This window comes from Lytechinus variegatus, chromosome 5, assembly GCF_018143015.1.
Source record: "Lytechinus variegatus isolate NC3 chromosome 5, Lvar_3.0, whole genome shotgun sequence".
In the NCBI taxonomy this organism is placed as follows: domain Eukaryota; kingdom Metazoa; phylum Echinodermata; class Echinoidea; order Temnopleuroida; family Toxopneustidae; genus Lytechinus; species Lytechinus variegatus.
In genome coordinates, this window is record NC_054744.1 from 9,441,981 (window position 1) to 9,546,558 (window position 104,578).

General features: G+C 36.7%; 2 protein-coding genes across 5 annotated transcripts in view; one reads left to right on the forward strand and one right to left on the reverse strand.

Moving 5' to 3' along the window:
* The first annotated feature begins 310 nt into the window (after positions 1-310).
* On the forward strand, positions 311-65,520 carry LOC121415222 (tyrosine-protein phosphatase non-receptor type 9-like). Of its 3 annotated transcripts, XM_041608393.1 has the most exons (9): positions 311-477; positions 16,676-16,765; positions 21,284-21,408; positions 32,430-32,646; positions 49,572-50,365; positions 61,028-61,188; positions 61,903-62,132; positions 62,612-62,819; positions 63,547-65,520. In XM_041608393.1, exons 1-9 carry the CDS (start codon positions 424-426, stop codon positions 63,777-63,779), a joined length of 2,112 nt encoding a protein of 703 aa, XP_041464327.1. In that variant the 5' UTR covers positions 311-423; the 3' UTR covers positions 63,780-65,520. The 3 variants fall into 3 exon arrangements, with proteins under 3 accessions (XP_041464327.1, XP_041464328.1, XP_041464329.1); XM_041608394.1 differs by lacking the exon at positions 16,676-16,765; XM_041608395.1 differs by lacking the exons at positions 311-477; positions 16,676-16,765; positions 21,284-21,408; positions 32,430-32,646 and adding an exon at positions 46,753-47,285.
* A 10,892-nt stretch (positions 65,521-76,412) lies between these two features.
* The window catches only part of LOC121415224 (non-lysosomal glucosylceramidase-like), a 35,165-nt gene continuing 6,999 nt past the window's right edge, over positions 76,413-104,578 (reverse strand). The window contains exons 1-18 of one of the 2 annotated variants that reach the window (XM_041608398.1): positions 103,824-104,142; positions 101,445-102,033; positions 100,424-100,512; positions 99,876-99,991; positions 95,077-95,304; positions 93,395-93,510; positions 88,996-89,107; positions 88,170-88,272; positions 87,415-87,562; positions 86,684-86,809; positions 85,364-85,533; positions 84,670-84,774; positions 83,224-83,331; positions 82,349-82,500; positions 81,421-81,527; positions 80,273-80,415; positions 79,263-79,570; positions 76,413-77,586 (exon numbers count right to left, since the gene is read on the reverse strand). In XM_041608398.1, the coding sequence (XP_041464332.1) occupies positions 77,389-77,586; positions 79,263-79,570; positions 80,273-80,415; positions 81,421-81,527; positions 82,349-82,500; positions 83,224-83,331; positions 84,670-84,774; positions 85,364-85,533; positions 86,684-86,809; positions 87,415-87,562; positions 88,170-88,272; positions 88,996-89,107; positions 93,395-93,510; positions 95,077-95,304; positions 99,876-99,991; positions 100,424-100,512; positions 101,445-101,803 (2,688 nt within the window). In that variant the 5' untranslated portion in view covers positions 101,804-102,033; positions 103,824-104,142 and the 3' untranslated portion in view covers positions 76,413-77,388. Of the gene's footprint in view, positions 77,587-79,262; positions 79,571-80,272; positions 80,416-81,420; positions 81,528-82,348; positions 82,501-83,223; positions 83,332-84,669; positions 84,775-85,363; positions 85,534-86,683; positions 86,810-87,414; positions 87,563-88,169; positions 88,273-88,995; positions 89,108-93,394; positions 93,511-95,076; positions 95,305-99,875; positions 99,992-100,423; positions 100,513-101,444; positions 102,034-103,823; positions 104,143-104,578 lie in introns of those variants that run through there. The other variant, XM_041608397.1, reaches the window with a different exon arrangement.

Genomic DNA, 104,578 nt, shown 5'->3' on the forward strand with positions numbered 1-104,578 from the left:
CCGCCTTAGCAACACTCTTGTTTTTTTTCATAAAAGGTGTACAATACAGAGAATAGCGTAGCTAGCTGCCTGTAAGGCCCTGTATGTCATGAAATACAATTGAATAATAATTAAATTGAAATGATTGAACTGATTAAAATGAAATAATTAAATTCTAATTGTTTGATGATTTATGATGACTGAAAATATATTTCTTTTCATAGAAGTGTGTCTCTAATGATATATTGAATTTTGCCATGAAACTAATTCCAATTTTCCGAGTAAATGATATTTCATAGAGTAATGGAAGTTTCTGCTAAATGATTACAATCCTTTCTTATTTTTTGTTTCTAGGTTACTCGACAATTCCTGGAACACTTAAACAGAGTGAGAGCACAATACAACGTACCACCGGTGTCGTGGAGCACAGCTGTTCGCTTCCTTATGGCAAGGAAATTTGATGTGAAAAGGGCTCTCGAACTGTTCAGAAATCATGGGGTAAGATTGATTGATTTAATTTAAATGTTTTTTTTTTCAAATTTAATCCATGCTATTCAAATAAAGGTTTTGATAAAAAGAATAGTTTTTCAAATCCTTATTTGTGAATGATGTCAGAAGAATATATTCTCTTACCACAGTTAAGATTTTTTACACCTTATTGTAGACCGCAAAAACGGCAGTGTTGATTTAATGCCAGCCCGGTATCTTTATCTGGAACTTACCAGAGAAGTGTTGAAACAACACCAGTTTAGAATCAAACCGATATTGTTTTAACACTGATTGGTGTTGCTTTCATGCCTATTAGGTGTTATCCTAACGCCAAACTGGTTTTGTTTCAAACCTCTGGTGTGTCAAAATAGATAGCAGGCTGGTCTTAAATTAACACTGGTGATTTTGCAGTGTTGTGAATGCTGTCCTCGAGAGTTCATTTTTATTTAATATCTTAACACTTTTAAGACAGACACATTCATAGTATATACATGTAACGGTTGAATTTATCTTTATTTGCCATAAAAAAATATGAAGTTATTTACAACACATCAAAAACAGGTTTGATAAAGATGGCAAATTCACGTCAATGATATAATAATTATACCAAAACCTATTGGAAAAGTTGACAGCAAAATTTGGGGGAATCAACAAAACTAACACTTTAATATGTTAACATTATTATATCATTGTGAAACAATATGAATTGATCATGAATTGCACATTTGCCTATTTGGTACATGTATGGTAGAATTGTATCTCTGCCAAGTACACAGACCAGCAAATGCTAGACACCTTTCTCACTAAGTACCTAAAACAAGTTTAGTAGAAACTAGTGTAACACGAAGTGAGGACACAACAGTTCTTCGGGAAGCGACCTTCGCACATTTTGAACGTGATACTCCATACGACAGGTGTAGAATGCCTACGCTGCGGTTTCGAATTTTGTGCGAAACGTGTCATCCAACTGAGAGTGTTTCCATGGCAACAAGATCACTTTACTTGAAGTGATTTTGAAAATAGCTTTCGTGTGATCAATTGGGAACGCGAGCAAAGCGATCTTCAAAACTGAATTCCTGAATCGGTTTCCAGTAAACTAGTTTTAGAAAGCGTAATGAGAATGGCCTCCTATATGCTTTTCACACTGCACTTTTTTCCTTCACCCCGGGAAATTGGTGGGGCTATGGGGGGGGGTCTTAGCCCCACCAATTTCCCGGGGTGAAGGAAAAAAAGTGGGGGGTCTTAGTCCCACCAATTTCCCAGGGTTAAGCTTAGGCCACTTCTTTTTCACACTACGTTTTAGCAAAGTGGGCTAGCACGGTAAATAGTACGGTACTATCTGGCCCTGCAAAAAAGCAGGGTTAGCAGAGATGCCAACCCTCCCGATTTCACCGGGAGGCTCCCGAAAATTCATCCCAACTCCCGCCCTTACGATTACCATCCTTATCCTCCCGAAATTAAGATTTTTTTTTTTGCATTGATCAAATTGGATTGGAAGTACATGTATCGTCTGCTAACTTAAGCATGTATTAACTCCATTACGTTCGCTGCTACTAAATTCTGTGTGAAAGGTAGACAAATAAGGAGCAGCGAAAAGCTGGTGCATGTGATATGCCCAACAGGAATCCACTGTGCACCAGGCCGGTAGGCCCGGCTAGCTTTGCGAGGCGTGTGCGCTCGCGGCCGCTGGATTTGTCGTGTCATGCGGTGGAATATCGGTGTGTGATTTCGGCGTATTGATGGGTTGATATTGACACGAAATGGTGGAAAATCAACAAAAGAAGACCAAGAAATGGTCTCAGAAGTATAAAACTGAATACAGTCTCCAGTACCTGTGTGTTCGGAAGTCGGAAAGAGGAATTTACCATGCATTTTGCGCAATTTGCAGCGTGGACATTTCAGTTGAGCAGGGAGGTCGTGATGATAATTTGGAAGCACTTTAACGTTAGGGAGCAAACGGCATCTAGGCCTACGGACATTGCAAAGACAAGATCTTCGAGCTCCACTAGTACCCTGTTGTCTTTATTTCACCAAGCAAGGGACCAGCGCTGAGCTTTTCTTTACTGGATTTATAGTGGAACATAACCTGCCTATAGCCGATAGTGATAATTCTTCCTTATTAATTATTATTGTTGAACAGGTACTTCTTTTGACTTTTGTCCCCTCATTTTTTTTACATGTAAAAATGCATATTTGATATTTTTTATGTTAAAAAAGTGGGAACAATGTTTATTTCAAAACATGTGAAATGCTCCAAAATAAGGGTCAGATTGCACCAAAGAGCATGTAGAAACCCAGAGCTGGACCCCGGCCGCAAGGGTCGAGCGCTACGCGCTCGAGATGTGCGCTATGCGCACATAATTTGGTGGCGGTTGCAAATCCTCCCTAATTCTGATTTCCAAAAGTTGGCATCTCTGGGTTAGCCGGCTTATTGTGGTGCTAGCACCACAATTGCGGTGCTACGAGATGCAGTGTGAAAACGAAACAGGGCGAAGGAAAGTGGGGCTAAGCATTAGCCAATCACAGAAGTCAAATTGCACAATGCTAAAATCATCACTATTCATAAGCTGAGGGATAGTCCGGGGTTAAGGCATTAACCCCGGCTTAGCAGATAGTATGGGGTTAAGTAAGACAGTGTGAATCAAAAAAAGATAGTATGGGGTTAAGGATAGTTTGGGGTTAAAGGAAACCAAAAACCCAAGAAGAGAAGTAATCGTATTGGAAAAAGTAAAATGAGAGGAACAATTTTTAAAAATGTTCATCAAAATCGGTTAAGAAATAAGCAAGTTATGGGAATTTGAAAACTCTTGTTGTACTTTCTATGGGCATCCTCAAATTGGCAAACGTGCTTCAAAATGGCTGATTTTGTGGACAACTCTCCATTTGTTTTGTACACAAATTTTCAGATTTTCCTCATCTTTCAAATTGCATCTTGCCTCCTTCTGAGCGCAACATTTGTCATGGGAAAATATAATCCACACCATATATATCAAGGTGAGGAGGAGATAATGTGAAATAAAAATAAAGGGGAAAATCTGAAAATATGTGTACAAAACAATTGGAGAGTTGTCCACAAAATGAGCCATTTTGCCAATTTGAGGATCCACATAGTAAGTACAACAAGACTTTTTAATCGTCCATAACTTATTTCATAACCGATTTTGATGAAACTTTTTTTAAATTGTTCCTCTCATTTAACTCTTTCCAATAAGATTGCTTCTCTTCATGGGTTTTGGTTTCCTCTAAGGAAATGCAGTGTAAAAAGCATACTAGTGACAGGGATGAGTTGGCCCGAGATTGGCAGGCATTGTGTGATAGGCTGCGATGCTCAGTTTAATCATGAAAAATAATGTTCTGGGGGAAGAGAATCAAAGAGAGCAATTCCGAGTCTCACAATGCACATGTACATTGCCCGTATGTTTTTGTTATATGATTGATTATTAATTCAGTGTTTAAGGATGTTAATCAAGATTAATTAAGCAAAAAAAAAGAGAGGATACTAATGAAAAAAAAAAGAGGTACAATCCATCTCCGTGAGAGTCGTTAATTATCTGTTAAGAATTATAAAAAAAAAGCTTGTCAAGGTTAATTGTAATTGTACATTTTAGTGGTTATTTCATCAAAATTTTTAATTGTCATCTTCTACTAAAAACATGTGCAGCGCATTCGATTTATATGGAATGTTTATGAAATTTCAGTCTTTTTCAGTATGTTTTACCCATTCCACTCCTATTTTACACCAATACATATAAAGCTAATAATGGAATTCGCTACTTCTCCTTTAAACACTAAATCGTTTTTCCTTGATTATTTCAATATTTATCCAATGACATGCATGATGGTGTGTAATGAATTAGCCCCATTTTTCAGTACTGGTGGTTTGTGTGGGTGACATCATGTACATATACATGTAGGTGTTTTCCATTTGTTCCATTTCTGCCACAGTAATTGATTTCAGACGTTTGTCAGAAAATCATGCCTTCTGCTTTTTTAATTTTTGTGAAAGACAGTGCATCAACACATGGTAATACTAAATATGCAGAAAGAAAATTGCCCTTTGAAAAAAAAAAAATGGCAAGGCCTATTGTGTAACCAGGAAGCAGTTTGTCATATATGCTGTGTAATGGTTTAAAGTTCTATGAATTTCTATTTTCTCAGAATTTTGAAAATAATTGTACATGCAGTGGCAGCAATCAGTAATGTTATGAGAAAAAATAGTCACCATCACCATGTTAGGATGGATCAATATCTTGGTCATTTACATAGATGTAGGCCTAAACCTTCAATTTTGTGAAATCCTATACTTATAGCAAGGCACCACACTGAATATTTCACCAATTTCATATTTTCGGTGGCCTGCAAAGCAAATTTAGTAGCCCAAACACGAGTCTAACACAATAGAAAACATTAAAATTTATCAAAACTATGGTTGCCCAACAGGGCCACCAATTATTGGCATTTAGAGAAGTTTGGTGGCCCAACTCTCATTTTTGGTTGCCTCGGGCCACTGCTAATGTCAAGCACTGCGTATAGCTGAAAAATGAGCACACTGAAGATCGCTATTTGTATAGCGCATATATCCACCTTGTTAGGTGCTCAAGTCGCTCCTTTATTATCCCAGCAAAGCTAGTCTTAAAGGTCAAGTCCACCTCAGAAAAATGTTGATTTGAATCAATAGAGAAAAATCAGACAAGCACAATGCTGAAAATTTCATCAAAATCGGATGTAAAAAAAGAAAGTTATGACATTTCAAAGTTTCGCTTATTTTCAACAAAATAGTTATATGAACGAGCCAGTTACATTCAAATGAGAGAGTCGATGATGTCACTCACTCACTATTTCTTTTGTTTTTTATTGTTTGAATTATACAATATTTCAATTTTTACGAATTTGACGATTAGGACCTCCTTGCCTGAAGCACAAAATGTTAACGTAATGGAATTCCACGTGTTCAGGGAGGAATGAAACTTTATTTCACATGACAATGACGAGAAAATCAAAATATTTCATATTTCATATAATAAAATACAAAAGAAATAGTGAGTGAGTGATGTCATCAACTCTCTCATTTGGATGAATCTGGCTTGTTCATATAATTATTTTGTTGAAAATAAGCGAAACTTTAAAATTGCATAACTTTCTTATTTTACATCCGATTTTAATGAAATTTTCAGTGTTATGCTTGTTGAATTCTTCTTTTTTTATTCAAATCAAATTTTTGTTGGGGTGGACTTGTCCTTTAATGATCCCATTGCTCACAGCTTTTTTAGGAATTACTTCCTGCCAGTACCTATAGTAATACCTCATCTGGATTGGGTACAGTACTTTTTGAATCACTGGAGTAAATTATGCCATGGCTGGGATTTGAGCCCATCATCACCCTCTGTGACAAATTTCAGAGACTACTCCACTGGGCTATAATGCTCTATGAGATACTATTCTCTCATCCTATGATTATACCATGGCTGGGATTGGAACCCACAACCCTCTGTGACAAAGTTTGGAGACTAATCCTCTGGGCCATAACGCTCAATCAGACAATATTCTCTCATCCTGCGATGCATTTTGCCATACCTTCACAAGGTTGCCAACCGTTCAGTTTTTATAAATGGAATGGTCCAGTTTTTAAAGTCTTTATTTCCCTAAAAGATGGAACTTTCCGATTTGGGGATTTTGGGAAATTTGGCTTTTCATACTCGCATGGGTCCGTATACATTATTTTGCGCAAGATGCGTGCAACTCGCGCTGAGTCGTAACTATTGAGCGCCGCTCTGGGATATGTTTGCAGCGTATGATAATGACCGCGCATGTAGCATTGCACAACATGTATGTATATCCTGCCATACGCTATAAAAGTCAGCTTCATGGACAGCGCCATTTTGGCAGTAGGGGACTGCTGCTGTGCGAACCAGCTTTCGTTTGTGTGTCTTTTATCCGGCATTATGCATAGTCCTATACTATTAAGCATTGGTATAAAGATAACCAAATCTTTGCAAAAGTTTTGATGAGATAGCGGTGGATGTTTTTTTCGTTGGTGTTATTCAACTATCGATATTCATTTTCATAGTCTTGGAATTCCAGTGCTATTATAATTTTGATCACAATTTCAGTCCAAACTCAGGTCACTTTTTTTGTTTACCCTTGTTGTTTGTGGAGTCCCATGTATAGCGATACGCGTAGTGAATGGAATGTTGTGTTCCCCGTTAATGCCGCATGTGTGTGTAGCATAGCTACATAGCGAATGCATCGAGTTGCATATCGGTCACTGCAGGCCTGGGTCACTGGATATTTCATGGAGTTGGTTCGGGAAGTCTGAATTTTTTGCCCGAAGAATTCTGTGAAAAAAAATGAACCATGAACTTGTGGAAAAACTGTTCAATGAGCACAGACGTTCAGTCTTCAGATAGAATTATGAGGAACTATTTCCCTGTTGAATAAATTTCTGTGTTTGTGTATGACCGAGTATAAGATCTAGATCTATGTGGATTTAGGTGCATTTGTCTATTATTGTAAACATACCCAGGTACAGTAATTCTTTAGGCTAAATTTTCTCTCAAGGTGTACACCAGATTGCTTTGCTCCCCGCAATAATCTGTTCAGTTTTCGGCGCAATAATCTGTTCACTTTTCTGCATTTCAACTGTTGGCAACTCTGCCTTCAGTGTGGATTTTCCCTTTTAAATATTCCATCTGTGGCAGGTGGAATAGGTGTGAGAAACGACTCTCTTTCTGGTCAAGTTTGTGCTATTCAATAGCTATTGGGCTCAGTCAAGGCATCAACGTCCCTTCTGAAATTCCCAGAAATGCAGGATATTCAATCAACTATATGTACATGTACATACATCAAATGTTTATGAGTCTGTGGATATATCTCCTTTGCATGGAGATAAAACATGTTCCTGAGGGGAATTATAATCATGGACCATTAGTAAATTGATTCTAATTTTGGACACACTGTATTAAAGGAGAATGAAACCATTAAAACAAGATAGCTTGTGTGAAAACAGAAAAATCAAAGAAACAAATCAACAAAAGTTTGAGAAAAATCAGACAAATAATGAGAAAGTTATGAGCATTTGAATATTGCGATCGCTAATGCTATGGAGATAGCAAATTGGCAATGCGACAAATATGTGTGATGTCACTTGTGAACAACTCTCCCCATTACTTTAATATATATTTCACTTGAATTGCCTCTTTTATCACATCTATCCATAAATAAATCATGTTTTTTTTACATGAGGGCATGTAATACATATTTTTAAGAATACATTATGGATACATATTTTGTATCATAAGAAAAAGCAAAAAGAGACATTTTGAGGGTATTCTGTAGTCCACCAAAGGGAAAGTTGTTCATCAGTGACATCACACATCCTTGTCGCATTGCCAATTGTGAGGATCTCCATAGTATTAGTGATTGCAATATTCAAATGCTCATAACTTTCTCAACATTTGTCCGATTTTTCTCAAACTTTCTTTATTGTTATTCTTTGATTTTTCTGTTTCTACACAAGCCTATTTGTTCCAAAGGTTTCATTCCCCTTTAATGACCAATCAGTATTTTAGTGAATGTGTTTATAGGCCTACATGTAACACAGTTGCATAGTGCATACTACATGTAACAGTAATTACAAAAGTCATCTGTCTGTGTTGTCATACACAAATGATGTACACCCCTCAAGTAATATATAGAAAGAATGGAAACCTTGTTTATATTTCTTCATCCGCTCTTTTTCTTGTGTCATTATAAAATTATAATATGTAGTATTAACAGATGAGAAATACCCTTGACACACCTCTTTGACTGCAGTTCATCTTGATTAAAATAAAATCTATTTACATTTTACATCATAAGCTGTCAAACATGTACATGTATGGTAGGCTTTATTATGTCATTTCCTTTGAAGGTTCATCCATCAATTATCATTTTGTTTCCTTTTTTTCCTCCCTGCGTCACTCTTCTGTCTTGCATTGCCAATTTGCCTGACTACATGTACGTTGGCCCCGTCCAGAAGGTTTATGCTAAGGATTTCTCGGAATGCCCGTGTTTAACCAGGACAAGCAGGCATGTTTCACCTTGCTCGGGTTAAATTAGGGTTGAACTTGAATTGGATATTACTGCGAAGGCAAAGCAGTAGTCTAGAGTTTTCATTCTGAATCGCTGGCTAGCGATCACAAATTAAAGAGATGAAATGTGATTAGAAAGAGAAGAATGTGATTAGAAAGAAAGATATTTTATTAGATTTAGAGAAAAAAATGTACTGATAACAGATATTTTCAGTAAAGTTTATTGTGTGCTTTCTGTGTATAATCTAAATATGCTTTTTGCATGTACAGTGTAATTTGGCAACCAGACAACATGTAGAATAAGAAGGCCTTCTATGTAGTTTCAATAAAAAAAATCAATATTGAAAAGAAAATATCAGTTTGATCTTGTTTACTCTCATAAACTGCTAATGGACTACTCAGAGATTCAGGTGGTTTATTTCCGATTCGTCTATTGCAAATTGAGTTGCCAACTCGTCTGCTATCATTTGGTCTACCATCAGTTGGTCCACTCACCACATGGTCTACTTTCGTTTCGTCTAATAACCAGTTGGTCCAATAGCCATTCAGTCCATATACCATTTCGTCTAATTAGACTAAGTGTTGGATTGTGCAAAATGAATGAAAATGAAATGGATATTAGACCAACTGGTTATTAGACGAAATAGTCAGGCGAAATGGTGATTAGACAAAGTGATGTTTGGACCAAATGGTTAATGGACCAAGTGGTCATTAGACGAAATGTTGATGGACGGTATGGCATTAGACTAAATGAAATTAGACCATGTGGTGAGCGGATGAGTTGGCAGTAGACGAATTGGCAATTAACCATTCATGTCACATGGTGTTACTTACATGTACCATTAATGTGCATTTCTAGAGTGTGGTGATACATAATCATTCCCAGATGAAAAAGCACCGAGGAAGGGATGAATGATCATAAATTCAAAATCCTTTCCTGTTTACTGTGAAGATGGTCTGTGAAATAACTATCGAGCCATAACTCCGGGAGAGCTCAAATTTTGCTGGAATGCTCATTAAATGGCTCAGTTTTTATTCTTCCTAGTACATCTTCTTGGTAGTGATTAAACAGGAATTTCAAATTTTGTGTATTCCTAGAGGAGAGAGAATTCTTATGTGTGTACAGTACTGTACGTCTGTCAAGGGGATGTCACAACTGAACGTTTTAGCCAGGGTAGAGGAAAGACCCTGTTCTCATTACACTTTCTAAAACTAGTTTACTGGCAACCAGTTCAGGAAACTTGTTCGGAAGATTGCTCTGCTAGCGTTCCCATTTGATCACCCAAAAGCGGTTTTCAAGATCACTTCACATGAAGCAATCTTGTTGCTATGAGAATGCTCTCAGTGGGGGTGACGCGTTTTGCGTGAAATTCGAAACCGCAGTGTAGACATTCTACACACAGTGTGTGGAGTAGCGTGCTCAAAATGCGTGAAGATCGCTTCCCTAAGAACGGTTGTGTCCTCACGTTAAAACCAGTTTAACAAAGGAAAGTGATCTTGAAAACTACATCACGACATGGTTTTCCAAACTGTCTCAGAATACTAATTTACAGGAAGCGATCTTCCAAACCAGATCATAAAACCACCTTGCGATCTACATACATGTAGTAGTGCTACCCAACTGAGAGCGTCCCCATAGCAACAAGATCGCTTTATGTCTGAAAACCACTTTCGGGTGATCAAGTTGGAATGCTAGCAAAGCGATTTTCCAAAGTGGTTCCCTGAACCAATTTCCAGTTAACTAGTTTTAGAAAGTAAAATGAGAACGGTGTCTCAGTCCCCGTTCTCATTACCGCCCTAATACAAATGTAGTTTAATGGAAATGAGAACTGTCAGAGCAGTCTTTGAAGCGATTTTTTAAACTGGTTCAGAAAACCACCTCGCGATGTAGTTTTCAAGATCGCTTAGCCTCATTAGCGCAAGTGAGGAAGCGATCTCCGTACATTTTGTGCATAGAATGCCTACGCTGTGGTTTCAAATTTTGCACGAAGCTGATAGCGTACCCATAGCAACAAGATTGCTTTCCGTGTAGCGGCTGTGAAGTGGTTTTGAAAATCACTTTTTTTTTGGGGGGGGGGGTGATCAAATGGGAGTGCTAGCAAAGCGATCTTCCAAACTGGTTGCCTGAACCGGTTTCCACTAGTTTTGAGAATTGTGATGAGAAGAGTGTCTTTCTGAATATCCCATGATGGCAGAGAGCTGCTTGGGGGGGGGCTATGAGCTTCATGTTATTGTTAAAGTTAAAACATCAAATTGATAATTCAGTTTAGAACTATCGTGCGAGCCAGCTAACTTTAATGGAACACCTAGCGATATCAAATCAGTTCAACTGGAATATCTCTCTTGGAATTTCCTGTTATGATTTCTTCCTACATTGTAATTTGGGTCAATGTAATCTGTATAGAAATACAAAGTGGTAGAAAATCACATGATGAATTTTGGTAGGTGTACTTCATTTCGGTGAAAAACCGTGGGTGATTTTTAGGTAGAAGGAAATGGATTAGGTATTTACTGTAAACAAAAAAAGGTGTCAATATCGATGTACTGTGTGGCAAGCCATGCTCTCCTTGAATTTCAGAATGTTAGACAGTTCTACATACCTTTACATTTGTAATGTGCGCAGTATACATTCACATGTATGTACAAATTCAAATTCAAATTCAAAATTTATTGATTATATTTATAATCACAAACAAGTTGGATTGTTGGATTGTACATGTAATTTCCATAAATGTCTCAAAAGACAGGTCAGGCCTCCACACACCTGGGGGGCGTTTCATCAACATTTTCGTCCGACAAGTTGTCAGATCTGACATCTTTCCTTGATTCTGATTGGCTGAGAAGCACTGTTACTATGGTAACTGTCGGATAAAACAGGACTTGTTGGATAAAACGTCCGACAAGTCCTTTCATGAAATGCTCTCCAGAAGACTGGTCCACGATCCGATTTTGGAACAAGTAGCTATTTGCTTACATCCTGAAAATGTGATTGAAAAGTAATGTTCAAGTTAACTGTAAGAATACTAATATAACAATTTTGGATGATTACAAGCATTCATTTTGGAGTATTAAAAGGCCAAATTAGTTTCAAACTTGAGCAAATCGTACGATTGCTATGACATCATTCCGACTAAATATTCATTTTGCTTTTGTTCTAATATGGATGGTAGCATAATCACAAATTTGAACAAAAGTATTTTAAAGATGATTTAGAACTTTAAACAGGAAGATGTTCAATGTCTGAAATCAATTTTTTTTGCTGCGTTATATTAAAGAATCTGGTCGCAGACCAATCGTTAGGTGTGCGGAGGCCTTTATGAATTATGCATTAAAATAAAATTTCCAGGGACTTCTTATCACAACTTACCATTGGAGTAAATGGGGATTCTCCAGGGCTCTTTTGACCATTTTGGGGGCGAAATCCCCCTAAGCCCCTGTTTGATTTTTCACCGATATGAATATAGATCTAGATGTATACATTGTAGTTTTTTATTTTGGTCTGCTTCCCAGAAAGATATTTCAGGTAAAATTTCAAAGTACATTTTCTAAAATATTCTCATTTCCACACCATAACATTATTACATGTAGGTCAAAGACAATTCATAAATTGAGGAAATTTGATTCAACTTTGGCATTTTGTTCTTCCCCCTGTCACCTCTCTCAATTAAATCAAGATCAAATAAAAACAAGGTTAAACTTCAAACTGACTTTTTTTATTTGTTATGAAAATAAAATATGAAAATTGAATACTAGATCTATTTAAATCTACCATTGCATACTTCGACTTGTACTGAAATCAATCACATCATGTGCCTCTTTTAATTTTGCAGGTAGTCCTTTAATACAACATAATAGAAAATACATAATATAATTCAAGATGGTAGTTTGACATTGTACAGATAGACCTGTATTGTAGTGGAAAGAGAATTAATATGATGGATTGATTCTTACAGAATATTTTTCATCAGCATCTGGAAGACGGCTCTTAATGACTTAATGGTCACAATACAATGAATTCTTGGTATTCTGTAACGAACTGAGATCTGATATTTTCTAACCTCTTTCCAGGCCTCAATCAATTACCAGTCCTCTGTCTCCTGTGGTCTTACTTAAAAGCTCCCTTCACACTTTAAATAATTTCAATCTTTATGTTGGTGGTTTTATTTGAATTTTTTTCAATGAAACATTGAAAATGATCCCTAAAATTGAAGGATAAGTTCGGAAGTACAAGCTTGCAAATCCCATTTTGCATATGACATTGTGACACTAGCTTGTGTATTGAAATGCACAATTTTTAAAAATTGCTTGTTTTGGTCTACACAATATTTAGCAGTCTGAAAGGTGCTTTTCGTAGAAGCATATCGGCCAAATTGATTTTTCCATTATGCACGTGATGTACATGCAAAAAAAATCATTTTGTTTATTTTATTTCGGTAGGATGCAATGCATTTGTATTTGGAAAGAACTAGTAACCAGTACTTGTGTCTGTACATATGAAGACTTACATTTCATTTTGTCTTTTCATTGTGTGTAAAATTTCTGTCAAAGTTTTTACTAACTAGTGCAAAAATGTATTGAAGAAGTTAGGAGTTTCAGTGTACAAAAAGTGAAAATATTGTCATCATTATCAAGATAATTGTCCCTATCATCACCACCACCACCACCATCATCTTCTGCGATACCATAATCATCAGAATCCTTCTCCTCTTTATATTCTCGTCCTATAACAACTACCACCATTACCATCATACTCCTCCTCCTCATCGTTACTATGCATCTTCCTCCTTTCACCAGTACCACCTTCTCCACCACACTGCCTTTCATCATCATTGTTATCATCATTGTCATGATCATTATCATCATCATCATCATCATCATCATTCTCATCATCATCATCATCATTTTTATCATCATTATCATCATCATCATCATCATCATCTTCATCCTCATTCATCATTATTATCATACTCATCATCATCATTTTTATCATCTTTATCATCATCATCTTTATCATCATCATCATCCTCACCATCATCATTATTGCCATCATCATCCTCACCATCATCATCATCGTCATCTTCATCATCATCACCATCTTCATCCTCATTCACCATCATTATCATACTCATATCATCATCATTTTTATCATCATTGTCATCATCATCATCGCCATCGTCACCATTATTACTGTTGCCGTCATCTTAATTTTGGCATTTGAAAAATATTATAAATTCATGAAATACTACTATCCATCTTATGACTCACAGCATGCAAACACAAATCCCTCTTGAGAGCTGTCACTCTCCTTTAACCCCCCCCCCCCTTCCTTTTATCGGACAGACTCACTATAGACTGTTGGGACCACTTCTTCATTATGTCACGTTGAATTAGCACTGGAATGAGACACAGTCTGTATGGGCGGTGCACTGCCATTTGATACTACGATCGAAGCTGTAATTTCCCCCATTCACATGCAGAGCTAGCGAGGTGCATTCAGTATGCCTGAGTTTATCATGGACCCGCTACAGTATGAAGTGGTACATGTAGACCCATGTTATGCTTTTACGTACTCGTATGTGCTTTATAATGCTTCAAACTTGCTCAAAATACCATTTTTCCAAGATGTCAGTCAATAGTTTTTACATTTTGATGTCATTCATAGGTTTGTGTTTTCGCAGTACCAAGCGATTATTTCATGACAAATTCTTATAAATAAAGGTTTAATGGTCACAATTTTGTCATTGATCTACATACATCTACATTTGGTACATTAATGTAAACTTACATGTATCTTTGTAAAATCATGAAATCTTTTCTAAAAACCAAGAATTCTGATGATCACTTACACAAAAATGCATAGTGTATAATATATTCCTTGGAAAAATATCTGACATTTGATGGTATTCTGTTCTTGTTTTGCTTATTTCTTTTTAGCAAGTACACACTTTCTTTCAGAGCCATTTGGCACATATTTTTTATTCGTGCAACACTTGGGTGGTAATTTTATTGGATTCTGTTTTTGAGATCGTTATAACATGACTGGCATTTATCTTTCAAAAATCATAAGCTTGTAATATGACTCATACATGTATGAAGCTAGAATATTTAGAAGCAAGGATCCATGGATAATCTGATACTTTAATTTGCAAAAAGGATTATTTCTTCATTGGATGCATCATTCTATTTCTTTATCAGAGAGAACATCCAACTGTCCCTTTTTGCAGTATTTTTTTTACTGGTACTGTTTAATAAGGTTTCGTGAAAAATACCTGTTTCCAAAGATCACATCGTCAGTTGAGAGCCAGAAGGGTGTTATTAGAGCTGAAAGATGTTCTATTGAGAACCAGGAGGGGGCTAAGCCTATTTGCTGTACCAAATCAGTGGTAATAGCGCCAACAGAACATCTTAATTTGCAATAGCACCCTTCTGGTTCTCAGCTGACGATAATGTAGGTCTTTTCGCACGAGAATCTTGAATCATCATTGTAATGACGATTGCAATTCGTCTGTAGAATCATCGTACCATTCACATGTTCACTAAAAAACTGTGATTTGAATTTGAATTCCTGAGCGAAGGCGGTATTGTGTCCTTGGTGACTTGTCAATCAGAGCACTGCATCGCAGATGCGAATTACAGTGAGTGCATGACAATTGTATTATCAGCGGAAGTGCTTGAAAGGTCACGTAAGCTCCGCCCCCCCCAAAAAAGATGTTTTGGAGGTCAAGCCTTTCAGATGTAAAATTTGTACCGTAATTTGAGTGAAACTTAACTGGAATTCACCTTCGGAGTAGAACTGAATTCGTGATTGTGATACGCGTTCGATAAGCGTTCGTGATTCTAGTTTGGTTTTCTCACGTGCCAAAAATTTGTCATCATTCAAATTAAGATTTTGATACAGAGTGAAAGGGCGGGTGTGTGCTCATGTTTTTTTTATCTCAGAAAGGTGTTGGAATACAGCATTTCTCGTCCACCATATGCCTTTTAGAAATCATCCTTCAGAGTAAACTGCAATTCATATTATATAAGATTGAAACATATTCCTGATTGGACGATGTATCTCTTGTTTTGCTTATTCCTTTCTTTTGTTCCACTTCCAGGATCTGTTTTTCATCGTAATATTAATGGTTGAATTTGAGATTGATAGTTGCTTTCTAGCTGCTTTTCATTATTTTACTTCAAAAATCAGATTATTCGAACAACACTTCCAAAAATGAAATACATCATTATTTTTTTTAATCTGTTTTTTTTAAAGAGGACTTATTATTATTTTTTACTCTATTAGGTAGAATTCTTCTTCCTCAAAGTACTCTAAATGAATTAAAAAATTATAAGAGATTGGGTTGTTTATAAATCAAAAGACAGATATTTACCTATTTTGGTTCCAAGAGATTGATACACAAATTAAAGTCTACTCCCTCAAAGTTGAATAATAGCCTAAAGAAAAAAGGTCTTTATATCAGACTGTGTATATTAAACAAAAAGACACATTTTTGCCCAAGTTGAATAGATTTTTTTTTTAGTTCCAAGAGAGCATTGCATGTAAAGACAGACCCTAATAAGCCTAGGATCACCTGTACTTCTGTTGCAATATAAATATATTTAATTTTTGGAGAAGTATGGGTGTGCTGTAATTTAAAACTAGAAGAGCAATTTATAAAGTATGTGTATTTCAATATACCAGAGTATTCCTTAAAACTTTGATAATGATTTTGGTGATTTTCTTCCCTATTTTTCCAAGCATGCATGTACAATAATCTACAATACAATGCAGCAACCAGCTGTTTCTCATTTATATGTGAATTTAAAAAAAAATATATATATATACAATCTTCAAATGTAAATAATATTCTATGTAAACTTTGCACAATTAGTCTTCGGACTACATGTACAGCATTGTATTCTGTTTTATATCTAATAAACCGAATTAAATTGAATTAAATTGAATTGAATTGAATAGATCTCCGGGATCAGTGGAGGAGGAAAAAGAAGATTGAACTTTATGTACTTTGAATTTTTAGATTGATACTTGAAAATTTATGATTCTCTATATTACAACCAGATATAGCTCTGATTTAATTGATATAACAATTATACGCAGTAATTCAATTTTTTTTTAATATTTCCTGATTTGACTCTAGGAATTGAGAGTTCGGGAAGGATTGTTAAACTTTAACCCCACCGAGGAACCAGTTAGCAGAGAGTTATTATCAGAAAAATTCACAGTCCTGGTAAGTTTTGTTTGATTAATAATGAAGCCATCAATGTTTGATTGGTGATCAGAAAAGAAATGACTTACGAAATAGGAAAGTGATGCTCTCAGAATGAACATCAGAGTCAGATCAGTTAATACATGTAGGTGGAGATAAAAAGGGATAAATATAGTGTTGGATCATGACAGTCATTTTTGCATTTTTAGCGAAGCAATTCCACTGGAACTTGATGCACCTATAAAAAAATGAATAAGAATATAATCTGGTTTAGATCTCAAAAATATCATTATTCGTATTTAAAATTTCTAATGATGTTGTTTTGTACATGTATTACATTGTTGTATTGAACGAAAAGCAATTAAGGAACAAGTGTAAAAAAAACAAGACATAGATTGTATACACTTTTGAAAGTAAATATATGTAAAGAAAGAAAGCCCGTTGGAATGGCCATCTTGCTGACTCAGGTAGGGCAGTTGAACAATATCAATATCAGTTTAACAATAACAATGTCAGTATACACTCTATGTAAAAGTGAAATATATTCATATTTTCCAACTTTAAATGATTTTTTTTATTATGGAGTGCAAGATTTCTAGACTTTCTTGCTAAAATGAATCTTCCGCTAAAGTTATTAAGACGATATCATCCCATTCGATGTAGATTACCATATTACAACTTAGCACCGCATGCCGAAATAGTACTAAGTTATACATAGTGCCATCTTGGTCCAAGTGGTTGACAATGTTGTTAAGTTTGAGGCTATAGAAAATGAATTGAAATTGAATTTTTAAAATCCTGCACTTAAAGGGATGGTCCAGGCTGAAAGTATTTATGGCTAAATAAATAGAGAAGAATTCACTGAGCAAAATTTCATCAAAATCGGATAACAAATAACAAAGTTATTGAATTCTAAAGTTTAGCAATATTTTGTGAAAACAGTTGTCATGAATATTCATTAGGTGGGCTGATGATGTCACATCTCCACCTGTTCTTTTGTATTTTATTAAATGAAATTAGGTTTATTCAATTTTTATCCTCCAAGAACTAGAAAAATTGGATTGACGACTGATTTAGTGCATTAGACATTTATTGCTGCAACTTATTTCATTATAAGGGAGACATGTTATTCACACAAGTATGAAACAATGAAAAAATTATGATTTTTATGTAATAACATAAGAAAACGGAAGGTGGGGATGTGACATCATCAGCCCACCTAATGAATATTCATGATGACTGTTTTCACAAAATATTGCTAAACTTATTTAAAAACTTCAATAACTTTATTATTTGTTATTATTATTTTGATGAAATTTTCGGCATTTTGCTCAGTGAATTCTTCTCTATGTATTAAGATGTAAGTATTTCATAGTTTGATATCATCCATCCATCAAAGGTTAGACATTGTAAAAAATTAAAATTTTGCGAGTTGTGAGCATGTGCCATGTTATATTGATTTTGTATTTTATTTTCCTAGAAATCATCAGTTTTTTTAGGAAGTTTGTTCTGCTTCTTAAATGCAGATCTTTATTCCCCCTCAATTTTATCCCATTAAAGGGGAAGTTAACCCTGAAAAAAGTTTGTTGTAAAAATAGCAGACAAAATAATTTAAAAATCTTGCAGAATGTTTGAGAAAAATCCATCAAAGAATTAAAAAGTTGTTAGAATTTTATGTATTTGATTTGTGATGTCATATGCAAGCATCATTCCTAATTTAAAATAGCGATTGGTAAGAAATTAATTGTCATTTTCTCAGAAAATTGAAAATGGTGTTTACTCTACCTTTTGTATATCAATTGACTAATCATTTCACACACAATCATGAAAAGAAAAAAAAAGTTATCAAGAACCATTAAATAAATGAAATTCATGCATTTTATATTACATAACATATGGGGCAGCTGCTTGTTTATGACCTCACAATCCAAAACTTGAAATTCTGATAACTTTCTCAATCTTTGACAGATTTTCCTCAAACTTTCACCAATATTTTTTTGTATTTTTGTTGTTGCTATTTTTACAACAAACTTTTCTTCAGAGTGAACTTCCCCTTTAAAGGCCCAGACTGGAACTAAAAGCAAAATGGAGCTATATTTATAATGCATAATGCAGAATACTCACCAGAAAAGCATTGACAATGCATGACCTTGTGTGAAATAGTGAATACAGAGCTTTCAATACATCTGATTTGTCAATTTTATTTTTTGTCCCATCTGGATCTCTACGATTACTGTATTAGGGTTATATTGTTCATTGATTGCGCATTATGATCTTTTCAGACATTTTAAAGTTTAATTTTGATTATAAGATGAAAATTAACTCTCAATTTTGCAATTATATATTGTATGAATATAAAATACATGTAACTGTAGTTTAAAGTGTTAGAAACTTTGCAAGCATTTTAAAAAGAATATATCATTTACTACTGAAGTAATTTTATATTGAGGCCTATCAAAAGTAAAGTTGGTTTTAAAAGTGAGCACATTTTTTTTTCTGTTGTAGTTAGGTACTACTTTAAAAATGTGGAAAACCCGATTGTAAGTACGTTGTAAAAACTTTCAAACACTCATGTCATGCTAGTTCAAACCTCTAAGCAGCACTTTTGAAAACATGATTAGAGTGATGTGATATTCATGTACATGTGCATGTGAGTCATTTACAATGTAGTATGTGTATGTACGGAGAGCAGCATGCAGTTGTTATGACAAAATTGGAGGCAACTCTCATATACTTCCTTGACGGCAGGAAAGCATTTATTGTAAAGACTGATGAGTCCCATTAATGAATATTACAACAGGGACTACTGTACACATTGAATGTAGGAGAACTTCAATAATAGATCATTATCAAAGTTCATACTCTTTTATTTTTTATTTTTGAAATCCGTGGAAAAAAAATCAACATAAAATGACATGCAGGGCCGTATTGTCATTAGCCTTCTGTTAGAATGTGTACCGGTAATTGATTATTCTTAGAATCCCTTTCTTTATTTCCAAGATGAGTTGGATCGTGCACAGAGAGCTGACGGAGCAGGGGAACGAATACATGGGGCTCAGGGCGCGATTTAGCCCCTGTAATGCTCTAAAGAGCCCTGGATATTCATAAAAGAGCCTCAGCAAATCCTCATTCATTGAATTTTTCAAGCTTATACAACGTGAGAGATTTATGAAAAGTATCTCCCCCTCCAAAAAAAAAAATGCCTGGGACTGAGACCTCCTGATGATGCAAGAAGGTGGATATCATGAACAACATCAAGAACTAAAATCAGGAAAAAATACCCAATCCTATCAAAATGGCTTCATGATTCATGAAAAAACAATATTCAAATTCAAATTTATTTCCACAATTAAAAATATACATATATACAAATCATTGACATTAAGAAATATATTACACATGGAGGGGTCAAAGAAAGCACAACTGCTTGTATAAATTGGCCCCAAAGTAAGAATAAATCATAACATAATGAAAAATAAGTCTAAGAGAAAGGAGGGGGGGTGTGAAAACAAATTACAATAAATGGAAAGCCGTGTTTAGAAGTGTTTTGTTTTGAAGACATGCACGTTTAAATTGATTTGAAGATTTTGATAATTTAACAAAATTAGGTAATGAGTTCCAAAAGAGTGGTCCAAAATAAAAAAAAACAGATCATCTAGTTAAAGCTATTATTATTATATTCAAATTCATATTCAAATTCATGCATGTACACATAGGCTTGTATTTTCGAGAGAGGTTGTACCATGGTACAAAACCTTGGTTTGTGCAGATTTCTTGTATTGTGGCGCCTCTCTTTTAGCTCACTGTGCCAAAAGCACATTTTAGATTTTTCATAGCGTATGTGACATAGCGTACAGTGTAATCCTGGACAAAAGCCTGTATAATCCATGTTTTTGTACCATGCTTGGCACAATTGAAACGTCTTTCAATAATAATAATAGACAGTTCTTGTATAGCGCATAAATAACACATTATAAATAACGTCTCTATGCGCTTCCAAAGGACTTGGATATTATTACCCTGGCTTTAGCCCCGCAGCCTTTTACAGCGCTGGGGCATTTCAAGGAATAAATTTCTGCCAGGTACCCATTCACCTCACCTGGGTTGAGTGCAGCACAATGTGGATGAATTTCTTGCTGAAGGAAACTACGCCATGGCTGGGATTTGAACCCACGACCCTCTGTTTCAAAGTCCGGAGACTAATCCACTGGGCCACAATGCTCCACATCAAATGTGGATATGGAATATAAAAGGATAAGACTTAACCAAAGATATTGAAATCATAGTTAAATTTTCTTATGAAAAAAATGTAAGAGGGTAACAAATAGTGATACTTTTGATGATTTCTTTAAAATTATTTCTGTGGTGATATTTACAAAGCTTTGATCTTATATCACCTTTCCCCAAAACATTGCTGTTATATCAACATCTTTAAGATTATGATTGTTTTCCGTACAACTCCTCCACATACATGTACATGTTCATATGTAGGACTATTTTCTTGACCTTTAAAGATGCCAATTGTTTGTTTTGTTACAGCCATTACGAGATGGTGCTGGCGCTGCCATTGCACTCTTTTCAGCTCGCTACCACACTCCCAACTCCACACCCACGCAGGCAGTACTTCAAGCTGCTGTTTTTCAACTTGACCAAGCCCTTAGCAGGTAAGGAACAACCTTAGGGCAATTAATGTGATAATAACATCCCAAATTTATCCATGGTGGAGGCCCCGTCTTACAAAGAGCTCTGATCGATCTGATCAACCACAACTGTGGAAAGCCAGGAACGTCATCTTCTTTAAAGGAAACCAAAATGCAAGGGGAGAATTATATCATCTGAAACAATGAAATGAGAGGAGCAATCTAAAACTTGCTCCATCAAAATCGGTTGCTTTGATATTTCATAATAGATTTTGATGAACTTGTTTTAAATTGTCAGCCAGGATTCAAACCGGGGACCTTCCCATTCATGACACAGGCGCTGTACCACTAAGCCACCATGCTGAGATAAACCTGGTGGGAGGGATTCTTTGTCATTAGGATATAGAGAATGAATGTGTACTCTGCTAGGTTTTTCTTTCGAATTACAGTAGATTGGTCCTTCATCAGGGTTGCAAGATGGTGCATGTAGAATCCATGTCATTTGTTGCCTTAGTGGTATGTCGCCCTCTTTTGTTCAGAGGGAGTAAATGTTAACATGGTTTCTTGACTGACATGTCTCTTAATGATAGTTTAAAGGGGAATCTTACCAAAATAAAAGTTGTTTTATAGGGGGGGGGGAACCCAGACAAGTAGAAAGGTGACAGTTTGTACAATATTGGGGAAAAATCAGAAAATTGGGAATGTCTAAAAAGTTGTAGAAATTGATAATCATACTTCAAATTGGCCACATTGGTATAGACTCGTGTATTAAAGTGGCACTTTAAAAAAAATCATAAAAAATAAGGAGGGGATTTGAGAGTTGAATGTTTACTACCAGTGGAGGGGATATATGTGTGACATTCCATTTCTGACCAGAAAAGGGTACCTTGACTGGCTCATTTAAAAAATAAATCGGCATTTATGAAGACTACATGTACACCTGACAGGATCAAATTCGTCACTTGAGAGAGTAAAATGGCCCTAATTCTTTCACCAGTAAAAAATAGTTCCATAGTAGTGATATATTTTTCCTATGTGGAAAAAGGAAGTTCAGCAGGTACCCTTCCTAGAATCAGTGTTAGATTGTCAGTCATATTCATACATTTTTTTCAATCAGCAATATCAAATAAAAAATTTGAGAATGGGCTGACTTGAATAAATATATTTTTTCTTGCCAGTTGTGAATAGGCCCTGTAACCTTGTGATGTAGAAAATGCACAGAATTTTTTTAATTCCATGGGTGAGGACTACTCTTCCATGTACCCCAATACTTAAAATGGAGATAATGCTCTTTCTTTTCAAAAGTTTTGCTTGAATACATTAGGATTTAAAAGTAAACAATAAGCTACCTTGATATTGATTACTGTGGAGAAAATCACAAATCCCTGATTTTTAAGGTGCTGGGGCTATGGGAAAGTTATCCTCATTATTTGTCATTATTTATTTACCCAGTTGCCAATTTGATATTTTGATAGTCTTATAGATCTCAATTTCAAAACAGCCATATTTCTTATTGCTTGTCCGATTTCTTTCAAACCTTTACCATTTTGTTTAAATTTTTTCTCTCACACATTTTATGACCAAGGTTGGGCTCTCCTTTAAACAAACAATAGAATCTGAAAATTTTGAGATTTTTTTTCAGTATAAGGGTTCAAGAAATTGCAGGACATGATCACATCCAAGGAAAAGAGAGCTATAAATAAGTAATAATGTTCCTCTAAAATTCTATTTAGGAATTAAATCTCATTTTCTTCCACTTCAATTAAACTTTATATTTTTTCATGAAATTTCTTACAATGAATAGTAGATTTTACTTTATGTACGTCAAATTCATGAAAGAATTCAACCACATGTTCTTTGTTGCACACTCTCTTCGATTGCTGATAAACTTTTAGAAATTACAACTCCATACATACCACTTAGCCCCAAATTTGTCAAATCATGATGTATAACGCATATCATATTGCAGGAAATAGTGCAGAATTCCAGGAAAACTGAGAGCCCTTATCAGGAGGAAAAAAACTTTAGTTGTGAATACACTGGTATAATAATTTTACTCGTAGTTCACCATTACAACGAATCATGTACTAAATTATTTTAGGTTGAATGTGTTTGTATTGTTAATACTGATTGAAGGCCTTAGATAAAGAGAATATCCAAAAGCCTGTAAATTATATTTATTCAGGCTCCAAGCCTTGACTTAATTGTTCGAAGAAAAAAAATGTTATACAATCTGTTCAGGAAATCAAACACTTTGATCATATGACTATGCCTATAAATGATAATTGAAATGGTTTATTCAGAAAACTTCATCGCAGCCGAAGGCTGAATTGCGAAATTCTGTACAAGGTAAAATACAAAATATATACAATAACAATTGCTATAACAAAATGACATGTAAAAGTAATAAAATAAATGTTACATGTCGAAAATTAAGAAAGGAGAAGAGAACAATAATTTTACACATGGGATAACAGTAATCTTGGATAGTTGTAACCACAGTATGATTCTGTGGGGATAATAATGATGATGATAATACATGTAAATAATTTATGGCAAAATTGCAAATTGCCTCTAAAGTGGTAGGGAGAAAACACATAGGAGACTGGAAAGAAAGAAAATATATTGAATAATGAATATAACACATTAAACAAGTATTCCACGGTTATGGACTTATCATACATGTTGCCTCGTGGAATGCTCTGCTGGTCCAACCCTGCTGTATTTGTAAGTAACAGTCCCTCACTTATGGATCGTTATAGGTCACACATTCATGATAGGTGGTTTTAAACCGCCTCGATCACAAGAATCCCCGTTAAATTATAGGAACTTTTTTAGGCTAAAAAATACCTGTTAATTATTCCTGCATTCACACCGCCCCGAAACACATCCTTCGGGATAAGTTCCCGAAATTACGAGCATGCGCAGCGTGGTCTGATGTGCAGGCAAGGCGCAAGATTCAAAATCACTAGCCCAGCAGCCACCCATGCCGCCTCGCCCAACGACACGCTGGGCTAAAAGTTCCCGTAATTTGCTTTCACATTGCCAAAATACCTGCGACCTTGGAAAAATCCCCACGAAAGTTCTCGTAATTTCGCCAAGTACCTACTATTTACGCGTAGTTTGCTTTCACATTACCAAAATACCTGGTATTTTCTGATCGGGGTAAATTTCCCGATCAGAGAATACCTGGAACTGGCGAACTTCGAGGCGGCCTGAAACCACCTACTGTTACCGAGACATATTTAGGGGCGTGGATTGTGGAATTGAAATTCAGAAAAGCCAACTTTTTGAAATGATTATTACAGAATGCCCATAAAAAGAAAATGTGATTTTTATTTTGGTGCTTCTGTGTGATTATCACTCCTTGTCACAAAAAAATGAACACTTATTTTTCTAGTTTAGTACAGTAACTCTTTGTAAAGGCTTTAAAAGGACAAGTCCATTTCAACAAAAAGTTGATTTGAATAAAAAGAGAATAATCCTACAAGCATCGTTCACTATGAAAGAAAGTCATGATATTTTGAATTTTCACTTTAATTTCACAAAACAGTAATTTTTCGAATCCTGGTCTGTACATGCAAATGATAGGACTGATGACTTCATCCACATACTATTTCATATTTGATATTTTATTATATGGAATATAAAGCGTTCTGATTTTCTCCTCTTTGGCCTGTGAATCACGTGTTATTCCATCCTCAACATGTGGAATTACCATTTAGTATTTTATTGTTCAGTCAAGTTGGTCCTTGTCAAATCTGTAAAAAATTGAACACAGGTATTACATGTATGTAATTCAAACATTAAAATAAGCGAAAATTTATAATGTCATAACTTTCCTATTTCATCCTATTCTGAAGAAATTTCATGCTTGTTAGATTTCTCTCTATTGATTAAAATCAACATTTTACTGGGTTAGACTTAAGAATGTTCCCATGATCAGCATTTGACCCTACCCTAGATTTGGGGTAATCTTGGTTGCAGTTCTACCCCCTCCCTACCAAGGTAAGTCACTAGATCACCCCCTACATCTCCTCTGGTTTTGGAGGGTACTTCACTTGTACTTCCAAATGAGAGGATTGGTTTAAAAGTGATAGAGGTTAAAATGGCAGTAAATATAACCTCTGCCATTTTTACTTCAGCAATTTTTACCTAGCCCCAACCTTGCCATTTTTTAGTAGTAGTAGTAGTATTTATTTTCCGTATAAAAATATTTACAATAAGCCATTTTTACCTCCGCCATTTTCACCTCTGCCATTATTACCTCTGCCATTTTTATATCTGCAATTATAACCTCTGCCATTTTTACCTGACACCAAATAGAAAGCTTTGAATGGCTTAAAATTTACACAGTTTCTTAGTCACATCTGCCTCATAAATTCTTGTCGTGCTAACCAGTCAGAGTCAAAGAAGACATTGAATTAGTTTGTATACTGCCCTCTTGTGATGTTTATTATATAGTATTTTGCTTCAGAGGTTTCTCATTACATGTCCATGCTCACAACTACATTGTGCCAGGGTTTCAGCACCTGTTGGTTTTCATGATATTTCGAGGTTTTCAAGAATTATTCTAGAAATTGAATATTTTTACAGATTTTTCAAGGATATTTAAGAATATTGATGGTAATGGAGTCCAAACTTGCCAAAATATTAAAATTCACATGATTCATACTAAATCAAATGTAGATCTAGGTACTGCGTATGCATTTTTTCTAACTTGCAAAATTACTATAGAAAGGCATAGTTTAAATTGTGTAGCGGCACTTAAAGGATTTAAAAGAGAAGTCCTTCCCTCTGAGAATAATTTCAGGAGAAATGATTAACTCCAAAAAAGTTTTAGTGTTCATTCCAGGATAATTCATTTTGAAAAAAAGAAGCTCTGCCATGTGCACACACTGAAAATATAAATCGAGGAATAGTGTTGCATAAGGTTGACTCACTGCCACGATCATATAGCATTGTTCAATACAGGAGATGTACATAACAAATTAACATAAAGATAATCTAATCCTGCATTGGCTTATTTATGACAGGTGTACAGACAATAGTCAACTTACCTTAAATTGGTATGTAATTTGCAGTTTCTCATGGTTTCAGAAGTGTTTTTTTAATGCTATATGGAGGAAAAAATCAAGAAAAAAGGCATAGCTTTGGTTGCTTCATATACATGTACATGTAGTTCCAAACTACTAGTATCAAAACTAGTAGTATAGACAAATACACCACATTATTTATTATTATTATGATATTCTATAGAGATCACTTTAATGGGATACATAAAATCTATTCAGATAGATGCACCCATTCTGTATGTGTGTTTGGAATATGATTATTCATGATCATGTTTACAGTTCTTTGCACTTTAGTTCAAATTCAGAAGAACAACCTTAAAGGCTTGGTCCCACTGCATTTACGGATGCAGCTCTAGAGGATGTAAAATGGAGAAGAATCTTGCTATCCATTGAAAAAACGTTATGTATCCGTTGTGTAATATATGTATCTGCATCCATGTTTCATACGCTCTATATCCATGAGCATCCGTCCACTATGATTACATTGTTCACCCATTTTGTGCATTCTCTGGAGTTGATGAAAATGGATAGTGCCACCTCGAGATTTTGCTTGTAAGCTGTATCCGTTACGAATACGTTTTGTGTCCATCGACCAGTGAGATCAGGCCTTCAGCATTTGAATAATAGATGTAGAAATCCCTGAGATGTATCACACTTTTTTTCTATTTATGCACATACATGTACATGTACATGAAGGTCCATGAAAGAAGCATTTTAAAAAAAGTGAAGGAATATAAAATGATATAGGAAATTATGTTGATGGTGGTGTTGGTGCTGCTTCTGCTGCTGCTAATGATGATGGAAATGATGATGATGATGATAGTGATGATGATGATGATGATGATGGTAATGATGATGATGATGGTGGTGGTGGTGGTGATGATGATGATGATGGTAGTGATGATGATGGTAATGATGATGATGGTAATGATGATGATGAAGATGGTGATGAAGTTGGTGATGATGATGGTGAAGGTGATGATGATGATGGTGATGCTGCTGATGATGGTGGTGGTGGTGATGAGGATGATGGTGGTGGTGGTGATGATGATGATGATGATGGTGGTGATGATGTTGATGATAATGGTGATGATGATGATGATTATGATGATGTGATGATGGCGAAGATGATTTTGATGGAGGTGATACTTTTTTTCTTGAAATTACCCCAAAAGTTAAAGCTTTAGTTATAATGACATAGTAATGAAATTTTATTCTAATTTGTTTGTGTGGATTTTTTTTTTTGGGGGGGGGGTTAAGAATTAGGTGTGAGAATACAGTCTGCAATCTGCAACAAACAGGAAAGTTTTTTTTTTGGAATGACATTCATGGCTCTATTTGTAAATAGTATGACTTAAGAGTTATGATTAAACCCCAACACGCACATGTTATTATATATAACGTGTATAATGGATATGTGTTCTGTGTGCATGATCTGATCAATTGCAGCGATGCACTACATACTGAAATTTAAGTGCAACTCTTAAGTCACACCTAAATTTTTGTGAAACACTCCCCCACCTGTCCATTTTTTTTGGGGGGGGGTCTTTGTCATTACCAGGTGCTTTTTTCCACGTAAGCACATCTGAAAAAGGGACAACTCTTTTGCCCAAACTTTTCAATAATTCAAAATTTTAATATGGGCCAGGTTCAGAATACGTGAAGCAATATAGAGGCTTTGATTTTAGTATGGGCCAGGTTCAGAATACATGTAGCAATATATAGGTTTTGATTCATTGTGGGAGCTATGATTTTGATTGGATATTGCTGCACATGCCCTAGCATGTGATTCAAAATACAGGGTGTAGGAAAATGTGATGATATCATTGGATTATGATTCCTTTCTCAGAAATGCTTTTAAGTGTTTATGAAATGAAATAGATGCTTGAACATTAACGATGTTTTACCACTTCAAGGAATGGGTGAAAATGGATTAGCCTGCCTCAATAAAATAAGCTGCAATCTTGTATGGTATGTCATGGAATCATTAAGAATGCATAGTTTATTTTCTACATCAAGAAAAAAAAAACATTTTAGAAATTTGGAATGATTTTGCAGTTTGATAATAGAACTTTGTTGGAATATGAACATGATATTATATCTGATCCTTGGGCATTTTTGAACTCTACATTAATAATGATAATAGGCATTTATATAGCGCCATCTATCTTGAAATATTCTATTCCGAGGCGCATAAGAAAAGAAAGAAAGTTTTGATGAGTGTCAAGTGCCAACAACTAATACTGTTAGGAAAGATAAGACCTCAGTTTGGATTTGAAGGTCTCTTGTGATGGTATAATTCTTAAATTTAATGGCAATTTTTTTTAAGAGAGAGGGTGCTGAGGCAGAGAAAGCTTGTGCACCATATGCTATACATGTCTTGGGAGTCTTAAAGGGGTGGTCCAGGCTGAAAGTATTTTTAGCTTAAATGAATAGAGTAGAATTCACTGAGCAAAATGCCGAAAATTTCGTCAAAATCGGACAACAAATAGCAAAGATATTGAATTCTAAAGTTTAGTAATATTTTGTAAAAAAAAGTCGTCATGAATATTCATTTGGTGGGCTGATGATGTCACGTCTCCACTTGTTCTTTTGTATTTTATTATATGAAATTAGGTTTATTCAATTTTTTTTCCTCCAGGAACTAGAAAAATTGGATTGACAACTGATTTAGTGCATTAGATATTTATTGCTGCAACTTATTTCATTATAAGGGAGACATTTTATTCACACAAGTATGAAATAATGAAAACAATATGATTTTATGTAATAACATAAGAAAACGGAAAGTGGAGATGTGACATCATCAGCTCGCCTAATGAATATTCATGATGACTGTTTTCACAAAATATTGCTAAACTTTAAACTTCAATAACTTTATTATTTGTTATCCGATTTTGATGAAATTTTCAGCGTTTTACTCATTGAGTTCTACTCTGTGTATTAAGCTATAAATATTTTTAGCCTGCACCACCCCTTTAAGAAGTTTCTAGTGTAATGATCTCAGGCTACGAGCTGGTGTACAAGGCATGACAAGGTCTTGTAGATATTTTGGTGCCAAACCATTTAACCCTTTCCAATTGAGAAGTATTTTAAATTCTATACACTTCCGGATTGGTAACCAATGTAACCAACAATGTAACTCTACATTACATGTAGTTCTTCTTTAAAGGGGAATCCAGCCTTGGCCATAAAATGTTGTGTGGGGAAGGAGAAAAATAAATGAAACAGAATGGTGAAAATTTGAAAGAAATCGGACAAGCAATAAGAAAGTTATAGCTGCTTAAAAATTGAGATCACTAATAGTATGTAGATTCCAAATTGGCAACTGGGTAAGTAAATTATGACAAGGGGCAAGGACAACTTTCCCATAGGCCATGTACTTTATTATCAGGGATTTGTGGTTTTCTCCTAAGTACCCACTCCCCTGGGGCAGTAATCTAAATATAACCCAGGTAGTATATTGTTTAATGTCCTCATGAAAGAAAAATATTATTTGAAATAAAACTTTTGGGAAAAATGACATTTTAGCCATAATATGTAGTGGAGTACATGAAAGAGTAGTCCTTGCCTTACATCACAATTACATCCCATATGCGGCCAATTTGAAGTCTCCATGAATATAGTGATTACCAATATTTACAACTTTTAAAAATTCATAACTTTCTTGTTGTTTGTCCAATATTGTTCAAACTTTCACCTATCAACTTGTCTGATTTTTCTTTTTCTTATAAAAACAAGTTTTTATTTGGGTTGGATTCCCCTTTAATGCAGTATGGGGCAAGCACAGTGGTTGAATGCTTGACCTCAAAACTTGGAAGGAAAATAACATTTCTCATTTATACATGCAAAATGGATTGAAAAATTTAGCTAATTCTTTTCGTTCTATAGATCTTTAACATTTCCCCATAATTTCCTATATATTGCAGAAGATTTTTGGACAAGCTACATAAGGTACCAAATCTTGAAATCCTTGACTTGAAGAACTTCAAGTTATGTTTTCTTCAGTTCAAGTCTTCCACTGGCCATTACCTGTCCCCTTGCCACCCACCCCTTCCCCAAGCAGTCTGGTCGTCCCTTCGATGATGGAACTGTCATAAACAAGTGCTATGAATCAGACTCGCAATTTTGTGGTCAGGAAATCAAGAAAAGCAAATATTGAATTTGATGGGTGATTCATTTGTTTTTCATGCTTCAAAATTATGGATCATCGTAGAGTTGATTTTGACATTTAAGTGCAGCTGCCCATCTCTGCCCTGGTGATCAATTCAGCCCCCCCCCCCGAGAGAGTTGATTTTGACATTTAAGTGCAGCTGCCCATCTCTGCCCTGGTGATCAATTCAGCCCCCCCCCTCCCTCCTGTCCTCGTTTCAGTTGTCGCAGATTGTGGAAGAGCTGCGGTGAAGTGGTTCTGATCATCTGATGCTCGCCTACTAAACAGAGGGTCATGTGTTTCAATCTCACCACGTTCTAGCGTCCTTTGGCAAGGCGTTCAACCACACTTTGCCACTCTCCACCCAGGTACTAAATGGGTGCTCAGTAGGATGTGAAAGTCATTGAAAATTGCCAAAGATTATGTGCACCTTATTGGTGACTGGCTGGAATACTCCTCAGGGAGTGGAGATGTGCATACTTTATGTCGGGAATGACTGTTTGAATCTGATGATCTGCTTAATAAATCTGTTACAGCACATTAAAGGGGAAGTTCACCCGGACAAAAAGTTCTAATAACTTTCTTATTTTCTTATTTTTTCTCTTATTTTACAACATTTTCAAGTTTTGATGATGATGATGGTGATGATGATTATTATGATGACGATGATGATGGTGATGATGATGCTATTGGTGATGCTGCTGATGATGAAGAAGATGATAATTAGCTGATTTTCTTTTTTTTTTAATTAATAATGTAATAGTAACAATAATCTTTTCACCCTTGGTGATGGATATACATGTACATGTACCTGTATACTGGATAAGCACCTATGTATATGGTATCCTATAAAGTGTAGATGAAGTCTTGTGATACATTGTGTATAGGATAGTATTTACAAAGAAAACAAGTATTATGTTGAAGAAACTGATAAAATTCGTAAAATCTGAACTAAAATAGAAAAAAACAAGCATCCTCAGATATTATCTGTCAGAGCTTTTTTTTGGTTGAGAAGATGTTTTCAAACAAAATGAAACTTTTGAGGATGGGAAATCCGAAGAGTGTTAGATTTGTGAAGCTATTGTGTAGGAGATTGATTACCACAATCAGCAATCACAGGAAACACAGACTTCAGAGTCTCACCTCATAAAGAGACAAAGACTTACAAATGCATGATATGTATACCCAATTTAGTACTATTAACCAATCAGATTGAAGGGATTTCTGTAGCTTTTAACTTCTTGAAATTTGTTGTTTGATAAGTTGTATTAAATGGGACCCAGATCAAGTGATAAAGCTGGTTGACAGGTAGCACTATCATTAGAATTATGTGCATGATTGTGATATTTTTAGCTCTGGTATAGCAACAATTGATCTGTAACACAAGGGTTTATAGCGATTAATCGCTAAATGAGCTGGCCTATTGTCGCATGAGCATTTTGGTCAGTAGACTGACTAGAAACAAATCAGAATATTTCTTTCAAATTAGAAATTAATTGCTAATCATTGTGTTATGGGGCCCAGATGGAGTTACCCAGGGATATGTCAATGTCACTTTATTATTCAGTTAAGACCGTCATAGGGCTCATCTGCTTTGTGTCAATTACAGGCCTAATTAGGGCATTGCCACTTTCCTTAGTACCTTGAAAGCACAAATGTGAAAAAAATTTAAAGGGCACACCAAAACCACAAGGTTAATGCAAGGTCAAATGTCAACAAGGCATCCAAAAAAGAAACCTTGGCCTTAGATTAGTTTGAACCCTGTAATTACAATTTTCATATTTCTTTTTTTTTTCATTCCATTTTTGCCTGCTCAGTTACGAGACACAGAGAAACGGATTAACATGGATCTACAACATGACTGGATCTTCTTTCACAAACTTTGATTTGAATATGAGCAAGAAGCTACTGGGCATGCTCAGAGATGGGTATCCGGCAAGATTAAAGCGTATCTACGTCGTCACGCCCCCTCTATGGTTCAAAGCCATGTACAAGATCCTCACGCCACTTTTGAAGGAGAAAATCAAGGAGAGGGTAAGTCTTATTTTTCTTTTTTTTTTGCTCAAGGAGCATCTACTGGAAATTATAAAAAATAGTCTTATGGGTTTGCTTTGTCAATACTCTATAAAACATACCTGAAACATCCCCTTTGGGATAGGTTCCCGAAGTTACAAGTATGCGCAGTATAGTCTAATAAGCAGGCAAGGTGCGAGATTCAAATCGCTAGCTTAATAGCAGCCATCTATGGTCGGTGCCCAACTACACGCTAGGTTTTAAGAAAGTTCCCGTAATTTGCTATCACACTGCAAAAATACCTGCAACTTTGGAAAAAGTACCTACTAGTTATCGGGTATTTTCTTTCGGTGATATAACGTAGAATGTGCTTTCACATTGCCAAAATTACCTGGTGGGTGTTTCACAAAGCTGTTCGTAAGTTAAGAGCAACTTAAAGAACGACTGGTGAACCTTTCTTACACGTATAACCATCACCAATGAATATACCATTTACCACAATAAAGGATCACCAGTCGTTCTTGAAGTCGCTCTTAAATTACGAAAAGCTTTATGAAACGGCCCCCAGGGCAAATTTCCCAGTCAGAGAATACCTGGGGCTAACCAAATTCAAGGCAGTCTGAATCGACCTATACTGGCTACACCTAGTCTGCAAACACAGACTCATTTCTGACACTTTATAAAAAAAACACAATTCCATGTCTAGAGGTATCACAGGCCTAAAACATTTCCCATAGAATCGTGTGTTAAAGTGGCACTTCAAACAAATTCATAAAAATTAAGGAGGAAATTCGAGGGTTGAATGTTAACTACCAGTGGATAGGATATATGTCTGACATTCCATATCTGACCAGAAAAGGGTACCTCGACCGGCTCATTGAAATAAATCGGCATTTATGAAGACTACATCTGACAGGATCGAATACATCACTTGAGAGAGTAAAATGGCCCTAATTCTTCCACCAGTAAAAAAATAGTTCCAAAGTGGTCATATATCTTTCCAATTTGGAAAAAGGAAGTTCAGTAGGTCCCCTCCCTAAAATCAATGTTGAATTGTCAATCATATCCATTCATTTTTGTCAACCAGCAATATCAAATTAAAAAACTGAGAATGGGTTGGCTCGAATGAATATCTTGCCTGCCAGTTGTAATTAGGTCTATTTAACCTAGAGTCTGGGGGGGGGTGATATCTTCAGATAATGATAGAGTAATAAAATTCACCTGTTTCCTCAGATATCCTCTATCTGTGCTTTTTTTTTACTTGGTGGAAGCTTATTTTTTAAGAGCATTTTGTTTAGTGCTCTTTGAAATTACATTTTTTCTTTCCCCCAGTCAATGTTTTATCGACACCACCCATTCATATCAATACCATTTTGAAATTGTTGCTTCAAAGATGAATGTAATTTCCAGTTAGTCATGGGGTTGAATTGGGTTGGAAATTGAGTATAATTCACTTAGTATTTGCTGGAATCATCAAAACATTCAGAAAGTAATTTTATTTTGTTGGGAGGCACTTGCAAACTACACATGTACATGCATGTATGGGACTAGACACAGAATTTCAGATCAAGTATGTGTTTTTTTTCTCAATTTGAACATTAGGGCAATCGATGGTAATCGTTGCAGTGTACATTCGATATTATTCATGAATGACTTGAGATATTTTTACACAGTTTCACTGAAGTTTTCCTTTATCACAATATGTTTTCTGGTTAGTCACTGCCTCACTTACATGTACTTCTCATCCTGCATTTTCGAGATTCTTTGGATGATTATGAAACAACGCTCCTGTTCTCATTTGGATTTTCTTGGATACAGCCCTCTTCCTGTTTTCCCACACATGTTTGAAATAGGAGCTTAAAATCTTTAATGAATCCACACATTACCCACCCCCTTTTTCTTGTTGATATTGCATGTATTTTCTGGAACTGCTGAAACCTTACAAAATATGATCTGTGTTTAAAAATATCAACTTTTTAAATGCTCCAAAAACATAATTGGTATGTAAAAGCATGGACCTGCATGAAGTAGGTCCATGTTAATAGTCTCTTCTGTCTAGTTGCTTTCTCTTGTATGTCTTCTTTCTCTCCTTATCTCCTCTCTTTCTTGAAAAGTTGCCGTCATTTCTCAAACATCTCATCCACCAATAAGACACGTTTTAGTAAAAGTGTCATTGTCTGGCCATGGAACCTCCATGGTCTGGCTCCCATTCCTCAATCCGTGAGCGAAGATCTATTTGTGGGACTGAAGTGATAATGGCTCGTGGGGATGCGTCAAGCGTGTGGGAATGCATCTGCGTGAGTCCGACCACAGACTACGTCCGTGGCAGGGCTAGAGGATTAGACTAGCGGAATGCATCGCCTTGCTTACGCACATTGTAACTGACCCACTAGGAATCCACCACGTTAAAGGTGTGATTTCTTCTAGGAAATAGCTCCACAACCAGCATGCTTTTGATTGCTGTGATGCATCTTTGCTTTCCTCTTGTGTTCAATTTGCGCAATGCCGCAAAAAAGTTAAGCCATTACGTCAACATGAAATACCACAGGGATTCCGACTTGTTTCGATAGTTAGTTTCCCTGCTTCACATAAATGACATACCTGGTGATTGATATCTGTTTTACATGAATAGAAAAAATAGTTATTCTATCTGCTTTATCTTTCACAGAATATTTTGGTTATTTGGAGTTGTGTCCCATGCAGAAGTAAGTTGTGTTTTGTTATCAATGTGGAACAACATGCAAAAATGTTACTTTATAGAAAAAAAATGAATTTCTTCAGCAATTTGAATGATCAGTTTCAATTTTCATCTTGGACATCATGACAGAAGCAAGACAATAGCTGTAAGCTTTTTCCAATCAAACTCTGAATCTGAAGGTATAAAGTCTTATAGAGGAGAAATCAATTATCAATGATCATTTTGCTTGAATCTCAGATCACAGAATCAAGGCCAAATTTAATTTTAGGTCAACAAACATAAAGTTTTGTTGTGTTATCAACCTATAAAAAGAAAGACTAAACCAAAGAATATCGAAGTCACAATCTCATATGCCTAAAAAGTGTCACGTAATATATTGGCGTGATAATGGTTGTCCCCATGTCTTGTACCACCGATATATGAAATGAATAGAGTTACCTCAAATTAAGAATCATTTATTCTATACTCGTGTCCTCAGTAATGATGGATATGAAATTGTGACGAACCAACCAATTAACAGGGCTCCTCCCCCCCCCCCCCCGAAATTAACAATTTTGAATTTTGTTTGAGGGTTTCTAATATGCGTTATTGTTATTGATTCCCAATTTATTCAATATAATTTCCATATACATGTACTTTCAATTGAAATTGACATGATTTTCACCGATTGGTTAAAGATGTAGTTTGCCTTTACTAAAAATGAATCAAGCTAGACTTTGCAGTGGTCATATGCTTATTGTGCAACATGTCTGGTTGCACTATGAGACGAGACTATCTCTTTAAAAGAATGCAAGGTGAAGCAGTCTAACAGATGATCTTCTTCCCTCTCACTAGGGGTGTGTTCAGGCTTCCCATTATCAGGGGAAAATCATGCGTTTGTGACACATTTGTTCAAAATGTGGAACTTGCGTCTTCTCTCATTTTCATATAAAAGCCAAGCTTAAAATCAACACAAAAAGGTGCCTTTACAATCTGCGACTCTTGTGGGAATCATAAACACAACATCAATTCTAAATATACTTTTGAAATATACTGACACAATATTTTCTTTTAAAAAATCACACAAAAAAGCTCAACTAGATTGCTGGGGTAGATGTAAAATCCTTAGTGTTTTATGAGAGAAAATTTTATGGGAAGGGATTTTTATTTGAACGTTTAAAAACGCTTTGTTGTCAAAGAAAGTGTAAACACACTCACAGGCCAGAAGGAGAATGTTGGGATGCCCGGCATCAGCTCTGCATCAGCTGTGCCCAGAGATCCAACACTTCATCTTCTGCAGTGCCTCAAAGCTTTGGTGCGCTAACTAACCCAGGCAGCCGTTAATTGAATTAAAACACTGCTGTAATTTGCTTCTGAGAATCCCGCTCATTACATGCATTCATTAAAGGAAGCAACAAGGCTTTTACTCTGGAGAGTGGTATGTATTCGTGCTGTGACAACTTGACATCATATTTGGTGTTTCGTGCATGGCCTGTATGGACCTGCATCAAGGCTTTGTTTCATGAACCTCTAATAATCAAGCTGCTGTTATAAGCTACTGAAATAGTATAGCGCCTCCAGTCTCAATCGGATCACTGTTAATTGCTAATGAACAAGTTCTATGAGACGGCTAGGCCTATGTGAGTTTATACCATGGTCTTATTTGCTCTACGGCGGCCATACGGCGAGTCGAAAACAGCCATTTTATTAATTTCTACTAAAACCACCTATAATGTAGCTGGTACAAATAAATGTTAAAACGGCTGTTTTCGACTCGCCGTACGGCCGTCGTAGAACAAATGTGACCAAGGTATTATGGAAGAGTTCAGTTGAAAGCAACATGGTGTGTAGATGGACAGTTCTGTTGAAGAATGCTGTGGGTAATTCATAAATTTGATGAAAAATCATGGTGATAATGCTAAAAATAAATGATAGTAATAGTAATAGTAATAATGTTGATGATTATGATGATGATGATGGTTATGATGATGATGATGATAATGATTATACGAATAATAATAGACAATGATAATTTTTTTATTTGTTTCCAGCAATCATGATTATAAATTTCTGCACCATCCACTCACCACATAAAGCAGACTTTTCTTTCTCATTCTCTAAAAATGATACCTTACCATTCTTGCAACAGACTTTTACAAAAACAAATCAAGAAAGCTTTTAATAGTGACAACTTGTATATGATAATGATGATAATGATGATGATAATGATATTTGTTTCAAAATTTAGTTATCTCTCTTTTTTTTTAAGAAGCAAGAAAAATTAAAACAATTTACCCCAATTTGGTATCGACACCTGTTCCAGGAAGCTTCTGTGCGGTATCACCTGACTTTAAAACCCTTTTTCCCAAATCGGGAGTCTTTATCCTCACGATATGTGCTTTGTATTCTCAACTTTCTATTACTCGGGATAAGGCGCTTTCTAAATCCATCATCATTTCATTATTTAGTCATGTCTTTATTCTGAGGACTGTATGACAGAATTACGTGTGAAGCTGCCGAATAACAATGAGATAGATGAAATGAAAGGATATAAATATAGCAGCTGCCAATTGATTCATGCACAAGGTGCGGATCTATGGCTAAATATAGTGAGGAGATGTAACTATTTTGAGGAAAGGATTTAACTGCACGTTAAGTTTTTCTGCTTTGCTGATGAGTACATTGACACGATTATTTCATCAATTGTTTAGTTTACGGGTGACAAGATATGAGGCTTTTCAAGTAAAGAATCGGCAGTTCTTGTGCAAAAACGAATAAGTTACCATGGTAACAGATAGCTAACTTTTGGGCTCCGTAACACAAAGGTTTGTGATGGATTGCAAATATGAAAGAACCGCTATGATTGGTCCCTGGTCAGTATTTCTAACCAAACATTGATCGTGATTGGTCAGTTCATTTAGCGATTGATCGCTAATCTTTGTGTTACGGAGCCCTGGTTGGTGTTTCATAAAGCTGGTCATAAGTTATGAGCAACTTCACAAATGCTTGGTGATCCTTTTTTGTCAGTTTTTTTTTACCAAATTTTCATGAATGTTATTTGAAAAGTCACTTGTAACTTACTAACAGCTTTATGAGGCGTCCACCTGGGGTCGTCTCATAAAGCTGATCGTTACTAAAGAGTGACTTTAAGGACTGGTGATCCTTTCTTGTGGTAAATGATATTCACCATTGAATGTTTATTGTTGATTATTTAGGGTGGAAGGAAGGTTCACCAGTCATTTGTAATGTCGCTGTAACTTACGAATAGCAATATGAAACACCCACCTGGTATTAAAGGTAAATGCCAGTTGTGGTAACGATATCAAAATGAGTTTGTACAGAATCCTATGAAATGACCACCAAAGTGTCTGTTTGTATTTGATAAAAAAGTTTGCGTCCAAGGATGCTGGAAGAAATTGTGTTATTGCTGAGAAATTAGCAAATAAGCATGGGATTCGGGTCAAGCGTCGGGCTGACATTCAAAGCATTAATAATACACTGTCCCACGTGCGCTTATCCGTGTTGGTTATCTTCAGTGTGAACATTTTTCAGCGTAGATTTCAAGATTTCACAAAGATCAGTTTATGTACATGTAACTGTACCAAATCTAGATCAACGATGATATAGTGACAATTAAGCCTTGTTTTACAGACTTTCTCGTGAAATCAGTGTTTACTGCAACTACTTTCATTTATCTTTAAAATCTGTGATAGGCCTGAATTGATCATGACAACCATCCAAATTTTGCCAGGGGGTCTCTCAATTCACTCCTTACTTTATTTATAATCCTGAAACTACGCTTTATTTGCATTAATCAGTATTCAGTGCATTATACAGGAATCAAATGAGAATCAGGGTATTGAGGAAAATGAGTGGGATATCCCTATTTATTGTAACGTCCAGTTTGCAGTTACTTTGGCCACCATAACCTCGTTGGTCTTCCACAGATTTCAGATATGCTCAAAAAGGAAAAATATTGTCTCTTTCGGTTCTATTTGTCGAGTTTTTTATGTGCCTTTTGGTGAATGCTTTTGATACCAAAGAATTTTACACTAAAGGCAAAATCATTAAAAGTTTTGTCAAATGATGTTTGCATTTTTTCAGAGAAAATTATTAAAAGATCTCTACTGTATCCAATTATTTACATCCTTTCATTAGCTTTTAAAACCTTTATTTATGTTTCATTCATGAGTAAGTGATAAGTGAGTATCCAGAGAGATTCTGAGTTATCTGACCAATTTCCTTTTGAAATGACGAGAAAATACTACAGGTCTTTATCTATATTTACTTTGATGACTCAATGTTTGATGTCTAATTGCTCCGCCAATTAAATGCTTCCAGAAAACCATTCCATTCTTAGGATGGTCTTTTCTTCTAGTTTTCCAGGGGAAATACAGGGTGTATGTTTTCAAACACGAATCTTGCTTGAACATTTTCATTTTCTAGGCCTTTATGTAGATGAAAGTTTCTATGGAATTGTATAGCAAGCACGGCTAGATTTGTTGAACCCAAAAGCGCACCTGAACAGTTTTGGGATTAAATGATCGCTGTGAAGGTTTATGAAGAGCAAATCTACCCACAATAAGGTGATGTACATTCATAGGCGCAATATCATGCCTCCAACAGAAGACCAAAATATCCATCAAGAATCACCATAAAATATCTTCATGAAATATCTTCATATTACTATTCTTTCTGGGCACATAATTTACATTAATGCATTCTTAAATATTGTACAAGAATATTTAAGTGAGATGAATGGAGCTACAGTATCGCCTCTGTGACAGCGACACAGGCATATGGTAAGCCCTATTAACATTTATTCCCATTGTTTTAATTAAATGATTTTCTATAGTGAAAATATGATAAAAAATTGAATTGTTGGCATAAAAAATAAATTCTTGGTATCAAGAATTAGGAAAAATGTTACAAGGCTTGCCTTATGTCTGCAATGCTGTACATTACTTAATGAAAAGTCACTATCAATAATTAGCACAAGGTCCTATCATGGCAAATAAGTTCCTCTGTAAAGGTGTCAAAGGACTTCCTGGATAGACGTCAAGTCAGCCAGGGATATGTCCATTCACCAAGATTGACATGTAAGCTTGGATTCAATTCTTTCTTTTTTAAATATATAACTTACCGATAGCCTAGAGCTAACCTTGGATTATTTTTTCTCAAAATTTTTCTTTGTTTATTATAAAATGAAGGTGTGACTATTGTGAATAATTAAACAAAAAATGTCGTGCTCCATGTAATTATTTGACAGGAGAAATGAAAACTTACTCTCAAATTTATATGAATTGCAGGTACATTTCTGTTGAAAGAAAAAAATCATCAACATAAAGAAATGTCCTTGAGACTGCACTGCATGCATTATTAGCTGGACTATGAATTTGTTATTTGGGCCAAATCAAGTCCAGGATTTATTTTGATGTATTTGCTTTGATCAGTTTCCTCATGGTATTTATTTGACAGGTAGTTCAATAGACGTACTAAGAAAAAAAACAAATCCACTATTGTCTTGAAGATTCCCTCATATTTTGTCAAAGCTATAAGTAAAATGCAGAATTCTGTCACATATCAATCAATTGTTCTTTGTATAGAGACCTTGTAATTAACTATTTTTACCCTAAGGACATGAGATGGGATTAATTTCAGTCATTTTTTTTCGATCTGTATCAGATCATTAAGTTTATTTCTAGAAGTGGATTTTTACCCCCGCTCCCACTTCTGAAGATTTGGATGGAAATTAGATGTATAAGTTTTTTTATATTGATAATTTTAATATTATTCATCAGGAGCTTTGTTGTATGAACTATGTTATATCTTGTTCATTTCCTCGTTATATTGTATTAATTTATACGCTCATCCTATGGGACATATTATGGTATAACGCCCGGTGTCCATCCGTCTGTCTGTCAGTCCATTAACTTTTCCTTGTTAACGCGATAACTTAAGTTTAATTTAACGTAAGCTCATATTTGGTGTGTGTAATACTAGCATGGATCCCAGGAAGCCTATTGATTTTGAGGTCAGAAGGTCAAAGGAGAAGTCGCCACCTTCCACTTTTCTTGCTTGACCAAGAACTATTTTCTGTGTTACAGGCAGGCGTATTATGTGCTTACCTTAGCGACACCTTTGTTTTATATTGTTTATAGTCATTGGTAGTAATTTAGCCCTATTGAATCTCTTTAAATTTAACTAACATGAAAATCAAACAAAATCGTTCTCTTTAAACAAAAACTAGCAAAGTATTTCGAAATTTCATCATCATTGTCATCATCGTTGTCATCATCGTCATCATCATTGTCATCGTCGTCATTATAATTATATTCAAGTGTTGATTTTTACCCTAGCTGTTAATAAGTTGCAATTGATTTGAATTTTGTCAAGTCCATGTATGTTGAGAATATGGACTGTCAAATAAGATTGATATCCCAGTATTTGGAATTATTCCATCACATTATTAAGCCATGATTCCATCGATTGTAAATAAAGTCCAATAACATCTGACGAAACAGTGCAATTCTTTTTTTTTCCAGTAATGGCATGATTTTTCCATCGGTCTCTGAGTCACTCACTGCAGATTCCTATGGGTGGTATAGCGGAAGAGCTTGATTAAATTGAGTGAATCGTTACGAAGCAATGGGATCCCAATATGTTTTTGATAAACATGGAGATATCACTCATGAGAGATCGTCAGAGCACGGTCGATCAGCGCCGGGGATTTGGGGGTCGGCTGAAGCAAATACAAAAGAAATTCGGACCAAAATACCACCTTGTACCAATCCCGGGGATGTGGAGATATCTGCTGACAGACAGACCTGACTCAAATGAGTCAACAAAATTTGTGCGTTTACATGTACATCTCCATTAAAAAAAACTAGTCAAAATGATTTTTTTACGACTTGATCTGATGGTATTGAGTATTCATAGTGGAGCTCTGCGCCTACACATACTAGAAAAGTTCACTTTTAGGTGTTTTGCGGTCTACGAGCCAGTTAAAAACTTGCAGTTGAATCTGATTTTCACGAAGTATTTATACACCCCAGTAATATCTGGGGCCCGTTTCATAAAGAGTTACAACTGTTGTAACTTTGCCATTATGGCAACTACCATGGCAAAAGGGCTCAGCAGCCAATCAAAATCAAGGTATAATGTCTTATCTGAATGCTTCCTCAAAATATAATTTTCTGACACCTTATGTCTACTCATTCATGTTCTATTTTAAGAGATGGCGGGCTTGTACTTGGCATTGGTGTTTGTCTGAAATCAATTTATTAGATATTTAAGAAGGGAGGAAAAGGAAAATAAAAATGGCACAAAAAGTGACATTGGTCTCTGTATTGTGTCACAACAATCACTCTTATTCCCACACCCACGTGAAGAGAACGGTGAGAAATAAAAAAAAATACAATGATAGTTGAAGGTTTTCACTCCTTTTATTGTCCAAGTTTCTTTTAATACACATAGATATTTGGCAGCAATGGGGGGATTTTATTTTACAAATCTTTACTGATACTGGACATGTTGGCCATATTCTGAAGTCTAGTTTGATATAGACCACGGTCTAACTCTGGCTATAGTTATGGGAAGCCAAAAACAAAAAATTCTTATGATATTGTATGTTTACTATTTCATTTCCCCTTTTCATGATGAAGAAAAGAAATTCAGTTGTCTTTCCCAAACAGCTATGAATTATTTCAGAAATTTATGCCACTATTGGTTTTCCATAGTTAAACCACAAATAAACCAAAAAATAATTTAAACCCCAGTTTTGAAACTACTGCCAATAATCCTCAAGGCGCAAGTTTATTGGAATATTTAAGAAAATGCGTGGAATTAATTTTGGTTAAACCATCAGAAGATTTTATAAGGAGCACCAGAAGATATGAGATTCTCTTTGTTCTTTAAATTTTTTTTGTAGCCCATAAATGAAGTTCTTCATTGATCTGCCTCAAATAGGCAACAAAGGCAATGAATAATGCAAGGTGGGCTTGCATGTAAATGTATACTTCCTCACTGCACGCCCAGAGCAATGGGATCTCCAACTGAAGCTGTAATTTCAGCACTAATTATATCCAAACAAGGGAAAAGTAGAGGGTAGCCCCCGATTGGGAGTAGGAAGCTAGCGGGAGGAAGAAGCGTAAATGGAAGAAAGTGTCTTGGACATCGGGGTAATTTCATTCCCGACAGGATATTACGCATCACAGAGTGGAACCGAGGGAGCGCTCGCAAATGAGGAAAGGCGATGTGGGTATCCAGGGGCCCGTCTTACAAAGAGTTGCGATTGATCTGATCTATCGCAACTATGGAAAGCCAGCAACGTCAACATCTAAAATACATGTTTGTTCAAAATAATTACTAGAAATCATGTATATTCATACATTATCTGTTTTCTCAACAATTCAGTATGTTTCTTTTTGTTATCATAGGACATCAAACAAATCTCCGAAAGAAAAAAGAATGACATGGTTGGATTTCCATAGAGTTACGATTGATTGGATCAATCGTAACTCTTTGTACGACGGGGTTCCTGATTTTTTTTTTTTTATTAATCTGTTGCTCAGTTGCCTCGGGTGTATACTCTTAATTTCTGTAACTGAATATGTTAATGGGAGTGAGTCACTCAATTCCAGAAACCTTCTTTTCAGGCAATCTTTATGATTGTATTTATGAATCTTCCTCTTCTTTTTGTATTGAATATTTAAACCTATCTGATTGAAGACCAGGCTGGATTCGGTTATGAATTGATTTGAGATTTAAGCAGCTACCCATGTAGACCTGTATGATTGGAGTGAAAAGTTTATGTACAAAAGGCAATTCCAGTCAAAGTATTCACTCATCAAAATGAGTATTATTCTGAAATATTAGAGCTATTACAATGACTTTAGTATCAAAAGAATCATTATCCTACTTCATCTGACACATATGTCACTATAAAGGTAATTAATGAGTTTATCATCATAACATTTTAATGTTAAGCAGGGCTTGCTGGGAGAACAGTTTTTAAGGTAAAATATGACATTATTGTTATTATTATCCAGGATTCTTTGAAACAATGTCACCTCTCCTACTGTTTGTTGTAATAATGAATGTGAAGAAGGGATCCGTGAGGAAGACGGAAAAGAGAATTGATGCACCATCAGCGAGCAATTTCAAATCAAACCTCAAATCATCAATTTAATTCATAACATGTACATCATTGGTCTTTATAAAAGCACAGGATCCTTTCTGTGCTCTTTCCTGTCTCAACTTACTTACTTTCTTCTCTTTGTGATCATGTGTCTACTCCCAGCCTCATTATCACAATCACAAGAATAGAAAACTTGCGGCGAGCCGATTTCGCGGAAGGAAGACCTTGCACATCCCGAGTTGCTCTTGAGCTCATCCCACACCGCTGTCGGGTGACGGAAGGCACTTCTAAATATGCAAATTGCCTGCGTCATTACCACTTGGAGTGACTTGATTAGGGTGTGGAGTGTGTTTGAAGGCTCTTATCCTTATTTAAAGAAAAGGAATATAGAAAGTGACTTCATGCATAATGAGAGGATGTAATGTAGCGAGCTCGTCATACAACAAAGAACATAGAGAGAGTTAAGAATCATCATCTGTCATATGTTCTGTATTATCTGTTCTGCTGGCCTTGCCACTGTCCCTAAGTTTTTGCTTTCAGTTGTTACCCCCAGCTGGTCATTATGATTTAACCAAAACATTAACATTGAAAACAAAGACAAAAGAATGCTCAGCCAAAAAATATGAGAAGCAGAATCCTAATTCAAGGCCTCTTGTAATTCAAAATGTAGCATAAGAAATGAAATTAGAAAAAAAAATATAATGCCATGTACATTGTTGAAAGCATGCAGCATATTGCTGTCTTTATTTTTTTTATTCCTATATTCAACCCAACAAAAGAAAGCATTGGATTTTCCATGGCGTTATTTTGCCTTGGACCCCATGGTCCGTGGTTTAACACCCTTTTTGGTTTTATGTAACGTATGAAAAGCAGTTTTCAAAGACTTTTAGTTTAACCATGTTAGCATTTTTCTGAGGGTTGTAAAAAGAAACCATTTGAACAACGGAACTTAATGCAAAAAAAAAATTAAAAACTATGTTCGTAATGAGATTTTTCTTTTTTGTGAAGAAGCACTTCCTGGAAGCCATAAAAGATATAAAGCCCAGGAAAAGATGGGGGAAGATTGGTGTAGGCAATGTCGATTGTTTTTATCGGTCAAGAAAAGATGTGGTTTCAGAGTGAAGTGTCCCTCATGGCTGAATATCAGAGATCTTGTGTCTTGTTAACCATCACTTTATGATGTTGAGGAGGAGGAGGAGGAAGAAGATGATGGTGATGATGGTGATGATGATGATGATGGTGTGATGGTGATGGAGATGATGATGATGAGGGTGATGATGATGATGGTGGAGATTGTGATAATGATGATGATAGTAATGATGATGATTGTGGTGGTGGTAGTGATGGTGATGATGGTGATAATGATGGTGATTGTGGTGTTGATTGTGATGATTTTGGTGATGATGATGATGATGGTGGTGGTGGTGGTGGTGGAGATTGTGATGATGATGGATGGTGGTGGTGGAGATTGTGATGATGATGATAGCGATGATGACGATGATGATGGTGATGGTGATGATTACAAAATACGAGAAAATGAACTACATATTGCCATTGTGATTTCACAATTTATTTTCCATGAGTATTTGTGGTTGGATCGATGGACTTAAGTTCATCAGGGAATAAGAGTGGCCCATGTCAGCATAAAAAAGATAGGAAAGATCAGATTTTCTCCAAGATTTTAACTTACCCCAAGTGCAAAAGGAGTTTGATCTTTCTCCCGGTTTAATACTCTTTCATATTTGACTAAAATAAAATTCCTTTTCATATACTTTGGTTATATAATGTACATGTATTGAAGCTATTAAACCAAGAATCCATGAAACGAACATACTTATCTTTTCATTCAGCGGGTGAACAAGCATAAGGGAAACAAGAAAAGACTCCTAGCTGCATGTGCAGAAAATCTATGGCATAATGGAGCATGAATTTATTTCGCTCTCGGTATATGAGGGGATCGACCAAAAATAACACAGCATAACAAATTATTGGAACAAGGAAAAGAAAATAGAAGACATGTTCATTCAGAAGGGATGGGAGGGGGTGGGGGGCACAAGGTACTTGGGGTTATTCAGGAGGATGAGAGATAGATAGATGCCTCGCTGTGCATAATCGAGCCGAGATTTATCTTGCTGTGCTCTAAGAAATTGCCATAGGATATGGTACTAACACAATGGAAAGAACGTGTGTGTATGGCGTGTGTGTCTTTTTTTTTTAGCACTGCTGAGTAGCAGTGCTGTGAGAGCAGTAGGATGCATAGCTCATTTTACTGTCTGACCTATGAAGCGACAAGACCTCTGTGTTGGATTGCAGTTGGGAAGATCCGTTGTTGGAATCGGATTCATTCACATCATCTTCATTCTAATTACCAGACTGTAGCGTTGGACATTGAAAGCTTTGATGCCCCGTGTCTCAGCTTGTTGCTATTCTGCTTCATCCGTCTTGCGTATTTCACATTTCAACATTGTGTTGTCTCTTATGCCCATATCAACTGACTCCTGTACCTTACGGGTTGGGAGCTGATCGGAATATCATTATCATATGATTGCTGAGTGTTCCGTTGGCTGCTTGTTGCCATCTGTGGACGGCTTTTATCTGGATCTTACATCGGCATTCATGAAAGCATTGACATTCTCCTGCATTGATCACTGATACTAAGTCGATGATCATGGTTAATTTAAGGCAATAGATTTGAAAACATTTCTCTTTGGCATATGATTACATTAGAGACGTTTACCCGTAATGCCATCGAAAGCAAGAAGTGGGCGCATCATGAATGCTCTTTTGAAAAAGCTGTCCTTTGGGACTCGCGTTAGCACTTCATTGGTGAGTGATGTCTCTGAGGTAAGGAGGTTACAACATGGATTTGTATGATATGAAGGCTTCATGTTACATTTAATATGTCTGCTGTATAGATTCGAGTGAAGGATTGAGTCGGCCTGTATTTTTACACTCAATCGAGCTACACGAAGACAGTCTGAGGCGTTTCATAGAGCTATTCTTAAGCTGCTATTGATTTTTTTATGAATTAAAAGGCAGAATGTGTTAATTTTAGTCATGATTATTGTTAAGGTTGAAATATAGGCCTACAGTTGCTTCATATTTCTTACTGCAAGAAATTATACATTTTTGTGCGAAGTATGTTATTTGCCAGTTTATGAAACGATTTTAACCTGTTAGTTTGATCATTTATTTTCCATAATCATATAAAAACAGTTCATTACAATGCAAATCAAATACATGCAATAATATACATTCATAAAACTGAAATACATCTGAAGTGTTTACAGTTCAATGCCTTTCAATGAAAACAAGAAAAGGTGATACATGCTAAATTATTTGAAAATGAAAAAAAGGAAACTAAAATAAGGCCATGTGGCCCTTTAAAATAAGTTCCCTTATATGAATATCTAATACAATGAAATAATGTGTTACTGAGAAGAAAGGTTACAAAAACGAAACAAAAATGAAATGTGTTAGAGGAACATCGACAAAAAAATATGGCAATACATGCAACCTGTTGACTACTTAAGGTTTTGAATTCCCATAGAATTGCTACAGGACCACCTTGTACCTACATTCAACAGGTAAATTTTGAAATAGAAAAAATACCTGGGGGCACAGGGCAAATTCACCCCAGAAATGCCCCCCCCCAATTCAGCCCTGGAAAACTAATAAAGACCCCCTGAAATTCACATATGGTCTAATATAAACTGTAATACATTTTAGCAAATTTGGGCTGATGAGCTCAAAAGTACCAGTAGCCCCCCAAAAAGAATTCTCAATATTTTCCCTTTTGTGAAAATTTGTTTGAATATACAAGGAAATACAAATTGACCCATACGATGACACTTTATCTTTCTTAAAAGTCCTGTACATTTTGATAGAAATTGTCTCTTCATTCTGTAATTGATACACATGATACCTCATGCACATTTTGTTGGAAGGTCTGTGATTTGAGCCATTTGATAACAATTCAATCATGAAAATATATACCATTGATTCCGTTATTTTTATAATCATGTCATATTTCTTTAGGTTGAATATTATCCCATTAAAGTCAAAGCAATTTTTGAATACTGGATTATGCAAATTATGTGTTAAAAACATGCCTCTTTTATCTTTTTTTTTTAACCTGGGCAAAGTTATTGGTAGTTCCAAACTTTGAATAACCATGATCAATGAAATGAAAATAAAAATCCATATTTCATTTTTCGAAATAGAAATTTGAAATAGATATACTAAAAAAAGTCATTTTGCCCAATTTTTTGTTGGCCTAGCAGCCACTGTGCATCTCGAGATCGATGTTACTCTATCCCTTAAAACACCAAACAGGGTAGCAACAACTCTCATTAAAGGGGAAGTTCACCCTGAAGAAAACTTTGTTGCAAAAATAGCAGAAAAAATAGTAAACAATACTGGTGAAGGTTTGAGGAAAATCCGTTAAAGAGTAAGAGAGTTATTAGAGTTCAAAGTTTTGGATTTGTGACGTCATAAACGAGAGCTGCCCCATGTGTTATGTAATATAAATGCATTAATTTCAAATTTTGCATGGTTCCTGATGACTTAATTTTGTTTTCTATTCATGATCGGGTGTGAAATGATTTGTCTATTGATATACAAAAGGTACAGTGAAATCCATTTTCAATTTTCTGAGAAAACGACATTTCATTGATTTTTCTATGTAGGAGTGCTGCTCGCATATGACGTCACAAATCAAATAATTGAAATTCTAATAACTTTTTAATTATTTGATGAATTTTTCTCAAACCTTCAGCAATATTTTTTTTAGTTTTTCTGCTATTTTTACAATAAAGTTTTTGTCAGGGTGAACTTCCCCTTTAACATCGTTTGGCTCTGATGCAGCGGGGGCTTGAACTCCTAAGCTCCCAGTTGTGAGACGGATGATTTGTCAACTGAGCCAACGAACTGGTATAATACAATTTTGAAGATTGATTTTAAAGAGCAATAGTGCTCGTTGAATCAAGTAACTTCTTGGAAGTACATAAAGTCGTTGAAAAAAGTACAGTGTACCCTTATAAGAACTACAGATTCTGAAATATTTTATACTTACATTAATTTTTTTTGTATTCTCTTCCCATTTCTTTTCTTTTTTACGTATTATTCAAGGTAACCCTGGTAAGTGCTGAAAGACTATGTCGATACCTCCCTGCCACCTCGCTACCCAAAGACCTCGGTGGAACGGCAGATGTCAAACACCTAGACTGGCTCAACTCGTGTCTGGACCAAAACAGCGATAAGAACCGCAACTCACGGGACCTCAGTGACTCCCTAGTGGATACTCCAGAGGCCTTGGAGGCCAACCAGAAAGCAGTAGAACTGTACGCCCCAGAGAGGATCGATAGGATTTCAGATATAGACTCCCCTTCGGCTGGATTCTTAGTGGACATTAGCCATAGAGGTAGTACGGACAGTCTGCAGTCGAGCCACAGTGGCACGCTGTCGGACCCCATACGTGGCAGCATTGAGGACATGAAAACAAATTGTAGTAGTAGTGACAGCGCCAACGGTACAGGTAACGGTCAACTCATCACGGACTCCAGGGGCAATGGCTCCTTAAAAGACCACATGTTTTGCGAAATGGATGAGGAGAAGATCCAAAAGGACGCTAAGGAAAAACACGAAATGGAAATTGTCGAGAAGGACGGAGACAGCGACGGGATCCCGGAGGGTCCGCCGCCCAAACCACCCCGTCCCCGACCCAACGATTCACCACCCCCGGTTCCAGATCGAAAGGATCTACCTGTTTTCTCTGCCACGGAATCGGTGCATCAGCCAACGGATAGCGGCATGGACATAGAGGCCTTGGTATCCTATATCCTCAATATGAGGCAAAGTGGTATTTATAAGGAGTATGCAGCTATCCGAGCCGAACCACCAGCAGGAACATTCTATGCATCAAAGTAAGTACTTGCTCTATCATCTTCTCATGCCATTTATCATGAAGTATCATTTAACATCAAACTTTCATTTAAAAAAAAAATCTGATGATATATGATAAGAACCAAATTTGTTATGCACACATATCCACTTCCAAGGAATTCTCAAGGTGCCTGATGATTCAACACAAGAAATCATACATAAATGGAAAATATGAAGTCATCCTTGAAACAAGATAACACTGTAATTCCTAGAAAGAGGGAGTTTACCAGCGTTTTAAACAGAAATTATTAAACATTAAGATAAATTTTCAAGTTTCTTTGGAATGACAAAAGATTTGAAAACTCTGGATAATTCAGATGGCATTTATGTATTAAACAAGGTTACTTCTAAATCAGAATTTGTCATTGTTTGCATCATCAATCAGGATGAATATATTGTAAACCTTATTTTTTCAAAATTGTAGTTTTTGTTCCAATGTTCATAGATGGTGACCCACTCACATGATAAACTTCAAGAGCAGTTGCTCTGTTCTCAGTAAAGAGGAAAGGGAGAAAAGGGAAAGGAGATAAAGGAAAGGAGGGAAGAAGAAAGAGGAAAGGGGAGGGGGGAAATGTCAGGAGGAGAGGGAGCTAATGGGATAGAGAGAAGAACAGGAAAGGAAGAGAAGTGAAGGGAGAGAAGGGGATAATGTAGGAATGGAGGGAGACAAGCAGAGAGAGAGGCATAAATTGGGTGGGAAAGTATTTCGTAAGTAAATTGATACAAGTAAAGATTATCAAGAAAGGAAATTACATATGCATTGCCGATGTAGTTGTGACTGGAGAAAGGAAAGAAGAACAACCCAAGGTATGGAAGAAAACCTACAGTTTGATAATTTATGTACACATGTATTATACAAGCATATAACAAATATCATATTGGATATAAACGGAGTGAAGTGACACATTAAGAGTCATGGGCGAGGTGGATTTACTAAAAAACTCCAGCGATTGAAGATATTTCAGGCATCCCGTGGGATCATCTTTTTCTGCTGTAAGGGAAAAAAAAAATTGAGGGGGAGAAATAGGAACTGTTGAATTAAACTAACTGGAAATATCAAGGAGTAGTACGTTAGGGCAATGCATATCTTGGTGGATATTTGAAGGCTGGTATTGATTTGTCTGTTGCGAGTTCAGAAAGTTTTATTGGCCCCCATCTGGAAATAGTATAACTGTAGTCAATATAATCTACACGCACTATATTATTCATCTTGTGATTGAAACCAGTTAAACCTAGTCATCATCATCATGTTGCACTATAAAAAGGTACAATTTAGAGGTTTCTGCAGTATCTCGTGAAATTATGGATTATCATTATTGGGATTCTTCTATTAAAGGATGTGCATGTATATCATGTGATAGGTGGCTGGTGGATGATGAAGCAAATCTTTACATGGCATTCTCTCCTCTGTGTTCGTTGTAGATTTCATAATATTTGGAGTTGCCACTTTCAATAAAAAAAAAAAAATGCTGCACATTATTTAGTAAGCCCCAAATAAGGATGTGAAACATGACCAGTGAAAATATCCCTGTCCACATAATTACTGATAAATGATTTCCTCCTAACTATAGATCATAATTCAAATTGAAAAAAAAAGTACAGCGTGTCCCCCCAAAATGATGGTCATCTGTCTTTCTGTTCTCCGAGTGACTTTTGAAGATAGATTGTTAGTCTTTGAGGTCGGTGAAAGAACCAATGCAGTCATCACTGTCTTTTGTGCCAGCATGCTCTGCAGAACAGCAGGACATACTGCTCAACTATTCGGTTTTGATTTTATTATTTCTATCTGTCATATTGTTTTATTCATGCAGAGATCATGATTTTTTAAATCAGCTGTCTCGTTCCCAATGGTGGGAATTTGGAGGATGCTCTCAAGGTGTGTTTATACAGTAAGATTTGTATCTACACACTTCGGTAAAAATGAGCACTGTGGCTTGCAAATAGTGATTGTTTATAATGATAATAAACAGTTCTTGTACAGCACATATTACATTATGATTATGAAATCTCTATGCGCTTCCAAAGGACTTGGTTATTGTTACTGCGGCTTTAGCTTTGCGGGGGGTAATTACTTGATAGCGCACACGCATTTCAAGGAATTAATTCCTGCACCAGGTACCCGTTTACCTCACCTGGGTTGAGTGCAGCGCAATGTGGATAAATTCCTTGCTGAGTTTATGAGAGTTGTGATCAACATTGATAAGCTTGCTGGAGTGTTCATTCTACTACTAGGGTTGCAGTTGAGAGAAGTTTGGTTAGTGTAATTCTTATCAATAACACACTTGAAGGCAAATCGTTTACATGCCACATCAGGGGGCGTAACACAAAGCTTAGCATTCATCGTAGAACTTCTTTTTACGTTTGATTGCATTGACAAAAATGTACAATCAGTCTTGAAAATCAAGCATACGATTAATCGCTAAGCTTTGTGTTATGAGACCCAGGGGCATGTTGGACAAAAATTTTTGTTTGATTACAACTAACAAAATCAAGCCCAAGTCCCCAATAAATCCTAATGTGAAGCATTTTAATACTGGCATTATTTCATTTTGTGGGTAATTATTGCATCTATGCTTCCTCGGAAACTGTGTTATCAGATATACATCTATATCACATTTTTATAGGCATTGAACGGAAATTGTAATTAAAAAATGAAAGAAAATTTAACCGTTTTATCAAAAAATATATATATATTTTTAAATCAGAAAGGATACGCCCATGTATTATGATTAAGTGTTTCAACATGAATGTTCTGGCTTCTGAAATTTATTATAATAACATGCTTTTCACACTGCACATATTTTCCGTAACCCTGGGAAATGGGGGGGTTAAGGGGGGGGGGCTTACCAATTTCCCGGGGTTAAGCTCAGCCCACTTTGTTTTCACACTATGTTTTAGCAAAGTAGGCTAGTACGGTACTATCTGGCCCTGCACAAAAGGAAAAGTGGGGCTAAGCATTAGGCAATCACAGAAATTGAAATTTCACATTAATCACGCTCTGTGTAGCAAAATCATCAATATTCATAAGCGGTGCGATAATCCACAGTCAAGGCGTTAAACCCTAAGCAAATACTACAGGGTTAAGAAAGTCAGTGTGAAACCCCCCAAAAGATATTATGGGGTTAAGGATAGTGTGGGGTTAAGGATAGTATGGGGTTAAGGAAATGCAGTGTGAAAAGCATATAGCAAACTTGTCTCCACCAGGTAGTCAGTAAAGCGTCTCTCATACCTTGGTCACATTTGCTCTACGGCGGCCGTACGGCGAGTAAAAAAACAGCCATTTTATTAATTCTAAATCAAACCACCTTTATGTAGTTGGTACAAATAATGTTAAAACGGCTGTTTTCGACTCGCCGTACGGCCGCCGTAGAGCAAATGTGACCAAGGTATAAAGGATTCATTAGTGGATGAGGTCTGTAAAAATAGTAAATATTTTTCAGAAGACTTTGTCTGCATTCTCTTCAGTTGCGTACAAAAAAAATGAAAAGAAAAGAAAGATAGACATTTCTACCAACTCTCACTGCTTCCTGATTATGGTAACCATGGTTGAATGGAAGTAGAAAAGAGTTTATAAGTGGTTGTTATTAGATGTTTGGGGTATATTTAGTCGGCAGAGAGTTGATTAAAGTTGATAGAGGCATGCCTCATTTGAAATAAGACAGTACCTCCCTAATAAATCAGTTTTCCCATTAGAATTTGATTGAAAAGAATTATTTAGAATCCTATGCACTTCTTAGTATGCCCACTTGAATTATACAATTTGGAATAATTCTAAATAAATAAGACCGCCCCCGCAATGAGTTCTGTGTGTCTTTGCGGTATGTAGCCGGTTCACTACTCTTTGAGTGGGTTCAGAAAGATTACCGAGAAAGAGCTTGCAACAAGTTCTTGATGACAGGTCGTAGCAGGGGAAGGTTCCGGCAAACTTTTGAACTTGTTGAGTGGGCTGAACTCAGTATGAATCATGCGTTCACACCAATGGCTGGTGTCCCAGACCCTGCGCAGACCTGCCCGTACGGAGGAGAGTTTGTTGTTTTGTTTCCTGAGCTTGAGGCTTGTTGTCGAGCTCAAGGTCCCCTCGTCTTCCTGCCCGGGGTGTCTTTAAAGCCTACGTACTCCGGTTTGGTCCTGATAAAGAGATCATGTAAAGTTCGCCAAAGTGATGTTGTAACCAACTCGATGGATTAGGGAAGTGGACTGATGGTTACGATGGAATCTGCCTTTGTTGACGGTGACATTTCCTCTTTCCTCACATCTTTTTTCCAAGTAATAAAAGTATCTGTCGGAGGTTGTTTATTTTAAAACCTTTTTGGGGGTTAGAGGAAAAGATGTCTATTATACATAATAATAATGATTACAATATACATGTGTGTACTGGATATTTATATATACTTTATCAGAAGTTTCTATGCACCGTATAGTAATGCAGCATAATTACCCTGACTTCAGCAGAGCAGCTGTTATGTGCTCTGTGTTTAAAGTAAAGTCCTACCAGGTACCGTTCACCTTACGTGGGTTGAGCGTGCACAGCACAATGTATGTAAATATCTTGCTGAAGGAAAATGCGCCATCACTTGGAATTGAACCCACGTCCATCAGATTGAAAGACGAGGGTCATGACCACTATACCACGAGGCCTCCACATAGGAATGATCCAATAATGTTAATTGAGGGCACTGTGGAGAATTACATGCACAAGGTACCTTTGAAACAGTTCTTAACACGTAAACCACAATTAAAGTGAAAATTACCATAGTAACAGACAAAACTTTCAACTGTTTCAGTGTATGACAAAAATATAACTGGGAATCTATACTGAATTATGAATGAAGAGGTCATTTTAAATAGATTTATTTTGTGTTTTTGTAAATCTTTTCAAATAGCCTGTAAGATGGGATTCCAGTCCCAGATACGTGGCATTAACTTGTCGGAAGGCATCTATTGCAGTGGTGGTTTGTGTGACTCAATGTTGACACGTGCGTAAGCTGAGCATACAGATGGAATAATCAAATTGCAGAGAACTAGATCAGTGTAATGCCAAACCAGTTCAGCTGGTCCATCTGTCGTTGTGGCTCTCTCCAGAGTGAGCGTCTCCAGGCTGTCAAGGGTGTCCCTGTGTCCTCTGGCTGTAGGATTCCTGAGAGGTTTGGTTGATTGCAAATGGGGGGGGGGGTGGATGACTCGCCCCCTCCCTACGTTTCAGTTTCAGAGAAATTGTCCTGATGTACTTGTATCCATGACATGGACAGGTGACCTGGCGCACTGCCGCCTATCATGTCAGGTTCACATTGCTGTCTGCCATTGCTGGGTTCACACTGCCGCCTACCATTTTGGGTTCACACTGCCGCCTACCATGTTGGGTTCACACTGCTGCCTACCACGTTGGGTTCACACTGCTGCCTACCACGTTGGGTTCACACCGCCTACCATGTTGGGTTCACACTGCTGCTTGCCATGTTGGTGTCACACTGTCTCCCTCTAGATATCTTCTGTTTGTTTTTTTTAACATGCAGAGATCAGTAAGAAAAACACACACATTGGAAAGAAAATAAAATAATAGTTGATAATTGTTATTCAGGAAGTTTTCGGCAACAGGCTTTCACAGGTTTTTTTATTTCTTTATCTGGAATTGCCAGTACCAGCTGCTTAGAAATGTTGTTAGCGCTAAACGATGCAATGACAGAGGCTCCGGTTACAAACTGGTAATACCGCAGCAATGTCTGAACAACACTTTGAATCAACGTTTGACATCACAATCTGAAAGATAAGATTGGGGCCTACTGTTTATGCTAACAACGTTTCTGTGCGGCTGGTACAGGTTGTTGTGTGGTTGATGAAATGTGTTCACATTCTCAATGATAATAAACCAAAGGCTCTCAAGAGCTGGGTGATGCGTTCAGTAGATCTTTGGAATTCTATTCCTGCAGTCAACATGAACAAGGTACCTCCTCTTGGTGTAATGTTTGCTTTTTAAAACAGTGTTTGGACAGTGTGAACATTCTTCCTGCAATGTCTTTGTATTCCATTGAGGTATGAATCAGAAAGAATCCCTTGATGATCATGCCCGTAAACAAAGGATTAATCATTATTCCTCTCTTTTGGAGCCAGAATATGGACTTCTGTCATAAAACCCACATGGGGTGTGTGTGATTTCTGTATGCTAATATGACGAGGTGACTTGAGCGATCAATTCTGCATCTGCAGCAGGGGCTTCTTTTGGGTACTATTTGTGTCATTGTCATTTTGTCAGTTGAATGAGTGAATGTGTCCATCCCCAAGGGCCATCATTCAAACACCAATGTAATCTGTAATTCAAATGTCCAGGGAGAGCGCTAGGCTTTCCATCATTGACTGAGTGAGTGACATATGATAATTCAGTCAGCTTGGTGAGTCATTCCTTCATGTAGCTCGAAGCTCGACTGCTTTCAAGAACCTTTACTTACCCTAATTTTGTTTTCTTTTTTTAACATTTAGTTTAACTAGTTTGCAACCCCTTAAGTTGAGAGAAGTGGTATCATAATGCCCTATACATGGAAGGCTACAATGCAAGTCAGTAAACTCATATAAGATTGAGTAGACCATACAAAGGTGGGTGCGTTGTGGTCTAGTGGTTCTGATTCTCGTCTTTCAAACAGAGGGTCATAGGTTCGAATCCTAGCCATAGCATGTTTTCCTTCAGCAAGAAATTTATCCACACTGCTGCACTCGACCCAGGTGAGGTGAATGGGTACCCGGCAGGATTAATTCCTTGAATGCACCAAGCGACTTTAGCAGCTGGAGCTACAGCCGGGGTAATATATAGTGCGCCATTGAGTAGGCAACTAGATAATTCGGCCCCTCATAAATAATATTATTATTATAAAAATCCAGTCTGACTTTACATGACGGGGATTTGTGCACAGAAGGTTGCAATATGCATTTTGTATTTGTGCTAGTCTTGTGACAAGACCTACTTGTTGATCAAAGTTTCAATCAGGGTCTGTGCCTGCAGACTAGATTCAAAGTCAAAGTTTTGTTCAAGCAAATTTGCATCCTATACGAAAAGAAACCTCCTTCAAAGTAAAAATATTAAAATTGAAATCCTGTGCATTGAAAGGCAATTTTTTTTATCGAACTTCACATGTTAAAATTTTTTTGTATGGTCTACTCAATCTTATATTGAGTTTACTGACTTGCATTGTAGCCTTTCATGTATAGGGCATTATGGCCCACTCTCCAGTTCGACCCATTATGTGTCTGCAGTACCTGGGTAGTACGATGGGCTATGGCCAGCCAGGCTTGAAATAAGGGAGAATCATTGTTGATGAAAGATGACTTGAATGCTATACTGCAACCATGCCTTGTATCTTTTTGATTTAGGTACTGTACATGTAGGCTTCACATTTGTGATTCTTGTTAGTAGAGCATACATTAGCTTGGATGCACCCGGTACCCTAAGATGCTACGTGCGAGTGTGTTTGTGTGTGCGAGAAAGGAGAGATATATAATGTAAAGGTATTAACATGTGGGTGTATGTGAGAGAGAGAGAGAAAGACAGAGTGAAAGAAAGAGGTATTGGGAGAGAAAGAGGCAGACAGAGAGTGAAATAAGAGAGAAAGAGAATCTGCACACTTCAAACCTTGTGAATATTTGATTGCAAGAAATCCATTATGAATGCATACTGGTTTATATTCGCGACTGAAGACATGGCTACATGTGCTAGCCTCCCGGGCCTTCCTGGATGCATGTCAAGTGAAACAAGATACCAACATGTTATTGAGGGCAACTATCCTCAATGATAGTGAAAAAGTGGAGTACATGTGGACCCTGTTTCACGAGGAGTTGCAATCGATCCAATCATTAGCTGTTATGGTAAACTACCTTTAATAGCGACTCCATCATCTAGACTGCTTGTTCAAAGTGTTCTCTGAAAGGCTATGTATACCCAGGTCTATGTCCACACAGGTTATTCTCTTTGTCCGGACAAAACAACAATTTCAGGAACTTTCTGATCTATGTTTTACCATTATTTCTTCTCATGTATTTGATGCATATATTTTGAGAAAATGCAGATTAAATAAATTATGATTTTATCTATTGAAGTGTCCGGAAATCTTCTAACCCCCTCCCCTCCTTTTTATAGTCGCACATGCATGACTGCCTGGACGTTGTTCTTCTCTAAATTTCCAAAGAAATTACGTGAATTTCCTATGAGAATTATGTCATTGATGAATTTCCAAAGTTGTGATTGATTGGGTCGATCACAACTCTTTGATTACTGGGTTCGGCTTATTAGCATGCATAGCTTTGTGGAAGAGGGGATGAAGGAGATGAAACATATTAAAAAGTGGATGTGTGGGAGAATTGACCAGTAAGCATGCAGAATACAGCTATTGTGGTATTTGAGGTGCATGATGGGAAATGTGCAATTGGAGCTGGATGTCACTGACCGACAAATTGAGCAAATTTTCTCATTACGCATGGCCCCAATCATTACACGTCTGTGCGATCGCATTAAGAGGTTTCTCATTGATCACAGTAGATTTACACATGATAGGCAAGTGCTAGTCAGTCCTTTGCCGGATCATTGATGGCTTTCTCATTCAATACTTGTCTTATCTGGGGAGCCCTCTCCTCGATTTTCTTTATCTCCTAAAGAAACTCATTCAAAGTGTATGCTGTGTCTGTCTAGCCGATGAAATCTCTACGACTTGAAACCTTTGATCACCTCTTGCCATCATCAAAAGGTCAATTCCAAAAGCAGTTCTGACCAATGTATAACTATAAGTAGTATCCAGGCACCTGTAGTCTGTTGCTACAGACCAGTTTATAACGAGGTATAGTTTGATTCATTTGTAATACATCTAGGTGCCTATAATCTGGATTCATTTTGTGTGTCAATTGGTCCAGTACATGTTCTCATGTACGTCCTTGAACTAGTGTAGTGGAAGCCAGTGTTAAGTGGTAACTACTTGTAATGGGAATGCTCGAAGTGGTCTTGGAAGCATTCATAAGTTGTCTTCCAAGCCAGTTTGGAAAACCAAGGATCTCAGCGAATGTCTGTTCAGACGGCTCACAGAGGCTGCTCCCCCCCCCCCTGGTTTTATTGCCTTATTGAGGAATAGCACCCGTATTCTGATGGGGATTTAAAAAGCAATAGTGTCTGCTGGTGTCGGGGATGGGGATCACAAATGACCAAGAAGACAATTCACAGCTCCCAGGTATGACCAATAATAGGTCATTATAAGGGCAGTGATGTCATGCAGGTCTTATGACATGGCATCCTTGGAATCATTATTTGGAGGCATCAGCAGGTGTAGTCAGACCGCCTCAATCACCAGAGTACCCTTTAAACTGCGAAAACCTTTTCAGGCTCGAAAGTACCCAATAATTTTTTTCTGCATTCATTATGACCCGAAGAAGACCCTTTCAGGCGATGTTCTCAAAGTCACGAGCATGCACAGTATGGCATGGTGAGGAATTCAAAATCGCTAGCTCAGCAGCAACCTAAGGTGCCCTCACCCAATTACATGCTAGGCATAACAATATCCTGTAATTTGCATTCACACTGCCAAAATACCTGCTACCTTGGGCAAACCCACACGTAAGTTCTCATCATTTTGACAAGTACTAATTAGAGGGTATTTTCTTTCAGGGATATTACACGGTGTTTGTTTTCACACTGCCAAAATTACCTGGTATTTTCCGATCAGGGCAGATTTCCTGATCAGAAAGTACCTAGAACTGACAAACTTCGGGGCGGTCTGAAAACACCTGACAAGGCTCTTTCATTCCCTGGTTTGCACTTCAAACAAGTGTCTCGGCAATCCGGACAGGTGACTCTCTGAGGTGTCTCATCAACGATGACAGACAGACCCTTGTTGTTTAACCACAGGTGCTAACTCAACTGTTTTCCAGACTAATGCCCTTTGTTACTTGATTAACCTTTTGGGGATTTCCCCCCCTGTATGTATGATCCATGATTTATTTCCCCCCAAGGTCATTGATCTACTTTGGGTTATTTTACACCCCTCCTTTATAATCTTGTGTTGTCTATTCCATGTATCATGGGACATAGAAATGTGTATCATGGATGTATATTCTCTTCAGGATTATTCTTTGAATTTGGTCTTTCATATTGTTTATTTCCACTAATTTAGCAAACCTTAGATGGTGTTTGACAAAGTTCTTTCTAAAGTTACACACAACTTCACAAATCCCTTGATTATATTCTTAGATGCTAAGTCAGCTATTTACTTGATTTAGCAGAAGAAAGGATTACCAGGGTCCAGTAACACAAAGGTTAGCGATTGATCGTGCGCTGGAAATTTACGTTTGATTGTACATTGTAGTCAATGCAATCAGTCATTGAAAAATGTTCTACGATCATTGTTAAGCTTTGTGTTACGGGCCCCAGTTGTTCATAAAGTCATGTGCGATCTGAACAGCTTCATGAAAATGCCTGTTGTATTGACAAGTGTCTGCTTGAATAGCTGCACACAAAGGCGAATATAAAATCCAAACATTACATATTCATCAATATGCTTATTAAGTAAAATTTTACTTCTTATTACCACACTTCCACCCTTATGGACCTACGGTACATATTATTCCAGTGTCTGAATTCGAAGTATGATTGCATCGTTTTTCTCTCTCCATTGCAGACATCGATTGAATGTGCACAAGAACCGGTATGCCGATGTCCTCTGCTACGACCATTCCAGAGTTTTCCTACCTTTACTCAATGGCGATCCTTACTCAGATTACCTCAATGCTAACTACATGGACGGATACAAGCAGAAAAATGCCTTCATTGCTACACAGGGTACGTAGTCCCACTCCTTTCAATAGATGTAGGGTTTTTCAGCTTCTTCGTTCTGGTTTCTCAAATTTTCCCTCAAATCCCTTTCATGAATTCACCCTCAAATAATCCAGATTTTTTAATGCAGATTAGAATGATGCAGCTTGGAAATTTACATTCATGAATTCAGAAATAATCTGCTACATTTTTTTTATTAGTGCAGCAAGGACATATTGTGGCTTATCAACATGGTAACTCAGTGAATTACACGAAGATGGGGAGCAAGATCTTTAACTGCAGACAAACTTTGATGAAAATTTATTGGTTTTAAAAGGGATATTAAAGGAACTGTAAGTCTGTATCTGTTTGAGGACTTTAAAACTTACCACCATCAAAGACTTGAGTGATTTCTAGTTCAATCGTTGAGCTTGATAAAGATATTTGAGAAGTTGATATCTCTTTAGGAAGCGCGATAATTCAGTCGGTAGAGCTGGGTTTCGGATTCCAGTGACCCTGGTTCCACTCCCACTTGGTGCGCAAGTGCCCTTTGGTAAGGCATTTAATTCCTCATTACCATGTCCCTCGGAGAGGACCTTATATCATCAGTCTTCTGGTTGCTTGCTTATAAGCAGTCATACTTTCTTAGCAATCAGGTAAAATATCACCACTTTGCTACTACTTCTACTATACTTACACTTGAAATTCATGCGCAACTTTGATACCGCTTGATCTTGACAGGCCCCTTACCAAAGACTTTCAGTGACTTCTGGCTGATGATTTGGGAAAACCAGGTGAGAACGATCGTCATGACGACCAGGACGGTGGAAAGAGGGAGGTTGAAGTGCGGTCAGTACTGGCCCCTGGAGGAAGGAACGTCGGGAGACTACGGCAAGATATCTGTTGCCAATTTGGAGGTGGAGACGAGGAGGGATTACACCATCACTTTGCTGACAGTTCACAATAGCTCAGTAAGTCTGCAAAAGCTTCACAAGTAGCATTTCCTGTTCGCCTTCACAAAGTGTCCGAAAGGAATCTACATCAATGAAAATTTTAATAAAAAAAAAAAACTGGTATACTGAACTAGACAGTAAAATATCTGTAATAAAAACACATAAATTTTGGGGGGTTTTAACGGTCTCACTCAATTTCTTAGGTTTATATATTTTTTAAATTATTTCCAAGAAATTATGTTGCAATAGACCAGTTCAGTATTAACCTTTGAAACAAAAGACCTTTGATATCCACAGATGTTTAAATTGGGGTGGTAAGACGACAAGAACACATGTGTCGAAACGTTGAGCTTGGGGGATCCTCATTGACAACCAGCATATGACCATGAAAGAATGCACAGTATACCTTGAATCCACTACACTGGACTTAGCATATACATGTAAGAAAAGAATCTTAACCTGTTTCTTACGTGTGACTTCACCTATTTCGCCTACAGACTGGGGAAAGCAGGAGAATAACCCACTTTCAGTTTACGAGCTGGCCCGACTTTGGGACGCCCCGATCTGCCCTAGCCATGCTGGAGTTCCGGGAGGAAGTTCGGCAGTACCAGTCGACATCTGTCAAGGAAATGGGAGAGGACTGGACTGAACACCCAGGAGGTCCACCCATAGTGGTCCATTGCAGTGCTGGTATCGGCAGAACAGGTGAGTGAGCACCAGAAGAAAAAAAATTACATTAGGGCTCAGGATTATTTCGCTAGAAAAGTGAAAAAAGAGCCTTTCATATTCCTATAGGTCCCAATGTAAACTGAAATAAAATGTAGCAAATTTGGCAGGTGTGCCTAAAAATTAGTCCAGGAATATAAATTTTTGTTTTAATTCCTTGGATGAGAGAAAAGAAAGATTTGTTGAAACTTTGACTTTGTTTGTTGATACTTAGGACAAATATCATAGAAAATAGTTTCCTGCAAAAGGATTGATCTTTTTCACTGTAATATTCTTAGTTTTGTTTACCATTAGATCAGGCATATTTATGCACGTAACTCTCAGTACAGTGGCATCTGATCTTGTAGAATGATCTTTTAAAAGTTACATCAAGCACCAGCTTAGTTTCTTTGTACATTGTGTATTAAAACAAAGATTACTCAAAGTGTGAGGGCTTGCGTTCAGATCTGATGTTATGGAAAGATGCAACTTGAACTAACCATGATATAAAAGTAACTCCTCATCTTTTTATTAATACCACTGGCATCATGCATGATTGAACAAACAGATGAAATTTTTCCAAGTTTCGGTTAAAATGGATGAAGTGTACAGAAACTGATAAGTAAAGCAAAACTTTTTGTAGTTACGATCAAAGTTGTGATTGATTTGCTATGCATGCTGCACTGTCAAAGTGATCATCGATACTTTTCTCTGTTTTGCTCCTCAGGAACCTTCTGTACGTTGGACATCAGTTTAGCTCGCCTGGAGGATGTTGGCACCATCGATGTCTGCAACACGGTGCGTCTGATGAGAGCCCAGCGTGCCTACAGCATCCAGACCCCAGACCAGTACGAGTTCTGTTACTTTGCTCTGGTGGAGTATGCACAGCGCGGCGACAAGCTCCCGTCATCCATAGACTTCCGTGGGTACGAGGACAGTGAAAGTGACAGTGACGACTAGAACTCTACTTCAAAGCTTACTGCAGTGACCCTTTGTTGGTCACAAAGACTTATAAAGGTGGAAACAGATTAAGAGTGGAAAGAGTCTTAGATATCTCTGGATAAAGCAAGATCAGGTGGTCCGTAGAATCACTGCAAAGGATGGAGAGATTCCATAAAGTTGAAATTTTCCCATGAATGGAGTTTCTTAGAGAGAGTGGCAGCTGCATTTATACCTCGTCGTCACTAACTCCTGATGATGGTATTTGAATAAGGTGGAATGACACAAGTCAGTTTGGCGTAATGCGTCGTACAGGTAGTTGTGCCTTGTTGTCCCAAAGTTCTGTTGAGATGTTTCCAATGGTAGAGGCCCTCTCGGAATCCTTGAGGCTTGGACCTGAATATGACCTTCTTCTGGAACTGAGGCAGAAGCAGAGATGGGGTACTCAACGGAACTGTCCGATGGACAGGGATGTCTACACAAGACTAGATCTCAGCGAAGGGATCTTCAAAGGAATGGACAACACTGGTCCAGCTCTACATGTTGAGGATTGTAAGCCTGTTGATGACTGAATTCTGTATTCCCTTAGACTTGGTACAGGGATTACCCGGTGCCCTTAGACAACGGCCTAGTACAAAGGTCCTGGTCTGGTAAGGAGTACCACCTGAATGACTCCTGTCTCATACAACCCAAGGAAACTCTTTTCTATTAGAGGATTGGCCAGCGTAGACTTGAAACACAGCTGTTAACATTATCGTCCTTTGGAACAGAGTAATGACTTATGTTAAAAAACGTGTCATTAACGTTTGACATTCAGAAAGTTAAGATTTCCGAGTGATATACTTGCATCCGCTACGTGTTGACAGTCAAGAAGCAGGAATCCCCCCAGAGACTACGTTGGAGACTTCTACCAAAATATAGAGGCTTGTCCCGGCACAAAGTGAATAAACGTGGGAATGTACAGCGATGCCTGTTCCAAGAATTTCAAAGCATATTAAGCTTTGACAGACTTTCTGGCCCTCAATGAAAGACATGTTTGATTCCCAGGAGGGAAGCACGTAGTGACCTCAATGTAGTATCCAGTATTTTAGTAAATTCAGTATAAAAATTATGTCAAATGATTATTTTTTTTCGGGTATGTGCGAAAGGGTTGAAAAGATGATATTCTGTCATAAATAAAAAAGAGAAAATACTATATATTTTATAATTTCTGCCTATTTATATTAACCATAAGAGGTGGTGTGGTGGTGTACGAGACTTTACGGTAAAATAATAGTTCAGGGGGGTGTTTCACAAAGAGCAAGTATGACCAAATGTCATCTCATTGATTAGTATGTGAAACCGTTCCATGAGCTTGTATTGACTGGCCAATGCAGTGGTGCGTAATGTTTCACATGCAAAATGATTTTTAATCAGACTCGAGTCTTTATGAAACACCCCCCCAAATTGATTATGTCTGTTGCATATGATCGTGTATATATTTATATATTTAAGTATACTATTTAGTTTCAAAGATGTAAATGATACTGTTGACCATGTACATGCTTGTGTTATTGTCATCTGTGTTTGGTATGCCACATGAGGTTGTTTCTTGATGATTGTTGTTGAAGCACAGATTTGCTCCTATCATGAATAATAGTGTTGATTTTGCAGTCATTTTGTGGCCAATTTGCGTTCTAAGGATCATCTGCTTTTTTTCATCAAGAAGAAAGATGAATCAAGAGATTTTTAGTTCCCCAATAAAGTTATTAATTCTACGGAGTATATGATTATTTTGTTTGTCTGATTCTTGGTATTGTAGACTTTATAAACACAAAGTCTGTCTTGTTAATGATCATTACTTAACGTCAAGTCCACCCCAGAAAGATGTTGATTTGAATAAATAAAGAAAAGGCAAACTAACTAGCATAACGCTGAAAATTTCATCAAAAATGGATGTAATTCAAGAAAGTTATGACATTCTAAAGTTTCGCTTATTTTTTTATTTAACAGTGATCTGCTCAACTCAGTGGCATGCAAATAAGACAGTCGATGATGTACATCACTCACAATTTCTTTTGTTCTTCATTGTTTGAATTATACAATATTTATTTTTTTTTTACAGATTTGACAAACTTGACTGAACCATATAGTATCAACCAATGCTAATTCAACATGCTCAACATGACAATGAGGAGAAAATAAGATTATTTCATGTACTAAAATACGAAAGAAATAGTGAGTGGATGACGTCATCAGTCTCCTCATTTGCATACTGACCAGGATGTGCATAAAACTGTTTTGTGAAATTAAGCAAAACTTTAGAATGTCATCACTTTCTTATTTTACATCCGATTTTGATGAGATTTTCAGTGTTATGCCTGTTGGATTTTTTCTCTTTTTATTCAAATCAAAATTTTGTTGGGGTGGACTTGTCCTCTGACAATATTTATGTGTAATTGTACCAACCTGAGGTCCGGTGTCTCAATGCTGAAGTGACAGACCCAGCTGGGTTGAATGTAGTACCACACCGGGGCCGCATTGTCTGTGTACAGTAGTCAGCCCTTCTATTGTGTCTGACCTGTCTAGATCGAGGTATGTTTTCAGTAGTGCACAAGTCAAGGGGGTAAAATGCTAATTTGTCTAATGGCAACTCGTCCACTCACCACATGGCCTGTCTTCATTTAGTCCAATGCCATTTCGTCTAACAACCATTTGGTCCAATAATCACTTGGTCCAATCATCACTTTGTCTAATCACCATTTCGTCTCATAACCACTTGGTCTACTGTAATATCCATTTCGTTTTCATTCATTTTGCACAATTAACACTTAGTCCGATTAGACCAAATGGTAAATGGACTAAATGGCTATTGGACCAACTGGTTATGAGACGATATGGCGAGTGGACGAATCGGCAGTTAGACCATGTGGATAGTGGACGAGCCAATGGTAGACCAACTGATGGAAGACGAGTTGGCAATTGGACGAATTGGCATTAGACGAATTTGAAATAAATCGTCAAAGAGATATGTTTAATTCAATTTCAAATAGCAATTAAGTAACATTGAATATCTTTTATTACAACATACCTACATTGTGATCAGTTTAAAGTATGGTACCACAATGATTAATGATAAGAATACTTGGTTCTTTCATAGCGCATCATGCATAGCGGATTGCATGTCTCTATGCGCTAAAGAGTGTAAAGTGCATAACATGGACATCTCAATTAGATAGAATTTGATTTCAATTCATTTTTTTATGGGATAGGGTCGGGTAGGGGGTCTTTCTAAATGCTGAAATATGTGATGATATACCTTAACAATTCATATTGAGTTGTAGAATGAAGTTGTCATTCTGTATTGAATTTTGCGCATTCATTTTGTTGTGTATATTTTGTTGCACTATGCAAATTGTTTGTAATATAGAGGAGAAAGAGGAAAACAACTAGACTCCTTTTCTACCTGTATACGTCCACTGTGGTTCACCTGAAATCTTTCATGGACTAGAAGAGCATGGTCGATTATAAGGGAAATTAAGTAAAAATGCAGAAATGGTAGTCTGAAAGTTGCCATCTGTGTGATGCGTATTTGGGGTTGGATTTTTTTTGGTTGGGGGGGAGCGCTGTGATATAAGTTTAGGTGAACTTGAAATATTGATAAATATGTACAAGGATTTTGATTTGCTCGAAATAACATTGGATGAAATTCTGTATTGATATCATGTTTCCTGTTTGTTTGATTGATAGAAGAACCAATCATGGAAAGACGTCTTTTTTGTGAAGTTGGGTTGAAATGAAGAGTGAATTCTATCAAATAAAAAAGCGATTCTCAGGGTCTGCTACTGATGTCTCTCTTTAAGTGCCATATCAATTTGATTAAAAACGATTACCAGTTGGGGATTCTATTATTTATTTTAGTGGGGTCTAGTAGTGGTTAGAGCATTGGACAAACGATCACGAGGTTGTGATTTTGAATCCCGCTCAGCTGTTATCTCCACTTTAACCAAAAAGGCCCGAGTAATTTCTCGTCTATAACGTCAGCCACTATAACTGATAAACTCAGACTTGAAATGTTTTACTATGTAATTGGTTATCCCAGCTTGGCTTGAATGCGATAGAAAGCTGCAGTGATGAGTTCCTTCGCGAGTTCTTTCAATAGAAACATAAATCGCAATCGCAACGGGGACTGATTCTACTACTTAGAGGATCTATTGTCAAAAGACCTTCCTGACAATGCAGATTGTCGAAAATGGGTGAATCATAACAGCTGTGTGGTCATGATGAAAAAAAAAATCCATAACTTATTGTTCGAAATAGACATGAAATGATATACTCCGAAAAATTTGGTTTGCCCAATTGATCGTGGGCCCGGCAGCCGCTGTGCAGCGCCAGATCGACGATGCTCTATCCCTTTAATCGTTGAACGCCAAACAGGGTAGCAGCGACTCCCATCTTTTAACGTCTTTTGGTCCGACGCGGCCGGGGTTTGAACCCCGACCTCCCGGTTGTGAGACGGACGCTCTACCAACATATTTGCATTTTTTTTTGGTCAGATTTGAATCTTGGGACTATCTGCTGGTTCCCAGTTTACCAATTTTCGACAAAGACCTCTCAGCTGTTCATTGTGATTGGACAGGCATTTTCAGTAGATTTACTATGTTGTGGAATCCGTCCCTGTTGCAGTTGCGACAACTTGCTAATAATCAGCCCACGTCCCCCTTGAAATGCAATAAGTATTAAAAATAGCATGATATAAAGGCTGCTGTAAGTATGGCATGCTCAAAAGTATTTCATTTTATTTCCATTATTTAAATCTTTTCTTCAAAAACGGGGAATCCACGCATGGCTTAACATTAACACAGGGGAGTCGAATATGAAGTATCTAACTTGCCATTATTAACAGATTCATGCAACACTGGATTCATATATTGTACGTGTTTTGCATACTTGTGTAATTTGTTTCTGCATATTTATGTACGTTGCCATGGGTACGGCAAGTGACGTATACCCATCACGCTGGAAGGGGTTTAATTTTTCTTTTTTTTTCAAAATTTATTTGTGCGATGGTTATGTCTGTGTAGCGTATTTGGACATTAATGTTGAATTTCGTCACATATCTAAGTGTTCAAAAATCTGAACAAACCCGATATGAATATTAAAAAACAAAATTCACTGTCATTGTAATATCGTGCATTAATTTTTTTACTTTTGAAACTAGTCAAGGGTCGCAAGGCTTTTCAGTATAGAGTGAAGATTGAAAGTGGAAAAAAAGGAATGTGATAGAAGGACTTTTGAATATAAGAGAGTATGTGGGGAATGGAGAAAGTGAATGTGTGTACTGATACCTATGGAGTGCAGACCTGGGGCCCGTTGCAGAAAGAGTTGCGTTTAAACGCAAGTCAAAAATGCGCGCTGTTGATTGGTTGAAAATCAAGTTGCGCGTGATTTTTAGAGTTGCGTTTGATTGCAACTCTTTCTGCAACGGGCCCCTGGGCCCCCGTCTTACAAAGAGTTACGATTGATTCGATCAATCATAACTTTATGGAAATTCATCAGTGTCATAATTTTTTCTACGAAAAACTTGCACAATGTCCTCTGTATGTAAAGAGAAGCGCAGTGAATTTTTAAGAAAACAATGAATGCATGAATATACATCATAGCTAGAAAATATTTTGAACAAACATGCTTAATAGATGTTGACATTGCTGGCCGCCCATAGTTGCGATTGATGGGATTGATTGTAGCTTTGTAAGATGGGGCACAGGGGCCCTTCTTACAAAGAGTTGTGATTTATCCGATCAATCGCAACTATGGAAAGCCAGCAACATCAACATCTAAAATGCATATTCAAAATATTTTATAGATGTGTTGTATATTCATAAATTCATTGTTTTCTTGAAAATTCACTGTGTTACTCTTTGTTTACAAAGGACATTTTGCACATTTCCTGTAGAAAAAATTATGACACTGATGGATTTCCATAGAGTTACGATTGATCAGATCAATCATAACTCTTTGTAAGGCGGGGCCCGTAACATAAAAGCTTTAATAGCAATCAACATCAAACATTTTTCTACAACTGAGTGCATTGACTACAATGTGCAATTAATCTTGAAAATCAAGCCCATGATTAATTGCTAAAAACCTTTGGCCCGTATTCTGAAGTAGGGTTTAACTAGGCTACATGTAGTCTAACTCTGCTAAAATTATGGGGAGCCAAAAATTTTGTTTATATTACATTTGTCTTATGTTTACTATTTTGTTTCCTTTCATAAGGAAGAAAAATACTTCAGTTATTATTCCCAGAAAATTATGAACAGTTAGGGTGCCACATGAGTCAATAAATTGTATGCGTACTGTTAAAAATTTGTGATCCAACTGGCTCTCCATAGTTAAACCAGAACTTTAAACCAGGGTTTAATTTAAACCTGAGTTCAGATTATGAGCCATTGTGTAACAGTACCCAGGTGCAGATACAAGGAGGGGGCTGAAGGGGCATTAACCCCCCCAAAAAAATAAAAAGGGGGTGGAAAGAAAAGATATCACGGAGCAAAGAGGAAATAAAAAAGGGGGAAAGTCTGTAAGGGGAAAAGAGGCAATAAAAAGGAAAAGTCTGTAAGGGGGAAAGAGGAAATAAAGGGGGAAAAGTCTGTAAGGGGGAAAGAGCAAATTAAAAAAAGGAAAAGTCTGTTTCACCCCCCCCCCCCCTGATGTTGGCTCACCAGCTGCCACCCCCTTGATCCTAGCAAAAAAAAAATCAGCAAGCAGAGAGAAAGACCGTAAAAAAAAAGAAGACTTCAACTTATTACAACAACAACAAAAAACGAAAAAATGAACCAATAGTGAGAACAATTACAGAAGAAATATAACGTATGAATATGGGATCCTAAATGCCTTATTGTGCCACCTCTACCTTCTATACTGTACGTACATGTCATAAAGAGAGAGGGGGAATGGAAACACGGCAAAAGTAGCTCACTTATTCCATCCTTAGATCTCTGCTTAACTTACTTTCAAAACAGATTTACATTGCCATCTGGTTAAAATTTGAGGAAAGGAGAGTCATCACTCTAACAACCCTTATAAAAAATTAAAGACTACGAGGATCAACATACAAATATATATAAACAAGTGGAATGCCTCTGGCCGTCTCACCTGCATCACGCGTTTCAATATAGCAGCAGTGCTGACTTTGAATACTACTCTAACTCGCACAAGATGTTCAGTGATACATGGTTACTCTTATGTCCACTTTTTCTGAACTAGACCAATAAACTTACAGAGATATGATGGTTATTCAACAAAAAACCCCAACATGGCCAAAGTTCATTGACCTTACATGATCTTTGACCTTGATCATGTGACCTGAAACTCGAACAGGATGTTCAGTGATACTTGATTACTCTTATGTACAAGTTTCATGAATCAGATCCATAAACTTTCAAAGTTATGATGGTAATTCAACAGATACACCCAATCCGGCCAAAGTTCATTGACCTTTGACCTTGGTCATGTGACCTGAAATGCGCACAGGATGTTCAGTGATACTTGATTACTCTAATGTCCAAGTTTAATGAACTAGACCAATAAACTTTCAAAGTTATGATGGTAATTCAACAGATTCCCCTGATTCGGCAAAAGTTCATTGACCCTAAATGACCTTTGACCTTAATCATGAGACCTGAAACTTGCTCATAATTTTCAGTGATGCTTGATTACTATTGTGTCAAAGTTTCATGGCCAAGTTTTATTAACTAGGTCCATATACTTTCTAAGTTATGACGTCATTTCAAAAACTTAACCTCAGGTTAAGATTTGATGTTGACGCCGCCGCCGCCGCCGTCGGAAAAGCGGCGCCTATAGTCTCACTTTGCTTCGCAGGTGAGACAAAAAAGAATCATCAATGCAATATTGGGAATGTTAAAGTCGTCTTTATATTACCAACAGAATATACTTTGATACAAGAACAAGAATGACATGGATTTCGACTTCACATGAAATTATCATTAACGACACCTGTATACAATTAGTAATTGAAATTATGATCACATTCAAATACATGTCTCACATATTCCTAGAAATGGATAAAAATCACACTGCACTTTTTGGTTTATTGCATACGTCAAAAGACAGATACTCTATAAGTACTTGGCCGTGGTTTCTTGACCATAAATAGTTGTTCTTGTTACACAGACCTCTTGACTGCAAGTAATTCTATATTCATGAATACATGAACCGCAGTACATGGAGTCAAAGTTAAGTATGAGTTCCCTTATTAAAACAAAATACACAAGACTATTAAAACAAAAATGGTGAGGTATTGTGAAGCAAAACAACTCACTAAAACAAGATTTTTTAACCGAATCCACAAGAGTTTTGTTACGCCCTTTAAACAGAAGTTATTTATATGAAAGTCAATCCTCAAAGGCTCAAAAAATATTTAATTAGAGAAAGAAGCAACTGTGATATAATTCAAATTTCTTCCTTATTTGTTCAGGCTTTTCAAAAAATATATATATATGTGTATTCTTAGAATGAAGCAATAATCACTACATTCTATTACAATTAAAGAGATTTCAAATTACAGATACATATCTTAGAAAATACACCCTTTACAGTCATAATCTCATAATTATAAAATTTAAGGTGATATTTTAAATTCATTATATTATAAAATCATCCATATATACAATATATTTAGTTGTATAAATCAGTCTTTGTTAAAAATTTGTAGATTTCAGTTCAAGACTTGGGGGCCAAAAGAGGAACTGTGATAATAGCTGAAACAAATATACCCGGTAGTCAAATTTGATTTGATAAGTTTGCAAAGAAAAAAAAATTTGGCTCACATCCTAAATCGGAAACATGAAGATTTTAAGCATTAAACCGACTTATTTTATAGCGGACAGTGTAATATTAACATTCTTTTCAACATGTAACTCAAATCTTGCAATGATGAAATGACAAATCAACCTGATGTATTCTCGACTACACACACAGTAAAAATTCATGCCTCCACCATTGCCAGATCAGAAATATGCTACACACGTAACTTTTTAAATTTTCAAATAACAACCTTCATGACCTTTGACATTTAATCTCCCCAATCTCTTCATATCACCATCTCTCATATGCATAAAGGAGCCAAGTTGGAAGTTAATCCTTCAAAAGTATCTTTAATTATTGCCAGAATGACATTTCAATGTTTATGACTTCTGTAACGTTGACCTTTGTCCTTGAAAGCTATAAACTGATCTGATTATTGTTACTCTTATATGCATTCTTCGATCAAGTTTGACATTGATCTGTTGAACAGTTCTTTAGTTATCTCTGAGGCAATTACAAATGGCGGGCGGATGCATAAAACTGCCCATCTAAGTTGATTTCTCCATGTATAATAAACACCAAATAAACAATATCACACAAAGTACTCCTATACTGCACTTGTGAATTTACAGACCTCACATTGATTATCAAAAATAAAGTAACACAATCTTACATTCACTAATTGTATGCAAAAAAAAATTGTTTGAACAATTCATTTTGAAAATCATCAACCAAAACTTCAATCAAATTCATTGGGCTTACATGTACTATATTACTTTGTTTTATACTAGACAGAGTAAAAATACAGAGACAAACACGCCGGGAGACAGAGAGATATTGAAAGAGTAATATAAAACAAACACACACAAACCAAGAGACGAATATCAATCAATTGTGGAGAGAGAAAGAATGAGAGGGAGAGAGACAGAAAGAGAGAGGCCTTAGGATCAACTACTAGTATTGCAAGGAAAACACAACTAAAGCTGCACGTATCATCATTTTCAATGCACTCTGATTGCAAATAAATACATGCATGAATGAAAAGGAGATGGAAAACTTATTCAAGTACGCAATGCCAAGTCAAATATATTAAATCTACTCTGCTCTTCAATAAATTTCTTTTATGCAAAATGTTGTACATCATATAATTTTGCAAACGATCTTGCTTATCAGTAGATCTGAATACAAATCATGTCACATTTGTAACCTGTACATGAAAATCTATGACAGAAAATTCATAAAAGTACGAGCACACAACATATAGGCACTTCAAAGTTGTTTTAAGAGTAAAGTGCAATTAGCATTTGAAGATGAAAAAAAAAAACACAAAAAGAAATCTATATTGAAATCAGTTGTATTATTCTCGTTACATCTTTTGGTTTCAAGCTTGATTTGATAAACTCTCATAAATAAAAACTGTATCTCATGAAATATATCATCATATGTATATCTGTATTTGTATATTACCATATAAACAAAAAAACTATAATGATAGTACGATAAAGATAGGAATGGAATCAAAATATTCTTTGGTTTCGGTGGATAATATTTGCTTTAAAAATATGTCTGTCAAAACCTGCAAAGGAATGAAAGTGCTGTTATTTTAATACTGCCATCTTTAAACACTTTCAGTTATGTGTCCTTTGTTACATAATTGGAATAAAATTGATTAAGAAAAGAAAACAAGAGGAATATTAATAGGCGCTGAAGTGTTCAAGGAATAAATTCTACCGGGTACCCATTCATCTTACCTGGGTTGAGTGCAGCACAATGTGGATTAATTTCTTGCCGAAGGAAATTATGCCATGGCTGGGATATGTGTATACACATATACCTATAACGGTAATCAAATGACAATAAACTCCCGCTAATCACTAATACAACCACTCAACTTCCTTTATTCAGAAGTAGTTTCACAATAAGTTTTATAAGGAAAAATAATTCATAAAAAAAATATCTCTTGATTTTATGATCAAAATTTGGAAGTCAATACCTAAGTCTTATTAATTGATCATACTCCATCCAAAGAATGGCTAACTGAATCTCAAACCAAGTACGAGTGGAGTTGATGAATTAGTGAAATAACAAAAAAAAAGTGATGAAGTGTATACCACCAAGAACATTAACTGAAATAAATAACAGTAAATATCCAAACTTACATACATACAGTCATGTACACATCTGGGAATCAATAAGAAAAAATGACTCAAAACTTGAGGGGAAGGAAATAATTCACTATAAATTTATTGAAAAAAGTAAAAATATTTGATAAATGAGATGCTTAGTAATCAAGAGCACTTATACAACCAATTATCAAAGCTACATTTATTTATAAAAAGGCCACTAGCGGGGAATGGACGGCCAGTCAGTTTGGAAGTACAAGAAGTATGAATTTAATAAAGATGAGGCAAGAATAACGAACCGTGAGAAAGAGCACTCTCTCTTGTGACTTCTGAATACAATTGTATTCTCTATATGTGGAAGTAAGGATCTTTATGGAAGAGTGCAGAAGTTTTAAGGCCACCGCACACCTTACAACTGGACCACAATCCGATCTTTGAGCAAATCGCATTTTGCTAAATTTCTGAAAATTTTTTTTATTTGAGGTTCAAATTAACTGAAAGCTTACTAATGTAACAATAGCAAGCCTTTATTTTGGAGTAACGCTGAATTCCTTCCAAATCGTAGCCAATCATACGATTGCTACATGTATGATGTCATTACGACCAGATAATAAATTTGCTTTTATTCTAATAAAGATGACAGTATAGTCGCAGATTTGATCATAGGTATTCGTACAATGATTTTAATAGAACATTACACAGTAAGATATTCCATGTCTCAATATAAGCATCCAATTCGACTACGTTCTATTACAAAATTTGGTCGCAGACCAATCGCAAGGTGTGCGGTGTCCTTTCTGAAGACATTGCAAATCAACTCAGTCAGCATACAAAGACCACCTAGGGCTTTCAGAATGAAGTACGTGTGCAATTTCTCTAATGTACAAATTATCTTCTTAAAAGATGTGAGAAACCTGTTTCTATAAAATAAATAATAAGGATATTGGACATTTGTATAGCTAATGGCCCTGTAACATCGTTCCGTGCAATCACCCACAACTCGCCCGCAAACAAGGTTTGGACATGTTCAAAACTTTTCTGAGGGCAATTCCGACTTTCTGGCACTCCTACAGGCAACTGCGTGCAAAATACTGCCAATGCGGGAGGCCTGCAGGCAACCGGCTGATAGAAAATTAGTCACCTGCAAGTCACACACAAGGCTTTCACGGAACGATGTGACAGGCTTTAACATATTATACACCAATCATTCTTTTCCAGATGGCAGATCAATGATAAATATTCTTTTGAGTTCTGGGGCCTGTTTTTTTTCTTCAAATTCCTTAACTTTTCTACAAGTTGAGCAGTCACCTAAGACAGAGAAGACTATGGACATTTTTCATGAAGATTTGCAACTATGGAATCCTTCATTGTGATTGGCTGCTGAGCCCTGTTACCATGGTAGTTTCCATAATGGCAGAGTTGGCATAGGACCTAGATTTTGCAAAGCGTACGTTATTTACCTCTCCTCACTCACACTTCGCTAAAGTGCAACAAAGTTCTAGGGTTACAAGAGATTCAACTGTAATAGGGAGATTTCCCTTTATTGTGTAGTTTCTTGATGCAGCCATAAGCCACAGACTAACAAGTTTACAGACAGCTTGTTAAATTTTGATGATTGGAATTAACCCTGCATTTCTAAGGAATTTCTGTAGACTAAATAATGATTTCAGAAACACACATTTAAAATTCCTTTCATACGCAATCGAGGATAACCAGTTACTACAAGCCACCAAGAAATAAGGCATGGGCTACATATGCACTACAAGAGAACTGTTGCTGATCTTGCACCATGTATGTTTTTGGAAGGTGTGTGTGTTCTCTATAAATACACACCACTATCAGTATACTCTTTGGTAAGGCATTCATCCTCATTACAAGTCCTTTGGACTATAAGCCATAGGTCGCCTACATGTAGTTGCTTGCTTACAAACATTCAAGCTTCCTTTAATAGCAGGCATGTAAAAAAATCACATTTACCAAAATACCATTTCTCATATATTGTCATCATTGTTGACATTATCATTTTGAGCCGAGAGATGTCAGAGCTGGCTGGCATCACGACCACTTTGCAGCTGAATTACTTAGTCCTACTGTAATCAACAAAGAATTGGCCTCTGACTCCGGAAAAGCTGGCTAGACGCATCGCTCTGTTTAGATGCAAGTCAATTGATGCTTCTATCTTGAGGATGTTTCACTAAAGAGTTGGGGAATCTGGCTGGAGATTTTTATTCTTGTTGCTGCTTCTTGAATGTTGCTTTGTTGAAGAGTCGGAGGAACTCAGTACGAGACGATCAGTCTTGCTGCTCCTGCTTCTTGAAGTTGCTTTGTTAAAGAGTCGGAGGAACTCAGTTGGAGATGATCTGTCTTGCTGCTGCTTCTTCTTGAAGTTGCTTTGTTAAAGAGTCAGGGGAACTCAGTAGGAGACGATCAGTCTTGCTGCTCCTGCTTCTTGAAGTTGCTTTGTTAAAGAGTCAGGGGAACTCAGTAGGAGACGATCAGTCTTGCTGCCGCTGCTTCTTAAAGTTGCTTTGTTGAAGAGTCAGGGGAACTCAGGTCAAGACGATTAGTCTTGCTGCTCCTGCTTCTTCTTGAAGTTGCTTTGTTAAAGAGTCAGGGGAACTCAGAAGGAGACGATCAGACTTGCTGCTGCTTCCTGAAGTTGCTTTATTAAAGAATAGGGGCAACTCAGAAGGAGAGTATCATTCCTGCTGCTGCTTCTTCTGTTGCTTCTCCACAGCCCACTGCATGGCCCATATGGCTAGAGGTCTCATGTAACCCAATGACCGGTAGATCTTCTTAGACATGTAGGCTTCGGGTACCTGATAGGCTAGACCAGCTTCTTCATAACAGGTCGTGTAACATCCCTTGGCAGTCTGGAAACCTTCCTTCCACATACCCTAGTAGAGAAATTTATTTTGTTACTTTTATTCTTCATTTATTTATTTATTTGTAGTTTTATTCTTACAGGGTGGCATTGTCAGTTTCAGAAGTACTTGCCAAAACATACAATCTATTATAATTGATATAATACAATCAGTAATATTTACATAATTAATAGCACAATTGAATTAATTAGCATTTTCAACTATACAGTGGTGCTCAAAAGTTAGTGAACCCTTCCAGAAAAAGAAGATATTTTCAAGTTTCCCAGTTCTACCAGGTTTTCAACATTTCTTTGTGAAGTCAGTTGATAAAATATAAATTTATTTCAATAAAGTTTGTTTCTCAGGGCTCGCCTAACATCGTAGTGTTGTTGTCTACATTCAAAACTCAGCAAAATGGAGTGCATTACTCTTTCAGCCTACAGAAAAGAGAAGAAATAGGGGTGCCATGACATTTAATCCTGCGATATTTGCTCTGGTTTCAATATTTCAGAGGGCATACATGAATGGTTAGAGTTAGGTTTGTAATTAGTTTTTGGTTCAGAATGATGTAAAGATAATAGTTGAAATTGCTATACAGCGGCCATATGGCGAGTCGAGTGTTTCGTTAATTTTCATTCTAACCACCTATATGCAGAGCTGTCAAGTTGTATTTTGCATTTTCAGTATTCTTATCCCCCAAAATCAGTATTTTGACAAAAAAATCTGTATTTTTACCGTGAGATAAATATGCATGCATAATGGCAAAGTTCCATCACTTCTTACATTGTTTTGCGCCCCACCGTCGCACACGAGACCAAAAGCTTCAGTCTAGATTTTGGTTGTTCCGCTGAACTGCGCTGGCTCACTCACCAATACATAGACTGAAGAATTTGGAGGCCCGTACCTACAGACAACGTATTAGCAGTAATGTTAGATCCAACATTCGACGGAAACCTGATTTTTTCCCAATCTTTTTTTGCACATAAAATCATAAAAAGTCATATAATGAAAAAGAAATTGCATCCATATTTACGGAAAAAAGGAATGAAATTCAGAAATATCATACCTTAGACCGCAGTTACCGCTAATTCCTTTCAAATTATGATCGAAACATCGTCATCTTTGATCCTTCCGTCGGTCAACGTAAGTTGCCATCTTGGATGACGTCATCATCCTTACAGAAGCATTTACCAGTCGCAAAATATCGCGATTTGAGCCGCTGCTTTGCGCTTGTAAACTACATGCGTGCGCTCCGAACTTGTCACCCGCAGTGATTCGCCAGGACATCGAAAATTCTAATCGGAAAGCGTTGATGGAAGCACAACTCATTGAACGTGGAGGGCAGCAACACACAACTGTCATTTTTTCATCTCCGCCCGAAAGCTCCCAGATGCTATAGTGGGGCGAACAATACCTTTTTTCTCTAATTTGTTTTTTCCCGTATTTCATCATGAAAAAGCGTACTGCCGTATTTTTAATTGATTTCCGTATGAAATACGGAAAAATCGTACTACTTGGCAGCTCTGTATATGTAGCTGGTACAAAAACTGTTAAAACAACTGATTTCGACTCGTCGTACGGCCGCAGTAGAGCAAATGCAACTGAGGTATTAGCATCAGGGTTTTGGAGGTTAGGATTTGGCTCAATGTGCAGATTTTTCATCGGAGCAGTTGTCACAGGAGCAAAAGTCATGAAACCGATGTACGTACCTCCTGTATCATGTTGGCTGCCAGGGCATAGGTGGTCCCGACCCAGACCTCCTCTCCTTGCAGACTAGTGTGGTCCACCTTCCCGCTGGGTCGCATGCCATTCATCGCCCCAAAGGTTCCCTCCTTGATCCCCATCACATTCATATCAAAGATGGTCTGCAGAGCGGACCTGATGTGGTCCACCAGGAAGACCTGGTCCTGGTCCGGTACCAGGTCGCAAGCGCGGAGGTACCAGTGCCCGCAGGTCTGGTCAGCCATGATGCTGTCGTGGTAGCTCTGGTCGCTGCTGTCGTAGTTGAAGTATCGACCTGGAAGACAAGCAAACTGAAGCATGAAGGGAAGCGCCTTGTCTGTGCACATACAAATTAATCTGAACTTATAAAACAGTGAATAAGTTGTGGGGTTTTGTATCCTCTTTTGAGATCAAGGTCAGAAGGTGGTGTCAGTCAAAGATTAAGAGTCAAATAGGACAAAACATTGTATTTTTACATGGACATAAATCAATTTAGCTTGTCCCGGTTACCCTTCCGGGTCGAGCTTTGATTTTCATAAATTTTACAAGCCGTGTTTGTACCAAGTTGGAGATAACAAGCATTCAAAGGATCATGTGACATAACAAGAGGGTCATGTGGTACAGTGGTGGGAACATTTGACTCATGATTACGTTTTGAGCTCAAATCCTTGTTCAGCCATTAGCTCCACTTTAGACCAAAAAGGACGCGAGAGTAAATTCTGTTGTCTATAAGGTCAGCCACTATGATTGATTAACTTAGATGTAAAAGTTTTTGTATGTAATTGGTTATACCAGATTGGTGTTAATGCAGCAGAATTAAAGCTGTGCTGCCGAGTTCCTTGGGAGTTACTACAACGAAAACAAAGACATTTTGTTGTATGCACAGGATATGCACTTAAACTTTAAATCTTTGTATCAAATGACCATTGTGTTTGACAGGCCAAAGACAAATGAATACAATCCTATCTACCTCACTATCTAGATTGAATAGACCTACCATTCCAGAGCTTCTTCTCATATGTATTCTTTCCTTTTTGAAGTATTTCAGAATATTGTCTCTTGGCTTGGTCGTCTCTCTGAAGAACGGCCATCTCACACATGCACTTCAATGCAGCCAGATACAGACTTCCACAGTATGCACTGTAATGCAATCAAATATGAATTACCTTATTGTGGTAACGTGTACAATTAAAGTTTCATCATTATAATATTTTTATAAATACGGTATGGGGAAGGGTTACTTTGAATGTGTTTGATTGTATGTACAATGTAAGGATAGGACATTAAATGGAGGACCTTAAGGAGAGTCACCACCTTTGCACGTTAAAAACCCACTGCACTCGGAGGAATCCCCAGTGTAGTGGTCCCCCTGCACCCCCACCCCTATTAGTTATATCAGGAGGAGGGACCCCACCTGAGGGTCATAGTGATTCAGTTTGCTTTTTGCCTCCAAGGCCACAGGTGATGCCAAACAAATAATCATGAGGAGATATAACCACTACATCAACAAAATTTCTGCTTCTGTTTTTAAGGCAACTTTTGATAAACCTATGTTGGCTCAGAAGGAGAGGTCACATTGGGGAATGCATGTTTGTTTGTTTTAAAGAGCAATGCATTATTATGTTGCAGAAATTGCAACATAAAAATGCATTGGATGCAAATGCAATGGATTTTAAATATCCTAACCTGTTTAGAATTGATGTCGCCTTCATGCATCCCCTTGAAAAGGTCTTTCTGGAGAAACACACATTTTTGTGAGTTTACTATGGGCGAATATAAGTGTGCAATTATGGTCAGCATGTGAATTTCCCTCATTCTACGATCAGAGTCCAAACCCGTGAAAAACTATAGACTGAAATCCAAAATTTGCTGTGAAATATTCGATGATGTTTCAACAGAAGGTAGAAAAAGACTATTTGGGGTTTTTGAGACGTCTGGGCAGAATTTTTTTTTTTGTTTTAAATACTTCTGGTTGATCCCTCTCATTGGATGCTTGCTGGAACAGATGATCAGCGTAGGCTTACCCTACCACCTGATAAAAAATAATGTTTTCTGTCAAAACGTTGTCATGGAAAATATTTCACCATGTTCCAATTTGGATTTATAACTTATCAACTGTTTCAACCGCAAGTGCAAGGTACCTACCTGACTCCCTTAGACGTCCAAGCATCATACGTCTGATCGGCTGTTCCCATGTGATCAATCAGTCCGTCCCGATCTTTGTCTTGGCTATCAGCCTTAGCCATTACAGTCTGCATTCAGAGAAAAAAAAAAACCATGACATCATATTTAGTCTTTATCTAATAGTGGAACGTTTTGGTCCAGTGGATTAGTCATTAGTCCTCTGACTCAGGGTCGTGGGTTCAAATCCAAGCCATGGCGTAGTTTCCTTCAGCAGGAAATTTATCCATATTGTGCTGCACTCTACCCAGGTGAGGTAAATGGGTACCTGGCAGAAATTAATTCTTTAAAAATGCGTGTGTGCCGTACGTTATTACAGGTAGGGTAATTCCAACCAGTTAACAATCACTACTTTGATCATGGTTCACATTTTTATATAACCGGTAGTTAGAAACTTTGCTCGTTTGCACACACATTTATGTTCAATAAAACAAAAATACTAATAATATTATTCAAAATCTATACAGAACTTGAAACAATGTTTCAAAGTGCTGTATAATGTGCTATTCCTCGAATCTCTGCTGACAATGTGGCCCCAATCACCTCTCTTGATGAAATTATGGAAAATATAAAAATGAAAATAAAATAAAATATGAAAATAATGATATAAAATTAATTTATAAAAATTATGAAGACATAATTTGTAATATGGATTGAAAAATGAGGATTGAGAGAGAATATGAGAAAATTGGACTCATCAAATTATCTGGGTTCCTGTCGCCGCGATGTTACATTCTCAGAGTAGCCAATATATTACCATTATTAGAGTGTGGTTACTTTCATAACACTTGTCAAAGACACATCTTCCCTTTAATAATCTAATTCTAAAGATATAAAGGGGGGTCTCTATGGCATCTCATGTTTTCTACGTAATGATAGAATACCCGCCTACCTTGCATTTAGGCCACATGAAGTCCAGGAACTCTGTGTCCTTGGTGATAAAGTAGTCCCTGTACACCATCAGGACCATCTTCAGGTTCAGATCCTTCCATTCAGCCGTGTCGTGGAACCAGTAGCAATTCAGCTTCAACCAAGGATCCTCCTCTGTCACGCAACACAATAGAAAGAAACAATGAGGATTTTTAAATGTACATGTATATTCATTACAGGTGTCTTTAGCCTTGGTAAAGGGACAGTCATGTAACCTCGACTTGAGTATCATCGAACAATACAATACTAATATAAAAAAAACGTAGAAGTCATTGAATGCATTTTTACCCATTACAATTTAAATATGGCATTTTTCCAAGCTCTTGTAACGATTTAAATTCAAATCAAGCACCCTCTCTCAGTAGTTTGAGCACTTACTGTACTTTACATATTTAGGAATTGGATATTAGAAAGCTACAGACAAAGATCATATCCTAGAATTTTAAGCCCTACAAATGCTTAAGGTGTTTTATCTAAACAAGACAAAACTATGCAGATTTCCAATTTTTATCGGACACCAATCAACTTAAAGTCTGAAGTAAAATCTGTTAATTTATCCAAGTAAACACACTTTTAGTTTACATGTATATCCTTTACACTACGATTGTTTTGAGGCACATGCATTAATAGAATCTAGTAATGAAATTGAATAGTGACATGCACTTTAGGGGGATTACCGGTAACCAAAACTAAAGACAGGCATTTAATATTGGGAATGGTCAATAAATATTTCTTTTCATCCATTCACTAACTGATTGATTCTGCCAATTCAAATATTTTAGTTGGGTCAGTTGGGTTGCAGGCAACATTCTTTTTTTTTTCTTTTTGTAGCCTTACCTGGATTGCCTACATCATGAGGAACGCATCCAGTGCTCTTTCTTATAGAGCTCAGTCCTGATGTGAGATCTTGAAATCTATCCTCATCTTTATGGTCTACATAGTGACCTGTATAGAGAGAGAGAGAAAAAAAGTTCATCATTGCTTCTCACATACTAATACTACTACTACTGCTACTACTACAACTACAACTACTATTACGGCTGCTGCTACTACTGCTACTACTGCTGCTGCTACTACCACTACTGCTACTACTACAACTACCATTACTGCTGCTGCAACTACTACTGCTGCTGCTACTACTACTACTGCTACTACTATACTACTACTACTACTACTACTACTGCTACTACTGCTACTACTGCTACTACTGCTACTGCTACTACTGCTACTACTGCTACTGCTGCTGCAACTACTACTGCTGCTGCTGCAACTACTACTACTACTACTGCTGCTGCTGCTGCTGCTGCTGCTGCTGCTACTACTACTACTACTACTACTACTACTACTACTACTACTACTACTACTACTGCTACTACTGCTACTACTACTACTACTACTACTACTGCTACTACTGCTACTACTGCTACTACTGCTACTACTGCTACTACTGCTACTACTACTACTACTACTACTACTACTACTACTACTACTGCTACTACTGCTGCTGCTGCTGCTGCTGCTGCTACTACTACTACTACTACTACTACTACTACTACTACTACTACTACTACTACTACTACTGCTACTACTGCTACTACTGCTACTACTGCTACTACTACTATTACTACTGCTACTACTGCTACTACTGCTACTACTACTACTACTACTACTACTGCTACTACTGCTACTGCTGCTACTGCTGCTACTGCTGCTACTGCTACTACTGCTACTACTGCTACTACTGCTACTACTACTACTACTACTACTACTACTACTACTACTGCTACTACTGCTACTACTGCTACTACTGCTACTACTGCTACTACTACTACTACTACTACTACTACTACTACTACTACTACTACTGCTACTACTACTACTGCTGCTGCTACTGCTGCTACTGCTGCTGCTACTGCTGCTACTACTGCTACTACTGCTACTACTGCTACTACTACTACTACTACTACTACTACTACTACTACTACTACTACTACTACTACTACTGCTACTACTTCTACTACTACTACTACTACTACTACTACTACTACTACTACTACTACTACTACTACTACTACTACTACTACTACTACTACTACTACTACTTCTACTCCTACTACTACTACTACTACTGCTGCTACTACTTCTACTACTATTACTCCTTCTTCTACTATTAATAATACTGGTTGAAGATGAACTAGGATTAGACCATTTGGGATGGGGCCTTATGGAATTTAAAAAAAAAATGGGTTAATATCAAGTGACAATTTACCAAATAATACATACCAAAGTCATACTGCACAGAGAGCTCCAGTTTGGGCCATAACATGATGAGTGCAAAAGAGGCATAGAAATGAACATCATAGGTATTATACATCCTGTATTCATGACCTAAAAAAGAAATACACAACAAAAGATAAGGATTTTAATATTATTTTTCAAAATGGCCTTTTTATCTGCATGAACAATTAAGAAATAAAAGGACATCAATATTTCAATACATTACCTCTATTGTGTGAGGGGTCAACAACATACAAGCCCAGCTTCTGAGTAAACCTCTCAATTTCCACAGCTAAAGATTCATAATTCACCACAGTTTTGAGCAGTGATTCGTGGTTATCAAATTTAGTTCCAAAGTAATAAAACAAAATATTACATTGTATGTACCAGGAGAGAAAAAATGTGTAAAACTTTAGAGAGCAACTTTTAGGGCTTACTAGCAAAAATTTGTTACATTGTATCAAAATTTATGATGGAAACTATAGGGAGTTCCAAGGCTCTTATATACACGTAGCTTTCCAGACATCTTTTGGGCACTTCAAGGGCGATTTCAACCTTCCACCTCACATAATTTTTTCCCCTTATACAGTTTTTCACTCCTTTTTCTATTTTGTAAATGAGAAAAAATTGAACTGACTTTTCCAATGAGACTACCCACCCACAGATGTACACACGAGTGGATAAGCATTGCAAATCTTACCTTCTAAATACCCGAATCTGCCATATTCTCTCACAAGAGAAGGCGCCCTGGTGTGGGTGTTGTTTTCGCCATTGGGGTACTCTTCATCTACATCAACCCATATGCCTCCGCCGTCCGTCATGAAGTAGAGTTCATTGAAGAGAGCCGACTTGTACCAAGCAGGAAGTAATCTGACGGACACCAAACACAAAATAATAATTGTCAGTCACCTCGGTAGTGAAGTAATAGTAATAACAATAATAGCCAATTTTTAAAAAGCGCTTTTCCAAGAACGGCTCAAAGTGCTTTACACCATATTGTTACCCCGGTCATTGGATTCATTTCAATCCCGTACGAAAAGTACACAATTTCCACTCCCTTGGGAGCATTCCTTGCATTCATCGCAGCCTCATTATGGCGCTGGCAAATCCAAACATATAATATCTTTCGCATCCTACCATAGATTTTGCTTTAATTGAAGCTCCTGAAAACATCATGGTAAGTAAGAAATAGCTTTGAACCATCAGGCATTCACACATTTTCGGGAGAGATTCAATTCCATTCATTGATTCATTTTCAGATGTTGCAATACAGAATGTATAAATGTTAAAAGAATAGGTAGCACCTATTATAACTTTACGCTTGTCGAGCAAGGTGCTTCCTTCGACAAAAACAGCAGGAACAAAAGATCATTTTCAAATTTCATGATGGGATTTTACAAAAGAAAGCTAAGAAAAAGAAGAATCACTCCCCCAGAACTTCATACAGAGCAATACAGAGCAATACAGACTCGGGTTAATTAAGAATAGGATGATAGCACCTTCTGCATGCCTGCATCTCAACACAACAAAAACTTTGTCAGTAATATCAAACATTCAGCCGTCATAGTGACCTCCACCTTCAACTTGAAAGAGAAATTGAAGCACGACAGGCGATAGTTGGTTAAACTCATTTAACCAACCATCTCCCCCTAGTACCAAGATCTCACTAACTGCTCGAGACTATTGTAGAGGATGGGTCCTCTCAAACGCTTGCACATTTTGCAGCCAACATGTACCGCTGGAAATAAAGAGCTGTGCTACTTGCCGATATTGTGGCTTTGAACAAACTGCACACCACATTACTTTTGAGTGCCCCAACCCAGGACAACCAGAGGACAAGAGGTTCATGTCATACAGTGGCTGAGTAACTTCCTTTATGAAATTTTACCTCAAAAGATTTAAGAAAAACAAAACAGGAATTTATGGACAAGGAAAGAAGCAGAAGAAAGGGAAGGAAAGAAGTAGAAAGAGAAGAGAAAAAGAAGAAAGGGAATTATAGGAGAAGATGACCATAACTTACTCATTATTAAGAATAGGATTCTGCCATTCATTAATATGTTTCTCCCAATCTTTATACTCCTCAAGGGCATGACTGCACAAGGCAATGGCTGAGTTCCCGTCCCGACCAAACCATCTCGTGTATCGCCTACGGATCAAAACAACAAGACAAAGAGACAAGCCAAGCTTTGATTACATGATGTAAAAATCTCTGATTGGAAAGTGTAATAAAGACCAAATGGCAATAACACAAAGTTAACAGTAGATCAACCGCTGGGGTGTTGCAAGAAAATTGCAAACAATTACAAATCCAATTTTGGTCCCAAAATCAATCACTAGAATTGTAATTCATTGCAAATTTTTATACTCAAATGCTGATCTGCTTCTCGAAAGAAAAGTTTAAACTGATTCACTATATAATAGTTAAAATTGATATGTCAATTTCATTTCATTTATTTATTCCAAATTCTCATCAAAAACACACAACATGCAAATCACAGAATACACTACATACAAATAAAAATACAAAAATAGAAATACATTTAACAAGAGAATAAATGAGAATATGAGGGGCCAGCATAGGCCAATGGCCTTTCTAAGGCTTGGCTCCCGAGACCATAATATAATCATAATAACCATAGAAGAGCATGGGCGGAAATCTGTTCCCAAATTGCAAATATTTGCAACAGAAATTTGCAATTGATTGCAAATATTTTCCGGCAACACCCCACAGGTGAATAAAAAGCTATATACCTGAAGTAAGATGAGTTTTCAAACTGAACCTTAGGCATATCCCAGGAGAGAGCAAATTCTAGTAGACCCCGTTCATTGGCTTCTACATGGCAAGATGATACTACGGCACCGCCTAACGTCTCACCTTTCTCTGTCCGGTCACTGGGTCCTGGTAGAAATAAGAACATTCATTTAATAAAAATAAATTATATGGTCAACTTGTATGTCGCTGCTACTATAATTGTATACATGCTCTACTGCGCTTGATACTTGGTATCATATTAATACCCCGGCTGTATCTGAGCCGCCATATAGGCGCTGAAGCATTCAAGGAATAAATCCTACCGGGTACCCATTCACCTCAAGTGGGTTGAGAACAGCACTATGTGGGTAAATTTCTTACTGAAGGAAAACATGCCATGGCTGAGATTAGAACCCACATCTTTCTGATTGCAAGAAAAGAGTCGTAACCACTAGACCACGAAGCCCGCATTTTAGCTTAAAAGACAATTTTTATTGGATATGTATATATGAAATCATGTCTTTGAGCATTTTGGGTGTGACAGATATATGATAATAGGCTTCACTTAAAATCTGCGTGAATAGTGGACACAAATTTGGTCCAAAAGGCACGAGACGGAAGAAAAATGTTGTGAAGCCCTGTGGCAAGACGCGTTTCCTACTCTAAACATGTCATGGGAAATGTTTAGGGGATTCCCCCCCACCTCGCCTGCTGCCAATATATGTACAATGTACATGGAAGGTGCCAATCTCACCTTTAGTGGTGTTAAGTTGTCCATCTGCTTTGAGGTCATTCCAGAGCTCTTTGAGTTGAGATGAAGGATTAAAGGATGTACATGTCGTCACCGTCACGTCATCCTACACATAAATTGTACAACAAGAAACATCATATGAAATCAGAAATAAAGCATTAAATATCTTACTTGAGGAAATCAAATTAGGTATTGTGGAGCATTGTGGCCCAGTGGATTAGTCTCTGGACTTTGAAACAGAGGGCCATGGGTTCGAATCCCAGTCATGGCGTAATTACCTTCGGCAAGAAATTCATCCACATTGTGCTGCACTTGACCCAGGTGAGGTGAATGGGTACCCGGTAGGATTTATTCCTTGAACGCTTCAGCGCCTATTAATATGGCGTCTCAGCTACAGCCGGGGTAATAATATGATACCAACTACAGTGTATCAAAGCGCAGTTGAGTATATGCACATAGTAACAAGCTATATAAATGGACATATTATCATTATTATTATTAAGAAAGAAAAGATGAATATGTATGAAAGACATTTTACACCCAAAATTTGAGCTAAAATTTATTTTCTATTGTTCCAATTCACTATTGGAATTGGACAGTAGGCCTATCTCTTAACTTTTAGAGGAATTACATGTACTTCCATCGGTATCCATTAACCTCATCTGGGTTGAGTGCAGCACATTGTGGATCAATTTCTTTCTGAAGGAAATTACACCATGGCTAGGATGCGAACCCACGACCCTCTGTTTCAAGTCCGGAGACTAATCCACTGGGCCACAACGCCCGATCCACGTTAAGCTCTAGACATGGAGATAACTTGGCAACTTACCCCATCAGCTGCTGCTATACACATAGTACACGGTTGCGTAGGATGACCATCATGGAATAACACACCAGAGGTTGAGGCTGAAGAATAGCCTGTGTTCCACCTTCCTCCTTTCCTAAATAATTGGGGTACAAATGGATTTAAAGAGAAATGGTTTTAAAGTGATTGGTTGACATTGGTTTGACTTTAAAAAAATCTGAGCTGGAGGGTCACACTTGTCACCTATGTCTGTGATATGTTACAAAAATGAAGCCCAGAAAAAAATTGCGTTCGAAAATAATTATTTAGTGCTTCAAAAATTGAAATATAAAGTGACCGGAAACACCATCTTACTTCCATCCCATACACTTATGTGTAGTATTTAGGTGCACTTGTACACATGTTTCATCTTGGTTTGAAAATTTTTTAAATCATCTGCTCACAAAGTTTTAGCAATACCTTTAAATATATTGAAAATGAATTTAATTTGAATATGTACAACAGTAGTGTCATAACAGACAGAGGCCACTGACATTTCATTTACTTTTAACAAGTAAATGTAATTTGAAACCCATTAAAATTTAAATAAAGGTTATAAGAAAAATTAAATTGAACTTAAATATCTACAAATTCAAAGTACTAATAAAGACAGACCAAGGCTTAATTGCATGAAATAAACAGATGAAATACATCACAAATGTTCCATTGCTTTTGCTCTGATGAAAAATCTGCATGTTAAACCAAACATAAAACCTAACCTCCCACATTAAATAAACCCTAAACCCTTTTTTTCTTACATTATTATGAACAAAAAATTCTACTACAATCCTATAACCATATACCTTCTGAGCTTTTGAGACTGGAGCAATTGTCGCAGAAGCAAATGAGCTAGATTTAAAATTAATTTCATTACATTTTAAGACATATTTCACTTATGGTATATTAATTGATATTCAGGTGAGTGTTGAGATTTTTCAAAGGGGAAATGTAAGCCATTCATGAAAGGCACCACTGTTAAAAGTGATTCTTCTATTATGCATGTGAAATGACTATTCCATGCTTTTAAGATGTGTCTAATTGAAGTCACTTGACTAATGATCAAACTATGAAATGGTCAATGCTGGTCTGGAAGAGTATTCCAATTTATGCATGCACCTTACAGCTACTGGCACTTACAAATTATAAGCTTTTCCCTATGCCTGCTTTTTACATTCATTGGGGGCTTGATGAGCTGAATAATTTCCTTTTTTCCCTACATTTTACTTCATACTAATTGCAAATTTTCCTAAATGAATTTTGGTAATATTACTTTTTCAATTTATCATAATTCAATCAAAGATCAACCTGGGCCCCCTAATATGATAATGATGATGAATAAAGAAATAAATAAAAATTTGGTAGATAAATGCACAAATACATACATAAATAGATAAGTAAATATTATATAAATAAACAAAGAAATATGATAAATAAATAATTCAATCAATGAATTAAATAAATAAATTAATGAATTAATAGAATAACATAAAATAAACTCAAACAAAATAAAATATTATCAAATAAAATGAAATAAAATAAACAAAATAAAATTAAAATTAAAGAATAAAACAAAATAAAATAGAAATTAAAAAAAAATAATGTCATCATTTGAACAATCTTACCTAACCACTGTTTGTAAATGTACTACATTGGTTTGCACTGAAATTTGTTAGCACTCAAGTCATTTGGACACTTTAATTGTATGCTTGACCTCTGTACAAATGAACATAAACATTGTACTTACACTTCCTTAGACATTGTCTAATATAGCACCATGTATATACTGTGCATTTGATAGTGACTGAAAACACAACATTTTGTGATGTGTGTGAGGACCAGGATTACTCCTTAAAATCACAGACATCCTTGAGAGATAGACCTTTGAAGTTGTCAGAAAGGAACACTAAAAGGTTAGTTTGATTGCTTATTCATGTATCTGTATAAATTGTTGGAGTTAAAATAGAAAATAGATGATCTTTTTATGGTACTTATGGGAGAAATGTTGATATGTATAATGTTTGTACATTACTACTGGAAAGGAATATGGATTAAGTACTGATATAGTTAACTTCAACTTGCGCTGCTTTAAGAAAATTAGTAATAATATTGATTGATTCAAAGGTTGACTTTGAGAGCTCTCAAGTACTGCCATTGATTATAAAAGATAAGACTCTTTTATCCATGTGTAACAATTATTGTAACTTGTGTACCCATATTTCTTTTAGACCAAATTAAGTCATAGTTAATCATGTGGCATGAAGTTGAAAAACCAGTCTGATCTAACATAAAGCCAGTGAGTATTTGAAGGTACATGTAGATTTATAGATCATTGAAACATTTATTGTTATTGGTGGTGATTTTTTACCTGATTGCTAAGAAAGCATGAATGCTTGTAAGCAAGCAACCAGAGTACCGACGGCTTAAGGTCCTCTCCGAAGGACCTGGTACTGAGGATTAATGCCTTACCAAAGGGCACTAGCGCACCAAGTGGGAATCGAACCCGGGTCACCGGAATACGAATCCCCCGCTCTACCAACTGAGCTATCGCGCCTCCACATGTTACATACTGCAGTTCCCGTTACTTAATGGGGGGGGTCAAATTGACCCCCCTTCAAGCCCCCCCCCCACAACGGCACTTGGTGACTTTTTTCCTTGAAGTCTTGCGCATCTTTTGAGACATAATTTGTGGCACCTGGGTACGCAGTGCCAAAATCATGCAATATTTTGTAAGTACATATCAGACCCCAAATTGCTCAAAAACATGATTCCGTGTACTATGTCAATGCAAATTGTGTTTTCAACTAAAAAATCATAAATGTATGATTATCATTACTTTTGTTGGTTTCCGTCTCACCTGCATCACGCGGTTCAATATAGCAGCAGTGCTGACTTTGAATACTACTCTAACTCGCACAAGATGTTCAGTGATACATGGTTACTCTTATGTCCACTTTTATTGAACTAGACCAATAAACTTACAGAGATATGATGGTTATTCAACAAAAAACCCAACATGGCCAAAGTTCATTGACCTTACATGACCTTTGACCTTGATCATGTGACCTGAAACTCGCACAGGATGTTCAGTGATACTTGATTACTCTTATGTACAAGTTTCATGAATCAGATCCATAAACTTTCAAAGTTATGATGGTAATTCAACAGATACACCCAATTCGGCCAAAGTTCATTGACCTTTGACCTTGGTCATGTGACCTGAAACACGCACAGGATGTTCAGTGATACTTGATTACTCTAATGTCCAAGTTTAACGAACTAGACCAATAAACTTTCAAAGTTATGATGGTAATTCAACAGATACCCCCGATTCGGCCAAAGTTCATTGACCCTAAATGACCTTTGACCTTAATCATGAGACCTGAAACTTGCACAAAATGTTCAGCGATGCTTGATTACTATTATGTCCAAGTTTCATGAATCAGATCCATAAACTTTCAAAGTTATGATGGGAATTCAACAGATATCCCCAATTCGGCCAAAGTTCATTGACCCTAAATGACCTTTGACCTTGGTCATGTGACGTGAAACTCATGCAGGATGTTCAGTGATACTTTATTAACCTATTTCCAAGTTTCATGAACTAGGTCCATATATTTTCTAAGTTATGATGACATTTCAAAAACTTAACCTCAGGTTAAGATTTCGATGTTGATTCCTCCAACATGGTCTAAGTTCATTGACCCTAAATGACCTTTGACCTTGGTCATGTGACATGAAACTCTAATAGGATGTTCAGTAATACTTGATTAACCTTATGGCCAAGTTTTATTAACTAGGTCCATATACTTTCTAAGTTATGACGTCATTTCAAAAACTTAACCTCAGGTTAAGATTTGATGTTGACGCCGCCGCCGTCGGAAAAGCGGCGCCTATAGTCTCACTTTGCTTCGCAGGTGAGACAAAAACAATAGAAAAACAAAGTTTAGAAAAATACATAATAATTTAAAAAATGAAATACATAGAAAATCAACAAAATTAAGAATACAAAATGTTTTTGTAGATATTTGTTAGAAATGTAATAAAGTATATTTTCACCAAAAATCATCATTCTTCTTTTTTTGTGCACTTATTTGCATAATTTATTAATTAAAAGATATAAACAATTAATATTTTCGAAAATTTTACTTTACAGTCACAAGAGTTAAATGGTAGAGATTCATGCTTATTAAATGCTGACTCGCAGATTATATGTAGTGCACAATCTTATTGAATGGTACAAAGTATCATGCATCCTCTAAGCACAATTTGGCCAATGCGGTGATACTGCACCCATCTGGGTTTTAGGTGTGATTTCATGTCATACTCACATTTTTGTGAAACATGCCCTGTTTAACAGAAAATCAGCAAAGACAGAATAACTTACTTATCTGCAGACGTGCCTGTCCCATTCTTCCATGTGAACATAATAGAGACATCGGCCGCTGCTGTTCCGTTGTTATACACATCCCATACGAAGACGCCCACTGGCAGTGAAGTCTCCTATTGATCAAGAAACAAATTAGGAGGCATTACACAAATATGGTAGAGAATTTTTACCCGATTGCTAAGAAACCATGAATGCTTGTAAGCAAGCAACCAGAAGATTGATGGCTAAGGTCCTCTCAGAGGGACCTGGTAATGGAGTAATGCCTAACCAAAGGGCACTAGCGCACCAAGTGGAAATTGAACCTGGATCACCGGAATCCAAACCCCCACTCTACGGACTGAGCTATTGCACCTCCCTAAAGATTAGTCTGACAAGGAAATATGGTGTCACAGGAAAATATCTGCAAAGAAATTTCAGTGGCAAATTCACAAGTGATGGATCAATTTTAACTATTAAAGAAAATCAATTGAAATTGTTGATCAATGCAAGAAGCAGACTACCCATTAGCAGCAGGTCTCTTGTTGATCAAAACAAATCAGGGGCATTGCAAACAAGAGTGTAGTCTCACAAGAAAATAGTGTTGCAGGTACATATTTGAAATCAATTGCAAACTTTAGTGCCAAAATCACAAGTGATAGATCAATTTTAAATATTGAAGAAATTCAAATGAAATTTGTTGATCAATGCAAGAAGCAGACTGCCCACTGGCAGCAAAGTATCCTTTCGATCAAAACAAATCAGGGGGCATTACACAAGAGATTGTAGTCCGACAAGAAAATATGGTGTAGCAGGAAAATATTTGCAATCAGTTGCAAATTCACAAGGGATAGATCAATTTTAATAAGCAGTTCAGAAATCAAAGTATTTATGTCACGTGTTACCATTATTTCTGTCATTTTCAACCTGGCATCAGGGGTGGACCTCCCCTTCAAATACAGAATTAAGATCAAGAAATTACAGATGAGACTGTTAAAGCTAAGTAAAAGAAAGAACTCTATTCAACTCGGCTATGCCTCATTGAATATAACATCTTTTTTCTTCACCTTAAGCTTAGGCTATATTTTGTATTATCACCCGTATCAGATATCTGAGCTGGTAATTTACAAAACCGTATTGCCCTAGATTCATAAATATCGGGAAGGGATAGGTATATTATTTGTAATTTCCTCGGTCTCAATGCGCATATTTACTTTGCATGCAGAGACGACGCAAAATATACCTTTGTATTTTCCCGGTCTCACATCCGGGCATTTGAGGATGCGTATAAAGAGATACGCTTCATAGGATCTGCACGCCAACAATATACGTCATAATAAAGACATCACTGGATCCAAGCGCTTGCAAGTACGTCATAATGGTAAAGTGCAGAGCCTAGACCCTTATATTAACAAGACACAATATAACTATTTTAAAAAGAAATATATCACCATTATCACGATTTTTGCTCTAGATATCTGATTTGGATGATAATAAAAATATTGACTGGCTCTTCTTTCGGGGAACATCAAATATATTGCCCTTAAAAGACCCATATTGCCCTCGTCTAAAGACTCGGGCCAATATAGGAACCGACGATGATTCATTTGCTGGCAATATATTTGATGTTTCCCTCAAGGCCAGTCAATATTATATAATTAACGCACTCATGACTATTCGCTATTTCATACCGTCACACTGACCTGATAGTTATGTGGAAAGACAGGGGAGATCTGCCGACAGACGAGGGTGATGTTCTGTCCCGGTAGCAGGTACCTGGTCCAGGCCCTGGGGTATAGACCATGATAGGATGCTCTGTTACCAGGGAACTGCCACTCCCAGGCCTGGGCTAGGTCCTTGTTAGTAGGCTTGTTCGGTGATAAGACTTGCTGGTAGACTGTTTTACCCCCTCTCCGAACACACACTGTAAACTGCGTGGGGTTGAAACAAACAAGCACAATTTATTACATATTATTGTTACTTATTTGGCCATAAAAATACAAACTGTACAATGTAAACATAAAAATACAATTTGAATCCACTATCTATTTACGGTAGGCAAGTTTGTTTTTAGAAATAGTATAAATGTATATTATAAAAGTTAATAACAGAAAAGAATTACATGTAGAGTGTAGAAAAATATTTTCCAATAGCCAGGGCTTGCACATTAAAGTAAAATTCATATTAAGAGGCATGCAAGCCCTCACAAAAAATCTTTCAGAAAATGTTTCACATTTCCTGGTAGGGGAAGGCCGGGTAAGTTGTGACACTTTTTGCATTTTGCATGTTAGAATTGATATGACTAGTAATATTGTAGAAATAAGTACCTTGCCTTTAAATTTGATTCTTGGGAAATCTTTTTCACCTTTATATAACTTTCTACCCCCACACTGAAAGTCATCGTGACCTTTGAAAAAAACAATGTCAAATGGCTCAACTTGCCCCATCTGTGGGGTAAGTTGTGCCACCGTCTGGGGTAAGTTGAGCCACAAAAACTATGTACAAAATGTATGCGGGAAGAACCAGGATGTCAATTTTTCATTTAAAGTATTTTCACTTGCTAATTCTGTATCATAACATCTTCTAAAAGTAAAAGAACTGTCATGTGAATTAGCTCCTTTCTGCCTGCATATTAATGGCTTTTTACATTTTTTATTTATTTTTTTTTATTATACATCAACATTAGAATTACCATGGCCAACTTGCCCCATGTTGATTTGGCTTAAATTACCCCAGTCCAAACTTATTGCGATATTTTCACATCCACAAATTTCTTTACATTCATCATGTAAAAGACTATGACAAGAATGAGAATCCATACCTGGACTAACAATATTGTTCTTATTTCTATAATATATTTAAAGACATGTGTGGGTAACAAACACATATATTTTACACCCTTTTTTACTTTTTAGGCTGAAATTTGTATTTTTCCCTCTAAAAAATTACTTTTTGTTTCAAAGCTGAAAACAAAGTGGTGGGTTAAAGGTTATTTAATGGGTCATCAAGATATGACACCAACACGATGTCTGACTCATTCATTGTTAGATTGGGGGTGGTGGCTCAACTTGCCCCTATGCTCAACTTACCCCGCCTTCCCCTATACAATACCAATTGTAATGTAGTACAGGTAATAAAAATTTAGTATAAAAAAAACATTCAATCAAAGTGATGTAACCATGGAGACTCACAGAGCAAGTCTGAAAAGCCAGGTACATGTATGGTATGATAAATTATTCATAGTATGTATAAAAATTACAAAAAAGAACAAAATTATGAATTTCAAAGAATTTGTATACCCATGCCTGGCTGACTTCAGAGAATAGGCCTTAATATGTGTAGCATGTTAGTTTGGAAAAGGCATGTTCAACTCAAATATTTTAGTTTGAAGGTATATGCATAATCACACTTGCTGTTGTACAAAAATCAATTACAAAACTATAGAAAATAACAAAGTGAACATGAACAAAACTGAACAAGAATACCGCCTGAGAAATAAAAATTTACCAGAAAGGGGATTTTTGGCTGCATGAATTTGTATGACACAAATGGATCAAAATCAAATCCTGTAGAAGTTAGTTGAGAAATATAGTAACCTCCCTTCAAATAATTTTGCTACATATGTTTGACTGAAAAGTTATGGTATATTTTTAAAGAGGGAAGATTCTTTTTTAAAGGTTTACAAAACAAATAATACAATGTAACTTTGGTCCTGTGTCGGTAGCAGTTTAAATAATAACATTATGGTTGTTCCACTTTGTATGTTTGTCATTTTGTCTCCGGAGAAGATTCTGCTAGGATCGAAAGCTTAGGCCCCTTTTGACTCTCTAATTTACTCCATTGGCTCTCTTTTTTTTAGATAAGCAGTTTTCAGCAGCTTCTTTTTGCCATTAAATAATCACAAGGCGAAATAAATACAACAAATGTGAAACAAGACTGGAATGAATATAGGCTATATCAGGTGGCTATATACATGTAACTAGGGCTTCATTGGTAATGATAAATTCATTCAATCAACAATATGTAAATGCAATGAGAAAAGCTTGCCTCGTAATGTTTATTTCATTTATTTTTCCTTTATAATTTTCTTGACTGATATCAGCACCATTACAATATTCAGAGATTAAAAAGGAACGGTAATGTGCAATAGGCATGGAATCGTGGCATTTCTGAATATCAATGAGTGTTTCCAAGGTGTTCTGAAAATAATCACTTCAACTTTTCCACTGCATAGCCATAGGAAGTTATAATGAAAGCAGCTATTCAGTAATTAAAAAGAGTATCATCAGTTTTATGGATTTACAGAACCTGTCTTCACATGCACTACAAAATCACTGTGCATAAATAAACACATATTTGCTTCACTTGATTTACATGTATATTGAGATGCATGTTTCTACAACACACAATAGAGCATCCATATTAATGCCTATTGCATGCCGCTTGGAACAACAGAAACACTACAAAATCATTATGTTGAAAAATAGGAGCAATGAGGAAATATGCATAAAGACTGTTCCTGCACGTGTAGAATCCAAGCGTTGATGATTTTATTTCTTGGAAAATAATTATCTCTTCTGTCTTGATGTTCAACTGTAGATGAGGTTTACATGTAGTTTGAATGGTAAAAAAGGGTCTTAGAAGAGGAGGAATCTCTTGGAAATAATTATCTCTCATTAGTCTTGATGTTCAATGGTAGATGGGGTTTACATGTAGTTTGAATGGTTAAAAAAGGTCTTAGAAAAGAGAAGGAAGGACAGGAAAAGAAGAGAAAGAGGAGAGAAATGATAAAGAGGGCGATGAGAAGGAGATGAAGAGGAGAAGAGGAAGAGGAGGAGAAAAAGTAGTAGAAGAAAAAAAAGAAGAAAAAGAAGAAGAGAAGGAGAAGAGAAGAGAGGTAGGAGAAGAGGAGAAAAGGGAGGAGAAGAAGAAAACAAGATGACGATGACAAAGAAGAAAAGGGGGAGGAGGCCAGGAAGATCAGGAGAATGAGGGAAGAAGAAGCGGAAAATGAATAATCAAGAGGAAAAGGTTAAGAAACAGAATTAGAGGAGAAGTAGAAGAGGAAAAGGGAGGAGTGGACTTTGCTATCTAAATACCTACCATATGAGCACACACCATCAAGTTCAAAGCATTCTTATCAGCCATTAATAAAATCTAATGATTCACTAAGTTGTGGCAGTATGAGGTCATAAAGGAATGATTAATCATTAACAGCATTATGACCACATTACCTCATCCATATCTCAACACAATTAAATTGAATCACAGTGCTATTATCACCTTGAAAATTTCTGAACATATACTGCATTATATGTAACATATAGCCAAATGCAGACTTTTCAAACCCATTAAATGTTAGTCAAAATACACGTTTACTGTACATGCAATGCAAAAATGTACATCTTCATGCTGAATATCTTTTTGAGGCCACTTTTTTTTTTAGCTCACCAGCTAAAATTTGTTACATTGCACCCTATGAGAAATTTCAGGGCTCTTTTTCTTTTAGTTTTCCAGAGCTCTTTGGGGCATTTCCAGCCCTACACCCAGCGTAAAGGTTTCACAACATTTGCTCCGGCAAAAATTGCTCCGATGGAAACTCTGCACCTTAAAGCCAAACATAAAACCTAACCTCAAAAAAACTAACTAAACCCCAATCCTTAACTTTGCAATATTCTGAACCAAAATCTCTCATTACAATCCTATAAACTCTAACCCAATGGCCCGAATCCCCAATTTGGTTTTTAAAACCCACGGTTGAGTCCATGGTTTATGTAGATTTCCTGTATAAATTACGCTTAATTTAGCGTGTATCGGGCGCGTAGGTAAGGAATGTCCAATGCTAATGCGCGCTTTTGTCACACTATGCCAAATTGACGCCTGTTACCATGGTTAAATACGCTATTTCATTCATGAGTCCACTGTTTTTATTCATGAGTCCACTCTTCAAACAGTGGACTCATGAATAAAATAGCGTATCTAACCATGGTAACAGGCGTCAATTTGGTGCACTGTGACAAAAGCACGCATCAGCATTGGACATTTTTTACATACGCGCCCGAAACGCGCTAAATTAAGCGTAATTTATACAGGAAATCTACATAAACCATGGACTCAACCGTGGGTTTTAAAAACCACCTTTGTGAATTGGGCCAATGAGATATTAAGACCGGAGCAAATGATGCAGGAGCAAATGTTGTGTCATCCCCCCCCTACATGTAGGTAACTCTGATATCAATGATATTGCCCGTATTGGAATGAAATATACAGAGATGCCAACCTGAATAAGAACATTTCAGTATTTTTAAAGCTGAAAATCAGTATTTTGGCAAGGAAATCAGTATTTTCACAGAAATACGACCATAGGACAACACATAAAAATGAAACTTGAGAAATCAGTATTTTGCATGAAACCATCAGTATTCTTCTCATTTTTCAGTATTATATACGGAAAATCCGTACTACTTGGCAGCTCTGAATATATGAAGGTCTGCATATGTACCTGATTTAACTCCACATTATCATACGTGTACCGGCCTGGAGAGAGAGACCACCGACAGAAGTCTCCTTTCCAGCCCCGATCTATTGCACCGCACCCGATACCACCGACCGGTACACCTGCACAACAGAAACACAGCAAGATTGACACATAATTATTGATAAATAGAAACGAAGATCAATAAAACAGACACAAAAGAGAATGTACAACTTTGGCTGGGGTAATAACATAGGAGCGCCTTGAACATCTAACAAGGTGGATATGTGCACTACAAGTATATAAATCCTACATTTTAAAATATTTTTAATAACAAATTGTAGTCTTAAACATAAGTAATTAAAAGTAGGAGTTGGGGTAAACATGATCAAATAAGAACAAATTATTTTTTTTTATAACAAAGAAAAAACTTAGTGACACACACTCATCTCAACTTAATGACATCAATGACTGACATAGCGCCAAACTTGACTACTTATTCTTTTCTTCTACATTAGGAGGCCCCTATCATTGACTGACATAGCAACAGGTCCCCTCCTCCAGACATCACTTACCATATACCGGTTTAAATTTCTTTGGATGTAACACATCAATGAATGGTCTTTTTCCTGCTCGCCGCATTTTAAGGTGTAGTTGGGCATATCTGAAATATTAAAGCAGAATCAACGTCCATTAACTGTAAAAGGGATGAGGAAATGCTGTTCAACTATATAATCAATCACTGCAGGTGGACCGTCGTAGCCCAGGGGATTAGTATCTGGACTTTGAAACAGAGGGTCTTGGGTTCAAATCTCATCCATGGTGTAGTTTCTTTCAGGAAGAAATTCATCCACATTATGCTGCACTCGACCCAGGTGACGTATATGGGTACCTGGTGGGAATCAATTCCTTGAAACGAGTGTGCAGTGTAAGTAAATACAGCAGCCAATCTAAAGCCGGGGTTACAATATTGAAGCCCTTTGGAAGCAAATAATACAGCTCTAGGTAATATCAATTCATGTCACTTTTCAAATATACATACATGTAATGTATCCTAAAACACATCATTCATACCCCCTTTTATTAGAAATTTTTTTATTCATCAAGTTCTATTCAAAACAACTGGAATTCATATAATACACATCAAACAGATGGTGGAGCTGCTAGCTTTAAAAACTTTTACTTTTGAACATTCATAGCTTTCTTAATATTTTAGATGGATTATGTTATCAAACCCGCACCAATATCATCAAGGTAAACTTCACATTTTAGACAAAAAAATGAGATAATTCATCATCAGCTCACTAATTTGCTCTTTTTTTCATAGGGGATAATACTCTCAAAACAGGGGATAATACTCTCAAAACAAAAATGGACAATTTTCAAGATACTGTACATGTACTGATTTTCTTCATCTGATTTATCATTTTCATTATTTTTTAAATTCAGGGGTGAAAAGATAGAATCCTTAATATTTTTGATTGACTCAAGTCTTATAGTGAAAGTGTTGAAACTTTTGGTAAATATTTTGGATTGACTTTAAAACAAAAAAAATGAGTGAATTAAAGATTAAAAAAAGATTAAATCCTTGATTACCTGACCGAGGGAAGAACAAAGCTCTTCATCTGGTGTGCTCTGACCCTCATCAACGGCCGCCATTTTTCTTTGTATTTATGATTGAGATTTACCGTCCAAGAGCATTGTGGGATACCAAACTGAGCCAGGTTATCATTTTTTAAAGTATTCCTCGACTGCAAACTGTCGCTTTGTCCGGAATTGTTGCTTCCAACGTTCATCAGGTCTATTTCGCTGTCAATGCCATTTAGGTCTTGGTCCTCGCTTTCAAGGTCTCCATTTTGGTCTTCATTATGCTCCTCATCTTGGTCCTCATTTCGGTCTTTATCTGGTTCCGAGTACTCCTTGTCCATTATGGCGTCATCGATGGCAGCGGCCATTCTGCCACGGTGTTCACACTAAGCACCAGGAAAGGGAATCAATCTTCCTTTATCTGTTGCTTTCCCCCACGAATTCACACCAAAAACACAACACTGCACATTAGCATGTGTCAATGCGAGGGAAATTCTCTGAAAAACATCACAGTTCTGCTAATGACGACCATCGGTAAACCACTTCCTGTTCCTCTCGTACAGAGTGTACAAACTACAATGACCGAACCTCTGCATACCTGTAATTTAGAGATAAAAGGAGAGAAGCGAGAGAGAGAGATAGTAATTGGTGATTGATAAAGCAATATTGACTGGCCTCAGGGCGATATGACATATATCCCCTATTAAGATTTATATCAGAAACAGAGGGTCTTGGTGATATCCAAGAGGGCGATGTATGTCCTTTCGCCCCCATCAGGCAAGTCGACATTATTAACTAAATCAAACATCTAGAGCAAAAATCATTAAAATTTAGATATTTTAGAGTTTAAGAATGGGAATCTATTTTGTCATGTTGAGCAGACTAGGCCTCTGAACTTCACCATTGTGACGTAATTGAAATGACACGTCCCTGGCCTGGGGACACAGTATCCTGCGTGGTCTTAACTAGATAAACATTGTGACGTATAGCAGTGCGCAGTTCAAGGACGCGTACAAAAATGCTTGGAATACCCGTATGTTAGCTCTGCCTTAATGCCCGCTACATTTCCACTCATTTTCTCATTGACTTTCCGGGCAAGAAATTGGGTCCGTGCATGGATAAACAATTGGAAAATTATTGACCACCATTTGATCACAGTCATAAGCAAGCAATGTATTAAAGTTGCCCTGCATGCACAGATGTCTGATACAGTTAATAATATAAACCAAGGAGTTAACTCCTTGTATAAACTAACATTAATGCTTCAATACACTACAACAAAGTCTCACATCATATTGTCAATATTACAATGCATACCTACAATGTATCTCAATCTGTGCATTAATGTATATTATGCACCACAGGATCCCAGCTACAGGTACATGCATGTGTATCACATGATCAATTCAAAACAAGCTGCTTACATAACTTTATAAAAGTTTATGTAAACTGAATTGAGAGAGAAATCTGTCAAAGTGACATCCATGTACTAAACAGCAAGTTCGTACTGGAATCTTCGGACCTCAGATGTGCTCAGGCCAATGTTTATTAAAAACCAATGTATTACAATAAATTGAAGACACTCTTTAAAACCCGCCTTTAGCTTTGGTAAGGGGTCGGTAATGTAGGCTATACTTGAGTATCATCTATTATTACAATATCATAGTATGCGTACTAGTCATTGAATGCATTTTTATCCATTAGAATTTTAATCATAGCATAATTCTTGACATTACAAATTAAATTTGAATCAAGTGCCATCTCTTGATAATGTTTATTACTAAAAATAGTGGTTTTAATTACTTTACATATAAATTGGATTCTGACAAAGATTACATCATGAAATCTTCAGCACATTCTATATTTAGATGTTTTACATAAACAAGACAAAAATATGCACACTTGTTACAAGAACCACAGATAATGGAAATATCATTTACTCATCCATTGTTCTGTAATTAAAAAAAATGATTATACCTCTTGAGATTTTAATTAGTCTTTCGCAGCATAGTTTAATATGTCATTCTGATTTTTGTTTGTATCTTTTATATGTTAATTGAAATTGTGAGCGCTTTGGGCCATTTGGGAAAAGCGTGTTATAAATATTGAGTATTATTATTATAGTTTGCCCCAAAAAATTATGTGCTTCTTTTTTCAATTCTACATGCAACCATATTACCACTCATGAATGAGTAATCCTCCTTTACTACAAAAAGCATTACAAAAATGGCAAACAAACATTCATGTCTGAAGTCCACGATTATTTCCATGTACTATATCTGATAGCTTTGTTGAGCACTTAAGCACACATCAAATGTTTTAGTCTTGCACCTTTGCAGTGTTTAAGACAACAAAATGAAAATGATAATCCCACACACATGTACATACATAAAAGCAAACTTGCTTGTAAAGTCCTTGAATGATAAATTCCTTATACCGAAGAAGTAGCTGCAACACTACATGAACACATACAACACATGAGCAAATATCAACATAGACGCTGCTGGGAAAGATCCTCGACCCATCCACTTGCTCGCTCGCTCATCAGCCGGCTCAATGAGTCGATACCACCTTGTGCACGATGACAAAAGCGAAGATAGTTAATGTGTAACTAGTACTAGGGAGGATCCACCAAACTGACTGATGGAAGAAGATCTGATATCTAATCTTTAACGATAATGAGGCTATTGTGGAGGCTCATTAAAAACAGAAATGGATGTTACACGGCTTTAGCCGAGGAAATGACTGGAGATGATACAAGGCAGAGCTTACAGCTGTGGAAAGGTTGTTTACGGCTTGAAGATCAAGCGTAAAAAGGGCAACATGACGATTAGATATTACCAAGCAGGAAGTGATTATCATTTCATGGTTACATCTTTTCCTCTCTTAAACAATCTCTTAATCTTTCTGCAATATATATATATTTTTGCTTTTCTGTATATTGCCTCGACAGTACATACATCCATCTGATGAATTATCAGTTGTTTTATTACCACTTGGTCTAATTAATTCTTGCTCGTCCAACTTCACATGTTCAAAAGCCATTACATCTACATGTACAACCAATTCGTCTGTTGTCCATTCTGTCTACCGTACTTTCAACTTTTAGTCCAATACCTAATTCGTCTAATGACCAGATGGGC

Coding starts and splice junctions, on each gene's coding strand:
- LOC121415222 (XM_041608393.1), top strand. CDS start 424: ATGGCAAGGAAATTTGATGTGAAAAGGGCTCTCGAACTGTTCAGAAAT. Junction 21,409..32,429: donor CTTGACCAAGCCCTTAGCAG/GTAAGGAACAAC, acceptor TTGCCTGCTCAG/TTACGAGACACAGAGAAACG. Junction 50,366..61,027: donor GGAACATTCTATGCATCAAA/GTAAGTACTTGC, acceptor TCTCCATTGCAG/ACATCGATTGAATGTGCACA.